Source organism: Nuphar pumila, chromosome 1 (genome assembly GCF_984573655.1).
Source record: "Nuphar pumila chromosome 1, dmNupPumi1.hap1.1, whole genome shotgun sequence".
NCBI lineage: Eukaryota > Viridiplantae > Streptophyta > Magnoliopsida > Nymphaeales > Nymphaeaceae > Nuphar > Nuphar pumila.
Genome location: NC_143249.1, coordinates 30,778,975 through 30,923,153, shown reverse-complemented (window position 1 = coordinate 30,923,153; position 144,179 = coordinate 30,778,975). Strand labels below are relative to the sequence as shown.

The 144,179-nt window shown below is 36.3% G+C and overlaps 3 protein-coding genes across 5 annotated transcripts; 1 reads left to right on the top strand and 2 right to left on the bottom strand.

Moving 5' to 3' along the window:
- The first annotated feature begins 13,356 nt into the window (after positions 1–13,356).
- Positions 13,357–17,103, top strand: LOC149848577 (uncharacterized). The gene is made up of 2 exons (XM_090011844.1): positions 13,357–16,056; positions 16,219–17,103. Exons 1-2 carry the CDS (start codon positions 13,362–13,364, stop codon positions 16,608–16,610), a joined length of 3,087 nt encoding a protein of 1,028 aa, XP_089867970.1. The 5' UTR covers positions 13,357–13,361; the 3' UTR covers positions 16,611–17,103.
- Positions 17,104–44,205: 27,102 nt separating this feature from the next.
- LOC149848576 (uncharacterized) lies at positions 44,206–64,810 on the bottom strand. 3 transcript variants are annotated; one of them, XM_089996215.1, is made up of 14 exons: positions 64,795–64,810; positions 58,441–59,095; positions 57,751–57,829; positions 57,482–57,538; positions 56,941–56,996; positions 52,405–52,636; positions 48,680–48,766; positions 48,439–48,513; positions 47,234–47,317; positions 46,193–46,257; positions 45,920–46,109; positions 45,761–45,849; positions 45,276–45,390; positions 44,206–44,530 (listed from the first exon to the last, which is right to left on the bottom strand). In XM_089996215.1, exons 2-14 carry the CDS (start codon positions 59,079–59,081, stop codon positions 44,489–44,491), a joined length of 1,812 nt encoding a protein of 603 aa, XP_089852341.1. In that variant the 5' UTR covers positions 59,082–59,095; positions 64,795–64,810; the 3' UTR covers positions 44,206–44,488. The 3 variants fall into 3 exon arrangements, with proteins under 3 accessions (XP_089852341.1, XP_089852327.1, XP_089852334.1); XM_089996201.1 differs by lacking the exon at positions 64,795–64,810 and adding an exon at positions 59,629–59,782; XM_089996208.1 differs by lacking the exon at positions 64,795–64,810 and having other exon boundaries at positions 58,441–59,166.
- Positions 64,811–67,871: 3,061 nt separating this feature from the next.
- On the bottom strand, positions 67,872–133,564 carry LOC149848575 (protein LIKE COV 2-like). Its single transcript, XM_089996191.1, has 8 exons — positions 133,290–133,564; positions 126,637–126,689; positions 126,387–126,496; positions 124,492–124,659; positions 117,226–117,323; positions 88,455–88,581; positions 68,550–68,654; positions 67,872–68,251 (listed from the first exon to the last, which is right to left on the bottom strand). The coding sequence occupies exons 1-7, from the start codon at positions 133,416–133,418 to the stop codon at positions 68,551–68,553; spliced, it is 789 nt and encodes a 262-aa protein (XP_089852317.1). The 5' UTR covers positions 133,419–133,564; the 3' UTR covers positions 67,872–68,251; position 68,550.
- Between the last annotated feature and the right edge of the window lie 10,615 nt (positions 133,565–144,179).

Here is a 144,179-nt window from a genome sequence, read left to right as displayed (position 1 = left end):
TGAGTTAATTTTAAGTTAAACTCTGATAGAAGGAGAAAATATTTAAAAATATGGTGATTTTTAAAAAGAGGATTCAATGTGGATCTAATGTTATTTCATAAAAGATGAAAATCCTAAGTCTTGTTCACATCCTGACTATGGTCATTGATGTAAATCATCAACTTAGGATTCAATCACCTCTTATAGAATGGTGCACGTGTCATTCGTGTTTCACCATTTGCGTAGTTTTGAAAATAAAAGAGGAAAATGTCATGAATCAAGTAATTCTAGAAGATATGTACATGCTCATGCATTCTAATCTAAGGCTGGAAATGTAAATTGTTCATTATCATTTAGCTATTACAAACTTGAATCAAATTTGACATTACAATTTCTAAGCTAAGAAATGAGATAACACTTTCTATATGTTTCCTACAAAATAGAGTTAGTACAATGCGATAGAAAGGCAAGTATGCAAAAGAAACATCATATTAGAGCTAACATGCATATGACTAGGCTACATGAGAATGTGGATATCTAGAATGAATATGCATAATACATCTTATAATGCCTATACAAAGCAAAAGAAAAAGGACTTTTATATCTAAGGAATATATATGTATTTAGCTAGGAATGATACCTATGCTAGCTAAAGAATATATATATATATATATATATATATATATATATATATATATATATATAATGAGGATGGCTATGCATGGGCAATGGAATAACAATAGGTGATAGGGTGTGCTAACTTAGTGCAGTGATGCTCCTAATAAAGCTATAGTGGTGATTGTAGAGAAGGGAACAACAGAAAGAGAAATGTTGTGAAGTGCAGAAGTTTTGCTAAGACTCAGTTTTGCCAGCCATTGTCAATGGCTTCAATGCATAGACCCTGCTGCAACAGGTGAGTGAAGGTTGTGATGAGAGGAATGAAAAATGCATCACCGTATTGATGTTACTGTATGCATGGCTATAACAGATGGATGCTATGAAGGATGCTACTGTGAGCATTAGGTGTGCTACCAGTACTAGGCACGAGTGCAGCAGGGTGTTGTGTAAAGGAAAGGTGACGGTGATGTATGCATATAGGTGTAAATGCATGATATGAAACTACAGCAAGCCTATGAAGATGGGGGTGTGTTAACAGTGATCTAACTCATACATATTCAGGGGCCATTCCTATTGGTTTATAAAACTCATAAACAACGCCAGAAAACTAATAAGTCAAGATATGTTCATGTACAGGAAAATATACCACAGCTACAACCAAATAAATACTTTAAAATTTTGAGGATTCTTTAAAATAGCAGCAATCATAGACTCCTCTCCTTCGAAATTAGAGCAGGTCCTGAGAAATAGAGGTCTTTCTTTTTTTGTTATTTTTGCTACAGAACCTTCTGCATTGTATTATTCTCATATCCTGTTGATATAGCTGTTGGAGCAGCTTTGGCAGCAGTTGTTGTGGCTAATACAGGTATTTGGGCACATGCCCATGTGGAAGTGATGGTGGACCTTACACCCTCTTGGTACAGAGGTGTTGTACCCTTTGATATATTCCCTGCAATATCAATCATGTCATCCACCACGACAATAACTCTTTTCCTAACATCAACCAAGTAGATAGCAAAAGTTTGGAAACTCTTGAGCTGGTCTGATATTATGACAGTGAATGCCATAGCGATAGACAGATAGATAGGCCATGCTTCAGTAAGTGATGTATTGGTACTTACAATGATAAGTAACAGGGAAGAGGTGCAACGCCGCAATAGAAAAGATGCATGGGTGGGTAAATGTTCCAACGCAGGTAAAGGGTTGGTATAACTAAATCTAACAAAGCCCATGTTGTTGACAGGAAATTTTGTGAGATGCTATGAAGATAGAGTGACATGAGATGGAGATATTATGGTTATACAGAGGGACAGCAATCTAGGCATAACATTGAGATTAATGAAGGTATGAGTACAGGAATGTAAAAATCTGACTGGTTTGAATCCTGCCGATGATATAACGTTGGCTAGTTGGGTCTTCATGGATCCATCAGTTGTCATTCACTCACACATTACAGAAGTTCTGACTCATGCTTCAGTCGATCATGATTGATATGAGATGGTGCCAAACCAAAGATGTAGCGAGGGAGGTCATCCTAATTCTGAAATGGCTTCACAATAGTTCTAGATCTTTATTTAGTCTATACTCATATATAACCTGAGATAAAATTAGAATGTGAGGCAAGATACAAGTTGCAACAGTAAGAACACAAGGAGAAACTTTGATGTTGGAGTCTAAAGATGCTGATGCACAATGTGTCTAAAAAAAATGTTCTAACACATTGATATTCAAATAGCTCATAAAAGAAGAAGGGAAAAAAATGATGCACTTAAAATAAAGACTTACAGTAATAATTGTTTAGCATTTGACTAAACTTATGTGCAGATACACTTAAGTGACAATAAGAAGAGGAGAAAAAAAAAGGAATACTTACAACAGTCACTACAGCTAGGGTATGAATGTTACCAATTTAGGCTGGCTCCCTGGGTAGAAATCTGTCCACCAACGAATTAGGATAATAAAAGTACAGAAAATAGAACATCTAGCTTTATCTTCTATCAGAAAAATAAATAGCAGGAAGTGGGGCTCCTATGGCAGATTTGTGAAGGCCTGGGCATCCACTGTAGCCCTAGGGATGGGATGCCATAAACACGTTGGGGGCCCCAGCAGCCTGATGCACCATGAAGACAAAGCAGTGACTGCTATTGCGGCTTTTCATCTCCACGGGCCCCATCAAGGTCATGCACTTCAACCTTTTCTGTTCTTTATGAAAAACGCAACTAAATGTAGAATTTGAAGAATTGGCTTGGATTACATCTTCTGAGACTGCATATTGCCTAGCAAAAAAAAATAGAGTTAAGCAAGAGTAGTAAGCTGTAAAATTGATTAAAAAGATCTGAACTTGGTGATGTCGGCCAATGCTGCAGACTCTACAAAAACACCTTCTATATCCACACTGAACGAGGCAATTATGCCCGATGATGGATTCTCACTGTCCAGGGTCTTGTCCAGTGTTGTTGGGCTAGCTATTGGATGCTCACTTCCTTCATATAGCTTTGGAGCATATTCTAAAGTTCTCCCTGGCTCAGAGCAGTCCACACTGATGCTTGATGAGGCTTTAGAATGTATTTTCCGGTATGGTCATGAGGGTGGAATCCCAAGGTGAATTGCTGGTGTGTTCCCCATGATTTGTGAAGAAGTAACTCTTTCTTTGGAGCAGGAATCATAACCAAAGTTGGGATAGCAGGGGATAATCTTCATGAAATCAGACTTTTGTCACAAAAACGAGTATCATATCAAAGCAAAAGGGAAGTTGCAGAATAGCCTAATCCGAGTAATGGTGAAGATTGCAACCAAATCCAAAGTAAATTTTATCGTGAATTAAAAAAAAATGATTCACGATGAATTCATTACCACAAAGACGTTGTAAACAACATTATATATTATTACCCAATACCAGAACGATCGAGCAGATGGGTACAAAACAAATTACTCAAAATGATACCTAACAAACATAGATGCGATTGACCAACGGATGATGCTGAAGCATGGCTTGGAGAGGAAATGAACCAATAAACAATCCATCCTCATGATAAATGGAAGATAGTTTTTGATTAGCTGAACAGAGCATTTCACGGTAACTGCTGATTCTGTAGAGTTGTCGATGCTCAACTATTTAGATTTCATTCTAAATGTAAATGCCATGTTATGCATCGGATTGGTACAAGCCAGATCAAATACTGAAAAGAAAGAAGGTATCGTGAAACAGTAACAGGAGATACTGATAAGGCTAAAGACATGAAATGAAAAATAAGCAGATGCGATAATGAAAAAAAAAATGACATCAAACTAGATATTCACGGTAAGTAAAGATTACAAAAGAACCAGTAAACAAAAACAAAATATACATAGAGAGAAAGAAAAGATAAAATAAAATAAAAAATAATAATAATAATAAAAGAAAATTGGAGGTAAACCAGCGGTTCTAGGGAAAGGAAAACGCAGATTCCTGTTTCAATAGAGTGCTTGTGATGAAGATTCTGGGGGAATTACCATATTCACCTAACCTAAACGCAATAACCAAATAGAAACAGGAAGTCAAATTCTCAGAACAAAGATAAAACATAAGCAAGAGACTAAAGATTCACAGAAAAAGCGAAAGGAGAAATCGAAAATCAACAAGAAAATGGAATGAGGGTTCCGATCAAATCAAATAACATGAAAAATATGCCAAATGAAATGAATAATATGCAATCAATTGTCATTAAGATCAAAATGCAAACGAACGATCGAAGGTAAATACGGGGACTAAAACCAGAATGAGAAAGAAAAGGGGATTCAAATGCATGGAGGGGCTGAACCAACTAATATTCCAAATTTCTTAAACTAATTTTTTTTTTTTAAGAAATAAAACAAATGTTGGAATCAGCGATTCCATTGTTGTAGCAACCAGGGGGGGCTCGACAATGCTATATGCAGGTCGACCCTACCCTCTATGCCTCATCAAATACAAAAAAAAATGAAGAGGAGTAAAATTTAAGACGAATAACCTTGTGAAGGAAGAGAAATTTTACCAAAAACCAAAAAAAAAAGGGGGAGAGAGACAGAATTACCTCGGTGGTGTTTCTGTAGTAAGGTCGACCTACCTCAGTCGATGGAAAAAAATCAGGAGAAGAAACAAGAAGAGGAAGATAAAGAAAAGCAGAATCGTAAAGGGGAGGGATGACAACGATCGATGAGAAATCAGAAGATGGTGGGGTGAAGACGGATGGGGAAGAAGGAAGAAAGAGGAAATTAGGAGGTGAAACGCGATGCTGAAGATGAAGGAAGGTGCGGGGTGAAGAAGTGGTGACCATGAAGGAAGAGCTGCAGTTGTTTATGTAGGGAGAGGAAGATTCCAGAAGGTGATTCGGTTGGCGATGAACGAAGGGAGGAGGTCGTGGAGGATCGGATGATGGAGATGGAGTGAGAAGAGAGATCGCACTTGGAGGGGTCGGCCATGGAGGGGAAGGTTCTGGCATTCTTCTGGAGGGGAAGTGAAGGGGAGAAGGCGAGAGTTAAGGTTTCAAAACCCTAACTCGACTCTTGAAGATAAAGTTTTTTACAAAAGGGCCTCTTAAAAAGTTTTTTCCAAAAACGGGTTTCTTAAAACCATTTTTTTGCAATTTCCTTCATTTATTTTTTATTTTTTTTTTGTTCTTTTCTTGAATTTCAATATTTTTGTGTTTTTTTCTTTGGAATGAAATTCTAAAAACTAAGGAAAAATAATTTTGCAAAATTTTTCAAAAATATTTACAAAGGAAAGGTTTTCTGAGCAATTTTTGGAAGAAAATGGGTTTGGACCCGAGTTTTGAGAAAATATTCGAGTTTTAAACCTCAAATCGAGGAATACAACGCGATGGATCCAAACGGATGCCGGATGGATTGTCCGAGCTATTTAAAAACTATTTTTGGTATTTTCTGTAATTTTAATTTTAAAAGTTGGACAACGAGACTCAGATTTGGATCTGGACAATGAAACCGGATCCGAAATCAAGTCTGACATATAAAATAAATTTAATTTCAGTAAAACTTGAGAAATGAACTGGAATTTAGATTTAAAAATGACTCATTTGCTCAAAAAATGAATTTAGGGGCAAGAAGAGAATATTTAAAAGATTTTGAAAATTTTGGGGTGTTCACAAACCTCTGTTCACGCAGCATTATCCTTATCAAGGATAATGTTGTTATTGTCCATAACTATTTATAAATACTCTGCTGTAACGGGTGAATTTGTGTGACATAAATAATATGACCTTGTGCATTCTCTCCCATGAATGTCGGCTTAAAGCTGAACCATGTTGCATGAACTACAAGTTCACTTCTGCTACCTGTTCTATTGATAAAGACGCCCATAGATTTGTGTACGAAAACTTCTATTTAAAGGGTTTCTGTCAACCCATATCCTCACTATTTCCAGCTCTTTTCTACACCCTCTCAAATATATCATCCTAGTCAGTAGCATTCAGACCCTTCATACATGGTCATAATCTTATGAGATCTTGTTGTTATGTTCTCTATCATGAATTTTATCTTTCTTGTGTTACTACATGTTTGCCTTCGTTCAAGAAGGAGCCAAATTTTTTGCAAGGCTTGTAGTCATGGATTTGTTCTTCAAGAATTGTTCCATAAGTTCATTTTTGGATAGGGACGTCTTCCCCTACACCATGTTAGAGGCCCTAGACACTTCATTCTATAATGGTAAGGTCAAGCAGTAGGTTGTCTAGCGGTTGAGGGGGATGCCCACAACCACTGTTTTACACCCCAAGAACAATGACAATAGGTTCAGCAGGTGTGACCAGGTCTTTAATGCTAGGTGTAGTTTTCTCTGTGCAATAAACAAAAGAAAGTATGTTCCTTGTTCAAAAGCATGTTTAAGCAAAATGTGTCCAATCAATAAAAATTTAATTTCTAGTCATTTTTGTTAAAATATCATTAAAATTATTACACCAATAAGAAACATTAAAATAATGTCCATAATGTCAGATTCATCTGATCATGTAGTGTATCTGACTCGTATCACCCATGGCATGCCCTACAAATGGCATGTCCTTAAACGGGGAATGAAAACCTACCAAACCTTTCCAAATAAAACAAAACCTACCAAACCTACCCACTAAAAAACATTTTATCGGATTTTCTTGTTTTTTCAAAATTTTGACCTTCCAGATATGATCTATGTGCTTGTTTTTATAGGAATATGTTCTTGCAGCATTGGATTCTGATGCATGGATATGTTCTTTTAAGCTTTCAAAAATCAATGGCCTATGATTTTCATAAATCTTTTAGACACCTAATACTATTCTTTCATCCAAAATGCATGATTCAAGTATCAATTTCTAGTAAATCAATCGTACCTAACACATCTGTAAGGTCAGAATTGAGAAAAAATACTAAAAATTTGATAAAATGTTTCCTAGGTTTTAATTTCCCCATATATATACATATACATATAGTTTTGAGGGAAGAAGGTGGAGGCATGACAAATAACATTTTGCAAACATCTATTCAAATATATCATACATTCTATTACACTTGGGAGTGCATAAATAGTATTCAATGTTATATCCAAAGCAAGATGAAATTGGCTTCTTATCGAAGAGTTTACCATTACTTTGGATGAGACTATTCACCATCTCTTTTTACTTCCTCCCAACCCTGTGACCCCTATTGAGAGGTAGTTTTTTGCCAATATGAAGGTGTATGACTACATTGAGGGAAATCTTGTTGGGAGTGTACATTTGTAAAGTTTGCAAATTTTTTGAATTATTATTCTGGCATTTTTTTTAATAAGGGCTTAACTGTTAATTATGGATGAGATTTTAGATTTTTTTGTTAAAGTTATTTAACAATTATGAGCTTTTTAAACATCGTTGGATTTAGATCTTGATGGGGGATCCACGAGGATTGACCCCCATGAAACCCAGTTTGAAATATGCATTCAGGATACATGGGATCCATTGAACTCCCAAGTTAAATGAGTTTGGATCTAGAAAATGTTTCCATATTTGTAAAACACCATAATAAGGACTTGGATCCATTCGATAGACCTGATCTGAGTTTAGAATAATTTTGAGTTGGATATGTGAAGAGATCCAGATTACTCAAAACCCTAAGACTTAGGCTTAGATCCATTAAATATATTCAATCTCAAAACAAGTTATCATTTTTCTCTTCTTTTCTTCCTTTTCTTTTTGGTTTTCTCCATGATTCTTTTCGTGTTCTTCGCATTCTCTTTATTCTTCTTACTATATTTTGTATCTAATCACTGCATGTATAATCTTTTGGAGCTTCAAATTGGATTTGGCGTGAAAACGCCAATTACCTTAATAGTCGACAGTCGAGAATCCCATCTAGCAACCACCAACCATCTTTTCTTCTCCATCGATCTCCTTCTTCGTAAACTTGGCTTTGGGATGTGTACAGCAAGAAGATATGAACGTTGCAGCAAGGAAACAAAATGTGGGTATATGTTTTCAAGGAAGGCAAACCACTCTCTTCTTCCTAAAATTTGTCGGACAACCCTCGAGGTAAGTCTTCTCACCCACTGCTTGTAGTTAGGCATAAAATATGTTTAATTAGATTAGGCATGCAGTTCTTTGTTAATTTATTAAATCAAATTATTAATTAAGTTGTTTTCTAGTTTTTCTTTTGAAATTTATTTAAGATTAGATTAATTAGAATTAGATAAATTAGCTTTAATAGCATCAATCAGTGTTAGCGTGTACTGCGGTTTTGACGTGTCATAGTTAATTTCAATTGTTTATTGACTAATTCGATATTAGTTAGATGAAAATTTATTTTCATCTTGCTATTTTGTGTCAGATTCTATTATCATTATCGTTTTTAGATCTAATTTAGTCGATATTTCGAGTTCAGGTTTTCTTTATTTGCAATCCAGGCAAAATAATTTAGTTTTATTATTATTTTTGGGTGTTGCTTTGTGTTATTTGATATATTAGTGTTAGTTAGGTCTGGTCCGTGTGTGCGTACGTTGATTTTTGTCAAGAAAAATGGAGGTATTTTTATTTAGTTTTCTTTTTAGTTGTGACTGTTAGTATAATCTTCTTGTTTTTGTTTTTGTTTTTGTTTTTGTTTTTGTTTTTGTTTTTGTTTTTGTTTTTGTTTTTGTTTTTGTTTTTTTTGTTTTTGTTTTGTTTTTTAGTAGTGTTAAATTAGATAGATTTATTGTTGATTAGTTATTGATTTCCTTTCAGTTATTCTCGAATTTAGTTAGAATTAATTTGTTTGAGTTTTTAACTGTTAGTCACGTGGGTTTTCTGGTTATTTTAATAATAGTCTTGTTAGTATAGGTATAGCTATGTTATTATGTTTTGCAGATAATTTCTCTTAGAGGTTGCTACTTACAGAGGAGGATATCTATCATTGCCTCTTTAATTGAGCTCAAAGAGAGAGAGAGAGTCCTGATCTTAGTTTAGGATTTGCTTTGATTTTAATCATGTTTACTTTTGTCACATTATAATTGAAGATATAGTGTAATTCTTTTATTTTTTTTTTGAAATATTAATAAAGTGAGGTTTTTAAGTGAAATAGTATGCCTTATTTTCCATTCTCTGAGGTGATGATTGGACTTGCCACTCTATGCGAGTGCAAGGACTAGCCGCCTAACACTCCCCCCACCCCCTTATTAATGGATTTCCCTTCATCCCTACCTATGAACCTCCTCACCCTATGATTTTTGTTTATCAAAACCATTTCGCAAACCGCCTCCACCATCGCCAGGTCAGTTGAGTCTCATGGTCGCATATGCTTTGAGAATTGCGCCATCCCCGCCTTCATCGTGGTGTGATCCATTCTCATGATAAATGGACATGCAATATGATGCAATATGATGCAAAATGATACGCATCTTCATACGGGTGGAACACTTTATGAGGCATGTTCAAGCCTTTGTCTATGTTTTGATTTGCGAAGGATCACACATACTTCAAAGTAGGAAAAATTATATATGGTGATGGCCTTTGAACACTTCTAATATATGTATATATATATATATATATATATATATATATATATATATATATATATATATATATTCAAGTATGTAGTTTTGCATACTTTGGCTTTGTTTAAATTATGCATTTATTTAAAGTACACAGTTTTGCTACTTTCACTTTATTTATGATGGCCTTTTGGCGTATGATATTTTTTATACATGTAATTATATAAATGTATATATTTATTAAAAGTATGCATTTTTGCATACTCTTGCTTTATTTACATTACACGTGGAATTATTTAAAGTATGTAATTTTGTGTACTTCTGGCTTATTTACGATGACATTTTTTATAAACACTGCTTTGTTATATATCTATATGTATGATTTATTTTGATTACACAGTTTTGCATACTCATGCTTACTTTAGATTACGCAAACATTTATTTAAAATTTTCATTTTTGTGTACTTCTGCTTTGATTCGGTTTCAAAAGGGCTTACATACAACACTTTAACTTTGCATGCCTCCGATATTTTGTAAAATAAAAACAAATGTTTTACGTCTGCATGCACGTGATATTTAGAATCCACATGCATAACCTATCTCGCGAATAAAATATGACTTTCATGCTCGCATGCATCAAAGATTTTATGTCTGTATGGCCTTGATATTTTGCAACATAATCAAAAGATTTATATTTGCATAGATGTGAGATCCTACGCTCGTAGAGATCCTATAATTTGCAAAATAATCAAAAGATTTTCATTCACATGCGTACGAGATCTTACAATTGTACACATTCGATAATTTATAAAATAAACAAGAGATTTACGTTTGCATGTATATTAGATATGATGCTCGTACACATTCAATAATTTGCAAAATAATCAAGAGATGTGTGTTCATATGTGTGGGAGATCCTACGCTCGCACATATATAATAATTTACAAAATAATCAAAAGACTTATGTTTCCTTGCGTGCAAGATTCTATGTTCGCATGCATCCGATAATTTGCAAAATAATCAAAAGATGTACATTTGCATGTGTGTGAGATCCTACATTTACACATATCTTAAAATTTGTAAAATAATCAAGAGATTTATGTTCGCATGCGTACAAAATTCTATGCTCGAATATATCTGATAATTTATAAAATAATCAAAAGATTTACATTTGCATGCATCTAAGATCCTATGCTTGCACCCATTCGATAAATTTCAAAATAATAAAAAACTTTACATCCACATGTGTGCGAGATTTTATGCTCGCACACATTCGATAATTTGTAAAATAACCAAGAGATTTACATTCGCATGCATATGACACTCGCATACATCGGATATTTTGCAAAAAATCAAATGCTTTTTAAGTCTACAAAATTTTACATTTGCATGCATCCAATATTTAGTAAAATAAGCTTGAAACTTACGTTTGCATGCTTGCGATAATTTACATTTGCATGCATCAGACATTTTTTAAATATCAAACTTTACGAAACAATAAACCTTGCATGGTTCGAACTTAAAAAGTTATTCTAAAGAATAAATGGTCAACACGATTCAGATATACGCAAGTAAATATATTTTAAATGATGATTGAGATATACATAACTGAATCTATTATGAACGATGATTCAGATATACATTTTTGAATCTACAGTGATCAAACAAATATGAGACTTCAATTATGTGGACTTCGATCGCACATACATCAAATTCTTTGTTTTTTTATCTAGGAGCAACCTAGATTCACCTCGACTTGAGGTTCAAGAAATCACTTTTGACAGCGATAATTTTCTCGTATACCCTTATTGGTTTTCAAGAATGCAATAATATTGATTCTTTTAAAAATCGGGTGGATTTATCATCATTGTTGTACTATACGATGTGTGAGACATGTCATGAATAAGTTAAGGTTTATGGCAAACCTCACATTGCAACAATGCACTATGCTATGGATGAGTGGAGGCTTATGGCAAACTTTGGGGTGCTACATTGCACCGTACCATAGAAAAATACATGAAAAAAATTGGGATAATCTTCGTAGGCAAGATGCTCAATCAATTTAAAAGACCAAAGCATAGTGAATGAGTTGAATAAAAATATAAATATGAGAACCTACCTAGTGCAGGCATATGATGACTACAGAAGTGAGGCATATGCAAATGTAGTAAAACACGTTAATAATAGAGGACCTATTAAATCATTCAGATTTATGTTGTATGAGGAGAGGATAAAATATACAAATTTTGATAGACATTGCTAACAAATAACTATGTTCTTCGAGTGAAAATAACTCAGTGTCCACATTCATCAGAGTTAGAGGATATGCTACCAATAATTATCCTAGGTGGTAGATCACACAACTTGTGCAAAAGTTAGAATGAATCCAAACAAGTAGCCCGTGGAGAATTCTCTCTCGGTTATTATGTTGTACCCTTTGGAGCGGATTCAGCTAGTCATCTGGGGTATCAAAATATATGAAATAATAAACCCCCGAATGGTCTCAATCTTTCTCTACGTTTTCATCCTGTGAGTACTTGCAAGTAGGATAAATATCAAAACAAAGTCTTGATATTTACACTGTTGATTGAAAAGGAAACGATAATCTGCTTATACAAATTCGTGGTTGCATTCGACATAATGTTTTGAACAATGATATACTTATATTAGTCTTGTATAATTGTGTAACATCATTGTACCTACCAGGCTTTCATGAGTCTGACCCATTTTATGGGATCCAGGTGATGAGTAGACTGCTAATTTAGGCGATGATACAATGGTATGAAGAATTCAATCTCTCTTTTATTCGCTCATGAACATATTTTGGCATTTTGTATACAGGCTTTTGTATAAAAATATTTTTATCTAAATCTTTTGTTTGAATTTTTTTGATTTTTAATGATTGTGTAAAAATAGGAGCCTAAATCCAAGATATTTGGGGACCCAACCCATTTGCTAGATACTTCGCCTGCAATCTGCTGAAAAATTGTTGACTTGGTATTTTCAAACTAAAATGCTATGTCATAGTAACACGCTGCAATGGCTCTTTGTTATGGGTGACATGTACTTGTTTTAGTATGCGACACACGTGAGATATTCTAAAATGTGTCAACATTCATATCTTAATTAATTAAGCTTCAAAATAATTTAAAACAAATAAAAAAAATTTGTTGGGGGCTTCAATGTCTTTCCATATATATATATATATATATATATATATATATATATATATATATATATATATATATATATATATATATATAAGAGAGAGATGACGATCTTTCGAATGTAACGATGATTTTACACATCGTCCAAGAGAGATAAATTCAACTCTCTTTTAAAAAAACTAATTTAAAGTTATCAAAGAATAATAGTTTAATTGCAGTACAGATCCGCCAGAACACATGCACGGTGTGTATAACTGGACAAGACGTGCCGCGTGCAGTGTTATTTGGTGGGTAGCTAGTCAAACACCACGTCACTTGTGGGCGGTATAAAAAAGCGGTCGTGGCTTTCTTGTTATTAGTCAACAAGGGGCGAACGCTCAGAATTGGATAGTAGGTTTCCATGGGAACGCTGACTATGGGATTATATATAAATTTGAACCTGTTTGGAGGAGATTTGTTCCTTGGCACTCGATCTTCAGCTCATCTGGTGTGAAAGAGAACCAGCCACAACTATCAGCTCAATGATTGAGAACACCTTCCCATTTGTGGTCAGAACGAAAAATTAAAGAAAGATAAGAAAAAAGTTTACGTGCTTTCTTTGAATAAGGTGTGTTGAACAAGGACCATGGTAGAAATAGCGGGCGCCCTAGAATATAATGTATGTAATGCAGCTCTGCAACTCATTCTCGTCTCAGCTTTACCAAGCAAAATCAATGGCTACTCTGAAACCACCGGTTATCCTTCTTATGTATTGCTTCATTATTCCTCTTATAGCTGCTGGTAATATTACACCGTCTAGTCCTCTGTACACAAGTAATTCCACCGATGAGTATGCCTTGCTTTCTTTCAGATCCTACATCACCCGAGACCCCAACAATTCGTTGTCGAATTGGAACACCACCATCCCCTTCTGCGATTGGAATGGAGTGTCGTGCAGTCCCAGTGGACAAAGGGTCGTGGCTCTAAATCTCACCCTCATGTCGTTGGAAGGCACCCTTTCCCCGCTCATCGCCAACCTCTCCTTCCTGCAAGTTCTGGCTCTCTCAGGTAACGCTTTCCATGGCGATCTTCTCTCTATCGATTTTGGTCGCTTAAGCAACCTGCAAGAGCTTCGTCTGTCCAAAAACAATTTCCAAGGAACGATTCCTCAAAGATTGGGCCTTTGCCAACAGCTTCAATTGCTGTCCTTGTCATACAACCAGCTGACGGGAAACATCCCGCCGTGGCTGGGGGGGTTGCCGAATCTCACAGTTTTGTATCTTGGTGTCAATCAGTTCACCGGCTACATCCCACGTGAGATGGGAAACCTGTCAAAGCTGGAGTACCTCTTCTTGGATACCAATTCCTTGCAGGGACAGATACCTCACGAGCTGGGGAACCTGACCGCCTTGCAGAAATTGGGTCTGGGGCTGAACAATCTCACGGGCACCATACCTTGGTCTCTGTTCAACATATCTTCTCTTCAATCCATAGCCTTAGCAGGCAATAGCTTGACCGGCCAGCTCCCACCAGATGCAGGTTACAAGCTTCCCAACCTCCAAGAGCTCTACCTTGCTACCAACCGTTTGGGTGGACCGATACCGGTTTCTCTTTCCAACTCTTCCCAACTCACAGTAATCGATCTCGCTAACAACAGTTTTACCGGTCCAGTGCCTTCAGAATTCGGCAACCTGTTAAACCTGCAACTGCTCTCCCTTTGGTCCAATAAGCTAACCAACACTCCCGACTCTGCCGACCTTTCCTTCATTACTGCTTTGACAAGGTGTAGGGCTTTAGAAGAACTTGATCTGTCAGGAAATTCCTTGAGTGGCGTCCTTCCTGCTTCTATTGGGAACTTCTCGACCAACCTCGCAAAACTTTACTTCGGATCAAATAGAATAGAGGGTCGGATTCTACCGGAGATTGCTAATTTGACGAACTTGATAGAGTTGTCCTTGGACGATAACAAGTTCACCGGAGCCATTCCTCCGAGCTTTGGGAGTCTGCAGATGATGCAGAGGTTGAATATTTCGCTCAATAGGCTGGAAGGATCGATCCCCTCCCAGCTTTACCACTTGAAGAACCTTGGCGAACTCACTCTTTACCAAAACATGCTGTCTGGTTCGATATCAGATTCCATATCCAACCTGACCAGACTGTCGAGGCTCGACCTTTCTTCCAACCTTCTCTCATCCTCGATTCCTTCTGCCATGGGAGGCTTGAATGTTATTCAGATCGTCAATCTGTCGCGCAACTCTCTAACGGGGCCTCTGCCTTCCGAGATTGGGAGCTTAGGATCGGTAGCCACCATGGACCTTTCGTCCAACAAGCTGTCAGGGAACTTGTCTGCTTTGTCGAGGCTCCAGATGCTTCAGAATCTCAACCTGTCTTCAAACTCGTTTGAGGGCCCCATTCCCGAAGCGTTTGGCAACTTGATCAGCATCGAATCACTCGACCTTTCTTACAATTCTCTGTCCGGTACCATCCCAAAATCCCTCGAATCGCTCAAGTTTCTCAAGTTCTTGAACCTATCTTACAATAAACTGGATGGAGAAGTTCCAAGCGCCGGCGTTTTTTCAAGTTTTACTGCCAAGGCGTTCGTGGGAAACCAAGCACTTTGCGGAGACCCGAGATTCCAAGTGCCCCCATGTTCAGCTAAGCTGAAGGAAAACAAGGGGCACAAAATCGTTATCGCGATCGCTTGCATAGTGGGAGGCTCTTTTTTTGCCGGCATGGCATGCCTGATCATTGTAAAAGTGAGAAACAGAAAGAGGGCACAAAGGCATGCCAGTGTTGAAGATCCGCTTGGAGTAGGATACCAACTTCTCTCGTACTCAGAGCTATTAAAAGCGACCAACAACTTCGATGAGTCCAACTTGGTAGGAAGTGGCAGTTCTGGCTTCGTGTACAGAGGAGCGCTGCTTGATGGAAGATTTGTGGCAATCAAAGTCCTGAACTCAGTGGCCGTTGGGGGAGCAGCACACAACTTCGACGTGGAGTGCCAAGTTTTAAGCAGAATCAGACACAGAAATCTCGTTAAAGTCATAACTTCTTGTTCCAACTTTGATTTCAAGGCTTTAGTACTTCAGTACATGCCTAATGGGAATCTGGACAAGTGGTTGCATTCCGATGATCTAAACTTGACTCTTGCTCAAAGGCTTGACATCATGATCGATGTGGCAAGCGCCATAAAGTACCTTCACCATGATTGCTACGAGCAGGTTGTTCACTGTGATCTGAAGCCTAGCAATGTGCTGCTAGACGGTAACATGGTTGCACACGTTGGGGACTTTGGAATTGCAAAGATGTTGATTGGAAGTAGTTCTTCTACTCTTACCACTTCCTTGGGCACGATTGGGTACATGGCGCCAGGTACTTCTCCTTATTTCCTGAATTTAATTACTTTTACCTCTAGTCGATTAATTTTACAAGGGTGGTGTATAGTGTGACATGTTTCAGTCATTCATCTAGGTGAATTAGATTAATGTTCAGATATTGAAATTTTATTACTGTATTGAATGCGATGCCGAACAGAGTTTGGCTCGATCGGCAAGGTGTCAACCAAAGTGGATGTCTACGGCTTCGGGATTTTGCTGCTGGAGACATTTACAAGAAGGAGGCCTACGGATGCCATGTTTGGAGGAGATTTTAGCTTGAGAAAATGGGTGAATGAAGCATTCCCTCACGCCCTGCAGGAAGTGGTTGATGAGTACCTCGTTAATGAGGAAGGGAGTAGTAACACCACAAGTCATGAGAACGGAAGCACAAACGGTAGAACCATTAAGCTTGAGCTTCTCACGCAAATCATGGAGGTGGGCTTGTCTTGTTCACTGGAGTCTCCTGTGGAGAGGATGACTATGAGAGAAGTCGTCCTTAGGCTTAGCAATATCAGAGAAAATTTGACAGCGAAACTCGCCGTCACATGATTAAACAAGTTAGACTTTGCTTTCTTTGCTTTTTTTTTCTAGAATTTCTTAATTTGAAAGTGGTTGGTGGGTTATTCCGTGTATGCACTAAATGCCAGTATGTAATTAATCTGTATGGCGTCTGCTTGCCTTTGACATCCGCTGTTTATAAAAAGTCTATGTTCTGAATGAATGTTCTTTTATGATGAGGAACCCTCGCCCAAGCTAGGAAAACCCTGGTGAGGCCCCACGACCACCTTACCTTACCTGGCCCACCACTGAAAGCTACGGACACACCTGTGCGCGCGCCGGTGGAGTTTGATCCAGTGCCTTCCTCTCAGCAGTTCTGAACGAGTGTTTAACTCCCTTAAAGAATGCCACTTCCTCTCCAACCCACATTATAAGATGTGGCTTCCATAACTGCAGGCGCCAAACTAGAATTTATGCATGTTGGTCGTGGGTGATACAAGCACCGGAAGCCTTTAAAACTTCAAGAACCTTGCTTGGGAAGCATAGAATAGCGTGTTTTTTAGTGCTTCTAAAACTATAATAAAAGTTTGCTTCTTAAAAATGAAGAGAAAAACTTATTATTTTTTAATATAAAATCAGATTTCTCTTGATTTTATAAATATATTTTAATGACAGCAGAACCATACTTTTTTTTTTTAATTAAACTCTTGTTATTATAAGAACTACATAATGCGATGCATATTTTTTTTTTGGTTAAAAAGTCGTACACGCATTTTAGCAAAAGCACATGACATGACATGATTTTGTAAATGTAATGATGATTTTACTTTTTCATCTCACATCATTTGATTGAGAGAAAGGGGGTATTCGGCAGGAGAGACACTCCATCTTATTTTATAAATATTATAAAAATACCGTAACATGAGAGCAATATAAATTATTTTATATTGATTGTATTATATTAATATAAAATGTTTTCATACGTTGGTACCAAATAACTAGTTGCCAACATTTTAGCAAGGTCAGTCTTCATCCTTAAAATCTTACTTTTTCTCAGTACTCATGTACTTTTCACCCATAGGCTTCACGAATATTACAAATTTAAGCGGATTGGGCATGTGAGATTAAAGCCGGAAAATACTCATTGAGACCAAATTAATGCAATGAAAAAAATAGAAGATCATCCTTTGTAACATTGATATCATGACTCTGCTAATTAGCATGCATCTGATAACAAGACACAGGGCAGGACCCGATAATATGCTAATTGAGTGGCCATCACTTTGTTAAATGTCATTTAAACGTTTAGATGCGTTTAATTCGAAGGTATGTGTCAAAATTTCAAAAAAATTTATTGGCATCCTTAACCCAGTTATAGGAACATGTTGTCCATTACACACAAACCATGTTGACCACAAGAAATAGTTGTCCAAGGAGAGGACGGAATAATGAGGAAAACATGCTAAAGAGTAACCATATAATTAAGCAGATTTGATCAAGCGCACACACCATTTATCTTTTGAAAAGTAGATACCTAGAGTGGTGCCATAAATGTTTATCATCATGCAAGAATATCCCACCTTAGATAAAAAAAATGAATTAAATTGGTTGTCCCATTTACTAGAAAAAATATCAAGTACAAGTTTATCTAGGAAAAACTAAAAGTATAATTGAAATTTCAAGAAATTAATAAGAAATTGCTGAAAATTAACTAAAACAAAAAATAATAGAAATAAAACAAATCTGACTCCCAACTCGATTGAGTTCTCGATTGTTTGAACCTTTAATCTATATAATGATGAGATAATACTGTTTCAAATGACTCAGGTTTCCTATCTAGATAAACAACTAACTAGGAAATAAAATTCTAATCTTACTAAACTGTTAAAATTTGATATGAATCAATTACTTGGATCTAATATTCATCCCAACGACACAAAATAAGAAGATATTCAAACTAAAAATATATATATCAAATGATCCAATCAAAAAGGTGGACACGGATATGTGAAGCTCCACACCAGCATCATTCTCTCTGTGTTGCAGAAGACTTGTCCTCATGTCTGAATCCCGCTTGCGCTTTTTTCAACCTCAATCAATTTCTAAGAACCACATAAGTGATGCAATCTCCTAATGGATTTGGATCTTTTAACCACTGAACTGAATAACGGATTGTGGCAAGTTCCATTTTGCTAACAATCCAAATAAAGGAAATATATGAGCCCGGCTGATCCATGGCTGCTGATATAAAGAAACTCTAAAAGGATTTGATGGACATGAATAGCGAGCAAGGTACTCTGAACTTGAAACAAGTGAAAACTGTGATAGGATTGATCCAAATCTACTGGAACCTGGTTCTGCTCTTGCAAATAAGTCTGATCGGCCAACCGATCGTGGCAATGGTATTACTTATTTTTTTCTAAAAGAATGTCAGAGAAGTTCGTAAATGAGCAGTTTTCAATCAAACAAACTCGTCAATAGAAAGTGAGCATCAAGTCCAAGAGAGAAGCTGACTACGTGAACACAATTGTTTAATAAAGTGGCCTCTATTGAAGGTCTAAGTCAGCTGTCGCTTAAGATGCTTAGACCAACTTTGTTAACCAATGATCCTTGCATGAAAGGATTTCTGTCAACCTATATCCTCACTACTTCCAGCTCTTTTCTACACCCGCTCAAATATATCATCCTAGTCAATAGCATCCAGACCCTTCATTCTTGGTCATAAGAAAATGGGGACTGCCAAGATGATTCTTGCTATCTTTCTAGCCATCGTTTTGAGCATGTATGCTGCGGAAGGAGAGGCAGACGTGAACGGTGACAAGCACCATGGGCCTCATCTCCCTAAGCACCCTCCTCATCCAAAGCACCCTGAGCACCCACCTCACGCCGTGCACCCTGAGAACCCTCCTCACCCACACCATCCTCCTCACCCACACTATGAAGAGGTAATCCTTTGATTTTCTATCGTATATTAAACTGTTACATGAGGTAGCAATATAAAGAATTTACAACAGAGTAGAAAAATAAAGTAAAAATGAAAATAATCTTCATAGATAGGGATGATATCATATCTAATCCAAAGTCCCAATTGACGCTAATCAATTCCTGGATTAGCGTCAATTGATTGATCCTCCAATATTTTCGTATTATCTGATTCCATAATTTTCTCTTGACACTCCCCCTTCAAGTTGATGCGTGTGAAAATTTGTCACGTTCAACTTGGATACCAAAAATTTGAATTGATCCCTTTCGAGTGCTTTTTGTGAAGATATCTGCGATCTGCATTTTTTTACGCAGAAAAATGGTATTGATGATCCCTGCTTGTATCTTTTTCTGGATTAGATGACAATCAAGTTCTATGTGTTTCCTGCATTCGTAAAACACAGGATTTAATGCAATATGAAGTGTTGTTTGGTTATTACAATGGAGATTCATGGGCTCGTCATGTGTGAAGCCAAACTCAGCTAATTGATCCTTGAGCCAAATCAATTCACAAGTGGTTAATGCCATCGACCTGTATTCTGCCTCTTCACCATGCTCTTCGTCCTTTTGGGGTCGATCGATGATTCTCCTCTTTCTTCCATGCTAAAGTTAACAGCAACTCAGATTGGATGCCATCGATCATCTCTCTCTCTCCCCTAATCCTTCTATTTTTCTCATTTCATTTTCTCTCACTCTTTCGATTGATTTGCCTGCTTGATCTCTCTCTGCTATGCTTTTCGCCCCCTAAGCCTTGTCTCTTTCTCTCTTTCTTTTTCAACCCTCTGACCAACTATCTTTCTTTTAATCATCTCAGGTCATCACAGTATAACAAGTTGACGAGGGCAACTAGGCGTTCTAGGTCATCATAAAGACGTTGATTAACACCTTGGCAATTGAGAGAAACTGGTTATCTCGATTCCTCTGTTTAGGGCCACGATTATCTGTGATAATATATCTCCCATATATGTGCATTCTCGTGCTTTTAGAAGGCAAAGTGGCGCCATATCAGGGTGTGGACTTCAGGTACCTCAATATTCTTATGGTTGCATGAAAATGTGGTGCTTGCATGAACTGGCTTAAGAGATTAACAGAACACACTATGTCTGGTTGTGTAACTGTCAAATATATTAGTTGACCTACCAATCTCCGGTATTGTGACAGATTATCAAATAACTCCCCTTCACTAGATGTGAGTCAGAGTTTTTGATCCATGGGAAAATCACTTGGGACAGCTCCAAGAAGTCCTGAATCAGATAAAATATCTAAGGTATATTTTCTTTGGCTTATAAATATCCAGGAAATATTTTAGAAGGCCCAAATCTTTAATATGAAATTGCGCGTGCAGAAAAGACTTCAAAGAAAGAATATCTTGATCATAATTCCCTGCAATAATAATATCGTTGACATATACAAGTACCACCGTGACTCGAGAATCACATTTCTGAGTGAAAAGGGTGTAGTCGGCATTAGATTGGATAAATCTCGCAGAAAGTAAGGCATGAGTCAATTTGTTGAACCAGTTGCGCGAGGACTGCTTAAGCCCGTATAAAGACTTGTTTAGGAGACATACTTGATGCTCCTCTCTGCGATGAATTCCATCTAGCAAATCCATATATATATCTTCATCAAGGTCACCATGTAGAAAAGCATTGTTGACATCCTGGTGTAACCGCCATTGAGAAATGGAAGCGAGGGAAAGAAGACATTGCACAATAACTAGTTTCTCAACATGAGCAAATGTTTTATGAAAGTTGAATCCTTCTACCTGTGTATAGCCCTTAGCGACGAGACGTGCTTTGTATCTTTCAATGGAACCATCTGCACATCGTTTGATTTTGAAGACCCAATCGGCCTCTTATTTGGTGGCAGCGTGACCACTTCTCATGTGTTATTGTCCTCAAGTGCTTTAAGCTCTGCGATCATTGTCGCTTGCCAGTTTGGATTCCGAACAGCTTCACTAAAATGGTGTGGCTCTTGGTCAAATAGAACTGCACTAAGGAAAGCTCGATGGTATATAGAAAAGTTATGAAAGTATAAATAATTGGTGATGAGATAAAGGGAGGTAGGGGACTTACTGTTTGAGGTGGGTAGAATGTTGGCGGAATTGCACACAAAATCGGTCAAGTAGTGAGGTCGGGTGTGGGGTTGACTTGAGTGACGTAGTGGTGGAAGAGACAATGGAGCAGGTGAGCTAACTAGGGTGGATTCGGTTGGTGGTGGACTAAGGGATTCTGATGGTGAAAGAAAATCATTGGTTGTTTCATTAAGTATAGGAGAAGGGAGGACAAGGTTAGGAAGGATTTGTGAGGTTTCATGATTTCTAAAAGGAAACTCATTTTCATGAAAGATGTCATCCCGGCTAGTGAAAGACTTATGACCATCAAGATCAAAAACTTTATAGCCATGATGACCAAACTGGTAACCAATAAATATGCAACGTTTATCTCATGCAAAAAATTTATCCTTGTGAGAATTTGTATCATGGGTATAACAAAGACAACAAAAAACACGTAAATGTCCATAAGATGAAGTTTTATGAAAAATCACTTTATATGGGGTTTTTCCATGAAGAAGTGGAGTGGGAATGCGATTAATGAGGTAGGTGGCGGTGAGAATGCATTCTCCCCAAAAATGAATTGGTAAGCAAGCTTGAAAATGCAAGGCTCGGACAACCTCAAGGAGGTGTCAATGCTTACGCTCAATATGCCTATTTTGCTTAGGGATATTGACGCAAGTGCATTGGTGAACAATGCCATTGTAAGAAAAAATTTGTTGCATCATGTGAGAGAAAAATTTTGTACCATTATTCGTACAAATTTTTTTGATGACCAACTGGATTTGAGTTTTGACCATTTTGCAAAATTTAACTAGGAGAGAATAAGTTTCAGATTTAAATCTCATCAAATAAACCCATGTGCAGCAGGAAAAATCATCTACTATGGTGAGGAAGTATCGTGCACCGGTGTGTGATGGTGTAGCGTAGCCACCTCAAATGTCCACATGAATGAGGTTAAAATGGAAATCACTCTTAAAATTATTATCAGAAAAAGGTAAACATGATAGTTTTGCACTGTGGCATGCATCACAAATATGTAAAGGACGATTGGTTATAAAATTATGATCTCGAGCTAATTGAGCAAGTCGCTCCTTGGATGGGTGATCGAGTTGTTCATGCTAAAGAGTGTATTTATTTGGGGACGCAGCATTCATGGCTTAAGAAGGAATGGTGGGTGTGTGGAGGTGGTACAATCTGTCGTGCAAACTACCTGCTCCAATCAGCATCTTCTTGGTTGGCTCCTGAAAAACGCAAAATGTTGGGAAGAATATGTCAACAGAATTAAGAGAGTCAGTGAGTTTATGGATGGAAAGAAGATTAAACTGGAAATTAGGAACATAGAGGACATTGTATAAGATAAGATCTTTGGAAATGTAATTTGTGCCATAGTGTGTAACATGTACAGTTTGGTCATTAAGTAGTCTAATTGGTTTAGAACTAGGAAATGTATGGACATCACAAAGTAGTGATAGGTCAAATGCATGTGATCGGATTCTTCGGTATCTATGATCCAAAGAGCAGAATAGGGATGATTATCAGCCATGTTAGCGGTTGCTGTGTTGGAATCCAGAGAGATAAGCGACAATAATTGCTTTATTTGTTCCTTGGTCAACATGGATGTGGCATCGATTTGAGTATTACTTGCTGCTGTAGAGAGACATGCCTTGGGGCTGATGATGGTATGTAGAGACTCCTTTGAATAGAATGGCTTTCTATTGCTCTTTTCTTGTTGGAGATGTGGGGGATAACCCTAAAGCACATAACATTGTGCTTTGATGTGGCCGAGCATGCCGCAGTGATCGCATTTAGGTCATCCAAGTCCTCGCTCTTATCCTGTTGATCGAACTTGTGGCCGATTGACACGCATATTCAGTGCGGTGGAATCGACTTGATGAATAGTTTATTAAAATAAGTGTTGGCTTTCTTCATGTTGGACCCTTGCATATACCTTGCTGATGCTGGGAATTGGATCGATGGCTAAGATTTGACTCCTGATGGTGTTATATGAGTCATTCAATCCAATGAGAAATTGGAATATTTTTCCCTTTTGATGATACAAACTGTGTTCCCTCAACGCCCCACAAGTGCAGTTTGGTGTATCCAAATAGGACTGCAGTTCATTCCATAAGGTTTTTAACCCTGTGAAATACGTGAACAAGGAATTTTGTTCTTGCCGATAATCTGATATGAGTTTTTTTTAAGTGGGCTGAATTGCCTTGAGAGTATTATTCTTCAAGATCGAGCCAAACTGCTCAAGCGGTGTCAACGTATATAACGCTGCTAGCAATTTCTTTTGTGACTAAATTAAGGAGCCACGAAAGAAGCATGTCATTACATTGATTCCATACATGATAGCTTGGGGTTGATGCGGATGTTTCAGAGATGGAACCATCAAGAAATCTGAATTTATTTTTTGCATTGAGTGCCATTTTCATGGCTTGTTACCAGGTAGCGTAATTATCGCCATTAAAGATATTAGAAACAAGGATATCACCTGGGTTGTCAGAATGATAAAGATAAAATGGTGAACCTTCAATGTCAGAGGTCTGATCTGATCCCACTTTAAATGAATTTTTGTATGATCCTTTATTTGCCATGGAAAAATTGATGGTTTTTTGGTTTCACAGTAGTCGTAACGCAGAGGTTGAATGATACATGAGTTTTTGAAGGAAGCAGTGGTGCAGGAGTATCCGCTCTGATACCATGTGAAGAGGTAATTTTTTTATTTTCTCTCATATATTATACTGTTACATGATGTAGCAATATAAAGAGTTTACAACAGAGTAAAAAAATAAGGTAAAAAAGGAAATAATCTTCATAGATAGGGATGATATCATATCTAATCCAAAGTCCCAATTGAAGCTAACCAATTCTTGGATTAGCGTCAATTGATTGATCCTCTAATATTTTCGTATTATCTTATTCCATAATTTTCTCTTGACACATACCATCCTCAGCACCCTCAATACCCTCAGCATCATAGTCGTCACCCATACCCACATGCCTCATAATCATCATCATGGCATATATGTGGAAATGTCCCCAGTTAAGCACCAAGGCCATGCAGAAGATGCAATATCCTTTTTGTTGTCTTTTCATCAGTATGCTACTTTCATTGTGTTTAGTATGCTACTTTCAATGTGTTTCATTTGTATTAAGTTCTTATAGCGCAGTACCTCACAATTTTTTTTCATAATCTTATGAGGTCTTGTTGTTATGTTCTCTATCATGAGGATCGGCTTCGATGTGTTGTCACTAGTGAGATAAATTTTATCTTTCCTGTGTTACTACATGTTTACCTTCCTTCAAGAAGAAGCCCAATTTGTTGCAAGGCTTCCAAGTTGCTAGGCTTGTAGTCATGGATTTGTTCTTCAAGAAATGTTCCATAAGTTCATTTATGGATAGGAAGGTCTTCCCCTACACCATGTTTGAGACCCTAATCAGACACTTCATTCTACAAGGGCAAGGTCAAGTAGTAGGTTGTCTAGGGGTTGAGTGGATTGCCCACAGCCACAATTTTACACCCCCAGAACAATGACGATAGGTGTCGCAGGTGTGCTCAAGTCTCTAATGCTGAGTGTAGTTTTCTTTGTGCAATAAACAAAAGAAAGTGCATGCCTTGTTCAAAAGCATGTTTAATCAAAATGTCTCCAATCAATAAAAAACTATTTTTCAGCTATTTATATATATATATATAATATTTTTATTAAAATATCAATAAAATTATTAAACCATTATGAAACATTAAAATAATGTCCATAACGTCATATTCATGTCATTATATAGTGTGTCTGATTAGTATCACCTATGGCATAACCTACAAATGGCATGTCCCTAAACTGGGAATCAAAACCTACCCATACCCACTAGAAAACCTACTAAACCTTCTTTCAAAAGAAAACAAAACCTACCAAACCTACCAACTAAGAAACATTTTATCTTATTTTAAGTAATTTTTTGAAATTTTGACCTTACAAATGTGATGTTTGTGCTTGTTTTTATATGAATCAGTTCTTGTAGCATTTGATTCTGATGCATGGATAAGTTTTTATAAGCTTTCAAAAATCAATGTCCAACAATTTTCTTAAATTTTTTAGTATGCTATTTTTTTCATCCAAAATGCATGATCCAAGTGTCAATTTCTAGAAAATCAATCATAACTAACACATCTGAGAGGTCAGAATAAAAATAAAAACACTGAAAGTCCTATAAAATGTTTCCTATTGGGTAGGTTTTAATTTCCCTAGAAAACCTACTAAACTTTCTTAAAAAAAACCTACCCACTAAGAAACATTTTATCAGATTTTTTGTGCTTTTTCAAAATTCTGACCTTACAGAGGTGATCTAAGTGTTTGTTTTCATAGGAATATGTTCTTGCAGTATTTGATTATGATGCATGAATAAGTTTTATAAAATTTCAAAAATCAACACCCTACAATTTTTGTAAACTTTTGAGTCTCCAAATATTATTTTTTCCATCCAAAATGTATGATCCAAATGTCAATTTCTAGTAAATCAATCATGCTAGAGGTCAAAATTTAAAGAAAAAAAAAACAATGTGAAGCATTTTCTTTCTTCTTCTTTTGTGTTCACAAAAGCCACCCAACCGGGTGCCCCCGTTTGCTTTGGCTTTCACGGTGGCACCACCACCATCATGACGCATTTTCTTTCTTCTTTTTTTGTGTTCACGGAAGCCACCTAGTCGGGTGCTCCATCCTTTTTTTTTTATTTGTTTGTTAAATGACCACCATCACCATTTCTTGTGCTGCCATCTTACTGAGCATGTCACTGTGTCGTCATGCTCTTCTCCTACAACAACACCATCGACCACCAGCTCTGCTCGAAAGCCACCAATAGGCCGCCTCACTGCGGCTCTCTCTTCTCTCTCTCCCAGCTTTTGTTGTTGCAGAACCACCGTGAGTCGCTATCCCTCTTCTTTGAATATTGGTGGCTAGGTGCCACCGCCACCCAGCTTCATGACCTCTCTTGTTCTTTTTCCTCTTCCCTGATTCTTTTCAAAAAGAAGAGGCGGACAAGGAGCCCCACCCCTCCCTTCTTCTGGTATTCTAACCAAACAGGGTGGTTGAAACCATGCTGCCCCCCCCCCCTCGGTTTTCAGCCGTGAGGGGAAGAAAAGAAAAAAAGAGTGACCCTCCAATTGCCGCCCCCATCGCCGGGTCTGTTGGGTCCCACAGTTACATCATCTTCGAGAATTGTGCCATCGTCGCCTTCACTGTGGCATGATCCATTCCCAAAATCAACGAACGCGCAGTATAGTGCAAAATCGTACATGTCTCCATACGAGTGGCATGCTTGACGAGACACATTCTTCCCTCTGCCTACATTTCTTTCCACCAAGGAATCCCACTTACTTTGAGGTAGAAAAAAATGCATATGATAATGGTATTTGAACACTTCTAATATATGTATTTATATTTATATCAAATATATACATATATTATTATTATTATACATATATATATATATATACATATATATATATATATACATATATATATATATGTACGCATTTACCTCAAGTACAAAGTTTTGCATACTTTGGCTTTATTTAAATTATGCATTTATTTAAAGTACGATGTTTTGTGTATTTCTACTTTATTTACAATGGTCGTTTGGCATATAATGCTTTGTTATATGTGTAATTATATTTTTTTTATTTAGAGTAGGCAGTTTTGCGTACTCCTGCTCTATTTACATTACGCATGCATTTATTTAAAGTATGCAGTTTTGTGTACTTTCATTTTATTTGCGATGGCCTTTTTGCGGACGTTGCTTTGTTATATATATATATATATATATATATATATATATATATATATATATATATATATATATATATATATATATATATATATATATATGTGATTTATTTTGAGTATGTAGTTTTGCATACTCCAACTTACTTTAGATTACGCAAGCATTTATTTAAAGTTTGCAGTTTTGCATACTTCTACTTTGATTCAATTTCAAAAGGGCTCACATATGAGACTTTAAGTATGCATGCCTTCGATGATTCATAGAATAAAAACAAATATTTTATGTCCACATGTGTGTGATATTTGACAATAATATGCATTGCCTATCATGCAAATAAAATAGGACTTCTGTGCTCGCATGCATCAAAGACTTTATGTTCGTATAACCTTAATATTTTGCAACATAATCAAAGGATTTAGGTTTGCATGCATGAGGGATCCTATGCTCGCACATATTCGATAAATTTGTAAAATAATCAAAAGATTTATGTTCGCAAGCGTGCAAGATCCTACGATCGCACACATTCGATCATTTGCAAAATAATCAAAAGATTTATGTTCGCATGTGTGAAAGATTCTATGCTCGCACACATTTGATAATTTGCAAAATAATTAAGAGATTTATTTTTGCCTGCATGTGAGATCCTATTCTCATACCCATCTGATAATTTACAAAATAATCAAAAGATTTATGTTCGCATGCGTGCGAGAGCCTACGCTCATACACATCTAATAATTTGCAAAATAATCAAAAGATATATATTCGCATGCATGCAAGATCCTACGCTCGCACACATTTGATATTTTACAAAATAACTAAAACGTGAGTTGAAATTTAGTGGAGACTTCTCTATATTCGGCACTACCATTCTCATCTTCGCAGCAAGTTTGGATTTTGCCTCAAGGGTCTCCGAAAACAATCATCCTTAAAATCCTACTTTTCTCAAGACTCATGTACTTTTTCACCCATAGGTTTCACGAATATTACAAATTTAAAAGGATTGGGTATGTTAGATTAAAGCCGGAAAATACTCATTGAGACCAAATGCAATGGAAAAAATAGAGGACCATCCTTTGTAACATTGATCTCATGACTCTGCTAATTAGCATGAATCTAATAACAAGACACAGGGCAGGACCCGATAATATGCTAATTGAGCGGCCATCACTTTGTTAAATGTCATTTAAACGATTAACTATTTTTAATTGGAAGGTATGTGTCAAAGTTTTAAAAAAAATTTGGCATCCTTAAACGAGTTATAGGAACATGTTGTCCATTACACACAAACCATGTTGACCACAAGAAATACTTGTCCAAGGAGAGAAGGATGGAATAATGAGGAAAACATGCTAAAGAGTAACCATATAAGCAGATTTGATCAAGCGCACACCATTTATCTTTTGAAAAGTAGATACCTAGAGTGGTGCCATAGATATTTTTCATCATGGAAGAATATCCCACCTTAGACAAAAAATAAATAAATTAAATTGGTTGTCCCATTTACGAGAAAATCTATCAACTACGAGTTTATTTTGGAAAAACTAAAAATATAATTGAAATTGTAAGAAATTAATAGGAAATTGCTGAAAATTAACTAAAACAAGAAACGACAGAAATAAATGAGAAATAAAACAAATCTGACTCCAACTCAACTGATTTGTTGATTGTTTGGACCTGTCATGTATTTAATTGATGAGATATTGCTGTATCAAATGACTCAGGTTTCCTATCTAGATAAACACTTAACTAGTAAAGCAAATTCTAATCTTACTAAACTGTTAAAAAATTAGATACAGATCAATTACTTGGATCCAATGTCCATCACAACGACTCAAAATAACAAGACTTTCAGATTCAAAATATAGATATCAAATGAACCAATGAACTAGGTTGACTAGGATATGTGTCGCTCACCTGCATCATTCTCTCCAGGTTGCAGAAAACTTATCCTCTGAATCCTACTTGGGTTTTTTTCAATCTCAAACAATTTCTAATTAAAAACCACATAAGTGATGCAATCTCTTAATTGATTTGGATCTTTTATCAGATCGTGGCAAGTAATTCCATTTTACTAACACAATCCAAATAAAGGAAATATATGGACGTACCCTGCTGCTCCTATAAAGAAACTCTAAATAGATTTGATGGACCTGGGTACTTTGAACTTGAAACAAGTGGAAACTGTGCTAGGATTGGAACCAAAACCGCTGGAACCTGATTCGGATCTTGCAAATCAGTCTGGTTGGGCATGCAACCGATCTACATAAAAAATGGAAGCGATGCCATGGGCATCGTTTTTACTTATTTTTTACTCTAGTATGCTAAAAAGCTGTCAGAGAAGATCGTAAATGAGCAGTTTTTTAATAAAACAAACTCGTCAATTGTGGTAAAAGTGAGCATCACGACCAAGAGAGAAGATGACTACGTGAACACAATTGTTTAATAAAGTCGCGTCTATTGAAGGTCTAAGCCAGCTGTCGCACAAGATGTAAGCCAATGATCCTTGCATGAACTACAAGTTGACTTCTGCTACCTGTTTTATTAATAAAGACGCCCACAGATTTGTGTCTGAAAACTTCTATTTAAAGGGTTTCTGTCAACCCATGTCCTCACTACTTCCAGCTCTTTTCTACACCCTCTCAAATATATCATCCTTGTCAACGGTTTAACACCCGCAGAACAATGACAATAGGTGATGCAGGTGTGCCCAGGTCTATAATGCTAGATGTAGTTGTCTCTGTGCAATAAACAAAAGAAAGTACATGCCTTGTTCAAAAGCATGTTTAATCAAAATGTGTATAATCAATAAAAAACTAATTTGCAGCTACTTTCATATCTAAACTATATTTTATTAAAATATTATTAAAATTATTCAACCAATAAAAAACATTAAAATAATGTTTGATTCTTGTCATCATGTAGTGTGTCTACTCGTATCACCCATCGCATGACCCTAAACGGGGAATGAAAACCTACCCACTAGAAAACCTACCAAACCTTTTTTCAAAAAAACAAAACCTACCAAACCTATATATCCACTAAGAAACATTTTATCAGATTTTTTATGTTTTTTCTAAATCCTAACCTTACAGATGGGATCTATGTGATTGTTCTTATAGGAATCTGTTCTTGCAGCATTTGATTTTGATGCTTGGATAGGTTTTTATAAGGTTTCAAAAATCAGTGGCTTACAATTTTTATAAATGTTTGAGTCTCAAAATACTATTTTTTCCATCCAAAATGCATGATCTAATTGTCAATTTCTAATAAATCAATCATGCTGAACAAATATGTAAGGTCGGAATTTAAAAAAAAAAACACTGAAATTCGATAAAATGTTTCCTAGTGGGTAGATTGGTAGGTTTCCTAGTGGATAGGTTTTAATTTATATATATATATAGCTTTGAGGGAAGAAGGTGGCATGACAAATAACATTTTGCAAACACCTGTTCAAAGTGGGCTCTCGTACCTTTATTACACTTGGGTGTACATAAATAGTATCTAAGTTGTTGCTCATATTTAATGTTATATCCAAAGCAAACTGAAATTGGCAGACTATTTGAGAGTTTACCATTACTTTGGATGAGACTATTCACCATCTTGGTTTACTTCCTCCCAACCCTGCGACCACTATTGAGAGGGAGTTCTTTGCCAATGGGCAAGTGTATGAGTACATTTAGGCTATCAGGGATCTTGTTGGGAATGTATATCTGTAATGTTTGTAAAAAAAAAAATGAATTTTTCCAAAAATAATAAGGGATTATTTCTGTATTTTTAAGAATAAGGGCTTAATTGTTAATTATAGATGTGATTTTAGATATTTTATCAAAGTTATTTAACAGTTACGAGCTTTTAACACATCGTTGGATTTAGATCTTGATGGGGGATCTATAACGATCGAGCCCCATAAAACCCAATTGAAATATGCATTTGGGACACCTGGGATCCACTGAACCCCCAAGTTAAATGAGTTTGGATCCACATAATGGATACATATTTGTAAAACACCATAATAAGAACTCCGATCCATTTGATGGACCTAATCCAAATTTAGAATAATTCAAGTTGGATCTCTGAAGAGATCCAGATTACTCAAACCCCTAAGAATTAGGTTTAGATCCATTAGATGGATTCAATCTCAAAACAAGTTGGATCCAGGTGAGATCCAAATTGTTAAAACACTAAACGAGTCTAGAATTGGATCCAAATAGAGAAACTAACCTTAAAACAATTAAAGAAATGTATATATATGAATATTATATTTATGGATAAATATCAATTTGGATCCAAGATCCAAATAAAGACCCAAGGTGAGTCTCATTTTTAAATAACATTGGGATTGGATCTATTTGGATTCAACCCAATAAAACCAAAATATTGTAATGTTTTAAACTCGTTAAATTCGATTAGGATCCAAATAGACCCATCCAACAACACATAAACCGCACTTTCTTAAAGTGGTTTGGATTGAGGTTGGATCCAACCCAAATCCATATGCTTGCACACCGTCTTATTCAAACTCTTTTGAAAATTGGTTAAAGTCCCCACCGCCTTACACTGCCGCCCCGTCCCCGCTCATTAATGCATTTTCCATCACACTACCAACGAACCATTTTCCCCTCTTTCGTTTTTTACTAAGTGGGTTTTCTCGCTCTCATTAATTTTTTATTGGCATACTTAAACGAGTTATAGGAACATGTTGTCCATTACGCACAAACCATGTTGACCACCAGAAATAGTTGTCCAAGGACAGAAGGATGGAATAATGAGGAAAACATGCTAAAGAGTAACCATATAATTAAGCAGATTTGATCAAGCGCACACCATTTATGCTTTTGAAAAGTAGATACCTAGAGTGGTGCTATAGATGTTTATCATCATGGAAAAATATCCCACCTTAGATTAGAAAAATAAATTAAATTGGATGTCCCATTTACGAGAAAATCTATCAACTATGAGTTTATCTTGGAAAAATTAAAAATATAATAGAAATTTTAACAAATTAATAGAAAATTTCTGAAAACGATCTAAATCAAGAAATAAAATGAGAAATAAAACAAATCTGACTCCTACTCAACTGCGGTCTTGATTGATTGTACTTTTCATCTATATAATGATGAGATATTACTGTCTCAAATGTCTCAGGTTTTCTATCTAGATAAACACTTAACTAATAAAGCAAATTCTAATCCTACTAAACTGTTAAAATTGAATACGGATCAATTACTTGGATCCAATATCCATCACAATGACTCAAAATAAATAAAAAAATTTAAACTAAAAATATAGATATCAAATGATCTAATGAACTAGGTAGACACTGATATGTGTTGCTCCGCAACTGCATCATTCTCCGGAATGTAAAAGACTTGTCTTCATGTCTCAATCCTGCTTTCAATTTCTAAGAACCACATAAGTGATGGATCTCTTAATGGATTTGGATCTTTTAAGCACTGATCTGAAGAAACTGATAGTGGCAAGTTTCATTTTGCTAACAATACAAATAAAGGAAATATATGGACCATGCAGCTCCTTGGCTGCTGCTATAAAGAAACTCTAAATGGATTTGATGGACATGGATAGCGAGCAGGGTACTCTGAACTTGAAACCAGCGGAACCGGTGGTGGGTTTGGACCCAAAACCGCTGGAACCAGGTTCTGCTCTTGCCAATCAGTCTGCTCGGGCAACCGATTTACATCAAAAATGGAAGTGAAGCCATGGACATTGGATTTGGTATTACTTATTTGTGACTCTAGTATGCTAAAAAGCTGTCAGAGAAGTTAATAAATGAGCAGTTTTCAATAAAACAAACTCGTCAATTGTGATTGCCATAACAAACGTGAGAGAAGCTGACAACGTGAACTCATTTTTTTATTAAAGCGGCATCAAATGATGGTCTCAATCAGCTGTCGCTTAAGATGCTTGCACCCACTTTCTTTCCCCCATGATCTTTCCATGAACCAACTTACTTCAAGTTCACTTCTGCTACCTGTTTTTATTGATAAAGACACCCACAGATTTGTGTACAACAACTTCTATTTAAAGGGTTTCTGTTAACCCATATCCTCACTACTTCCAGTTCTTTTACACCCTCTCAAATATATCATCCTTGTCAGTAGCATCCACACCCTTCGTACTTAGTCATAAGAAAATGGGGACTGCTAAGGTGATTTTTGCAATCTTCCTAGCCATCGTTCTGAGCATGTATGCTGCGGAAGGAGAGGCAGACGTGAACGGTGACAAGCACCATGGGCCTCATCACCCTAAGCACCCTCTTCACCCTCAACACCCTCAGCACCCTCCTCACCCCCAGCACCCACCTCACCCTGAGCATCCACACCACCCTCATCACCCACAGCACCCTCCTCACCCACAGCACCCTGAACACCCTCACCATCCTCCTCACCCAAAGCACCCTAAGCACCCTCCTCACCCTCAACACCCTCAGCACCCATCACCCCGCGCACCCTGAGCGCCCACCCCACCATCAGCATCTTGGCCGTTACCCACACCCATCATCGTCGTGGCATATATGTGGAAATGTCCCCAGTTAAGCACCAAGGCCTTGCAGGAGATGCCAAATCCTTTTTGTTGTTTTTTCATCAGTATGCTACTTTCATTGTGTTTCATTCGTAATAAGTGCTTATAGCACAGTATCTCGCACTTTTCTTTTCTTTTCTGAATCGTATGACGTCGCTATCATGAAGATCGGCCTCGATGTGTTGTCACTATTAAGAAATAAATTTTTTATCTTTCCTGTGTTACTACATGTTTGCCTTCCTTCAAGAAAGAGCCCAATTTGTAGCAAGGCTTGCTAGTTGTGATGCAGACGCTTTCCGAGTTGTGATGATGAACACCCTAATGGTGTCTGAACGCAAAATCCTAAGAAACTACAACCGGGGCAAACTAAAACGATTATATATATATATATAATGTGGATGCCTACGAGGGACATGGATCACAGACACTTTCCCAAACACCTACCTACTTAATAACCTAATCACACACTAACTATTCCTATAAAACTAAATGTCTTCACACTACCAAGGACTGATTTAGATAAACCAGTTTAAGGGCCATAAGTAGCCCTGCAATAGCAAACAACAAGTGATAATATTGCTAAAATTTATCTAAACGTACGAAATCCAGCCTCAAATGGGGTTCACAAGTAAATTAGGACATTTCACCAAACACAGTTGGTCAGTGTCCCTCAAAAACATCAAAATAGCATTTATCTCCAAAGGCTCAACACGAAGAAAGTTCCTGAAATAATTTCTTGTTGTAAACAATGACCAATAAAAATGTAATAGAATTCAGTTCACACCAATCGAACGCTAATTCAGTTCAAAGAAATAAAAGATTTTTGCATAATGCCTAATAAGTTCATAAGCTGCTTTGAGACCATAACTTCACTAACATGACAGGGGTTAATGTAACACCAAACCCAGACTGTAATCTAGAAATATTACTAGTACCTAATTGGTTGACGCAGCTGAGTCACACCCAATAGATTATGTGCTATACCAAGGGCGTGTAAGGTCCAAAAAGACAGATATTCGATTCAGATTTGTCAATATCTATTTTGGGGATTCAAATGGGTTCTCACATGCACTGTCTTGGACGTTAAACAGGTTAACTGCGAACAGGTTCAGCAATATTCCAGTTTTGTCACAAGTATATGCTAAACCTAACAAATCTAATTGAGGTTAGAACCAGCAAAATTCAGCCCAAACCTTCAAATTAAAAACTCAAGAACGTATTTCCGTCATAACGGTTCTCACAAATATGCATTAATCAATACATGCAATTCAGTTACACGTTTGCGCTTGTAAGGCACGCCAAAAATTAATCTCAAGACAGTTCAGAGGTACTAATGACAAGGTGTAGCACAAATCTGGTTGGGCATGTGTGGTGCTTGTGCGTGTGAAATAAAATATGTGCAACAAGTTTCTGATTTCATTCTCATCTTCGCCGCTAGTTTGGATTCTGCCTTAAGGGTCTCCAAAAATGCACGAAAATCAATGCCTAGTTTGTGTCTAGGGATGCCAAGATCGAAAAAGAAAAACTAAACAAAACACAAACGACAACAAAAGCCTAGTTCGGTCGTTTAGCCGAACACTGGTGTGTGCGGTAAAAACTAACGAGTTTAAGCACATTTGATGCAATGCCAAACAAAATTTTAATAGAGATATTTCTTGTTCATCACTGATCAAAGAAAAACACATCATAATATATGATGTCTTAAGCAACCTATCCTAAGTAGTTATATTTCTAAATGAATGCACCCTGTCCTAAACAGTTAAGATTTAATGCCTGCATACCCAATTAAAACATGCTTTCGTGCAGGAAGATCAACACAAACAAAGGCAATGAAATGCAAGGATGAGAAAAGACGCTTAAGTTCAGCAAACATTTATCAAGAATCTAAAAATACAAGACATTATAAGGATGGGTTTGTTGAGGCATTTCACCAAGCAACTGGTGTGTGCCTTTCCTGTGACACGCAAATGGGTATGGCCTATTTGGGGTTCACATGATTTTTATTCTTGAATAAAATCCTTGTGTGTCCACCAATATAACACTGATAAATATCAAATTTAAGACTATTTAATCGATTGCTAATATCTCAAACAAAATCAGTTTTTAGTGGTCAACAAAATGGGGATAAGATCATTCTCAACGTTGTTCAAGGTTTGCAATGAAACGTATCGACCTCAGTAATGATAACAGATTTCATATGAAATCATGAAATACAGAAACGATGCTCAGCAGTGCAGGAAAGGGGATGTCAAAAACTGGATCCACGAGTGGTCAGTTTTGACATCAAATGCAGTAAACAGAATTCACTACAGGTACATGTCCTAAACCAGATTTTAACATGAATTTTCAATAAGATATTTCGGGGATGATGATCAGTATGACATAGCACTTTTATACTCTAAGAGCTTTTTTTTAGTGAGATAACGTACTTAAGAGATTTCTTTGTACTTTTTTGAGATCTTGAGAGGATTTCTTCTATATTCATTTGAGAGAGGATTCGGCATGTATTTGTGAGATAATTCTTGTACTTCATCTTTGCACATACATAGTAGATATCTTACATTTGTGCCCTTTCTGTGCTTCTTTGCACCTTGAACAAAAATGTTTTTCTTAAAACAAAAATTTAAGAACGAAAAATTTTTGGTAAAGATTTGTAGTAAAGATTTGGTACTTGAAAGATAGTCATAAAACTTATTTTAAAATTTAAAGTAAAGATTTGAAGAACGAAAAATGACCATACTATACAATAAAAATGACATGTTTTATGAAAACCCCATAATTTGTGAAATCCACCTGATGTCCACAATTACAAATACCTAACTTTTTTAAAAACTTTTTACCTTGATGTCCGTCTCTACCGTTCTCATCTACACTGTAGGTTTGGAGTCTGTCTCAAGGGTCTCTGAGAAGGCATGAAAATCAAAAAAATAGTCACTTTTCTTATTATTTTCTGTAGAACATATTTTGTTTCTTAGGTCACATCTGATAGAGAATAGGAAGAGGAGAATGGGCCCACAAGAACATTCCCAACCACAAACTATGCAATTAACCTAGCGCCTAGGGATGTCTAGACCCAAAAAGAAAAAACTAAACAGAACACAAACGACTATACAGGTGCTTGACTATTGCAACTCATAGCCATTGAGGGTACAGGCTTATCTCCTAATGATATCTCCTTTAAAAGATTATTTAGCCACTCAACTTTCATACTAGTTGATGCTAGTGTTATCAACTCTACTTTCAATATAAAATAGGTTATTACAGTTTTCTTCTTTGATTTCTAAGCAACAACTCAAGATCCAAAGTTAAATATTTATCCACTTGTGGATAATAATTCATTGAAATTAGAATTTTAGTTTGCATCATTATATCATTCAAGTACAGTGGATTATTTTTCATAGAATATTTCATAATTGAGAGTTTTTCTTAAATACTCGAAGACTCCATAGATAGCATCACAATGCTCTTGTCCTGGATTACTACTATATCGACTCAACCTGCACATGTTAAAAGCTATGTCTGGTCTAGTTGCTTTCATAGCATGCATGAGGTTGTCAATAATACTTTTATACTCTAATTGGGATATACTTCTTACAGCGTTAATTGATATCTTAACACTATAATTAAATGGAGTAGCAATATGCTTACAATCATAATGATTATATTTTCTTAAAAAAAAATCAATATTATGAGATTGTTAATGCATAATCATTCTCATGTCTAATTAACTTAATACCAAGTATAACATCAACTAAACTCAATCTTTTATGTCAAACTTAGATGAAAAAAAACTTTTGGTATTATGTATACATTCTACATTATTGCCCATGATTAGCATATCATCTATATAAAGTAAAATAATTATAACATGGCTATTTTGTATTTTGCTATGTATGCATTTATCAAAGTCATGAATTCTAAATCCACATGAAATGATTACTTTCTCAAATGTATAATGTCATTGTTTAGGTAATTGTTTCAAACCATATAAGGACCTTAACAAGTGTTATATATCCTTAAGGTTGTTCTATATAGATCTCTTCTTTTGAGACACCTTTCAAAAAGCAATTTTAACATTCATTTGGTGAATTTCAAGGTTGTAAATTGATAGCAAAGCAACTATAGTCTAATAGATAAAATCTTTTTTATAAAAGCATAGGTGTGCAAAATAATCAAGTTCACGTTTTTGTTTGAAACAAGTAGTTACAAGTCTAACTTTAAACTTTTCAATAGAGCCATCACCTCAAAGTTTTTTTTTCAAAATTCATTTGCATCCAAAGTGTTTAAAACCAGAGGGTAAATTAACTAAAATCTAAGTTTTATTTTTTATAATAGAATATAATTCACTCTCTATAGCCTCTTTTTAAGAAGAGGCATCAGAAGAGGTCATAGCTTCTAAAAAAGAAATAGGGTCTCTATCTATCATGTAAAGATGAAAATCATAACTAGAAATTTTTTTATTTTTTTATCATTTACTTTTTCAAATTTTAGGATTTTCAGGCTCACCAATTCTTTTCCTTTGATTATATTCAATGTTTTTTAAAGCATCAAGTAATTTTAAAGTTAAATCTTCTCTAAATTCGACTTGGATAGATTTTAAAATCACTTTGGTTTCAATATCCATAAATCTATTTTTACTATTTTGAGAATATCTAATAAAGACACATGTTCTGGTTTCTTGACCATGTTTTGTTAAGTTTCGTTTAGTAAGTTTTACATAAGCAATGTAACCCCAACCTTTTAAATAATTTAAATTTAATTTTTTTCATTTTCAAAGTTCATAAGATATAGTGTTAGACTTAGAGTATGAAATTTTATTTAAGATATGACATGAATTAAGCAATGCATCACCCAATAGATTATATTTTATGCCATAACTTTTAAGTATTGAATTAACCATATCCATCAGAGTCATATTTTATGTTCAGCTACACCATTATATTGAGAAGTATATTGACTAGTATTTTGTCTATATATTCCATGAATCTCACAAAATTCAATGACTTCATTTAAAAGATATTTCACCTCTAGCATATTTAAAAGACTTTATTTTGTAATTATGAAAAATTTTAACCTCTGCTTTGAAAAATCTTAAATTTTTTAAATGATTCATCTTTTGTTTTCAAGAAATAAACATAAGCATATTTGAGAAATCATCAATAAAAGTTAACATGCTCAACTTTGCATAAATTTTTTAAATGATTCATTTTTCGCAAACTTTGCTTGAATACAAAAATCATATTTTCTAACATGCTCAACTTTGCATTTAGGAATAAGTCATAAGTTATCCATGCTTCTCAAAAACTTATAATTAACATGTCTTAATCTAGTGTGTCATAAATCATACAGTCAAGCATATAAACAGAAGTAGAATCAACTTCATTAATCAAATTAAGCTTAAATAGTCATTTTGGTCGAGTAGCCTTTGCCAACAAACTTGTAGTTTTTCGACAGTATAATATTGTCCGATTTCATTACAAATTTGAAACCATTTACTGTAAGCAGATAGGCAAATACAAGATTTTTTGTGATGGTAGGTATGTGATACGACCCCAATTGTTTTGGGATGAAGGCGTAGTTGTTGTTGTTGTTGTTGTTGTAGGTATGTGATACACATCTTGGAGGGTTAAGCATTTTGTGAAAGTGAAGTAGATCTCCACACTCTCTTTTTCATAAACCTTGGCTTCATGTTTATCTCTCATATAGATCTTATGGTCTTCCCTCACGGTTTTGTATGTTTTAAACATACTTCTATCATTGCATGAATGAATCATTGATTCAAAATTCATGTACCACCCTTTATCTAAATTAATCATGAATATCTCACTAACTACAGTTATCAGGTCGTCATCGAGTTTATTGGCTTTGTTGCCTTGAAATTTCTTTATGTGTCGGCATTCTCTTGCATAGTTACTCAGTTTTCTACAAGTATAGCAGAAAACAGAATCTCTTTTCTTAATAATGAACTTGAATTTATTGTTCTTGTTCCTAAGTCTGGGTTTGAACCTTAGTTTGCATTCAATCATGTTTATCTTAGTATAAACTTTTACTTCATCTTTCTTGTCTCACGAACGAGCTTCCTCTTTGATTCTATGATGTTAAAGAAGTTTTTCTAAGGTAAACTCTTCGTTTTTATGTTTTAATTCATTTCTATAATCTTTTCAAGATAGAGGCAATCTACTAATGATTACAGTTACCTGAAATGATTCATTAAGGTTCATACCCTCATACTTGATCTGATTAGTCAATTTTTGTATCTCATGGACTTGAGGCAGCAATGACTTATCATCGAAGAAATTAAAATGCATATACTTATTAACCAAAAACTTATAATTTCTTGCATCTTTCATTTTGTACTTGCTTTCAAGAGCTTGCCAAAGCTTCTTTGCGGTGCTAACTTCCAAGTAGAGGTCGAACAGGGTGTCTCTGAGAGCATTCAGAATATGTTCACGACACACGAAGCCATATTGCTTCAACTTTGAACTCTTTCAATTTTTAGCAATAGTTTCATCCTCTCTTTCTTCTGGACATTTCTTCGTAAGCACGCACACCACATTTGCAATTGTGTGGAAGATGAGCACCTTGTGTTGCCACATTTTGAAATTATTTTTATCAAACTGAGATAACTTGGGCAGCTCCTGATTTCCAACCTTCATTGTTGCCATATGCAAAACTATCGTTTAAAAATTATTGAAAAATATGCTTTATTTAATGGGTCAGGTAATTGAGCTTGAACCAGGTATGCTCAGAGGCACACGTGTACATGCACTATATTTTAAGCAATAGTTGCCCCACTTTGGATCAAGTCCTTGGTGAAATGGGTACTTGTGCAACTATGCTTACAGGATACAACTGATCTTTCACCTTGCGAGAGATCGATTTACGCTCTGCATTGGGTGAGACCGATAACCTTGACACGAACCACCTTAAATAGCCCCTTGAATGAGATAGGAAGATCCAGGCTCGAATTGGGTATGGATCTTGGGTTCAAATATGGGTATGGTTCAAGTATTCAAATGGGTATAGATTCAAACTGTAAGCGGGTATAAATCTGAATTTTAATCGAATCTGAATCTTATGTATGGATCTGAACTACAATCGGATATTGATCCAAAAAGAAACTCTAAAAGAGAAGAGAGAGAGCAGAGCAAAGCTCGTGGGAGAGGTGAGCTCGAGGGAGCGGAGAGGAGAGTGTTGAGGGTTGATAAGAATAGAAGAGAGTTGAGGTTTATATAAGCCTCACCCACCCTCAGGCCACCCATAAAGGCCTAATGGGTCCAAATGGGCAGCTATAATGGGCCTAGGCTAGTCAAATGACTAGCTCAAGAAAGACACCAAAAGGGCACAAGTACGGTCCAAAATGACCTTAGAAATATCAAATTCGTCCAAGACTAAGACAAAGGTCAACATTGGGCTTGGTTAACAGATCTAGATAAGGTCCAAGAATATCCAAAGAGGATTCAATGCAAAGTCAATGACTTCCCAAGTTCTAATGGCCTTGCCAAGGCTTCACCCCTCTAGGTAAGGAAAGAAAAGTTTCTAGAACTTCAATATGAGATTAAATTTCAATATGAGATTAAACTTGTAGGAAAGACGAGAAACTCATAAACTTAGACAGTTTTTGTGGAACGTAAAATCCTTGTTTTCATGTGTGATTTTTTTTTTCTTTTGCTTTTTCGTATTTGTTTATTTCATCCATTGTTCGGTCGAAGGGTCATACCCTAACAATGCATAACTTGAAGATTTCAGGTAGCAGTTAACATGGGGATCTCAGCCTTCGTCGGTTTCATGGGTGTTGCAGTCCAAGTATATCATTCCTTTTTGCTGACGATGCGCTGTTAATGTGCTGAGCAAACTGGAAATCCATTTCTAGTAATAGTTGTATTCTCCAAGAGTTCCAAGTGAGATCAAGTATGCTTGTTAACCGGTCTAAATCTCAAGTTCCTATTTGTCTTGATAAGGATCTTGATTCGAGGTTGTGTGGGTATTTTGGGTTGGCAAATGGTTTCGTTTCCCTCTTTATTTTATGGTAAACTGTTGGCCCATATGTGTCGAGATTTGATCATACGGATGGAGAAAAGGTTCATAGCTGGAAGACTTGTATGATTTTGTATGCGGGAAGGAGGCATGTTCTTTCTAGTATCCCTCTTTTTATTTCGACTTTCAAAATCTGTTATTCATGCTTTGGAGAGAGCTTTAGTTCATTTTCTATGGAACGACTCGGAAGAGGAGCATCATCCTCAATTCATTAATCGGCAGCTAAGAAGGGATTTGTGGACGAAGAAGCGTACCAATCGTGGATCATGGAGTTGGAAAGGAATTACTTGGGGATGGAGTGTAGTTCAGCACCTAAACTCATGGAGAGTAGGGAATGGACTGTGTACTCGATTCTGGACGGAACCTTTGATGGGCTTGATTTTGGTGGAGCATGAACTTATTTTTAAGTAGCTTCGAACCCTGTTCTTCTGCAGCAGACTAGAGATGTTTTGCCATCTCTATTGAGTTCATTCCAAGGTGCTATTAATGGGTATCCAGATGTGCTTTGGAAGGATCGTCGGCTTATTGATATTACTCGTAGATTGTTGTGGGAGGAAATTAGATCTAAAGCCTCAGTATTATCACGGTGCCCGTTGGTTTGGAGGAAACAATGTTTGCCTCATAATTAGGAATCATATTATACACAATGAGGAATCGTATTTGTGACTGGGATTTTTTTTGGATAATGATGCTTTGTGACTGGGATTTTTTTTGGGTAAATGACAGTACGGAAAAATAACATGAATGGCCCATAATTTCAGAAATTTGCCCCCATGTCTAAATTCCCAAATGCCTGACTATTTTAAGAAATTTTTATCCTTTGCATTGGCGAACCTCTTGCGGTTCAGGTGCTACCATGTGAATCTCCTTTAAGTAATTGATCGTTAAGGAGGAAGCAAATGCTTGGTGACATTCATATATTTATAATACAACATTCACGCGCTACCATTTGAATCGCTTTTAAGTAACTTATTGTCAAGGAGGTCTGCAAATGTGTGGTGACATTCGCATATATATAGTACGGCATTTGTGAGCTACCATGCAAATCTTCTTTAAGTAACTGATCATCAATGAGGTTTGCAAATGTTTGATGACCTTTGTATATATATAGTACAACATTTGCAAGCAACCATGTAAATCTATTTTAAGTAATCGATCATCAAGGAGGTATATAGTACGACATTTGTGAGCTATCATGCAATTTTTTTTTAAGTACCTGATCATCAAAAAGGTTCACACAAATCTCATTCTCGTTATTTGAATCTTTGGATGCTTAAAAGAGATTCGCATGGTAACTCATAAATGTCGTACATATATATATATGTGTGTGTGAATGTCACACATTTGCATATCTTCTTGACAATCCTTTACTTAAAGAAGATTTACATCATAGCTTATGAATTTTGTATTATATATATGTGAATGTCTTCACAAATTTATAAAATCTTCTTAATGACCAGTTACTTAAAAGAGATTAACTTGCAAATGTTATATTATATATATATGAATTTTTACATTTACGAACCTCTTTGATGAGCTTGTAAATATCGTACTATACATGCAAATGTTACCAAACATTTCCATACTTATTTAATAATCAGAAAGATTTGCATGGTAACTCATGAATATCGTGAAGCACCTTGACCATCTATTACTTAAAAGAGATATAGTAGCATGTGAAACCTCAAGAGTTTCACTAGTGAAAAGGGTAAAAATGAACTAAAAAAGTCGGGCATTGCATTTGCGAATTTGAACATCAGGTGTAGTTTTTGAATTGTGGGGCATTTGGATAAAGATATAATTTTTCATTTTCAGATTTTTTTTTTGTCTTGTGCAGTTGTTTGGATATATCAATAAAGGATTATTCATCAAGAAAAGAGCAAAACGTATTTTGAGTTGGAACGAGATGCCGTCTTTTCTCCTTAAAAGCAAAGATGCCCTTGAACATTAGATTTTGGAAATGACCCTGAATATTGCCAGATGATCAATCCATGCTTCATGTCAATATTCCAAATGTTATTACAGCACAGAATCACATGGACCATTTACTTCACAATGTGCAAATGAACAACCCTAAATGCATAAACTCCCCAACTGCCCAGACTAGTTGGATTCTCGTGCTGTTTGCCCGATTTAGCCAATAGTCAGATTGAAGCAAAAGAACAAAATCGAGGATGCAGTCATAGTCTCTCTCTCTCTCTCTCTCTCTCTCTCTCTCTCTCTCTCTCTCGATGCACAAACAAGATACCATTCTCAGCAAAAAGGAAGTTTATCAGCCATTCAAACAGTTTTAAGCATATTCAGCAAAGATAACATACGGGTTTAAAAGCAACAAGTACAAAACATCTGATCGACCGATACCCTGTAGGTCTTAAGTGCCATTGATTCTTGTACAATTCATCGATGCTGTTCATCTTCACTAAGCTTCAGGGACAAAAGCACGATGTCCTCCACTATGACGAGCTTCAAAATTGTGCATAACTACCCACAAAGTCCGCTTGAACATCACAGCAAAAGCTCTCCTCCATGCACAAACTTAAATGCTGCCTTTAAATTTGGCATCGTACTGCTGAGGGGGCTGCAACGAAAGCAAGTCACTATCAAATCAACAGACGAGTTAAATTTCCTGTTATCTAGTGGCGACCTTGATATCAAGCTCAAGCCACTTGGTCATGACTAGGGAACCCGTCTGGGTTGAGACAGAATAAAGTCAGGGGCACCCAACCCTAACGGGGTCCCTTGGATGCTATTAATCTTAAAGATGAACGGCATTGAAACCATCATCGGTAGGATTCCCGTCCCTTGCATTGCTTTGGGGCCATCATTTTTCCTATGCTGTTCATGCTTCGGATGAACGGCATCGGAGGGGTTTAAAATGACCAGCTCACAAAGAGCAGTCTGTACACTTTTATTGGGTGTCATTCATTCCCAAGATGAATGACCTCTAAGGTACCCCGACCTGATCCTCTTTTTGTTTCAGTTATGTGGTACCAAGCCAATGTCAGAAACCACTGAATGCAACTACACAAACCCCCAAGGAACCAGCACAAAGTTGACATCCTTAAACAAGGCACAGCCAGTGTTTCAGCAGGATCAAGTCCTTCCACAGTCCAGAAATCAGAACTAGGAGGGGAAACGAAAGCTTGCTCATTCAGACTTGACTAGAAACCTGACTCAGGTACCAAATCCGATTGGATCACACAATTTGACTCTATTCACCAACTTGACAAACTGGTCCAACTCTCAAATTCTGATGCAACTCTTGATCTAGGATACAAAATTCACAAAACCAAATAAACTACATATACATGCAGATAACCTACCATGAATGTTGCTGTTATCATCCGTTTTGCAAACCACCTGCCATGCATGGCACGTTGGGCTTTTGATGATGCTGCCACGCTGTCAAACTTCAAATAGACATGGCCGGCACTGTTCCTGCAAAAGCAATAACAAAAAATCAAAAAGAGTCACGAGAGATATTTAGACTGGTCAGCAGGAAAAAATGAGACCAAGGTAAATGAAATACTCAATATTGTATTACAAGATTAACATGCTAAGATGGAAAACTCAAAATTCAAAGCTTCGAGTATTTCGTAAAGCAGCAAAAAAGGAAATACTGAGAACGGCAATGACAAATAAAATAATAGTGCTATCAAGACAGATTACAAAATATCAACCTCTCACTGGAAAACAAGCAGATAACTTTTTGGAAGTTGCAACTAAGAACTGAGATAAGCACTCCTCCCTATACAGGAGACTAAGAAAATGACCATTACAGGATGAGAACCAGGATCACCACACTCACTTGTCAACATAGATGTGTTTCACCGCACCAAAATTGGAACACTCTTCTTGTACATCCTCTTTAATATCCAAATCAAATTCAGGATCAGTCTGCAAAACTAATTCAGCTGTCAGCTTATCTGAACACGTAATTGACAACAAAACAAAATAGACCACGGACCTCACTGCTTGGATCGAACATGTTCTTAAATAACAAGCATTCACTTGGAATGCCTATAGGTTCAGCCGCTGGAAGTGGCACAACAGGAACTGCAGAGGCTGGCAAAGCAGACAGACCAGGAATAGGAAGAATAGGAGGTGGAACTGGGGCAACACCATTAATCAAGGGAGCTCCCAGTGAACCCACAATACTGCAACAGATGCATATAGTTTTGAGTGTTAAAAGATTATCCAACAGATAAAGAGGAAATGAAGCACAGCGAGAGAAGCATACCTTGTTGCGGTACCTGTACGATCCAATTTCTGCATAAGCATGGCTCTTGAACTAGCATTAAGAGACTGCATGCATGAGAACAAGTTGGTTACATAAGCATATAGATGGACAAAAAATTAGCTGTCACAATTATACCAGTCCAAAGACTAATCATGTTTTGTCAAAATATGCAAAAATATTGGTTTACCTCAGACTCATCGTAAGAATATTTCTATAAAGATTCTGCAAATTATGAAATAGCAGCAAAATCAACATAGAGAGATGCACGACTGGCATCCAAACATTTCAAATAAAATAGAATAGTAAAATGAAGGAACATTTCAAATACAAGCTTCATTATACGAACAAGGGAAACAAACAGTATCCAGAACACACAAACTTTGGCATAAACTGCCAAATGACAGCAACCAAAACTATTGATGGATTCACATAAATTTGAATCATGGGACAGGTTGATGTTTCAGATATTGAAACAATTGTAATGGATGGCCATTAATAAAAATAATGATAAGAGAGTATCAAATCACCAGGTCTAGGAGAAAGAATAAAATAATTGGTTATTTAATAGACCATAATATGCACTCTAAAACAGAATAAAAAGGGCATATCTAAATTCTTACAAAAAGTTGATGCTTTCATAGAGAGACCCAATCGCTTTTGTTTATGTCACAAGTGATGTGCGATCACAAAAAAAAAGCAAAAGAGCCAGGCAGGATAGGATCTAGCAAGGAAAATAGCTGGTTTGGCAAATTAAACTCCTATTCAGAACAAGGTTTTATGCCAATTGCAAGCTATGATTCAACAGCTATTCCTGCCAAATGTACCACAAGCATGGAAAATATCCTAACTTACTAGTCAACAATTCTAACAACTGCAGAGGTTGGAGACAGAACATATTTCTGATCAACGAGTCTCAATGTCAATTGTGAAAGCATTCAATTGCCCACAGAGTTCACTAACATCTAGCATAACAACTAATTTTCCCAAACAATATCAACCATATAACTTCAATCTTCAATATAAAAGTACATTATTGCTTACCAAGCCACCACCATCATCATCATCAAAATCAGCAACATTTGTTCCAACATCTTGTATACCAACATGATCTGTGACTGCTGACACCTACATCCATAAAATCATGATCCATCAAATGCCAGATCCACCTTTTTTATAGAAGAAGGCCATACCCACAATAAAATCTTCAAAAAAAATACTGATAAAACTAAGAACAGATATTAAAAAAGAAAATCAGGAGATTAAAATTCTAACAGGCATTTTTTTATCATCTCTTATTTCCTTCATTTTCCTTATATTGATTTTGATAGTAGATATCTGTTAAATTATGTCGTCTCTCTCTCTCTCTCTCTCTCTCTCTCTCTCTCTCTCTCTCTCTCTCTCTCTCTCTCTCTCTCTCTCTCTCTCTATATATATATATATATATATATATATATATATGTATATATCCACCTTTTTTATAGAAAAAGGCCATACCCACAATAAAATCTTCAAAAAAATACTTATAAAACTAAGAACAGATATTAAAAAAGAAAATCAGGAGATTAAAATTCTAACAGGCATTTTTTTATCATCTCTTATTTCCTTCATTTTCCTTATATTGATTTTGATAGTAGATATCTGTTAAATTATGTCATGTGTCTATATATATATATATATATATATATATATATATATATATATATATATATATATATATATATATATATATATATATATATATATATATATATATATATATATATTCTTGTAATACCCAGTAGGGGTAAAATAGTCTTTTTACCTATTCACGCACCATGTATTTTCTTCTTTCTTTTTTACCTTTTTCTTCCTTTTTTTCTTTCTCTTTTTCTTTTCTTATTTCTTCCTTTTTACCTTGGGAAGGACACCCTAGAGGGATGTTGGAGCATCCAACGGTCATATTTATGATCGTTGGAAGGGCTACAACATCCCTTTAGGAGCCCTTCCAAGGCCCTCTCTTTGTCTATAAATAAAGGAGCTCTCCCCATTGTATCTTATGCTTCTTTGAAGCCATTCTAGAGTGAAATACATTTATTTCTTCTCACTTTGTGTGTTTACCACTTTTGTGGTTTATTGTATTTTTGCCCATTAGTGGCTACTTTGTATGTGTGTATGCATTTGCGTGGCTCGTGGAGATATCACATCCCTTCCTTAGCACTTCATTTCAATATCAGCACCAAAATGACAAAATATGAACAAGCAGGCACCTTGATGGTCCTCCCAGCAATCTCAAGCTTTCCATTCAGACACTGAGCTGCTTTTGCATGCTCTAATTGAGCAAACTAAGGAAGTCAAAGAAGAAAAGAGGAAAATAAATTAGTCAACATGAAACAGGAAAAGTGAAAACATAGAGTCAGACCCAAACTAGGGAGCCAAAAGGAAAAATGAAAAAAGAAATAGGCCAACGTGAAACATGAAAAGTTCAAATAAATAGTTAGATCCACTCACTTGCACAAATCCAAAGCCTTTGCAGTGTCCAGTCTCAGAATCAAGGGGTAGTTGAACAATCTCAACAGGACCAAAAGCCTCAAATACCTATAAAGATGCACCACAGTTTTCAATTAATAACATAAAATACTAATGAGAACCAAACCAAAAACTGAAAATGCCATCTAGACAGGACCAATTCAAGAAAAAACATTAAAGATATCATTTAGAGAAATAATTAAATAAAATTTTGCATTGAATAGGATGTCAAAAGGTTAGAATGTGCCAGTATGCCCTAAAAACAACTGCACCATAAATGCATGATAACAAAGATACGTTACAAATGCATCCAGAAAAAGAAAGATCAGAAGCAGAAGTCTGGGATGCAAGGTTGAAAGAGGTCCACCAATACACACGTGTGCCTACACACATGGCATGCATACGCAGATATAAAATGGGAATTAATCGTCAAATTATTTCATAATCATTGAGCATGCTTAGACATCTAAGAATTATATCTGAATACTGAATATAGGTACATTTTTACGTGAATTATTATTTAGCTCACTTGGACATCCAAGTACATATATAGGAAAATGTGTAAACTCTGTGTTTCTTGTATAATGGCCTTCATGTAACATGATATGCAACCTCATTAAGTCACGTCTTACCTTAGAAACTCATTTTGTCTCAAGTTTTTAAAAGATTAATACCTCTGTCAGTTAGATATTGAACCACTTGACCATTGGTTGTGAGTACATAATTTGTGGAAGCAAGCCCCATCAATGAAGAGCTTGAATCAACTCTCTATTCATAGAAGCAAGGAATATCAAAGACAATATCTTTACAGCTACAAACGAGTCTCTTTCCCATCTTACGAAGCAAAAAAGAAGTTAGAAAAGGAAAAGAAAAGACACAATAGTGACATTGGAGGACAATCATTAGGGTAAGACCAGTGTTGTTAAAAGCGTGCCTTGAGGCACAAAAGGCACGCCTCGCCTTGAGGTGAGGCTCTCTGCACCTCAAGGCGCCAGCCTAAGGCATGAAGAAGAAGAAGAAGAATTTTTCAATTATATAATCAGTTTCTAAGAAGAATTTTTCTATATATTCAGTTTCTCAGTTATATAATCAGTTTCTCAATTATATATGTTATATATTTAATTAATCATATAAATCTGTGTGTATTTGTGTGGAAAACAATATACATACATGTTAGGACATTATATTTTGCTGCTAATCCTGTTATGCTATGTAGTTTTTTTCAAAGCTATAGAATTTGCTTTTAAGTTATATAATTAGTTTCACAATTATATAATTAGTTTCTCAGTTATATAATCAGTTTCTTAGTTATTTTTTTATAGTTTTTTTAATCAGTTTTTTTAATCCTGTTATGCTGTGTAGTTTTTTTCACAGCTATATAATTTATTTCTAAGTTATATAATTAGTTTTTCAATTATATAATCAGTTTTTCAGTTATATAATCAGTTTCTCAGTTACTTTTATATGTTAATCTCATGTTTTTTAGTATTTATTTGAGATCTATTTCTTATTGGTTGTTGCTTCATCAATAAAGCATTTTTTATTTGTATATTTAGATACTTTTTATAGTTTTTTTAAGTTTTCAAAAAAAAATTTGAGCCTTACAATTTACGCCGCGCCTCAGTTTTTGGTGGAGCGCCTCGCTATGCCTCAATGCTTTTCACAACATTGGGTAAGACACACACCGACCCACACTAACACACCAGACACATGTACACAGAAACAGAGGAACTTTGCATCTGAAACAAAAGAGACTAGGGATCAGAAAAGGGCAAAACGTTTTTCAAACACACGGACACAACAAAGTAATTCTCCGCATCTGCTGCACTACCTCTAGAACTGCTGATAAAGCAAAAGGCAGTCAAATTTAACAGAACATTTGAAAGTGTAGAGCACTTGAAAGAAATACATAAATAACTTATCAAACTCATAAGACTCGAAGAAACATGAAAAACCATCTAGCTCACTTATTTGGATGTACTGGTTGTAACAAAAAGGCAAGACAATATGAAAGATGCCTATATGACACATTAGTTCATTTCACAGGCACTACAGATTTCTGTCTCTAAATGAAGAAAACCAATTCTTCTACATTGTTTAACGAGCCTCTTTTGCTGATCCCTATTTATCATAATAGGATATACTAAACACTCGCCAGGAGTGCTTTCCAGATATAGAGAAAACCTCAAACAGCAACAAAAGTGGAAAACAATATGCTACTACATACCATTTCAAGAAACAAACCACAAAGGGAAGTAAACAAAAATGTTATACATTCATAAATGGGGATAATAGATCAATGTAAGAATAAGGATGCACGCTCATGCACACAACCTCCTCCCCCCTCCACACACACACACACACACACACACACACACACGAGTGAGAGAGAGAGAGACCTTGGACCAAACAAAAAGGCCTTTTTGAAGTGGCAGATTTAGAGACCTAAGTGATATGACCCCCATGGGAGTACAGGCAATTTAGAAGAAACCCCCATCCAAGAATGAGGCTCAATCAATGGAACCTGTTCACCACCACACAACAAATGCAACCCTCCACCCACACTCCTCCCCCCAAAATTATTATAAACAAAAAAAAACTCTTTAAAGTTTCTAATCATGTAGTCCGGTGAACAGCAGGTGACAAACCAAAGGCAACATCAAGAAAAGAAAAGAAACAAATATGAAAAATGCCATCAAGCAAAGTTTGATCACCAATCCATCACTCAACACAGGGATCTCCCAAAAGATTAGCCCTCCTACCATGTAAACTAATATGTTAGGGAGAAAAAAGTGACTGTTGGTCATAACTTGATTAAAACACCCATAAATATTATATTGTCATAATACATAAAAACTAACAATCATCAAAAACCGACAAAGATAAACTAGAGAAAGCACAAATAAGAGGTTATAAAGATGTGCACAATATCGATATAACATTATGCACTCACTATTCCTTTCAATAAGTGTAACTTAGAAATCTATCAGGGGTAAATCGAATGCAGTCCAGAACTACCAGCTTATCCAAACTACATAAAGTATATGGCAGTAACAGAGATATTATTAACTACTTCCATATTTTCCAACTACACCCATTTCCTTCTTTATTATATGCATAAAAGATAAAATAAGCGTTAATTTGTAAACCCACATGAGCAAACACAAGAACCAATGCAAAATTCATTCAGTTACCACTTAGTGCAAATACAATAAAAGATCTTTTGCTCATCAACTATAGTATTTGCTATTTAACTGTTGCTTCTAACTGTATTCTATATCTATAACAGCCACAGTAAACCAATTTGCAAAAAATAATTGATAAAGAGAGATGAAAATTAATTGGCAATTAAGCCTGCCCCACTTTTTGGTTTCAGTAACCATAAAATGTCAACACCTTTAAAAATAACAATAAACAGCAACTCATCCAACTAATCACATCAGAAAGTAGCTTCAATAATAATGTCATGACAAAAGCATGCACAACAATGGTTCCATATTATCTTCAGCAAATAAGACTAAAAAGCAAGACCTGAAGAAGCCTTAATTATGACCAGCTAACCATCAGGCAGATCTTGTTATGTTTATACAACTGAAGAAATGCACAAAACAATCAACTATATAAGTGCTAGTCAAGAAAAGAAAGATGCTAAGCAGAAGAAAGAAAGACAAAACGTAAACAAAATGTACTAATGTAGTCATATGCACCTGACGAAGTTGATCTTCTGTTATATTGAAATGCAAGTTCCCGACATACAGCTTTCGAGCAACAGAAGAATATGGCCCTGCAAGACCGCCTGCCCCAGCAGCAGATGCAGTTGACTGGACAAGATTTTTTTCAGCCTCAGAAGGTTTAACCATTACAGGCTGACCAAAAAGTGGCTGCCCAGAGAGAGCAATTGCCATTGGCACCGACATTGCATCATAGAACTCAATGTACCTGTAACAGAAAGTTGGACGAGTTCTACTCCAATGCATATAAACAAAGGTATTCTAGGAAGAAAATATTACAAACTTAAACTTAGAAATACAAGCATCAGATTTGATGGTGCTCAGACACCATTATTCATGTGTTTTATTATTGCACTCATGCAGAGCAATGTATGAAAAAGTTAACCGCAGCAGTGGAGTTCTGATGTCATGAGCTGCAGCCTAACAAAGGATTATCCACACAAATGTTTCCTCTGTATCAACCCCAATTACAGCTTTATTTCGTTCTCGACTTGTCCCAATTTTTAAAGGATTTCTGGAGAAAAAACTGCAAAATATGATGATAAACTGGAAAAACTACAAAACTACTCATGGTAAAAATAGAATCATATTTTCTTGTGAAATTCATTTTTTAAGGAAAATTGAGTTTTTCAAATAGAAAATTCCACAATAAAATTACCTTTGCAAAAGTTACTTTGATAATGACAGTAATGAGTAATGTCATATATATACATACACTTACATGCACACTGGTGTGTGTAACATAACATATCATTGTTACAAATTCATCGACTACAATGAGAATATTTTGGGAGATCTTGGATAGATGATTTTACTGTCTTCCAGAAAGTATAGCAAAAAAACCTAAGAATTTTGAAGAAAAAAAATGGATCATACTCATAAGGAGGTTTATGACAAGTTGGATACCAAAGAGGGCGAGAAGGATATTCATAAGATTGCAAAGATGAGAGATAGGAAATCGAGGGATTTGGGTATGATTAGATGTATCAAAGATGAAACACAAAGGGTTTTAGTTAAAGATGAGGAGATTAAGGAGCGATGGAAATATTATTTTGATAAGCTATTTAATGGAAGTCATGCTCAGGATCTTGGAGACTTGGTTCATTCCTTTTCATGAGATGAATCGTGACTTCATGCGCAAGATTCAAAAGAAAGAAATTGTAGAGGCTTTGAAGAAAATGAAATCAAGGAGGGCAGTTGGCCCAGATGGTATACCTATCGAGGCTTGGAAATGCTTGGAAGAGAAAGGTTTAGAATGGTTGACAAATCTTTTTAACAAGATTTGACGGACAAATAAGATGCCTAATGAGTGGAGGAAGAGTACTTTGCTGCCTCTATATAAGAATAAGGGTGATATACAAGATTGCACAAACTATCGTGGTATAAAACTCATGAGTCATACTATGAAACTTTGGGAGAGGGTGATTGAGTCTAGGTTGAGGAAGGTTGTCATGATATCGGAGAATCAATTTGGTTTTATGTCTGGAAGATCAACTATGGAAGTTATACATCTTCTTAGACAACTTATTGAGAGAAATAGAGAGAGGAACAAAGATTTGCATATGGTTTTTATTGATTTGGAGAAGGCATACGATAGAGTACCTAGAAACGTTCTCTGGTGGACAATGATGAAGAAAGGTGTTTCTCTCAAGTACATTAGTATAATTAAGGATATGTACGAAGGAGTAGTAACCAATGTCCGCACTTGTGGAGGGGTGACAACCAATTTTCCTATAACTGATGGGTTACATCAAGGATATGCTTTAAGCCCTTTCCTATTTGCTATAGTGATGGATGAGCTTACGAGATCAATTCAAGAAAATGTGCCATGGTGTATGATGTTTGCTGATGATATTGTTTTGATTGATGAGTCTAGAGTTGGGGTTAATGCTAAGTTAGAATTATGGAGACAGACATTGGAAGCAAGAGGTTTTAAGTTGAGTAAGAGTAAGACAGAATATATGGAATGTCGGTTTAGTAAGCAACAAAGTAGTGATGGGAGTGTAGTGAAGCTTGGTGAGCAAGAAATATCAATGGATGATTGTTTCAAATATTTGGGATCTATCATTCAAAAGTATGGAGAAATTGATGGAGATGTAAATCATAGGATAAAGGTTGGGTGGATGAAATGGAAAAGTGCAACTGGAGTGTTGTGCGATCGTAGAATGCCATTGAGGTTGAAGGGAAAGTTCTATAGGACAACTATTAGGCCCACTTTACTATATGGTACGGAATGTTGGGCTGCCAAGAAACATCATATTCAAAAAATGAGTGTAGCTGAGAAGCGTATGCTTAGATGGATGTGTGGAAATACAATAAAAGATAAGATTCGGAACGAGGAGATACGTAAGAAGGTAGGTGTTGCACCCATTGAAAATAAGATGAACGATAATCGTTTACGGTGGTTTGGACATATTCGGCGAAGGCCTAATGATGCTCCAGTTAGAAGGATGGAGAAATGGGAAAATATATTAGTTAAAAGAGGTTGGGGTAGGCCTAGGAAAACTTGGATGGAGATCATAGGAAAGGATATGAATGCTTTGAACCTCACCGAGGACATGACATTAGATAGAAATGATTAGAGGAGAAGGATTCATGTGGAAGACCAAGAATGATTTTCTTTGTTGGTTCATATCGCCGACCCCAATTGTTTTGGGATGAAGGCGTAGTTGTTGTTGTTGTATACTCGTAAGCCAACATTAGATAACCTTTGAGTTATTCCTGTCACAATATCATACAAAGTCGCCTTTACATATTAATAGGTTTAAATATTGCAATATCATCAAATTATTGTTTTTCTTGCAAATATCTTATAGATTTACTGGCAAATAGAAACCATGAAAGTCAAAATATTCTTTTCTGACTTCTAAGGCAATGCCAGAATAATTTCATTATAAATACAAATTTATGATGACACTAATTAAAGCCCCCCCCTGTCTCTCTCAATGACACCATATGGATGTTTACATTCGCATTTCCCTCTATAATATTTTGCCTCATTGCCATTAATGATAATAGTTTCCATGCAAACATATGCATCTCCACCACTACCACCACATGTTTACCCATCACCACTGATGCCACCACTTCAGTACTATCACAAATCCCTGCCAACACCATCACCATCTCCAACAAAACCACCTTACCATTATTCGTTGTCAGCCTCACCCTTTACCATCATCCTGCTTCCATAAAACCTGTCTCATGGATACTCCACTTTGGCCCCACTATCGTGTCCCCTTATATACTAGTCGTATCGAAAACTTCATAAAAATGGTTGTATCTCAGTATCCACACCCAAGTCAACTATGTTTAATGACACAGATGCTCATGTGGGCATGAAAGCTTATATCATCTTTAAGTCATTAACACAACCGGTTGTTTTGATCCCCACTAACCTCAGATGCATGCACAATTCGTGGAAAAGTGTATCACTGAGGACGAGGAGTGCACCTCCAATGCTTGTGGTGCACACATTCATGCCCCAAGGCAAACATGTTCAATAACACAGTTCATGTGGGCATGAATACATCTATCACATTAAGTCATTACACAACATACAAGATTTACATATGTCATTACTAGCTCCATGATGAATCACTCTGATCACCATTAGTATTAAAACGTTAAAAAAGGAGCATCATAGAACCTTGTGTTAAAATGAGAACGAATTAAGTTGGATTTCATTTTATTTCCACAATTTTACATATTCCTTGCATTTATGGCCATTTATTTTGCTACTATTAACACCAAGGTTGTTAAATGCGATGAGGCGAAGCGAGGCGTTGAACATGTTATGAAGCGAGGCGTAAGCCTCGAGGCGTTGAAGCGTAAGCTTCATGATCAAGAGAGTAGGTCTCAATTCCGGTCGCGGAGAGAAGAAGTCCCCCCGCCCCTCGCCGGAAACCTCGTCAGAGGGTATCAGCTCTACTTCCCGACGGGTCTGTGACTCTGTGCAGGTTACGGCAACGGTCGGAAGAACTCAGTCTGTTAAACTCGCTGGAAGCTTTTGCTTTTTTCCCGACGAGTAAATCCAATTTCAGGCCACGAAGAGAAGAAATTCCACCGTAAATCTCGCCGGAATATCCTCCTCTGCTCATTGTGTAATTTTTTTCGATTTTAGCCACAGATCGAAGGAGGCACCGACGCTTCAGGTACTAAGTGTGTGCCTCAGTACCTTGAGCGTGCGCCTCGCCTGTGAGGCGTACGCTTCAAGTACTGAGGCGTACGCCTCTCACAACACTGATTAACACATTAAATTTAAAAATAATTGTTATAACACTATTGACACCGACACATGGATAGGCACAAACACATGTACACAGGGGATTGTTTCATGTTGCAAGGACCAGTTAGTCTCAATTGAAACTCGCTTGCTATGTCTTCTTGTGCACTGGAGCCATTAGATTGCAAATCACATTGCTGCCTTGTTATGAACCTACAATATTTAGGAAGAAAATTGGCCTCACAAAGAACCTGCCCTTTAAAAATCAGATTAAACAAAATACTTACCCAACACCTTTTGAACGCCTCGAATTTCGGTCCATTATCAGACGAACATCCCTCACCTGGAAATTATGAACAAAAATGTTAAGAGCACTGAACAAAAATGGTCAGTATACTTTGCAGGGTTACTCTTTATGTGACTATCACAGCTTGGCACCCAAGTGGTGGTTAGCACTAAGCAGGGTTGCCAACCAACTTTTACGAGCATTTTTCGCACTCACCAAATAAAAAGAAAGTTGATGCCCGCAAAATTAGTCAATATACTACGCCTCAATGAAGGCAGTGGAGCATTTACTGCAATAAGAAGCAAATACATCTCAATGATTTGCTCGCATATTTGAACAGCCCCATGCTTTAAGCATAGATGTTTCTACACTACAAGAAGTGATGGATGGCTTCTAAAGTTACAAACATCAGGAATGATCCAAATGAAATCTAGAAAAGAAACAATGCACATGGAGGCACTGCACCTATAAACATAATAAGTATGAAATATACATAAGTCTAAAAGTGTAAACATATAAAAACACACCATCATCAGACTAACCTTTCCAGCCCTTGAGAAAAACTCATAAACATCTCTCTCAGTTGCCTTCAAAGGCATCTGCAATAAATTAGATAAGTTCAGCTAGTTGCAATATTCTGCCTCATGTCATATCTCACATGTTAATGAAAGAATGGATAAAACAAAGAACACCATGTCAAGGATGTGAAAAAGAAAAAAGGAAATCCATGTGGAATATGACACAATGCATACCCGATCATGGGTCATGATATAATAGAAAGGATTATGAATCTTATGCATGTGAAACATACCTGGTAAGCAAAAACTGTCCTCTGGTCCCTCTCCGGATCAGCTTCAGGCTCCACCGCTTCTTTTTTCTCTTTAAATCTTCTGTATTGCAATAATAAAAGCTTTAGGGTGTGCAGAAAACAACAATAAAATCTAATAGAAATTTACAATTTCAGCAATATATAACAAACTAAGAAATTATCTGTAGCCGATAAGCACGTATCAGCATGCGTGTCTCACATAGCCTTCTCAAATTTTACATCAGCAAAGGAATAGTAAGGCTTGGGAAGTAAAACCTTGTCAATCAACAGTGCAACAGGTTGTTCAGCAAGAACATGCTAAATTTTCTGTCGTCCTAATCCATGCACAACCAAAGAGTCAATAAATCTTGAAAAAACTAGCATCTCCAGTTACTATCCAAAAGAGACTACATAATACATCAAGAGAACATGTGAAGTGTTGTTTCGTTTCTACCAGCACAGCATTATAATTCAATGAAACCATAAATAAATTACGCCCAAGGGAGAAATGAAAAGGTTTTAGAAAGAACAAATGCGGAGATCTTCAAAAACTTAAATCAGATGAAAAAAAACAGAAAGCAACTCTAACCAGATAAGGTGAAGACTATCTCAATCCGATGGCAACCTAGTGAATGCGAATATAAATTTGGAGCCACATACACAAACGGGTAACAAAAGAAAACAACAATTTACCTGCTATCTCTGTCCCTAAGCTCAACCTCACGTTCTCTTTCTGTCTCCCTCTCTTTTTCTCTTTCTCTCGACTGTCTGTCTCTGCTTCTCCCCCTCTCCTTCTCAGATTCGATATCCCTGTCATGATCGCTTTGATGCCTTCCCGAACGGCTGCTGCTTCTCCGAGACCTCTCCTGTTCTCCGTCTCTGTCACGGTCCCTCTCCCTCTCCTTTTCATAATCACGGTTCCGTTCCCTCGCTCTATCACGCTCTCGCTCCCTCTCCTTGTCCGACCTGTCTCGCTCCCTCTCACGCTCACCATCCCGAGTCCCACGCTCATGGTTATCCCTACTACTCCTATGGTGGTCCTTCTCGCTCCCCCTTGGTGAGTCACGGTGACGTGACGAGTCCCTCTCAGAATGATTATCGCGCTCGCGTGTCGATGAACGCCGATGCTCGCTCCTTTCACCATTCTGCTTGTCCGACCTTTCCCTCTTGGACCTGCTCTCAGTGATCTCCCCATCGCCATCATCCCTGTGCTTTGAACTCTTCTCCGAGCGCTCCCGCTTCCCTGAATGCCCACCCCCGTCATTCCCAGAAGCCTTGGGCAATCCAGGATTCTCAACAGTCTGCTCTAAATAGTCATACTCGTCGAAATCCATCTACGCCACCGATCCTGAAGGGGAAAAAACAACTTATGTCTCATACTTCTGCCCAAAAAAGAAAAACAAAAACAAATTTCACCCCACACCACCAACTAAAAAGAACCACACAAAATCAGAAAACCCTAAAGTTGCAAAAACCCCAAACGAAAACCACGCACACAAAAAAAACAATACACTCAGACTAAAATAATTATACGAAGAAAAAAGAGGGGAAAATCGCTTGTGTGAAAACAAGTGAAAAGACAAAACCGAGATTTCCCCCTTTTAACCCGAACCTCAGAAACACAAAAGCACAACAATACATACACAGAAACGAAAACCTTAAAACGAAAAGAGGGAACACAGGAAGAAATCAAGCATCGACGAGATAGAGGGAAAGTCTTTGAGAAAAAACTTGCCCGTTTTACGTTTTAAGTTTTAAGTTTTAACACAAGAGAATTCAATTCTCTCTCTCCAGTCGATGCACGGAGATTTTCGAAACCCTAGAGAAAAACCATCTCTATCTTTCTCTCTTTCTCTGTGGAGGAAGAAGGACAGTACAAACCCTAGCTCGTCGTCTTCTTCTTCTTCTCGCCTGTGGTGTTTGGGCGAGACGCGCACTATCGCCTTTTATACCCTCTTACGCGTGCCGGTGGCGAGAGGCGAAGAAGAGCGGTCAGCCCCTCCCCCCCTCAACAAGGGCAGAATCTAGGGCTCTCATCGGGTCGGGTCTGATTTGATCCACCTTTATGGTGTCCAACCGGACCTGATTTACTCATGTCCAAATCCATGTCCAGCTTCGGACGATCGGATCAATGTAAAAAATCTCGTTCTGGGGAATAATCTCGGGAGATATTGAAAAGAAATGGTTAAATCCCATAAAATCACCTAACAAATATCGGCATGTATGAAAATATAAAATTATAAAAAATGAATTTTTATGGCTCATTATCAGCCTATCTTCAATAAACTAATTGTCTTTCAATTGTTTTTTGCAAATCTGATCTTGTAGCTGTATTTGGTATAATAGATTTGCTAGGAAACAGGTGTATCATAGTTTTTTTAATAAAAAATATAATTTTTAAGCTTTGAATATTTAAAAATAAATTTACATCGCTTGTAACGACTCCAACTCATACTCGTAGAAAAGTAAACTTTTTTTTTAAACAATTACGAAAACAAACCTAAAGACGCAACGTCTTCAGTCATAACGCATCCACAACCACAAAAGATCTTAAACCATCATCTTTCAAACCACAATAATTGTATTCTTTAATCAATAGAGTTTAAGAACAACATGTAAATGAAAATCAAGTAAAACAAAATAGAGAATAGCTATGTTTTAAAATAAATTATCAAGTAATCATGTCATCCTCGTAGCTCTTTACAATAGCCTAACTCATCATTTGGCATTAGAGGCTGTAAAAAATAATAAATATGCGGTGTCAGAATCATAAATTTGACGTATGAATTCCTATAACAATTCAAATAGACAAGAAAAGTATAAATCAAATTTATGCAATATTTTTAGACAAATATACTACATCTATTTCATAATCCAAATAATCATTCTTGTATCCAACGCCTCCCTTCCTACTTCATTTTTCATTTTTTTGTGTTGAAAGAAGAACACAAGAAGGAAGGCGACTCCCTGGGACGATGGCGAGAAGATCAAGGAGAGACTCTAACATCTCTATCTCCTCATCCATTTTCCTTTGTTGTTTAAGAGGGGGAAGAACATGATGGAGCCCTAGACGTTATTGTTGCTATGAAACCCCCGTTGAGAAACTGTCCTTTGTTGCATGAGGTGAAAAGAATGCCCCGTTCATTTTCCCTGGTGACTGCTCTGAAAACAGAGGAAGGAGGAAGACGACTTGGCCAAACGTCCCTATGCCAGAGCTAAGCCATCCATTGTTTATCAAAAAAAATTTGGTTATGTCGGATTGGTTGAAATCATGAGTCTGATATATATATATATATATATATATTATTTATTTTAGTTTAAGGATGTTCTGATTTTTATTTAGAGTTACTGTTTGTTTAGTTTAGTGGATGTTGAATGAAATCAAAAACTTGTTGCATGTATTTTATTTCACAGGCACAAGCACCACACATGCCCAACCACATTTGTGTTAGACCCTGTCATCAGTACAGGTGAATTGTCATGAAATTAATTTTTGTTGCGTCTAACAAGCGCAAACGTGTATCTGAACTGCATATATTGGTGAATGCATATTTGTGAGAAACTATTATGACAGGAATACGTTCTTAAGCTTTTAATTTGAGGGTTTGGGCTGAATTCTGCTTGTTTTAATCTCAATTAGATTTGTTAGGTTCAACATATACTTGTGATAGAACTGAAACCTTACTGAACCTGTTTGCAGTTAACCTGTTTAACGTCCAAGATAGTGCCTGTGAGAATCCATTTGAATCTCCAAAATAAGTATTGACAAATCTGAATCTCCAAAATAGGTATTGACAAAACTGAATCAAATCTCTGTTTTTTGGACCTTAAGCGCCCCTGGTATAGCGAGTAATCTATTGGGTGTGAGTTAGCAGCGCATGAACTGATTAGGCATTGTGCGAGAATCTTTTATTTCCTTTAATTGAATTAGCTTTCGATTGGTGTGAACTGAACTCTTTTATATTTTTATTGGTCGTTGTTTACAATAGAAAATTATTTCATCATGGTATCAAACATGTAAATCAAGACATGCATATGAATATAAACTTCTAAACATTAGTCTGCACTTATGTATAAACCTGCACATACTGGTCATATATGTAAAGCTAGACATATATGAACCTGAAAAAGACTGGGCACACCTAGCCTTGTCTATCTGGCCCGAGCATACATACACATTTTTATCATTTTTCTCTTTGCAAACTGATTCTGCCAAAAATTTCTCTTTGACCCCTGGCTGGGCTCAACAGGGCACGAAGACTACTCAAATTTTCATTATTACTTAAGAGTAAGACAGAATACATGGAAGTCGGTTTAGTAAGCAACGAAGTAGTGATGAGAGTGTACTGAAGCTTGGTGAGCAAGAAATATCGGTGGATGATTGTTTCAAATATTTGGGATCTATCATTCAAAAGTATGAAGAAATTGATGAAGATGTAAATCATAAAATAAATAAGGATCGCAGTGGACCGGGGGAAAGCGGGGCCCCGCCTCGCCCCGTTTGGACCGGGGATGAAGGGTATGAAACGGGGATGGAGGCGGGGACGAAGGTTAAAATCCATCCCCGTCCGGGGATGGAGGCGGGGATGGACGTGCACCCCCACCCCGTCCCTGCCCCGACCATTTTTCCCCGCAATATCCCCGCCCCGCCTCATCCCCGTTTGAACCGGGGATGAAGGCAAGGGTGGAGGATAAAATTCATCTCCACCAGGGAGGCGGGGCGGGGGTGGAGACCTTGTCCACTGCCCCACCCCACTACCATCCCTAAGAATAAAGGTTGGGTGGATGAAATGGAAGAGTGCAATTGGAGCGTTGTGCAATTGTAGAATGTCATTGCGATTGAAGAGAAAGTTTTATAGGACGACGATTAGGCCCGCTTTACCATATGATACGGAATGTTGGGCTGCCAAGAGACATCATATTCAAAAAATGAGTGTAGCTGAGATGCGTATGCTGAGATGGATGTGTGAAAATACAATAAAAGATAAGATTCAGAACGAGAAGATACATGTTGCACCCATTGAAAATAAGATGAGAGAGAATCGTTTACGGTAGTTTGGACATATTCGGCGAAGGCCTAATGATATTTCAGTTAGAAGGATGAAGAAATGAGAAAATATATTAGTTAAAAGAGGTCGGGATAGGCCTAAAAAGACATGGATGGAGGTGATAGGAAAGGATATGAATGCTTTGAACCTCACCGAGGACATGGCATTGGATAAAAATGATTGGAGGAGAAGGATTCATGTGGAAGACCCAGAATGATTTTTTTTTTTTTGTTCATATCGCTGACCCCAATTGTTTTGGGATGAAGGCGTAGTTGTTGTTGTATAAGGACTCAACCTCAACCAAACCAGTCGGTTGAGACCGAACAGCACACTGTTCTGCCAACATAAAAAAAAAAATTGATGAATCTGTCCAGAAATTACTTAACCGTTAAACCAGAAAAAGAGACTTAAAAATTTTAACACAAAATACGTTTCAAAAGCATAGTCTGAAATTAAACTCTCTTAAACGTTTCTTTTCTCCATGATCAATCCAAACCCTGTTACATGTATTAATCAATTTACAGTATGTATGCACTTAAACGAATCGAAACTTTTTGCACGCCTCCTCAATAACAGTGACATATGGAAGAGATTTAAGACTGCTCAAACATCAAAATCAGATATTACTTATCAACATGAGTAGACATTTCACTTTTATTATACGATAATTACCACATGCTGAATCCAAAATATATGTAAAGTTAATCGGTACACAAAATAAATGATCAATATATAAATGCTTAAAACTTCAATATCTAGACCCGCATGCTACATGAAATTTGTACATGAACTTAATCGACAGAAATCAATGTATATGCCTATAGAACAAGATCTTGAAATATCGACACAAGCTATTATGCCCCTGACATACTTAATTTAAAATAAATTTGTGCTCTTGGTTCCCAAGCATGCTCGATTAAACAAAACTTCCAGTAAGTAAGATCTAACGTTATAAATATTTGGACCTTGATGGGTTCAAACTTTATACCAGCCACTTCACCGAGAAGATCCCGAATCTGATCTCTATTGTAATCGAGTTCAACATGTAACTAGGGAAAGGAAGGTCAGCTAATAGACTTTTATTTATTAATTATTTTTTCTTAAAACCATATTCCCTTGTTGACTTTAAAACTCCTCTTGTTGACTTTTTCAATTCTTTTCCTTTTTTTTCAACTGTATTAGAGTTCCTTTATTCTCCTACCTTATGCCTTTCTCATAACTATTATGGACTCTTTTATGCTCTTCACCATTTAACAACTTTTGAAATTTGGAATTAAATAATATTAAATGTTCATTTTATTATTTATTAATAAATAAATATCTAGAAACTTTCAGTGAGTGCCTTATCCCTTCGGGAGTGTTTTTAACTTTAAATTTTTTTAATTTAAACATGTATATTGAACTTAAAGTTGTATTTTTGTTGAATCTAGATCCGTATCCAAAATCCAAATCTATATTCTAAAATCTATACGGATCCTGAGCTAAATCAGATTCTAATTAATATGGGTCTAAAACTAAGTCCAGATCTATATTAACTTGGATCATATGGGTCAGATTAGGTCTGATCCAATCCAGACCCGGTCCCATTGAGGTAGGCCTTTTTTGAAAAATTATGATTTTGGGGTCAATCATAGCCCGAATTTGGAAAAGTAACATACCGTTGAACTCAAAATTTCAAGACGCATCTATCGATATATAATTTGAATTCTGCCTTCAAAATTTGCCTGAATTTATTTTGAATTTCACTCAAATTTTGCTTGATTTTAAAGGTTAAAAATAAAACTTTTTATCACCTTTTAATTGGCTTGTTTTCGTCTTGTAAATGAGACATGGGCTATGCCCAAACTTAATTATCACATCCTAATATCGAGGGTTTTCCTATATTTCTACAACACTTAGCCAAATTTCATCAATTTTTGAATTTTAACTAAGTATCAAAATACACAATATTACATCTCTACCCCCTTAAAAAAATTTCGTCCACGAAATTAGAACGTACCGAATAAATGTGGGTAGTGTTGACGCATATCGACCTCAGGCTCCCAGGTGCACTCATCCAATTCGTAATGCTGCTAACACACATTCACGAACGAGATCGTCCTGCTGCGCAATGTCATCTCCTGACCATCCATAATTTCCACCGGCCTTTCCTCATACGTCAAGTCAGGTTGTACCTTGATCGCCTCATAGTGGATTACATGCGAGGGGTTAGGTACATACTTCATCAACATCGAGACATGAAATACATTGTGAATCTGCGAAAACTGAAGAGGAAGTGTCACCTGGTACGCAGTATCCCCAACATGCTCAAGGATCTTGAAGGGTCTCACATACTGATGACTCAACTTCTTCTTCTTCTCGAACTGGAAGACACTCTTCATAGGCGAGATCCGTACAAACATGTGATTGCCCACATTAAAGTTGAGCTCCCTACGTCGTTGATTGGCATAGCTCTTCTGCCTACTTTGTGCTGCGACCAACCTCTTTCGAATCAACCGCACATGGTCTAAGTAGTGGTGGATGACCTCTGGAGACTCCATTGCTCTTACTTCAACATCGTCTCAGCACACCGAGGATCTACATGGTTTGTCATACAGAGTTTTATACGAGGCCATATTAATACTAGTGTGGTAACTATTGTTGTACAAAAATTCTTCAAGCTTCACATGCCTATCTCAATCTCCTGTTTAATCCAAAGCGCATGCTCTAAGCATTATAGCAGATTCTGACCATTTTAGTGCTCTATGCTAACTTGATTTTGGATCCAAATTCATCAAAAAACCAAAACTGCTTAGGTCACTTTGTATACAAACTACCTGCATCCAATATTACGGTCAGATCCAGTTTAGACCCCATTTATGCTTCTGCTGTGTTGAGATGTGTTTGTGCCAAACTTTTAATGGTAGAGTAGGGATGTAAATGGGTCGGATTCAGGACAGAGGCCTTGGGGTGACCCAAACCCATTTGATCCACTAGGAAATTAATGGCGTTCAATTGCATCAAGTTTTCATCCAAAATTTCACTCAATACTTCTTGGAGAAAGTTAGTTTTGGAATTTAATCAGTACATCTTTGTCTGTTGCCCGTCTGTTAGGGCCTAATTAGTTAGTTTTGGAGATATTATCAAACTCACGTACTGTACGTTATTTTAGTATTTTTAGCACTTTCAATAAAAATGTACTTTTATATATTTAAATATCAAAAATATTTTTTATTCATTAACGAGTTAAATGTTCATGAGTCATATTTAAATATATTAGGACAGGCCTTGAGATTGTATCAACGTAGAAGCAAACCAAGCTAACTTCCTAGTGGACCATTGGCCTTGTCAGGTTTGGGTCACCCCAAGGCCTCAGTGTGCCAAGTCTTCTGATGACCGTATCAGAGGACACGCATGTAGGGGGGCATGTCCACAGATCCAATGGACCATCGAGCCCACATAGTAGATACTTAGGCTGGTTTCGACCAGACCATTGAGTGGCTAGGTCAACCCATTGATTCAACTAAAAGAGCATTATATATATATATATATATATATATATATATATATATATATATATATATATATATATATATATATATATATATATATATATATAATCACTAGAATATGATAATTGAAAACATGAGAACTAATGTGTGAACCGCAAATTCATAGATTTTTTTGTTCTTTTCTCTTTAAGGATTTAAAATCAATGGTTTACAATTTTCATAAATATTTAATCATTTAAAAATCACATTTTTTATCAAAAATACATAATGCAATGGTTGATTTCTAGCAAATTCACCATGCCAAGCATATCCACATGGCTAGATTTGCAAAAAAAGTGTTTGGAAATGCCCATATTTTTATTTTTCATATTTTAGTGACTCTCTCTCTCTCTCTCTCTCTCTCTCTATATATATATATATATATATATATATATATATATATGTGTGTGTGTGTGTGTGGAGGGAGGAGGAACTAAAGTGTGTTTAACAATCAAATATGTTTGCTGGTACCAATCAAGATTTTTATATATTTTTTTTTAAAATGTACCCTTCCAGTTGCATTCAGCACGGTCCATTTTGCTAAGAATCCATTTTGCTAAGAATCAACTGTTGGATCATTGTAATAGGATAAAAAAATGCACTTTTTTATGCTTGAATTTTTACGAAAATGATCATTCTTATACATTATAATTCAATGATCCAAGAGTATGTTTCTATAAAACCAAGCGCCTAGATCACATCCATACAGTAAAATTTTCAAAAAAAATAAAAAAACCTATGAAAATCTTGGTTCATACCAATAAACATATTTGATTGGTAAACATATTACAGTTACCTATATACATAAATATATATGGGAGATCCAAAATCTACAACCATTGCTCCCTTTCTCCAATGCCTGAACATCTCAGCAATTGGACCTCATATATTTGTTTATAATTTATTTAATAAAAAATATGCTTTATATGACTATGATATATAGACATGTTTTTCGAAATATAAAAAAGTCAGATGGCTTACAATGCATTTAAAACTTTACAATACAAAGTATTGTGGGCCCTTGATTTTTAGCTCTTTCAAAAAATGCATCTAAACATCAAAAATTCACTCACTAAATGAATGATAAAAACCTAATATGTAAAGTCCAATCGATGAAAAACTTGATTCTTAGAGAAGGAACACCATCCATTATCATCGATTGTAGATTTTGGCCCCCCTCTCTCTCTCTCTCTCTCTCTCTATATATATATATATATATATATATATATATATATATATTATTTTTATTTTTATTTTTTTAAGAAAAAAACTGTGTCGACCACGCTCAATTAATGCATCCAGCAAGTTAAATAGGCAAGACATGATGCAGACCTTATGATTGGACTTGATAAGTCTCTATCTTTCCTTCTTGACATCAGATAAGCCTCAATCTTAGGTCAGGTCTCAAGTGGAATCAACTCAAGAAAACCAGATATGCCAAGTTCATCATACATCGAATCAAATCTACCCAATACTCTGGGTGTGTATGTGTGTGTGCACGTGAGCATGTGCACCTGAGTGTGTGTGTGTGAGAGAGAGAGAGAGAGAGGTTGAACATAAAAGAATCAGTGGCTATGCAGATACATGCGGCCACACAGCTTGGCATTAGATGTTACACCAACTCCACAACCGCCACAAGGACTGTGGATTGTTTCTTTCTAAAAGAACAGTATCATACAACCCATACATAAAAGGCAGATAAAATACAGGCAGCAGGCAAGACACAAAGCAACCGCACAATACAGTAGTGCTCTCTCATGTGTAAGCATCAGCTCAATCAATGTTTACTATACCAGGCTACTGCGATGTTTCTTCCCATCAAAAACCCATCTCACCTGCTACGAGCCTGCTACAATGAACTGACATGCCCCTCGTGCCTAAACCTTGAAGCTAAAAATTGATCTTCCCAGAATTCAGATCCTAATCCTGTAAAAACGTGAAAATAAATGCAAATGTTAATCTTATCCAAAGTGCAACGAATGCAATGCATGATCCACTCAGGCTCATGATCGGACAGCTTTGCTATACCAACTTGATGATGAGATCGACCAGGCTTTAGTGCAACCTCTCCAAGTTGAGCAAGTTGGTATCTTTCCCAGCCTGACCCAGGCCCTTCTGAGCTCGACCCAGTTGGGTGAACAAGTTAAAACTCTAAAGTTTGTCTAGCAAACATACAAGCAATTTTTGAAATCAACAATTAACCTGAGTGGGTGCAAAAGCATACCTCATCTAGCTATGCTGTTTAGATGGTTTCTATCATTTTGATGTGGCACCCTTTCATAGGACATGATTTTCTGCGGCATCGTCATCCCCCCAGAGACAATAATCTCTGCATCCAGAACAAAATAAGTATAGAGGACTTAGACCTCCACGATAGAGAAAAGAAACATAACCATACCAAAGGCAAGCTTCAGCTGCTCAAACTTACAAGGACAAGAATCATGCAGAGTGTGACATTTCTTTGGTGTCTATAATTACTGTAAGCACAGAATGAGGTGAAAAGGAAACGTTGTAAAGTAGCCCAAGTCAAAGTAAACCAAACTGGTGAATGACAATCTAAAGGCTGGTTAGCTGAAGATCATGCCACTGGAGTAACTGAAAGCAAGTTGGCCAGATGAGATGGTATCTCATCCAAAGGATGGATAGAGCCAGGTTTTTTGTTTTGGCTGCTCAGAATAGCAGAAGCCATCAACCATCTTATAGTGCATCACTTAATCATTGCACCATACCAGGGTACAGCAAGAGGCATTAATGCTTATTTGTTACATTGAAATTTTAGTTCTTCTGAAGCATCATTTCACTGCCAAGCCTTCTACTTGTTCAGAATATACTTTCAACGTTTTGAGCAGACTGTATTGCTTTTTTTATGATTCATTTTGTATGATAAGACAGTGATCATAGGTTGACATAAACTACAGAGTTCAGATATGATCATTTTCCGGGTTCTATACAAGCATGCAAACGCATCGTTATGCTGGAAACCACCAAGAGGAAGCAATGATTACTGCAATTAGTTCTTCAGATGCATAATTTCACACCAAGCTTCCCACTAGTTGAGAAGTTACTTTAAAGGTTCTTAGGAGATTGTACTGCTTATTTTATGATGCAGTTTATAAAGACAAAGAAAGAGAGAGAAAAGGTAGATATAAACTACATGAAATAAAATCTCATAGGGAGAAAACTTTAAAGAAACTTCAAAAGATCAGTGAAGCAAATGATTTTCTTCATGATAATGGAACGTACTAGATGAACCAGATTGCTATATTGTATGCATTTTGAGTGTCAATGTATAGGCTTAGTCATCTAGTAGCTTATTACACTACATGGTATCACAGTCTTCTCAATTTTCATGCACGATCATATCCTAAAAACAATAACAAATATTTCATCAATGTGTTGGAAGTTTTTCTACAGGCAGCCAGAAGCAGTTTCCTATAAAAACGATCAAAGAACCTTCAATCACAAACAATAAGTCCACCAATGAAGTGGATAAGTAAACAAGTGTTTTCTAACGAACACACTCACAAATCCCACAAAGGGAATACACACTAGAAGGCACAATATAAAAATAATATTTTATTTAATATCACAAGTAGGCAAGAAGCATACTTTTACAAAAAAGAGAACCCCTATTTATATACACAAGAGAGAGAGAAAGGGAGCTAGAAGAAGAGATAGAGAGAGGGCAAAGAAAAGAGAGGGAGAACCTCTCTGGCGGCTAGATTTTTAACCATTTGACCTAGTCTAATGGCTAGAAATCTAGCCATTGGATCAAGTCAACTATGGTTGACTTGGTCTAATATAATATATATAATATATATAATAATATATATAAATACATATATTTGTATATACATGTACATGTTAAAATGTATCTCCAAAATCTGTGTTGTAAGTATAAATATATATACTTATATACATAGAGATACGTATACATATAATTATTATATGTATATGTATCTCCATATATATAAATATATATATTTATATACCTTTTTTATTTTTTCTTTATTTTACCCTAAAAGGGTATTATTGTAATTTCCTATTTTGCGCATACTCCATTTTGGAATATGCTGTAATTTTTCCTTTATTTTTTGCATTTCCTTTTTTTCTTTATTTTTGTTTTATTCTTTTCATAAAAAGGTGCATTGGGGGTCCCCCAATAGAGCCGTTGGGGGCCCCCCAACGACTCCTTTGGGAGCCCCCCTTTGCACCTTCCTTCTCTTGTATAAATAGGGGTGTTTCCCCCTTGTTTTTTCGAAGCTTGAGAGTCTCAAGCATTTGCTTCCATTTTATGAAATACATGCATTATTGCATGTTTATTATTTATACGCTTTTTGCGTATTTTGTTCAAGTGTTGTGAGAGTGCTTTCGTGCACTTCTTTTATAAAGTATTTATGCTTGTACGTGTATTGTCTCTTCGTAGACAATTTCACATGGTATCAGAGCTCGGTAGGTGATTGAAGATCGTGGGATTCTCCTTTTTTTCGAGTGCCTCGAAAACCGCGCCTTCGGATCTTTAGAGATTGAAGTGGTGGATCTTGCTTCTAGAAGGATCTTGTGCAAGCTAGAAGTTGAAACATTGTGTTGGTACGCCCTTTTTTCTCCTTCTCTTTACGCTTTAATGGGTGAGAAAGAGTCTCACTTTGCCCTTGGCTTCAAGTTGAATGGGTCCAACTATCATATTTGGGCCAGGAACATGGAGGCTCACATAAAAGGAAAATGATTGTGGGGTTATGTGCAAGGCACAATTCCGGAACCGGAACCCAAAATAACCGTAATTGACGGAAGTGAAATCAAGATTCTTGAGGGAGAGGAAAGGATCAAAGCTCTTGAAGAATACTCCAAGAAGCACGACGAATGGGAAATGAAGAACTTTAAGATTCTTTTTTGGTTCTTCGCATCCGTCGAAACAAAGATTAATGCCAACATTATCAAGTTCAAAAAAGCATCGGAAGCTTGGCATTATCTCGAGAAAATGTATACATCAAGAGATCTATCTCATAAGTATTACCTTCAAAAGAAGGCCCTCTCCCTTACTCAAGGTGAAATGTCTATTAGGGAATATTTTGCCGACCTTTCGTCTATTTGGGATGAGCTCTTTATGCTTGAACCAAAATGGAGTGGAGAGGCAATTGAACTCCGCCACAAGCAACTTGAAGAAGATCGGTTCTTCAATTTTTTGAATGGGTTAAGACCGAAATTTGAGCAAATAAGGTCATCACATCTATCCTCATTTACTCCTCCCTCTCTTGAAGATGTTCTCACCAAATTAAGTGGTGAGGAGACTCGTATGAATTTATGTAAACAAGGATCAAATGTTCTTGTGGTTCCTTGTAATCATGAAGAAAACAATGAGGTCAATGCCGTATCAAGACCCGGAAATAATGTAAAGACCTATCGTCCTCCTCATTTTAAATTCCAAAATCAAGGAGGAGATGGTGGACAAAGAGGAAAGAGGGACTATAGCAAGACTATTTGTCATTTTTGTAAAGAACCGGGGCATATCAAGCCCATATGTCCCAAATGGAAGAAGCTTCTCGCTATGGCCACCACCGGTGTACCACAAAAGGAAGAGGCATCATCAAGTGGGTCACTCTCGTTGAATCAAATAGTGGAAGCCCTTCAACCTCTTCTCAAGGGAGCTACATCCGGTGCCGCCGTGTCTACTTCTTCCATTCCAGATAAAGTCTCTTGGCTTTTGGACTCAGGTGCATTTTTTCATATGTCCCCAAACATGTTTTCACTTTCCGATTATTCAAAAAATGTTTTTCCATCCTTTGTTTCCACTGCAGATGGAACCTCTCTTGAAATTAAAGGAATAGGTAATTTTGAAACTCAAGATTTTTTTATTCCAAAAATTAGATTTATACCTAAACTTAACTTAAACCTTCTCTCTGTTTCTCAACTCTCGGACCATGGATGCGATATTAAATTTTCATGTGACAAATGTTTAATACAGGATCGCCGGTCCGGGAAATTGATTGGGGAAGGCTTTAGAAAAGGAGACTTATACTATATGGAATCTCTTCAAGTTCCAAAATTTTTTTGTAATGTTGCCCGGAACAAAGATATAAACATGTGGCACAAAAGACTTGGTCACCCTAATATCACCAAGTTATCTTATTTACATTTTGCAAAGGATCTATGTAAAAGTTCATTTTCCTGTAATGATTGTATTCTCGGAAAAATGCAAAGTTTACCTTTTGAGCAAATAACTATGTTCTCATCTAAACCTTCGAAATTGTTCATTCCGATGTTTGAGGACCCGCACTTGTTGTTTCAAAAGGAGGCTTTTCTTACTATGTTATTTTTTTGGATGATTTCTCCAGGTATTCATGGATCTATTTCCTTAAGTACAAACATGAAGTTTTTACATGTTTTAAAACCTTTCACTCAATGATCAAGAATCAATTCAATAGTAATATAAAGATTTTTAGAAGTGATTCTGGAGGAGAATATCTCTCCAACCAATTTAAAATATATCTTGAGGATCACGGAATTATTCACCAAAGGTCTTGTCCTAAAAGCCCTCAACAGAATGGGTTGGCCGAAAGAAAACATAGGCACATCATTGAGACCACTAGGACCCTGCTTATTTCCCAAAACATTCCTAAAAATTTTTGGGCTGAAGCAGCTCTCGCTTCTATTTATCTGATAAATCGCTTACCATCTAGGATATTAGGAAAAATATCCCCTTTTGAGATCTTATATAAGCTTGAACCTGATTATAATAGGTTACGTGTTTTTGGGTGTAAATGTTTTATACTTACGGATAAAAATGACAAACTCTCTCCCAAAGCTATCCCCTACGCCTTTCTTGGGTATTCCGAAACTCAAAAAGGTTTTCGTTGCTATGATCTTCGAGATGATAAATTATGTCTCTAGAAATGTAACGTTTTTAGAAAATGAAAGTGGATTTGAAAAAAATGTTTCTCAACAAGAAAATTTTGATTACTCATTCTTTTTTTATTTATTGGCTAGTAATGATGATATATCTAGTGATGATGATATATTATCAAACCATGATGAGGAAAATGATGGTGAAGTTGAAGAACATAATCCTCTCAATGATCAAGAAAACAGGATTTCAAGCGATTCGATAACCTACTCACGTAGAAACCAAGACACCTTTAGAAGTGTCATTGACCAATATAGTGAGCTTGTTCCTACTCTCGATCACCGAAGATCTGAGAGGAATAGGAGACCGCCAACTCGTTTTGTCTCTTTTGATTCTTTTTCACCCCGGTATAGGGCTTGTCTTAGTGCCATTCACTCTTATTTTGAGCCAAGGAATTTTGAAGAAGCTAAAAAATGTATAGAATGGCAAGAAGCCATGCAAAATGAACTTAATGCTCTAAAAAGCGCTGAAACTTGGGATTTCCAAACTCTACCCATAGGAAAGAAAACTATAGGTTGTTGATGGGTTTTTAAGGTTAAAACTAAAAGCGACGAATCCCTGAAAAGGTATAAAGCTCGCTTAGTTGCAAAAGGGTATGGGCAAGAGTATGAAATTGATTATGAAGAAACTTTTGCTCCTGTAGCGCGAATGGTTACAGTTAGATGTCTTATTACTATTGCATCTATTAAAAATTGGAACATTTTTCAAATGGATGTGAAAAATGTTTTTTTAAATGGTGATCTTAACGAAGAAGTGTATATGGATGCTCCACCAGGCATGAAAATTCCTAAAGATAAAGTTCTTCGTCTTCGAAAGGCCCTCTATGGTTTGAAACAGGCTCCCAAAGCCTGGTATAACAGATTTACCAGTGTAATGCTGGAAAATGGTTTCTCCTCATGTTATACTGACACTGCTCTATTTACTAGAAAATCTAATGCAGGGATTGTAATATTATTACTCTATGTTGATGACATGTTAATTACAGGTGATGATGTTCAAGGAGTCAAGGGTATTAAGTCCGTCTTGACTTCAAAATTTGAGATGTCAGACTTGGGTTTTCTGACATATTTTCTTGGAATTGAGGTTGCCTATTCACAACGTGGTTATTTTCTATCTCAGTCTAAACTTGCTTGTGAGATTATTGACAGATCCGGGATTTCTGATGACAAAGTATGTGAAACTCCTGAAGTTGTGGGAGCAAAAATGAAGATTGACGATGGTGTTCCCTTAACCGATCCTACCCCTTACAAGCAGTTGGTAGGTTTTTTAATGTATCTTAGTATTACTCGACCTGATTTGTCACATGCTATACACATCGCCAGTCAATTTCAGCACGCTCCCACAACCGTTCATATGAGTGTTGTCCTTCACATCATTAGATACTTGAAGGGCACAGTAAATAAGGGAGTATTTCTATCTTCTTCTTCTGATTTAAAATTACTTGCTTATACTGACTCAGATTGGGGAGGTGACCCTAGTAACCGTCACTCCACCACTGGTTTTTGTGTTTTCTTAGGTGAATCTTTGATTTCATGGCGATGTAAAAAGCAACAGAAGGTCTCTCTGTCATCCACTGAAACTGAATACAGAGCCATGGCATCCACCACCATGAAAATTGTATGGATTCGACGCCTTTTTGAAGATATGAGAATATTTATCAGAGAACCAACAAAGTTGTGCTGTGACAATAAAAGTGCAATCTATATTGCCAAGAATCACACCTTTCACGAGCGAACAAAGCATATAGAAATGGACTGCCATTATGTCCGAGAAGAATACTTGAAGAAGGTCATTGATCTACCTTACGTGACGTCTGAGTATCAACTTGCAGACTTCTTCACAAAAGCACTATGTTCGCCCAGATTTCATTTCCTTCTTGACAAACTTGCGGTTATCGCACCGTAAGTTTGAGGGGGGGTGTTAAAATGTATCTCCAAAATCTGTGTTGTAAGTATAAATATATATACTTATATACATAGAGATACGTATACATATAATTATTATATGTATACGTATCTCCATATATATAAATATATATATTTATATACCTTTTTTATTTTTTCTTTATTTTACCCTAAAAGGGTGTTATTGTAATTTCCTATTTTGCGCATACTCCATTTTGGAATATGCTGTAATTTTTCCTTTATTTTTTGCATTTCCTTTTTTTTCTTTATTTTTGTTTTATTCTTTTCATAAAAAGGTGCATTGGGGGCCCCCAATAGAGTCGTTGGGGGGGCCCTAACGGTCACAAATGTGACCGTTGGAGGCTCCCCAACGACTCCTTTGGGAGCCCCCCTTTGCACCTTCCTTCTCTTGTATAAATAGGGGTGTTTCCCCCTTGTTTTTTCTAAGCTTGAGAGTCTCAAGCATTTGCTTCCATTTTATGAAATACATGCATTATTGCATGTTTATTATTTATACGTTTTTTGCGTATTTTGTTCAAGTGTTGTGAGAGTGCTTTCGTGCACTTCTTTTATAAAGTATTTATGCTTGTATGCGTATTGTCTCTTCGTAGACAATTTCACAGTACATACACGTAAAATATATTATATATAAAAATATATATACAGTTTTATGTATATATATATAATTTAACATTCTCCCTCAAACTTATGGTACGATGATCGAAGGTTTGCCTAAGAGGAAATCAAACCTAAGAGCAAAGAGAAGTTTGGTAAAAAAGTCTGTCAGCTATAAAAATATATATACAGTTTTATGTATATATATATATATATATATGTAATATATGTACAATTTAACACTCCCCCTCAAACTTACGGTACGATGACCGAAAGTTTGCCTAAGAGAAAATGAAACCTAGGAGCAGAGAAAGATTTGGTAAAAAAGTTTGTCAGGTAGTACTCAGATGTGACATAGGTCAGATCAATGATTCCTTAAAGATATTCCTCTCGAACATAGTGACAGCCCATCTCGATGTAGTTGTAGTCAGCCACACTGCCTACATTGTAGTTGTAGTCATGAATCAGTACTCAGCTTCAGTTGAAGAGAGAGAGAGAGACATGTTGCTTTTTGCACCTCTACGAGATTAATGATTCACCTAAGAAAACACAAAAACCCGTGGTTGAGTCTCTTATTAGGATCATCTCCCCAATCCGCATCAGTATGTGCAAGTAAATCTAGTGCAGGCGAGTAAGACATAAACAACAACAACAACAAACAACAACAACTACGCCTTCATCCCAAAACAATTGGGGTCAGCGATATGAACCAAAAAAGAAATTCATTTTGGGTCTTCCACATGAATCCTTTTCCTCCAATCATTTCTATCCAACGCCATGTCCTCGGTGAGGTTCAAAGCATTCATATCCTTTCCTATCATCTCCATCCAAGTCTTCCTAGACCTACCCCGACCTCTTTTAACTAATATATTTTCCCATTTCTCCAACCTTCTAACTGGAGCATCATTAGGCCTTCGCCGAATATGTCCAAACCACCGTAAACGATTCTCTCGCATCTTATTTTCAATGGGTGCAACACCTACCTTCTTACGTATCTCTTCGTTCCGAATCTTATCTTTTATTGTATTTCCACACATCCATCTAAGCATCCGCATCTCAGCTACACTCATTTTTTGAATATGATGTTTCTTGGCAGCCCAACATTCCGTACCATATAGTAAAGCGGGTCTAATAGTCGTCCTATAAAACTTTCCCTTCAACCGCAATGGCATTCTACGATCGCACAGCAGTCCAGTAGCACTTTTCCATTTCATCCACCCAACCTTTATCCTATGATTTACATCTCCATCAATTTCTCCATACTTTTGAATGATGGATCCCAAATATTTGAAATAATCATTCACCGGTATATCTTGCTCACCAAGCTTCACTACACTCCCATCACTACTTCGTTGCTTACTAAACCGACATTCCATATATTCAGTCTTACTCTTACTCAACTTAAAACCTTTAGCTTCCAATGTCTGTCTCCATAATTCTAACTTAGCATTAACCCCAGCTCTAGACTCATCAATCAAAACAATATCATCAGCAAACAACATACACCACGGTACATTTTCTTGAATTGATCTCGTAAGCTCATCCATCACTATCGCAAATAGGAAAGGGCTTAAAGCAGATCCTTGATGTAACCCAACCGTTATCGGGAAATTGGTTGTCACCCCTCCACAAGTGCGGACATTGGTTACTACTCCTTCATACATATCTTTAATTATACTAATGTACTTGAGAGAAACACCTTTCTTCATCATTGTCCACCAGAGAACGTCCCTAGGTACTCTATCGTATGCCTTCTCTAAATCAATAAAAACCATATGCAAATCTTTGTTCCTCTCTCTATATCTTTCAATAAGTTGTCTAAGAAGATGTATAGCTTCCATAGTTGATCTTCCAGGCATAAAACCAAATTGATTCTCCGATATCATGACAACCTTCCTCAACCTAGACTCAATCACCCTCTCCCAAAGTTTCATAGTATGACTCATGAGTTTTATACCACGATAGTTTGTGCAATCTTGTATATCACCCTTATTCTTATATAAAGGCACCAAAGTACTCTTCCTCCACTCATTAGGCATCTTATTTGTTCTCCAAATCAAGTTAAAAAGATTTGTCAACCATTCTAAACCTTTCTCTCCCAAGCATTTCCAAGCCTCGATAGGTATACCATCTGGGCCAACTGCCCTTCTTGATTTCATTTTCTTCAAAGCCTCTGCAATTTCTTTCTTTTGAACATAAACAAGCTTCTAGAAATTGAATGTTTTAGATATCTAATAATACGCAAAACAACTCCCATGTGAACAGATGCGAGAGTATGCTGAATTTGACTAGTTGCGTGTACAACGTGTGCTATATCAGATCTAGTAATTATTAAGTAAGAAAGTGCTATGATAAGTTATCGATAAAGAGTTGGATCATTCAGAGGCACTTCGTTATCAATTTTCATTTTGACATTTGTTACTGCAAGAGTGTCAACCTTTTTGTCATCCGATATACCAGACCTGAGAAAAATATCGAAAGCAAACTTAGACTGAGATAATAAATACCCTCTAGGGGAATACACAACCTCTATTCCTACAAAGTATCTTAAAGAAAACAAATCAGTCATTTCAAAACTAGTTTTAAGAATATTTTTAATATTTTGAACTCCTTATTTATTTCCTCCACTGATTATCATATTATCAACATAATTGTTAAATTTATCATACCAAGCATTGAGAGCTTGTTTTAAGCCATACAATGCCTTTTGTAAACGAAGAGCCTTCCCTTGAAGTATTCTCATACCTAGGGGTGACTTCATGTATATTTCTACTATAAAATTGTCATTTAAAGAGGCATTTTTAATATTTATTTGATATATAGACCAATTTTTAATTGAAGCAACTGCAATGAGGGTTCTAATTGTGGTCATGCGAGTAATAGGTGAAAAGGTTTCTTCATAATCTATGCTATATTCTTATGTGTATCCTTTGGCGACTAGCCTAGCTTTGTATCTCTCAAGGGTCCCATCACTCTTGGTTTTTATTTTGTATACTCATCTGCAACCTATGGGTTTCTTTCCTTGTAGAAGATTTTGAATAGACTAAGTACGAGCATTTTTTAATGCATCTAGTTCTACTCTCATGGCATTAACCCATTCAGAGTGATCTTTGGCATATGCACGAGATGAGTGTTCTATATATGAATGTATTAGGGCTATGCATGTTTGTTACTTGAAATAAAAAGTCATAGGATACAAATTTTGAAGGAGGTTGTGAAACTCTAGATAATTTCCTAGTTTACCGTTCTTCACTCAAGTTAAAAAAAAATTCAAGTGCACAGTGGTTTTTATGTCCTCGTCTAGAATATTGTATACACATTTGATCATCATGAGATTTTTCATCTTGATTCAATAACATTTTCAAAATCATATTCACAATCACAATCATCAACATCTTGGTTGGAACCAAGATAAAATAAAAACAAGAAATCAATTACATACTTAGCTTGCTCTTTATCAAAGTTTTTTTTTTCAAAAAAGTTACATTTATGGAAATATACAATTTTTAATTCTTAGGATCATAACAATGATATCGCTTTTGGTTATCAGCATAACAAAAAAAGACACAAGGAATAGCTCTAGGAGAAAATTTATCATTTTTGTTGATTAATACAAAACATTTACAACCAAATACTCGCAATCTAGCATAGTCAGGAGAGAGTTTAACAAGGTTTTCAATAGGTGAAATATTTTGTAAAGAAGAGAATGATATTTTGTTCATAAGATAAACAGAGGTTAAGACAACTTCTGTCCAAAAAAATCTTCGGCACATAACTAGCTAAAAGTAAGGTCCTTGAAGTTTCAATGATGTGCCTATGTTTTCTTTCAGCTAAGTCATTTTGTTGTGGTGTGTGAGAACAAGATCTTTGTTATGTAATGTCATGTAGATTAAGATAGTTTTTAAATTCATTTGAAACAAATTCTCCCTCTGAATCAGACCATAATATAGAGATTTCATTTTCGAACCTATTTTTAACTAAATTATGAAAGTTTTGAAAATGAAAAAAGACTTCAAATTTATGCTTAAGGAAGTATGTCTAGTAAAATCATCCATAAATATAACATAATATGCATATCCACCTTTAGATAAAAGTTAAAACAGATGTTAGACCCCAAACATCCGAATGTACAAGCTCAAGTGGTCTAGATGAAACAAAAGTTCTATCATTAAATGATAACCTCTTCATTTTTCAAAGAACACAATCTTCGTAAGAGAAATCATTAAGATTAAAAAAAAATCAAATTTGTAAAATATTGGATTTTAGATACACTTGGATGTCCTAATCTTTTATGCCATATATTTAAATCTAATTTTTGGATATTATAATAAAAAACATCTTTGAGTATCTCCAAAAAATTCATATAGTAGAGAGGACCTTCTGTGAAGAGCTTAACATCCAATCAAGTTTCCAACTAACTTGATACTTCAAACATTCATAAGCATATGCTAGCACAAAGTAGCTTTCACGTATTCACACCACAAACGTGAGAAAAGTGCTTCAAATGCACTGTTTTATTAATGAACATAAGGGAGTAAAAACCCTTTTAAAAGACTACTTTTACAATGGGCTGAAGCCCTTATTTATAGAGGTAAACCAAAGAGAAAGAGATGTTGGGATTGTACCCAACGACTCTAATTAGAGTCACTGGGTACAACCCAATGACTCTTATAGTTAAGGCAAACTGTGTTAGCTGTACACAGTCTGTCATTAGCAGACTGTGTCAGCTGCACAGTCTGTCATTAATTGACAGAAATAAAAAGAACAAAAAAAAAAGTAAAAACTACAGAAAAAAAAAGATTACAAATATATATGTATATACTTATACATATACATACTCTTATATTAAGAAAAATATATAAATGTATACATATATATATATATATATATACTTATACATATACATACTCTTATATTAAGAAGAGTATATAAATGTATACATATATATATACTTATACATATACATACTCTTATATTAAGAAGAGTACATAAATGTATACATATATATATATATATGCATGTATTCAAGTATATACATATATGTATTATTTTTTAACACTCTCCCTCAAACTTATAGTGAAGTCACCGAAAGTTTGTCAAGTAAAAAGTTGAATCTTGGTGAACAAGGTGCCATGGTGAAGAAATTCGCAAGTTGATATTCTGATGTTATATAAGGAAGATCAATAGTATTCTTTAAATATTCTTCACAAATAAAATGGCAATCCATCTCTATATGCTTAGTTCTTTCATGGAATGTATGATTTCGAGCAATGTATATGGAGCTCTTGTTATCACAGCATAATCTTGTAGGATTCTGAAGGTGAATTCTCATATCTAAAATTAGTTGTTTGAGCCACACAATTTCCATGGTAGTAGTTGTCATTGCTCTATATTCCGCTTCTATAGATGATAGTGACACCTTTTGTTGTTTCTTGCATCTCCATAAAATCAATGATTCACCTAGAAACACACAAAAACCAGTTGTTGAGCGCCTATTATTTGGACCTCCTCCCCAATCAGCATCAGAGTATGCAATAAGATCTAAGAAGGAAAAAGAAGATAGAAAAACTCCATTATTTATTGTACTTCTGACATATTTAATGATTCTCATGACTGCACTCATATGAGCTGATGTTAGAGCATGTTGAAATTGGCTGGCTATATGTACAACATGAGCTATGTCAGGTCTTATAATACTTAGATACATAAAAGATCCCACGAGCTGTCTGAAGGGGGTTGGGTTGTCCAAGGAAACTCCATCATTGACTCGTATCTTCATTCCAACAATCTCTGGGGTGTCAACAACTTTATCATCTGATAGTCCTGACCTATTAATAATATCTGAAACAAACTTTGTTTGTGACAATATGTATCCTGTGTTAGAGTATGATACTTTTATACCAAGAAAGTATGTTAGAAACCCAAGATCTGTCATTTCAAAGGAATTTTTCAAAAACTGTTTTACTTTTTTTATTCCTTCTTTGTCACTACCTGTAATCAACATATCATCAACATACAAAAGTAAAATTATAATACCTGCAGAAGAATTCATAATAAATAAAATTGTATCAGTATGGCATAGTTTAAAACCAAATCTTGTAATAACATTGTTAAAAGTATCAAACCAAGCTTTAGGTGCTTATTTGAGGCCATACAATGCCTTTTTTAATTTAAGCATTTCACCTGAAGGGATTATCAATCCCGGTCGAACATCCATGTATACTTCCTCATTAAGATTCTCATTAAAAAAAACGTTTTTAACATCCATTTGAAATATATTCCAATTTTTAATAGTTGAAATAGCTACAAGCATCCGAACTGTGGTCATCCTGGCAACAAGAGCAAAAGTTTCTTCATAATCAATTCTGTATTCTTGAGAATATCCTTTGGCAACTAGCCTGGCTTTATGTCTTTCCAAGGATCCATCACTTTTGGTTTTTACCTTAAAAACCCATCTACAACCTATGGTCTTCTTTTCGATGGGTAAATTTAGAATTTCCCAAGTATTAGCTTCTTTAAGAACATCTAATTCTATATGAATAGCTTTTATCCACTCGGGTAAATTTTTGACTTCATTGCAACATGAGGGTTCAAAGTAAGAATGAATAGCTATAAGACAAGCTCTATGTTTAGGGGAGAATGAGTCATAAGACACAAATTTATTTGGGATCCTTGATGTTCGTTCAGATCTACGAATAGTCGCTTGTTCTGACGGTATTTCTAATGTTTCATGATTACTTTGATTTCCATCTTCATTGGTTGCATTTCGATTCCTTCTAGTGTATATTATTGGTTCAACCGTTGTTATATTCTTAATAGGAGGTTCTACATAAATATTTTCATCATTAGACAGCAGTTTAAACAAGAATGAGTAATCAAAATTTATGTCTTGCGACATGTTTTCTTCAAATCCACTTTCATTTTCAACAAAATTAGCATTCCTTGAGACAAGAAGTTTATCATTTTTAATATCATAACATTTAAATCCTTTTTGTGTTTCAGAATAACCAATAAATGCACAGGGAATAGCCTTAGAGGACAGTTTATCTCCTTTATCATTTAAAACATAACACTTGCAACCAAAGATTCTCAGTCTTTGATAGTCAGGTTCATATTTAAATAATTTTTCAAAGGGAATTTCATTGGACATTGTTTTTGAAGGCATCCTATTTATAAGATATACTAAAGTTAACGCACCTTTGGCCCAAAGATTTTTTGAAACATTTTTAGCAATAAGGAGAGTCCTTGTAGGTTTCATAATGTGTCTGTGTTTTCTTTTTGAAATTCCGTTTTGTTGTGGAGTTCTAGGACACGATCTTTGTTATAGAATTCCTTCATTTTCTAAAAATTGTTTAAATTCATTTGACAAATATTTTCCTCCAGAGTCAGTTCGGAGGATTTTGAGTTTACTTTCAAATTGATTTTTAATCATGTTATGAAATGTTTTAAAGATTGTGAATACATCGGATTCAAATTTAAGAAAGTAAATCCAACAATATCTAGTGAAATCATCGATAAACACAACATAGTAGGAGAATCCTCCTTTAGGTGAAACGAGTGCAAGACCCCACACATCAGAATGAACTAATTCAAAAGGCATTGAAGAATTAAAAGTTCTTTGACCATAAGGCAAGGTTGTCATTTTACCAAGTAAACATTCTTTACATTCAAAATTTTCTTTACAAATATTCTTGGTAACAGGTACAAAATTTAATTTCTTTATATTTGGATGCCCAAGTCTATGATGCAAAGTCTGTATATCTTTTGTTTGGGCAATGTTACAAAATGATTCCTTTGGAATACAAAGGAAATTCATGAGATCTCCTTGCATAGAACCTTCTCCAATCAATTTCCCGGACTAGCGATCCTGCACCCAACATTTATTTGATGAGAAAATGACATCACATCCATGATCTGAGATTTGCGAAACTGAAAGTAGGTTAAGATGAAGTTTAGGCATAAATATTATTTTTGGAATATAAAATTTGCTATGTTTTGACAAATCATTTTTAAAAGTTCTAATACCTTCTATTTCTAAGGCAGTACCATTAACAGTGAAAACAAAGGATGTTTTTGAATTAGATTGACATTCAGATAATATAGACTTATGTGAAGTCATATGAAAAGAAGCTCCTGAATCAAGGATCCAAGAGCACATACCAAAGATGATGCAATGGCCGCTCCTGAGGTAGATCCTTTAAACAATGGTTGCAATGCCTCCGTCAGTTGAGATAAGGATTTGGTGAGGTCCATGAGATTCAAAATCTCCTCATCTTGTTTTGATAGTGCAGCGACAACACGTTTTTCTTGAGGCCTATATTTGTATTTTGGACATTGAGGCCTAATGTGACCGAGCTCATTACAGTTATGGCAAATGATTTTTTATTCTCCTCTATTTCTATTAAAGTGAAGCGGTTTGTATGGCTTAATGTAATGTCCTGGTTTTGATGCAGCAAGAGAACAGTCCTCTTCTTGACCATTGCTAGAGGTAGCAAGAACACTAACATTTTTACTCATGTTTAGCCTAGTTTCTTCTCCACTAAGTTTAGTGAGAATCTCATGAATAGGAGGAGGTGATAAAGATGATAGCAAGGAGGCCCTTGTTTGTTCAAATTCGGGTCTCAAACCATAGAGGAAAGCAAAGAGTCTATCTTCTTCAACTTGAATTCTTCGCATTTCTATACACTTACCTTCGCATTTAGGTTCAAATTGGGCAAGTTGGGTCCAAATGGAAGAGAATTTCATAAAGTAATCTCTTAAATTTTTATCTCCTTGTTTGATATTTCTAACCTTTTCTTGGAGATAATATTTGTGAGCCATATCTTTTTCGGTAAACATACCTTTAAGATGTTCCCACGCTTCATTTGCCTTTTTGTAGCACAATAGATTTGAGGCAATTTTTGTCTCAACTCCACTTAGCATCCATGAAAGAATTTTTGTGTTTCTCATTTCCCATTCATCCAATTTTTTATAGTATTCTTCTATGGCATTGTTTCTTTCTTCAAGACTAGTCTGAACCCCATTTTCACCTAATGAAATTTTGGGAGTGGGTTCAAGAATAGTACATTTGACGAATCCCCACAAATCTTGACCATTGATGAACGTCTTCAAGTGTCCCGCCCAAATGTTATAGTTGTTTTCTTCAAGTTTGAATGGTTAAATAAAGTTGGAATTGCTTGTATTATGTGGAAAAGATTCACCCATGGTGAATTAGAGGAGAAAGAGGAATCACCACTACGAGGTAGAGTAAGCACGCTTTACGAGGTAGCCCACCAATGTAGCGTTGATCATACACCACGCTCTGATACTAACATCCAATCAAGTTTCCAACTAACTTGATACTTCAAACATTCACAAGCATATGCTAGCACAAAGTAGCATTCACGTATTCACACCACAAACGTGAGAAATGTGCTTCAAATGCAATGTTTTATTAATGAACATAAGAGAGTATAAACCCTTTTAAAAGACTACTTTTACAATGGGCTAAAGCCCTTATTTATAGAGGTAAACCAAAGAGAAAGAGACGTTGGGTCTACAACCCAACGACTCTTATAGTTTAGGCAGACTGTGTCAGTTGCACAGTCTGTCATTAATTGACAGAAATAAAAAGAACCAAAAAATAAAAAAAGTAAAAACTATAGAAAAAGAAAAAGATTACAAATACATATGTATGTACTTTAAATACATACATATATATATATATTCAAGTATATACATATATGTATTATTTTCTAACACCTTCTCTATGGCCTTGCCCAATTAGCTTCCTTGACTGGTGATCCTGCACCAAACATTTATTTGAAACATTTATTTGAAGAGAAGAAAATATTACAACCATAATCGGATATTTGAAAGATGGATAAAAGATTTAAGTTTAATTTAGGAATGTGACGAACCTTTGGAATAAAAAAACCTTTCGAGTTTAAAAGATCATTTTCAAAATTTCATATTTCTTCAATTTGAAGAGATGTACCATTGACACACTTGAGTTGTTATGGTATTTAGATAAAATATCACTGCTTGGGGTCATGTGAAAAGATGCACCAAAATCAAGAAGCCAAGAAAATTTACTAAGGTTGGAATAAGATGAAATAACAGCTCCAGTTGAAAAAGATGTTCCCTCGAAAAGTGGTTGAAGAGCTTCCACTAATTGAACCAGAGACATGCTTCCAATGGATGAATCTTGAGATGCGAAAATATCACTTGACTCTTGTGGAGAGCTGACAGAAACAACATTATTCTCATATGCCCCCTCTTAGTTTAGGACATTGGGGCCTAATGAATGTATCCTGGTTCATGACAATAATGGCAAATAGTTTTCCTTTAATCATAGGCATTGCCTTGTCTTTTATAATGAGGTGGTTTATATGCACGTATGTAGTTTTCTAGTCTAGAGATGGCCAAGACCGAGTCATCCTCACTTTTAGTTACACGCTTTCTCAATCTATTTTCCTCCATACTCAGCCCTTATATAGTATCCTCAATAGAGGGAACTTTTCCTCTATAGAGAAGAATTGACTTTGTAGATTCAAATTTTGGTCTTAAGCCACTAAGACAACAACAACAACAACTACTACGCCTTCATCCCAAAATAATTGGGGTCGGCGATATGAACCAAAAACGAAAATCATTCTGGGTCTTAAGCCGTTGAGAAATTGATAAAAATGCTCTGCATCCATTTGTTTTTGGCGAAGTTCTATATCTTCAGGACAATGTCATTTTAGTTCTAGAAGAGTCAATTCTTCTCAAAGTTTCGATAAATCGTTCCAGCATTCTCTAATACTTTTATCCCCTTGGGTCATGGTCCAAACCAGAGTTACCGGAAGTGCAGAGGGAAGCATGTTTCCCCTAAATGGGAAGCTCACTTCCCCCCTTTTTTATTTTTTTTGTATTTTTATTTTTATTTTTTCTCTTTTTTCGTTTCCCCCTGGCTTCTTAAGTCGCTTCTGAGATGATTCCTGATTCGCTTCTAAGTCATCCCATGCTTTCTGCTTTCTAAAATTTTAAAAGTACCTCACTTCCCACTTCCGCTTCCTGAATCACTTCCCGCTCTAGCTTCCTCGACTGAAAACTTTGGTCCAAACTCTATCTTGCACATTGTACACATGCGCAATATCCTTAAGAAAATACATTCTCTTAAGATAATCTCAAACCTTGTTAGCATGTTCAAATTTGGCAAGGCTATAACATTTTTTAACATCTACACTACTAATAATAAGCCAAGACATGATCTCGACATGTCCCATCCTCTATTCATTTTACTTCTTTTCATAAGTGGTTATAGCTTTGGTTTTCTCATTTTCTATCGGTGGTACCTCTTTCTTACCTTTTACTTTTGTGAGAACTAGCTTACGTTCCGGATCGGATCCATCTACTAGTCCTTGTAACCCTTTTTCCCAAATGTGCTTTATAATAGAAGCCCTTGTTAGATAGTTGAAATCATTGAGTTTCACGATGGCGACATTTTCATTGTCAGCCATTTTACAAAATTAGAGAGGTGAAGATAGAGAAAGAGAGATGAAGCAAAAGAGAATACAAGCACTCCACCAATGTGTCATGCAAGCACTTGAAAAAGATGCACGATTACAATCCACAAGCACTTGCACAATCACAATCTCACAAACACTCCACCAATGACTCAGGCAAGAGCACTTCAATGAGGATCACAAAAAGAGCCAAGCTCTAATACCATAAAAACAATCAAATAACCTTTAATCACAAACAATAATTCCACCAATAAAGTGGATAAGTAAACAAGTGTTCTCTAAGGAATACACTCACAAATCCTATAAAGAGAAAACACACAAAAAGGCACAATATAAAAAATAATATTTTATTCAATATCACAAGTGTGCAAGAAGCATACTTTTACAAAGGAGAGAACCCTTATTATATACACAAAAGGGAGATAAAAAGAGCTAGAAGAAAAAGAAGAGAGAGAGAGGATCTCTCTTCTAGCCGTTGGACCTAGTCCAATAGCTAGAAATCTAGCTGTTGGATCAAGTCAACTATGGTTGACTTGGTCCAATGTTATATATATAATATGTATATATATATATATAAATACATATATACATATACTATATGGGTAACTAGAATATGCAAACCAGTATAATATGTAAATTGGTATGCACCGAGATTTTTATAGTTTTTTTCATTTTTTTCTAAAATTTCACTGTACAAATGCGATCTGCATGCTTGGTCTTATAGAAACAAACTCTTAGATCATCCGATTACGATATATAAGAAAGATCTTTTAAAGTTTGAAAATCAATGGCTCAAAATTTTTGTAAATATTCAAGCATACAAAATCACATTTTTTAATCCGATTACGATAATCCAATAGTTGATTCCAAGCAAATGGACCATGCCAAATGCATCTGCAGGGTTAGATTTGCAAAAAACCCCATAAAAATCTCAGTTCATACTAGTTTACATATTTTGCTGGTTTACATATTTCAGCTTTTCCTATTTTATATATATATATATATATATATATAATTTAACATGTCCCCCACCCCAGTGTCAAATTTCTTGTCAGTAACCTTGCATCCACGAGAGAGCAAAAACACCAAAGCACAATTAAGAAATAGAAAACATGCAAGTGCTGAGAGATGCAAACATAGAAATGGTATATAAGAAACACCACTAAAAAACAGAAAATAGTAGCAACCATATTTAAAGAAATTAAAGAATGAACACACACCTATGCCTTCTCGGATTGACAAATTTGGTCTAATAATTTCTCCTGAATTGACCAAAAAAATGTCACCAATGTATAGATGGTTTGTTGGAACATAAACACTGTAAAGTTCCTCGTCTCCATCATCACTCTGTAAGTCCGCAAGAAGAAAATTAGAGATGATCTTATATAGATATAATTCTGTATGAGATACCGAAAAAGTGGATGTTTCTTACAGCAATGTCTTAGTAAAAAAATTAGGCAAACAAAGCAAGCATGCCCTGCATGGAAACCATATAAAACTAGATTTTGGTGTTTCATACGCTGAGGCAGTAACACAAAAAGGCATGCTATTTCAACAAATACAACAATATGAAAGTCAAAGATAATGTGCATGCATGAGTTATAATAAGTGAAACCTAACAAATATGCACTGGGGCATCACAGTTTTTACCAACTACAATGTGTATGATCTACAGATGAACAGAGTCTCCTCATCTGTTGCGACTCTGACATGAGTGTCGGTGTCACACACAGCTGTTACAGCCCAAACTTGAAATCGCCTTGCGGAATTCGATATTAAGACCGAATTCTAACTCGTATTTAGGGATCGACCTTCATATGACAATCGGAACCCAGATCTGCAGAGAATTGCGCTTCAGGTCACCGAATTCAGTGACGGAGATCAGAAAACACAATCGGCACTAACATCTACTCAAAGTAGAGCCCGATCAAGAGAGATCTAAGCTCCTCGGACAATATGAACACATCAGTAGTCTACTCAGCTAAGAGCTCTGGCAATTGATAGTGGTGGACACCAGCTAGCTCAATCAGCCAAGTATTTCCGCTACAGACCACAGCAAGCTCAACCAAGGAATGGGAGCACATTGAGCCGGACCAGATAGCAATTGGGATTGGGCTCGATCTGGAATTGGAAATTGGCAAGAGGGAGAAGACAGTAGGAAAGGAAGAACGAGAGGAGAGAAACGAGAGAGTTCGTCTAATTCATTTCAATTCATCGCATAGCCCACTCTAGTGTTTTCTTGGGCTTTTATACATCCCATTTTTTCCTTTTTGCCCATTGTCCCTTACAAAGCCATTAAACCCCAAAATACCCCAAGCTACCCTATCCAAATCCTTTACAATGCATTCATTTTTCATTCTGTCCTCACACCAACAAACCCCATTACAATTGCTTTATTTCCCTCCTTATCCCTCAGGCTACATACGTCGACCCACCCTAGTTGTCTCAATTGGGACAACTTTGGTCCTCACTCCTTAGCCTAACTCGTGTGTGGCTCAATGCAAACGGCTGATCAGTGTCTTTTTCCAGCTAGGTTGCAAGGGCAGTCCACCGCAGGTCGTATCACAAGTCTTAAAAACTAGACACTTGGACAATATATATATATATGGTGCTTCTATGGTGGTATCGTACCACGATAACTCACGGCGGTACACACTTGATTTACATAGATCTAAGCTCCAAATGCAAAATCTAACCTTTAGATCATGTTTATCATGTTTTATTTACTATTTCCATGTGTTAAAGCTGACAGAAATATGATGTTATAAACCATTTTTAAGGCACCCTTTTCATGCATTGTGAGCCATTGAATTTCAATGTCTCAGAAATATGATCTTAAGATGTATTAGACATGATAAAACCTCCAAGCATAGTAAATAAACCATGCTAAGCATATTTGTATGGTAGGATCTACCATTTGGTGACTAGATCCAATACAAACAAGAGTGTGTACCAACATATGGTATCATACAAAACAACCCTATATATATATATATATATATATATATATATATATATATATATATATATATATATATATATATATATATATATATATATATATATAAGACAGGGATGGACCTACCCCTTTTCTTGTTAGGTCCCTTTAGGACCTTCTGAAAATCGTACTTTCAAGTATTTTTTGCCCAATTTGTACCGTTAGATGTGTTTATCATTGTTTACCCAATAGAGAGCATGTATTTGATCAAGACTTTTTATGATCATGTGTATTTTGAAGAGGTAAAAAAATCAATGATTGATATTATACTAAAATTTGAAGATAAAATATTTACAAATCATTTGAAAGTGTTTCTTTCTTAGTAAATAAGCAATGATAAACACATCTAACGGTTCAGATCGAGCAAAAAATACTTGAAAGCATAGTTACCTGAAGCTTCTTAGATAGGTGGGAAGCTCGCTTCTCAGAAACTCGCTTCAAAAGCACGATACTCCACGCTTCCGAAACTTGATGAGAACCTCGATTCCCCCACGTTTCTCATATGCTTTCCACATGCTTCATTTATTCTTCTTATATGTTCTCCTACTCAACTTTTCATGCTTTTTTGTGCTTTTTCTCACTCTTCTCACTCACTTTCATGTTTTCTTTAAATTGGTAGTCATCATTTTTAGATTTTGTTAAAATTTTAATTCTTACACTAAAAAAATCATGAAATTTAATATTAGTCACTTTATTTTAGTTTTTATTTGTGTTTCATTTTGATTCTCATTCAATTCTTATATTTCTTTTTTAATATTCCTCGCTTCTCGCTTCCTATACATTTTAAAATACATCGCTTCTCGCATCTGCTTCTCGTGTCGTTTCACACTTTTGCTTCCTAGTCTGGCAACCTTGCTTGAAAGTATGATTTTTAGAGGCTTGTAACAGGACCTAACGGAAAAAGGGGTAGGACAATCCCTCATTATATATATATATATATATATATATATATATATATATATATATATATAGAGAGAGAGAGAGAGAGAGAGGCAAAACATAATACAAAAAAAGTGTGTTATATCAAATTAAAAAATAGGTATACATTTTTAGTTGATTTTGATCATTGATGATTAACATGAACATGAATATGTCCTAAGTAGGTCACTTCGAGCTTGTTTGATGTTGTGTTTCATGTGTCAGGCGGTACGCCTCAGCCACGTGGAACATCGTGTCCGCCGCGTCTCAATAACAGTTATCTATCCCCCCCCCACCCATTACAAAAAGAACATGGACAGGGGAATGTAGAATACAAGGTTGTTAATTGCGATGAGGCGAAGCGAGGCGTTGAGCCTGTTATGAAGCGAGGCGTAAGCCTTGAGGCGTTGAAGCGTAAGCTTCATGATCAAATTAATAAAATATATAATATTAATAAAATAATAAAAAATTTAGTGGGGTTTGGATTTCATGAAACCCGAATATATATAGATATAATAAATAATGGGGTTTGGATTTCATGAGACCCGAATAAGTCTCACCAAATCCAACCCAAAGACCCAAAACACTTGGATTGTGTTAGGTACCCATACCCCAAACCCAATTATTCTTCCTTTTATTTCATACTGCAGGGGAATGCCATCATTCCCCTAAGGTTTAATTTTTTTTTTTGTTTTGTTTGTTTCTTTGCTCTTCCGACGAACCAGAACCTCTGCCGGCACCTTTGCCGACGGTGTCACCCCACCCGAGTAACCCCTTCCACTTCCCTTTTTCCTCTTCCGGTGGGAACCGCCGCCCCCACCGAACTTCCTTTGCTTTTCTCGCGTGAACGAGGTGTCCAGACGGCCACCCACGGTGGCCCAACGCCGCCGACCCTCTTCCCACTTTCTTCGGCTAGTTGAAACTACTCGAGGACTGAGGCATCGCCGCCCGGACTCCCCATTTTCACGGATCAGCTGTGAGACGGGGATTACCTTCGCCCCCGCCATCCACTGCCAATCCACGGAAAGGGTAGGGTCACCTCTGCCCCCACCTACCGTGCCTCATGGGAAGGGAGGGTCTGCCCAGAGATTTAGGGCGGTCAAGACAACTACTAAATCTCGTGAACGCTTTTGAACCTTCAGGTGCTCGCTCTCTCGCACAACAACCTCTCCAGTGTGCTCCCGTCCTCGCTTTTCTTCAATGCCTCCGGCTCCTCACCGCCACTGCTCAGAATCCTGCATTTTGGGTTTAACAAGCTCACCGGCATCGCTCCGCCAGAAAACAATGCAGCCGGCGGGGTCGCAAGCTCGCTGCAAGTCCTCGACCTTCAGAGCAACATCATCGATGGCGAGGTTTCCTTCTGACGGGTGAACATGATGTGTACGCCTTAGATCTGAAGCGTGCTTCGATGCGAGGCGTACGCTTCACCCATGTGAAGCGTGCGCTTCGAGACTCAAATGCCTCACTACAGCGCTTCAGTACTTTTTGCTTAGGCTTCGCCTCTGAGGCGTACGCCTCTCACAACACTGGTAGAATATATAAAAAAAATCTAACCCTCACTCACTCCCGACCCCAACGAGCAACGTCTCTGATGACCCTCTTTTCGGCTAGCAACGTCTCTGGCGAGCCTTTCCCGATGAGGTTGTCTCCGACGCATCTCTCTCCAATGACACTCTTTCCAGCATGTATTTCTCTCTCTCTCTCTCTCTCTCTCTCTCTCTCTCTGTTGTAGGATTAGGGTGGTCTCCCTTCCTCTGTCTCTCTCCCTCTCTCTCATGGTTAGGGTTTGTTCAATCCAAGATTTTTTTGGGGTTATTAAAATGTAAAACTGTACATATATGTATATATAATAATATTATATTATATATATATATATAAATACATTTTTCATTTCTTTCTTTTCTGTAATTTTTTTCCCTTTATTTTTATTTTTTGTCTTTATGTCATCTAGTTCAGTTTGAACTAGAATGACTGATGCTAGTCAAGTCCTGTCCAGACTTGACTAGCAATAGAGTTGTTGGACTGACACAGTCCAACAGCTCTTAATAGAGCTGTTGGACTGTGCCCAACAGCTCTATTGAGTCCTCTTTCAGCTGTGTATATAAAGGGGTGCAGCCCCTCTTGTATTTTACTCCAATGCTTCTTAAGCAATTGGTTTTTCATATCAATAAAGAATACATTTTTATTTTGTTTTCAGTTATACCCTTTTTAAGGGTTATGCTTTAGTGTCATTCTTGACACTTGCTCTTGTTAATCAAAGCTCGTGTTTCGAAGATCCCCATTTCATTTCATGGTATCAGAGCCGCGGAAGTATTAAATCTTGAGGAAAAGCTTCCTCGGTTTCCGTGCCCGTTTACAAAAGTGTTCGCCACTTGAAGAGAAGTGTTTTATCACTTCATTGGAGAAGATTTCACATCTTGTTGTATTGTTTTTTTTTTTTCTTTTTCATTTTCCTTCTTGTTTCTCTTTTATCCCTATTCTTTCTCTCCTTGTAATCGATGGATGACAATGATAAAGTCACCATCATGCCTATGAAACTAAGCGATACGAACTATGTAACATGGGCTTCAATCATGAAGCACCATATATGGGGAAAAGGCTTATGGGGGATTGTGGATGGTTCCGATTCAGAACCTAAGCTATCTCTTACTAAAAAGGAGGAAGATAAAGAGGTCCCTCTATCGGAAGAAGAGAAAATCAAGGCTATTGTCTCATACGAGAAGAAATGGAAAGAATGGAGAATATCTCATGCGAAGATAATGTCATGGCTTATCAATAGCGTTGACATTAAAAAATGCTCAAGTCTTGCCAAATTTGATCATGCCGATAAGGCATGGGAATACCTTAAGAATATGTATTCCCTTAAAGATATTGCACACGTGTGCAATCTCCAAGAAAAAGTTCGAATGATGACACAAGGAGACAAAACTATTCGTGAATATTACAATGGGTTGTCCGAACTTTGGGAAGAACTTTCCCTTTTAGAACCAAAGTAGCATTGTGCCGAAGACATCGAGCTTCGTCAGAAACAACTCGATGCTGAACATTTTTACCAGTTTATCACTGGATTAAGGCCGGAATTTGAAACCACTAAATCGGCCCTACTTCACCGGGGAAAAATTCCTTCTATTGTTGAAACTATTGAAGAGTTAACAATGGAAGAAAATCGTCTCCAGAAAGGTTCTTTAAAAATTGAAGATGATTCCGTTTTAGCCGTGTCTAGACCAGGGAATCATGTTCGATCATATAGGCCTCCTCACTTTAACCGACAAAATGGTGACTATGATAAGAAGAAAGTTATTTGTCATCACTGTCATGAACCAGGACACTACAGGCCACAATGTCCCAAACTTAAGGAGCTGAGAGAAAAAAGAGCTGCAATTGCTGGATCGGAGCCTAAAGATCAGGATGCACCAGTTTCCCTGGCCCAACTAATGGAGATTCTTCAGCCTCTCATCAAAGGTGCCTCTTCCTCATCTGAAGCTTCAACCGGCGCAGCAGCCTCATCTTTTTCTAATCTAGGTAAAATTTCTTGGCTTCTTGACTCTGGTGCATCTTTTCATATGACCCCAAATAATCAAAGTCTATCCAAATGTGTTAAAAATAAAACAAGTGTGTCAAAGGTCTTTACTGCTGATGGGACTTCTCTTGAAATAGAAGGAATAGGAAATTTGAAAAAATTTATAAAACAAAAAAAAAATTATTCCAGAAATTAGACATGTTCCCAAATTAAATTTAAATCTTTTATCTGTATCTCAAATTTCTGATTATGGGTGTAATATTTCTTTTTCTTCTCATGGTTGTTGGGTACAGGATCGCCAGTCAGGCAAGCTGATTGGGGAAGGTCATAGAGAAGGAGGACTCTATTACATGGATTTTTTGGAAATGCCGAAGAAAGCTTTTTGTTATAATATTCAAAAAATAGAGTTGGAACTGTGGCATAAGAGACTTGGTCACCCACATATAGCCAAAATCCAACATTTTCCAAATCTAGGGAAATTTTGTAACTCTGAATCATTTGATTGTAAAGATTGTATTCTCGGCAAAATGAAAAGATTACCATTTCAGAACAGAACCTTTTTCTCTACAAGACCACTTGAATTAATACACTCGGATGTTTGGGGTCCTGCACCAGTAATTTCTAAAGGAGGATTTGTTTACTATGTTATTTTTGTCGATGATTTCTCCCGACATACGTGGATGTACTTTCTCAAACATAAGTCTGAAGTATTTTCATACTTTCAAACTTTTCATAATATGGTTAAAAACAAGTTTCAAAATGATATTACTATTTTTCGCACAGATTCAGGGGGAGAGTTTTTATCCACAGATTTTCAAAATTATCTTAAATTGCATGGCATCACACATCAAAGATCTTGTCCTTATACACCTCAACAAAATGGACTGGCAGAACGAAAACATCGCCATATTATAGAAACCACTAGGACTTTATTAATAGCAAATCAAGTCCCGAAAGACTTTTGGGCAGAAGCTGCCTTAACTGCCACCTATCTCATTAATAGGATGCCATCTTCTTCGTTACAAAATATCACTCCCATTGAAAAACTTATGAACATTTCTCCAGACTACTCTACACTAAGAATATTTGGGTGCAAATGTTTCATATTTATTGACAAAAATGATAAACTTTCCCCTCGTGCGATTCCCTGTGCCTTTTTAGGATATGCTGAAAACCAGAAAGGTTATAGATGTTTTGACTTCAAAAATAATAAACTATATGTGTCTAGAAATGTTTCCTTTCTTGAAAAAGGAGAGCTTCTTTGATTTTAGAAAATTAAAAGACGTCACTGAGTACTCCTTTTTGCTAGATCTAACATCAACATCTGATGAATATGACCTTGAATGTAACTTTGATGATGATCAAAGAATTATTGATCTTAATGTTGAAAATGAAGAAGTTCATAGAGATACTAGCATTCAATATTCCAGACGACAAGAGTCTAATCCTCCATGTGCACTTGAGAAATATTCTAACATTCCAACTAGACAATCAACCCGAATCTCGAGGCCTCCAGGAAAGTTTGTATCATACGAGTCTTTCTCACCCACATATAGGGCAGTTATTGCATTAATTCACTCATATGAAGAATCATCCACATATTTTCAAGCAAAAAATGATATCAAATGGATAGAAGCCATGGAAGCTGAAGTAGATGCACTTGAAAAGGCTTCTACATGGAATATTCAAGATCTTCCTCCAGGGAAGAAAACTATAGGATGTCGATGGGTTTATAAAATTAAAACCAAGAGTGATGGTACTCTTGAAAGATATAAAGCCCGTTTAGTAGCCAAAGGTTATGCCCAAGAATATGGGATTGATTATGAAGAAACCTTTGCTCCGATGGCTCGTATGACTACTGTCTGAACCTTAATTGCCTTAGCTTCTATCAAAAAATGGTCTATTTTTCAAATGGATGTCAAAAATGCTTTTTTAAATGGAAAGCTAGTTGAAGAAGTATATATGGAACCCCCTCCTGGTCTAAGTATTCCTAAAGGTAAAGTCCTTCGCTTAGAAAAAGCTCTTTATGGACTTAAACAAGCACCAAAAGCTTGGTATGATAGGTTTAGTCGTGTTATGATTGATATTGGTTTTCAATTCTGTTTAACTGACATTGCTTTGTTTATTAAGAATTCTGATGCAGGGATCATTGTGCTTCTTCTCTATGTGGATGATATGATCATCACCGGAAGCGATAAACAGGGAGTTGAAACAATCAAAACACTTCTTAAATCTCATTTTGAAATGACTGATTTGGGCTTGTTGAGATATTTTTTAGGCATTGAAGTTGCTTATTCTTCTAGAGGATATTTATTATCTCAGACTAAATTTGCTTTTGATATTGTTTTCAGGTCTGGTATTACTGATGATAAGAAAGTCGACACTCCAAAAGTTGTTAATGTTAAAATGAAGATTGATGATGGAGAACTTCTTGCAGACCCTACTCCTTACAGACAGCTTGTCGAGGCACTTTCCTATCTATCCATTACCAGACCAGATATAGTACATGTTGTTCATACAGCAAGTCAATTTCAACATGCTCCTACTTCTGTTCATATGGGAGCAGTCATGCGTATTATCAGATACATCAATTCCTCTCTTTCACGAGGACTTTTCTTATCTTCCTCCTCTTCTCTTGATTTAATTGCATATACTGATGCTGATTGGGGAGGTGATCCCAATAACAGACACTCAATCACTGGCTTTTGTGTCTTTTTAGGAGAATCATTAATCTCGTGGAGGTGTAAAAAGCAGCAGAAGGTATCTCTCTCATCCACCGAAGCTGAATACAGAGCCATGGCAACCACGACCATGGAAGTAGTTTGGCTCCGACGACTGCTTGCTGACATGGGAGTTGAAGCAACAAAGGCTTCACAAATGTGTTGTGACAACAAAAGTGTGATCTACATTGCCAGTAACAGAACATTCCACGAACGCACCAAACACATCGAAATGGATTTTCACTACGTCAGAGAGGAATATCTACACGGGATAATTGATCTGCCATATGTCACTTCAGAATATCAGTTAGCAGACTTCTTTACAAAGCCTCTCGTTGCTCCCCGATTTCACTTTCTCTTAGACAAACTTTCGCTCATTGTACCGTAAGTTTGAGGGGGAGTGTTAAAATGTAAAACTGTACATATATGTATATATAATAATATTATATTATTATATATATATAAATACATTTTTCATTTCTTTCTTTTCTGTAATTTTTTTCCTTTATTTTTATTTTTTGTCTTTATGTCATTTAGTTCAGTTTGAACTAGAATGACTGTTGCTAGTCAAGTCCTGTCCAGACTTGACTAGCAATAGAGTTGTTGGACTGGCACAGTCCAACAGCTCTTCAGCTCTATTGAGTCCTCTTTCAGCTGTGTATATAAAGGGGTGCAGCCCCTCTTGTATTTTACTCCAATGCTTCTTAAGCAATTGGTTTTTCATATCAATAAAGAATACATTTTTATTTTTATTTTGTTTCCAGTTATACCCTTTTTAAGGGTTATGCTTTAGTGTCATTCTTGACACTTGCTCTTGTTAATCTAAGCTCGTGTTTCGAAGATCCCCATTTCATTTCAGGGGTTTTTGCATTTTAAACCCTATTTTTGCAATCAATTAAGTGAATGTACACTAAATCAGGTTTATTCAAGGTTAGAGTTTGTTTAATCCTTTTTTTTGGGTTTTACATTTTAAACCTTATTTTTGCAAACTATACACTAAATGTATGCTAAATCTGGTTTATTAAGGGTTAGGGTGTAACGAAGAATGCAGAAATACGAATTACAAGAGACCTCTTAGAAGAGATTAATAAAGAGCCAAGTAGCACAAGCACATAATGTGCACAATACACAAATTCACTGAGGGGCAAATGCCAAAAGGCAAAGAAAATATTATTAACGAGTGAAAGAGAGAGAGAACAAAAGCTAATTTACATGAGAGACCCTCTATTTATAAGAAAAAGGAGCTCATGGAGGGGGGCATTGGGGCTCCCATTATAGTCGTTGGGGAGCCCCAACGGTCATTGACCCCAACGACTATAAGTGTGGGCCCCCCAATGGTCCCATTACACTTTTAAATGTAAAAAGAAAAAATAAAAAGAATACAAAAAAAATAAGAAATGAAAAACCCTAAGAAAAATAAAATGTATACTAAAATGACCAAAATACCCCTACCAGGTATTTTGATATAAATACATGAAGAATATATATATATATATATATATATATATATATATATATATATATATATATATATATATATATATATATATTTTAACACCCCTCAAACTTTATGGGGAGAAAACCGAAAGCTTGCTAAGGAGAAACAAAAAGCGAGGAGTTGGAAGCGCCTTAGTGAAGAAATCAGCCTACTAATATTCTGATGTAACATAAGGTAATATAATAGTTCCCCTGAGGTATTCATCCCAAACATAGTGACAGTCTATTTCAATATGCTTGGTACGCTCATGGAAAGTATGATTGCTTGTAATGTAGATCGCACTCTTGTTGTTATAACACATCTTCAAGGGAGCTTAGCTGATAATCCCTATATCATAGAGAAGACTTCTAAGTCATACAATTTTCATAGTTGTAGTTGTCATGGCACGATATTCAGCTTTTGTGGATGACAAAAAAACTTTTTGTTGCTTCTTGTACCTCCAAGAAATAAGTGAATCTCTTAAGAAAATGAAAAAACCAGTAATTGAGATTCGATCATTGGAATTACCTCCTCAATCAGCATCAGTATCAGCAGTTAAGTCAAAAGATGAACAAGAGGATAAAAAAAGCCCTTTTGAGATGGTGTTCTTGATGTAGCGCACAATTCTCATAACAGCAGCCATATGAACTATAGTAGGAGCATGCAGAAACTGACTTGTTGCATAAACCTGTTAAAATATAGTTTGCGTATGGATCTGAATCCAGATCCATACGCATGTTAAATGAAACACATGCACAATACAGTTTCATTAATGGCATTCTTGTAATATCTCTGATATTAAAAGTCTCATTGTATATCTGTTTCTTTTTTATAAAGCTTAGGGTTTGGAGGTCGAGCCTTGGTGTGCTGCCCCAGCCAATTGTGCATCTCCTCCTCTCTCTCTCTACTTTCCTGTGCAAGCTGAGCCACACATACACCCATACGAAATCTCATATGGTATCAGAGCTTGGGGTTGCAGAATCCTATCAGAGGCGTGTTCAGCGAGATCTGAAGAAACAGGTTTTGGTTCGTCCTTCTTCCTTTTTATTCTCCTCTTCGAATCCTTCTATGCAACTCGTCTTTCCCCCCTTTTTATTCTCCTCTCTGAACCCTTCTATGCAACTCGCTCTTTTCTGCTAGTTCTCGTTCATCATCTGTCTATCTTCTTAACGTGATACCAATCCCATCTTCGTCTCGGTCCCAGAACTAAACAGGTTCGTCTGCTACTTTTTTTTTTATTCTCGTTCATCAACGACTGTCAGCCACATCAACGACTGCAGCCATCAACGACTGTCAGTCATCATTTCTTGATTCTCGTTCATCCACTCTTAACGTCTGTCACTCTTTCCTTGCAATCATCCACTCTTAACGTCTGTCAACGACTGCAGCCACATTGCAGTCATCATTTCTAAGTGTTCTCCTCTCTGATTGCAGCCTGTTTGATTCATTTTTTATTGTAGTCATCATTTTTATTCATTTTTTTTATTGTAGTATTCGCTTTGATTGCAAACAATCTCTTTGATTCCAGAAATTTTTCCTTTCCTTTATTGCTATTTTAGTGTTCCCTGTGCAACGCCTATAGGCAGATTATATCAGTTTACAATCTCGATTTTGAATCTGCAAAAAAAAAGGAATTATTTCAAGATATTGGTAGCACAGGTACATGCCTTGTTGAAATTCTCCTGATTGATTAAGTGATCTCAAACTTGTTTGTTTCTTTCCATTCGTTTTGTTTGCTTATTCATTGTCCCATTGATATGGATTACTCATCGTCATCCGGTCCCTCTGCAAATTTCTTGAGTCAGCTCGTTACAGAAAAACTTATTCTAATTTTTTTGACCTGGAAGAGGCAAATCCTTCCTTTTATACGGAGTCAGGATCTCGATGAACATCTAGATGTTTTAGTTCATATACCACCACGGCTTATTTTGCAGGAAACGAAGGATGAGAAGGGTGACACAATTACCATTTCTATTAAGAATCCAGAGTATACAGCTTGGAGGAAGCGGGATCAGTCTTTGGTTGCTTATGTTACGTCAACACTCTCTCAAGAAGTGTTGGTTACTCTTTCAGATGATTGCACTGCGGCGGATCTGTGGAGTAAGTTGTCTCAGACATACTCTCAGATATCAGAAGCCCGAGTTATGTACTTAAAAAATGAATTTCAAAGTTTAAAGAAAGGCTCCATGACAGTCATGGAATACATAGGCCTCTTGAAGAGTATTACTGACCAATTGGCAGTTATTGGAAGTGCTATTGCAGATAAAGATAAGGTTCAACAACTTCTCAATGGATTGGGTTCTGATTTTGACATGCTTACCACAGCTTTATCATGCCTTCCTCACTTGCCCACCTTTGACGACCTTCAAACGAAACTTCTCCAGCATGAGATGATTATGAAACAAAGGGCAGAAGGAAATGAATCAACTCGTCCTCATTCAGTTTTGGCCATGGACACTTCTGTAGGTTTTGGACGAGGGAATGGAGGGCATCAAGGAGGCAGAGGCCGCGGACGTTTTGGGCAGGGAGGACGTGGTATCTTGCCTACACCTAATATTTCGGGGACTTTTAATACAGGGAATCAAAGGAGAGTGCTCACTTGTTTCTTATGTAACAAAAGAGGACATGTGAAAGCTGATTGTTGGTTCAATCTATAGAATAGAGGAAAAATAAAAAAATTTGAGAATAAATCAGCTACTACTGTGGACACGAAAGTACCATCCACAGATGTGCAACAACTTTTGCTATCAGCATTGTCACAGATGACGATCAAGCAAAATGAACAAGGCGAATGGTATGTTGATTCAGGTGCCGCCACACATGTTACGGGTAATGCGGGTAAGTTATCTCACTTATTGCCTTATTTTGAAAAAGGTAGTATAGTTATGGGAGATGGAGCTTATCACAACATTAGTCATACTGGCAGTGCAGATATCCCTATGTCAAAGTCTTCACTTCACTTGTCCAATGTCCTTCTTGCTCCTAATATTAAAAAGAACATTGTTTTTGTAGCTAAACTTGTTGATGATATGAATTCTTCCATCGAATTTACTCCCTCTTTTGTTTATGTTAAGGATCTACGAATGAAGGAGACGTTCGCTAAGGGGGAGCGATAAGGAAACATGTACGTCTTCAAGGAGATTCCTTCAGTGTCTTCGCCTTCAGTCCCAGTCCTCCAGTTGAAGTCGTCCAAGCATTCTTCAGTGTCTTCGCCTTCAGAGTCTTTGTTTTTCCCTTCATTGGAAGTTTTTAATTCATCTCATTGTAATAAGCCAGATATTTGGCATAGTCGTTTGGGACATTGTAGTCGGGGTTTCGTTGAAAATCTTGTATTTGATGGTCTCCTTCCAGAGTCTAGTTTATGTTCATTTTTTTATAATAATAATAAATGTTCTTCATGCGAACTCTGTAAAAGTCATGTTCTTTCTTTTCATATTATAAATAAAAGAGCTTCAAAGCCATTTGAGATTATTTGTTCCGATGTTTGGGGACCCGCACCTATTCCTTCTCTTTCTGGCAGTCGTTACTATGTTGTCTTTATTGATTCTTATTCTCGTTATACTTTGATATATTTCTTAAAACACAAGCATGAAGTTTTTCAAATATTTCGGGAATTCCATTCGATGGTCAAAACAAAGTTTGCTTGTGATATTGTGCGTTTACAATGTGATGGTGGAGGAGAGTATTCATCAAACGAGTTTATTGCCTTTCTTCGGGATAAAGGAATAAGTCGACAGGTTTCTTGCCCTCATACTCCTCAACAAAATGGGGTTGCGGAGAGGAAACACAGGCATATTGCCGAGAGCGCGATGAGCATGTTACATGATAGCAATATGCCCGTTAGTCTCTGGACAGAAGTTTTTCACACATCTGTTCATATCATAAATCGTCTTCCTATGACACTTTTGGATCAAAAATCTCCCTATTATATTTTATTTGGGCAAGATCCCTCTTACGATGAGCTGTGTGTTTTTGGTTGTATATGTTATGTACATATTGATTCATCTCTGCGAAATAAGTTTCAGGACAAGGCTGTCAAGTGCAGATTTGTTGGGTATGCGGATGAATACAAAGGTTATCGATGTTATGACCCTACTACAAAACGTATTAGGACCTCCAGAAATGTTGTTTTTGACGAACAAAATTTTCAGGTCAATGACTCTGCAGCGTTGCCATATCGAGAATTAGAGGTATATGATCCATGGATGAGCGCAGATCTTTTTGCTAATACAAGAGAAACATGTCAGACAAATTGTCCTTCCTTCGGCTTGAGTAGGGAGTTGAATGACTCACAGATGCATGTTGAATTATCTCCAGTTGAGCCACCCCCAGTAGAACGCTTCTCTGGACAGATATACACTAGACGGGACAAAAATACAGAGCCGAGGAATGTGGAAAGCATCGCCAATGATCTGGCTCAAAGGCCGTCACGCATTAAGCATCTTATTCAACGATGGGTGAGTTATGAGACCTTTTCCCTTGATTTCTAGTTGTTTATGTCTCAGCTCACAAAATAGGATAAACCCACTTGTTTTAATCAAGCTCTTCAATCCCGTCATTGGACTGAAGCTATGAATGAAGAAATGGAAGCTCTTCATGAATGCCAGACTTGGGAAATAGTTCATCGGCGAGAAGGAAAGAATGTAGTTGGCTCAAAATGGGTTTATAAAACAAAGTATAAGCCCGAAGAAAGTATTGGCAGATATAAGGCGCAACTTGTTGCTCGAGGATTCACACAACAATATGGTGAAGACTACGAAGAAACTTTTAGTCTGGTAGTCAAAATGGGTACTATTCGTGTCATCATATCCCTAGCAGTCGATCGAGGATGGAGCCTTAGCCATGGATGTTAAAAATACATTTTTGCATGGAACTTTAAAGGAAGAAGTGTATATGGAGCAACCTCCTGGTTATGCCGAGAAGGATCCTACTGCCTGGGTGTGCAAACTAAGGAAATATTTGTATGGGTTGAAACAGGCATCCCGTTCTTGGTTTGAAAGTTTCTCTATGCAAATTCAGAGTTATGGTTTTAGAAGATGCTCTCTGGATCACTCACTCTTTATTTACCAAAAGGCAGACATTGTTATACTTCTTATATATGTTGATGACATTGTGATCACTGGGAGCTCAGATAATCATGTGCAAGACGTGAAGCAGTTTTTAATGAAAACTTTCAAGATGAAAGATTTAGGGGAGTTGAGGTACTTTCTTGGTGTGGAAGTTGACAGACAACAAGACACATTGACACTCATGCAACAAAAATACACTCTTGACCTTCTGGAAAGAGCCGGAATGACGAATTGCAAACCAGTCAGCACTCCTAGTGTATTACATCAAAGGCTGAGCTCTGAAAATGGTCATCTTTGTGTCAACCCTACAACGTATAGAAGTCTCGTGGGGATGTTACAGTACTTGACCTTTACAAGACCTGATATAGTTTATGTTGTCAATCAGGTATCCCAGTTTATGCATGCTCCAACGGAGGGTCATATGGAAGTTGTGAAGCGCATTCTACACTATTTAAAAGGAACTATAGGAGACGAACTTGTTTATCGCAAGAACGATAATCTGCATAGAGGACATGAACTCATCACTTATACAGACGCAGATTGGGCAGGGGATCCAGATGAGAGACGATCTGTCTCTAGATATTGTGTATATATTGGACACAATTTAGTGTCCTAGAGCAGCAGAAAACAAAAGGCAGTGGCATGATCGAGTACAGAGGCTGAATACAGATCGATGGCTGCAGGCACGGCAGAAGCTACATGGATTAGACACTTATTGAGTGATCTTGAGGAGACAATTATTCGATCATTTCTTCTATGTGACAATCAAAGTGCAATAAACATTGCATGCAATCCTATCCAGCATAGCAGAACGAAGCACATTGAGATTGATCAACATTTTATACAACAGAAAGTCGAGATGAAGGAGATAGAACTACGTCATGTTCGAACAGAAGATCAAGTGGCAGACCTGTTTACCAAGGGGTTAACAGGACGTCAATTTTGGCTATTGAAGAGCAAGTTGTACATGCTCCAAAATCACGTACAACTTGAGGGAGGGTGTTAAAATATAGTTTGCGTATGGATCTGGATCCAGATCCATACGCATGTTAAATGAAACACATGCACAATACAGTTTCATTAATGGCATTCTTGTAATATTTCTGATATTAAAAGGCTCATTGTATATCTGTTTCTTTTTTATAAAGCTTAGGGTTTGGAGGTCGAGCCTTGGTGTGCCGCCCCAGCCAATTGTGCATCTCCTCCTCTCTCTCTCTACTTTCCTGTGCAAGCCGAACCACACATACACCCATACGAAATCTCATAAAACCACATGAGCAATGTCTGATCAGGTGATGGATAAGTAAGAGATCTAATTAACTGACGATAAGGAGTAGGATCATCAAGTAGAACACCATCCTCGAATCTTAATTTAGCATTTATAACTTCAAAAGTGTCTACTTTCTTTTCATCTGAAATCTCCGACTTAGTGCAGATGTATGCAACCAGCTTCATTTGGGATAGAATGTATCCACGAGATGAATAAGTCACCTCAATACCTAAAAAATATCTTAGAAAACCCAAATCAGACATATCAAAAGTTTTCTTTAATATAGACTTAATATCATTTACTCCCTTTTTGTCACTTTCCGTGATGATCATATCATCAACATAAGGAAGAAGAATTACAATAGAATCACTGGTTTTCTTAACAAAGAGAACAGTGTCAGTACAGCAAGAGACAAAACCCAAATTAATTAATACATTGCTAAATTTATCATACCAAGCTTTTGGGGCATGTTTAAGACCATATAATACATTTTTTAATTTCAAAATGTTTTCATTTAAATTCATGCCAGAAGGAGGATCCATATAAACTTTTTCACCAAGATCTACATTCAAAAAGACATTTTTAACATCAAGTTGATAAATAGGTCATTTTTTAATAGATGCTATTGCAATGAGGGCTCGAACACTAGTCATTCGAGCAACTGGAGCAAAAGTCTCATCATAATCTATCACATACTCTTGAGTATATCCTTTGGCTACCAATCTAGCCTTATATCGTTCTAAAAAACCATCACTTTTGGTTTTTACTTTAAAAACCCATATACATCCAATGGGTTTCTTTTCTTGAGGAGGATTAACAATTTTCCAAGTTTGAGCTTTCTTGAGTGCATTAAGTTCATGTTCCATAGCTTCATTCCAATGTGCATATTGTTTTGTATCATTGTAATGAAATGGTTTATAAAAGGAGTAGATAGCTAATAAACAAGCTCTAAAATGTGGTAAAAATGACTCATAAGACACAAATCTATTTGGTGCTTTAGAGATACGATTTGACCTTCTTTAAGATGATTCTTCTAACGACATATTTTGAGAAAATTTGTCAAAAGCACATGGATCGGGATTTTCAATTCTTCTAGTATAAACTTAAGTATTATTTGTTACATGTTCATCTACACTTTCATGAGAGTCATTTATTTCATTGTTAAAAGCATGTTCATTTTGATTTTCAACATCATTGAAAGACTCAAGAGTCTCAATCGGATTTGATTCATCTTTTCGAGGTAGTAAATCATATAAGAAAGCATAGTCAATGTTTTCTTTTGGTCCATTATTTGCAAAACCATTTTCTTCTTCAAGAAAAGTAACATCTTTTGAGATATAAAGTTTATTATTTGATAAGTCAAAGCATCGGTATCCTTTTTGTTTTTCACCATATCCTAAAAAACACATTCAATAGCCTTTACAGAAAGCTTATCATTTTTATGAGTAAGAACATAACATTTACAAAAAAAAAATCTTAGCCTTTGAAATCCGGAGCTATATTATAAAGTTTTTCAAAAGGAGAAACATTTTTTAAAGATGACGAAGGAGTTCTATTGATAAGATATGTTGAAGTTAAAGCGGCTTCGGCCCAAAATGACTTTCAAATATTTTTAGAAATTAAGAGAGTTCTAGTTGTTTCTATAATATGCCTATGTTTTCTTTCCGCAAGACCATTTTATTGTGGCGTGTTAGGACAAGATCTTCGATGACAAATTCCATTTTGTCATAAATAAGTTTGAAATTCATTTGACATATATTCACCTCCCCGAATCCGATCTTAGAATAGATAAATTATTTAGAAATTGATTCTTAACCATTGCATGAAAATCTTTAAAGACGGAAAACCCATCAGATTTTCGATTTATAAAGAAGATCCATGTGTATCTAGTGAAATCGTCCACAAAAATTACATAATATGAAAAAACTCCCTTAGACATGATAGGAGAAGGACTCCAAACATCGGAATAAACCAATTCAAATGGTCGTGAAGAGACAAAACTTCTTTGAGGAAATGGAATGACTTTTAGTTTACCAAAAATGCAACCTTTACAAGTCATAATCTTTTCATTACAAGAATTTCCCAAAAAAGAGAAAGAAGACATCTTTGAAAATTTTGGATGGCCAAGTCTCTTGTGCCAAAAAGACTTGGATGGTAAAGTCAAAAAATTTATAAAATGTAGATCGCCCCTCCTATGGGCTTGCCCAATCAGCTTCTTTGACTGGAGATCTTGCACGGTGCAATCTCTAGGTGAGAAAGATACTTTGCAACCATGATCAGTAATTTGAGAGACCGAAAATAAATTTAAATTGATTTTTGAAACCACCCTTATTTTTGGAACAAAAAATTCTTAAGAATGTTTTAAATCAAGTGTTCCAATGTTTTCAATTTTCAAAGAAGTCCCGTCGGCCGTTGAAACATAAGATGTTGTGGGGGTGGAATAGACATTAGAAAAGATGTTTTTATGTGGTGTCATGAAAAGAAGCACCGGAGTCTAAAATCCACATACCTGGAGGAGAGGATGAGGTTGTGATGGCAGCACCCAAAGTAGATGAACACTTAAGGAGATGTTGAAGTGCCTCTGAGATTTGATTTAGAGTATCCTTAATGTCTCCTCCATTGTTGCTCACTTCTTTATTTTGGACATTTTCACCAACCACAGCCACATTTCCTTTAAGCTTAGGGCAAACCGGTTTGATATGACCCGGTTCATTACAATAGTGACGAATAACACTCTTTCTAAAACCATTATTTTTGGCAAAGTGGGGAGGCCTATAGGGCTTAACATTGGAACCCGACCATAGTAACGGTCAAGATCTCATCATCTTTATGAGTCATACCAAGACGAGTTTTCTCTTGGTAGACTTCGGCAAGGACATCTTCAATAGGTAAGGCCTTGCTTCTATAAAGAAGGGATGCCCTTGTTCAAACTCCGGTCTAAGACCGTGAAGAAATTGAAAGAAATGTTCTTTTTCAATTTGTTCCCTTCTTAATTCAATATCTTCAGGAGCCACCCACTTGGGCTCAAGAAGGGTAAGTTCATCGCAAATGGAAGATAAAGCACTAAAATCATCTCGGACACTCATGTCCCCTTGTTTAGTGGATCTAATCTTTTCTTGACAAAAAAATTGTCTAGCTAGATCCTTTTAGATATACATACCCTTAAGAAAGAACCAAACTTCATTGGCTCTTCTAAACTTGGCAATGTTGGCACAAATCTTAATGTCAACATTGTTCATGAACCATGCCAAAATTTTGGCGTGATTATTTTCCCAATCTTCTACCTTGGTTTGATGTTCGTTGATAGCTTTAATACGATCCTCACCATCAAGAGCCTTTTCAACACCACCTTCGATCTTAGTGAGCTTAAATGTTGGTTCAATAGTGGTCCCCATCACAAAGCCCCATAGTTTCTTTCCACAAAGATGGTTCTCCATAGTCGACGCCCACATCAAATAATTTGAACTATTGAGGTTGAAGGATAGCTCTACTCTTGATTCGTGCTCCATGGTAAAGAAGAGCGGTAGAGATGAGAAAGAACTCACAAGGATCTTAAAAAGAGACCAATTGGCTTCGATACCATGAACGAAGAATGCAAAAATACAAATTATAAGAGAACTCTTAGAGTTTAATAAAGAGCCAAGTAGCACGAGCGCATAATGTGCACAATGCACAAACCCACTAAGGGGCAAATGCCAAAAGGCAAAGAAAATATTATTAATAAGTGAAAGAGAGAGAGAGAACAAAAGCTAATTTACATGAGGAAGAGACCCTCTATTTATAAGAAAAAGGAGCTCATGGAGGGGGGGCATTGGGGCTCCCATTATAGTCGTTGGGGTCCCCAATGGTCATTAATATGACCGTTGGGGCGCCACAACGACTATAAGTGTGGGGCCCCCAATGGTCCCATTACACTTTTAAATGTAAAAATAAAAAATAAAAAGAATAGAACAAAAAAATAAGAAATGGAAAATCCTAAGAAAAATAAAATATACAGTAAAATGACCAAAATACCCCTATAAGGTATTTTGATATAAATGCATGAAGAATATATATATAGGGTTTTTTCAATCTGATTTTTTTGGGGTTTTTGCATTTTAAACCCTACTTTTGCAATATAGAGTGAATGCATGCTAAATTCGGAATGAGCAGGGTTTGCTCAATCCGATTTCCTTTTGGGGGTTTTTGCATTTTAAACACTATTTTTGCAAACTATAGAGTGAATGCATGCTAAATACAATGAATACATGCTAAATCCCTTTTTTTTTGTAAAGGTGTTGAGTGAATACATGCTAAATCAATCCTTGTTTTCAATTTTTTCAGTTTTGGATATGCTTATATGCTAATTCTTATTCTATTTTAATCCATGTTATTTCAATTTGTTGAGTGAATGCATGCTTTGTATTGAGTGAATGAATGTTAAATCCATGCTAAATCCTTGTTTTTTAATTTATTAAGTGAATGCATGCTAAATCCTTGGTTTTTCAATTTGTTGAGTGAAAACATGCTAAATCCCTGTTTTTTTCAATTTTTTTCAATGCTAAATATGTTTATTTTGTTTATGATATGCTTAGATGTTAGGGGTTTGTATTTTAATAGATGTTTTTACAATTTTTTTAGTGAATGCTGTAAGGAAATGAGGATCTTCCACGAAAGCACAAATGCTTGTAATAGGTGTCTATTAAAGACACTTCAATCATAACCCACAAAAGGGCATAAATGAGAGAACTCAAAGCATTGTTGCAAGGAGAGGGGAGTCACCCCTATTTATACACAATGAGAGAGAGAGAGGAGCTTTTAGAGAGCTCTTATAGAGTCATTGGAGTCCAACGACTCTAATTGTAGCCGTTGGACTAACTCCAACGGCTATCAAAACTAGTCAAGAACTAGTTAAGTCTTGATTAGCTTTGAGTCAAAAATAAAAATACAAAAGTGAAGAAAAAGGAAAAATAAATAAATAAATATAAAATATTATATATTAAGATCTATTATATTATACTATATTATATATAATTACATGTACACTTTTTAACACCCCCCCCCTCAAACTTATGGTACAATGAGCGAAAGTTTGTTTAAGAGGAAATAGCAATGTTTGGTAAAAAAATTCACTAATTGGTACTCCAATGTAACGTAAGGCAGATTAATGGTTCCATGTAGATACTCCTCTCTGACATAGTAACAATCTATCTCAATATGTTTGGTATATTTATGAAATGTTTAGTTGTCGGCAATATAGATTGCACTCTTGTTGTCACATGCTTTTGTAATTTCAACTCTCATGTCAACCAACAGTCTTCTAAGCCAAACTACCTTCACTCTTGTGGTAGTCATGGCTCAATATTCAGCTTCAGTTGACGAAAGAGAGACATTCTGCTATTTTTTGAACCATCACAAAATCAAGGATTCACCTAAGAAAATACAAAAACCAGTGGTTGAGTGCTTGTTATTATGATGACCTACCCAGTCAGCATCAGTATAAGCAATTAAATCTAATGAAAATGAAGTAGACAAGAAGAGTTCTTGTGAAAGATAAGACTTAATGTATCTAACAATACGCAATACTGCTCTCATGTGCAGAAAAATAGGAGCGTGCTGAAATTGACTAATTGTGTGTACAACATGTGTTATATCAGGTCTAGTAATGAAGAGATAGAAAAGTGCTCCAATAAGTTGTCTGTAAGGAGTGGGGATCGTCAAGAGGTTCTCCATCATCGGTTCTCATTTTGGTGTTGACAACTTCTTGAGTATACACTCTCTTATCATATGTAATTCTCGACCTGAAAACAATATAAAAAACAAACTTAGATTAAGATAATAAATAACCTCGATGGGAATAAGCAACTTAAATTTCTAAAAAACATCTCAATAAACCCAAATCAGTCTTTTCAAAATGATTTTTAAAAGCCTTTTAATGTTTTTAACTCCCTGTTTGTCTCCTCCAGTGATGATCATGTCATCCACAAAAAGAAGAAGAATAATCCCTGCATCAAGAATCTTAACAAACAAAGCAGTATCAGTCAAACAAGTTTTGAATCCAATATCAAGCATAACATGACTAAACTTGCCATACCAGGCTTTTGGCGCCTGTTTAAGACCATAAAGAGCTTTTTCTAAACAAAGAGCCTTACCCTTAGGAATATTTATACAGGTGAGGATTCCATAAAAACTTCTTCAATTAGGTTTTCATTGAGAAAAGTATTTTTAACATCGATTTGAAATATGGGTAATTTTGAATATAGGCTAAGGTTATCAAGGTCTTAAATGTGGTCATCCTGGCAACTGGAGCAAAAGTTTTTTCGTAGTATACTCTTGGAAATACCCCTTGGCCACTAATCTGGATTTATATCTTTCAAGAGTTTCATCACTCTTTGTTTTAATCTTATAAACCCACCTTCGCCTATAAGTTTATTTCCTTGTGGAATATCTTGAATAGTCCAAGTATTAGCACTTTCTAATGCTTTTAATTTTGCCTTTATGGCTTCTACCCATTCTATATGATCTTTGGCTTGAGTATAGGATGAAGGTTCTATATACTAGTTATTAATGCAATAAATGTCTTATATGTGGGCAAAAAATATTCGTAGGATACAAATTTAGCGGGAGGTTTAGAGACTTTGGATGATCTTCTGGTTTGTGTTTCTGAATATTTTTTCAATGCACATAGAAGATTTGATTCTCTAGGTCTTGAGTATTGCAAACTGGTGTCCCTATGGGTTTGCTCTTCATTAATAACATTATGTTCAGAATCAACAATACCTTGACCATCGTCTAGGTTATGTTCATAGTCACATCCATCAGATTTCGAAGTCAAATCAATCAAAAAGGAATATTTGGTTACTTCCTGGGTCTTTTCAAAATAAAAAAAAAAACTTTCATTTTCCAAGAAGGATACATTTCTTGATACATGTAATTTTTCATTTTTAAAATCAAAACACCTATAGCCTTTTTTATTATCTGCGTAACCTAAGAAGGCACAAAGAATGGCACGGGGGGGAGAGTTTATCATTTTTGTTGGTGAAGACAACTTTTGTAACCAAAAACTCTCAATCTAAGAGTAATCAGGAGATAATTTGACAAGTTTTTCAATTGGAGTTATATTTTTCAACGAAGAAGATGGCATTCGGTTAAAGAGATAGGTAGCAGTTAGGGTTGCTTCAGCCCAAAACTCTTTTGATATTTGTTTTGTTATCAATAAAGTTCTAGTGGTTTCCATAATGTATCAGTTTTTCGTACGGCCAAACCATTTTGTTGTGGTGTATGTGGACAAGATCTTTAATGTGTGATGCTATGTAAATTGAGATAATCTTTAAATTCTTTTGACAAAAATTCTTTCCCTAAATCGGTGCGAAAAATGAAAATATCATTTAAATTTTTTTTTTTAGCCATTCTGTAAAATGTTTGAAAATGTAAAAAAAAACTCTAATTTATGTTTAAGAAAGTAAATTTAAGTATGCCTAGAAAAGTCATCAACAAAAATTACATAATATGCGTATCCGCCTTTTGATATGACTGGTGTGGGGCCCTAAACGTCTGAATGTGTTAACTCAAGTAGTCTAGATGAAACAAAATTTCTATCATGAAATGGTAATCTCTTCATTTTACCAAGAATACAATCTTTACAAGTAAAATTATCATAATTACAAAATTTTCTGAACTTGGAAAGTATTTGGATTTTGGATATATGAGGATGGCCAAGTCTTTTGTGTCATAGATCTAAATCCAATTTCTGAGCATTATAACAAAAAACATTATTGGGTAATTCCAAAAAAAATCATATAGTAGAGTCCTCCTTCTCTATGGCCTTCCCCAATCAGCTTCCATGACTGGTGATCCTGTACCCAACAACCAGGAGAAGAGAATGATATGTTGCACCCATAATCAGATATTTGAGAGATTAATAAAAGGTTTAAATTTAAGTTGAGAATATATCTAACTTTTGAAATAAAGAATTTTTTGGAGTTTTGAAGAATTTAAAAAAAAATTATTTCTTTTATTTAAGACATGTATCACCAGTTGTGAAAACATTTGACACACTTGAGTTATTATTATGACATTCGGACAAACTATTGATATTTGAGGTCATATGAAAGGAAGCACCAGAGTCAAGGAGCCAAGGAAAGTTACCTAGATCGAAGAAGGATGAGACAACTGCTCCAGTCGAGGCTTCAGTTGAGGAAGATGCTTCTTTGAGAAGAAGTTGAAGAATTTCCATTAGACACGGGTGCATCTTAATTGGCTTGATCTTTTAATTCTTGTGATGGACCAATGGATGCAACTTTCTTTCTTTTTCTTCTCTTCAATTTAGGACATTAAGGCCTATAGTGTCCCGGTTCATGACAATGGTGACGAATGACTTTCCTCTTGTCATAATCATTACCTTGTCTACCAAAATGAGGCGGCCTATAAGTGCGCATATAATTTTTTGGTTTAGATATGGCTAAAATGGAATCCTCTTCATTCTTTGGAGTATTCTTTTTTAGCCTATTTTCCTCCATAGTTAATTCTTTAATAGTGTCAATAATAGAAGGAATTTTCCTCTATATAGAAGGGTCAATTTGGTTGTTTCAAATTTCGGCCTTAAAACATTTACAAATTGGTAAAAATGTTCCATATCGAGTTGTTTTTGGCGAAGCTCAATATTTTTGAGACAATGCCACTTTGGCTCAAGAAGAGCCAACTCTTTAGAAAGTGCGGACAACTCATTATAATATTCTCTAATACTTTTGTCCTTTTGGGTCAAAGTTCGAACATTATCCTGCAAATTGCACACATGTACAATGTCTTTAACGGTATATATTTTTAAGACACTCCCAAGCCTTATTGGCATGCTTAGATTTGGCAAGACTAGAGCATTTCTTGATGTCTACGCTATTAATTAGCCAAGACATGATTTTGGCATGCTCCATCCTTTATTTTTTTCACTTTTTCTCATAGGTGGCTAATGTCTTATTTTTCTCTCCTTCCATGAGAGGTACCTCTTTCTCATTTTCAATTTTTGTGAAAATTAGTTTTGGTTCCGAATCGGAACCATCTACTATTCTCCACAACCTTTTTCCCCAAATGTGATGCTTCGTAATTGAAGTCCACATCACATAATTGGTATCATTTAGTTTTACAGGCATAATGGTGACTTTATCATTGTCATCCATTCTTACAAGGGTGAAGAAGAAGAGAGAGGATGAGAAAAAAAGAGGAGAGAGTAAGAGCACAATTATGATCTTTATGTAGTCAATGATCCTCCAAATGACTTCTTTCTTCAACTATGATGACACAAAAAAGCACTGAAATCACAAACAAGGAGATAAAACAACTTTTGCTAGAGTGGCACAAAAAACGAGGTGGTATCTGATACCATGTAAGAAAATGAGGATCTTCCACGAAAGCATAAATGCTTGTAATAGGTGTCTATTAAAGGCACAATCATAACCCACAAAAGGGCATACATGAGAGAACTTAAAAAGAGAAATAATAAACTTTATTTCATTCACATGAAATGCTTAAAAAGCATTGTTGCAAGGAGAGGGGAGTCACCCCTATTTATACACAATAAGAGAGGGAGAGAGAGGAGCTTTTAGAGAGCTCTTAGAGAGTCGTTAGAGCTAGTCCAATGGCTCTAATTGTAGTTGTTGGACTAGCTCCAACGACTATCAAAACTAGTCAAGAACTAGTTAAGTCTTGACTAGTTTTGAGTTTAGTTCAAATTGAACTAGACAAAAATAAAAATACAAAAATGAAGAAAAAGAAAAAAGAATTAAATAAATATAAAATATTATAATATTAAGATATATTATATATAATTATATGTACACTTTTTAACAAATGCATGCTAAATCAGTTTTTTTTTAATATGCTTAGATATTAGGGATTTTGTATTTTAAATGTAAAGTGGAAACCCTTAGAGATCCGAAATCATTCTAACATTTATACCATGTGGTCAGTGACATGGACCTGAAGCATCAAGCATCAAATGAGGGTTGTATAATGAAATCTTTATGATTTATTAACTGAATGAATGAATATGTATGTGTGTTAGTGTATGTGTCTTTGTGAGTGTTATAACGAAAATGTACTTGTGAATGAATTGTTCAGAATGACAGATGTTGTAATGACTGAAGTGCAAGAAGTGTAGGCTAGCCAGACTGAAAAAATGCAATGAAGTACATCCCAGGTGGCCTACTTATTTGAATGCAATGCTAGAGCAGTCTAGAATACCTGTAATGAAATGTTCATGAGGTTTGAAAGAGAAGGCCATAAATGTATGTATGAACAGGTTGATTTTTTAATGAACGAAAAGAATGTATTTATGAGCAAGTTGATTTTTGAATGAATGGAATGTATGCATGAAAAAATTTATTTTTGAATGAATAGAGTGAATTTATTTATGAGCAGGTTCATTTTTTAATGAATGGAATGAATGCATGTATGAGTAGGATGATTTTTTAATGGTTGCATATTTGTTTTACATAAGTTTTATATTGTTTTGGTATTTGGATTCAATTCAAGATCTATATTTGGGGCAAAAATCCATGATTTTTTACATACATTCATAATTGGATCTAATATGATATCAATTATAACATTGAGATATCCAAAAAAATGGTTGCGTATTTGTTTTACATAAGTTTTATATTGTTTTGATATTTGGATCCAATTCAAGATTCATATTTGGGACAAAAATCCATAATTTTAGACATACATTCATGATTGAATCCAATCTGATACCAATTATAACCTTGGGATATTGAAAAAATGGTTGTGTATTTGTTTTACATAAGTTTTATATTGTTTTGGTATTTGGATCCAATTCAAGATCCATATTTGAGGAAAAAATCCATGATTTTTGACATACATTCATAATTGGATCCAATATGATACCAATTATAACATTGGGATATCCAAAAAATGGTTGAGTATTTGCTTTACATAAGTTTTATATTGTTTTGGTATTTGGATCCAATTCTAGATCCATATTCTGGGCAAAAATCCATAATTTTTGACATATATTCATACTTAGATCCAATATGATACCAATTATAATGTTGGGGTATCCAAAATCTTAATGGTTGGGCATATCGAGTCGTACAATCCAAAACGAAGTTATCCGACCCATTATACATGTATGTCCATGTTGTCCACACAATGGATCTAACAAACATTAGAATAAGGAACACAACTTTCATGAACAAGCCACCAAACATTGGACTGAGTACAGTTGTTACAGAACAGACAGAACATGTGTTTTGTCTGTTTTGTTCTTTTGTTCCATCCAATCTTGGACAAGCCATCAAACTAGCCCTTCATGCCCAAGACATCTATACGTATCCTAAACTAGATACTTTGTATCCAAGACATTTAAGAGTGTCTTATTTGGATACTTCATGTCCAAGATACTAGAAACTCCATCTCTAAGACACTTGAATAGTGTCTTAAGCTGAACACTAAGTCAGTGACATCTAAAAGTGTCCTACCTAAACTGGATATTTTGTGTCCAAGGTATTGGACACTCTATATCTAAGTTTCAAACATTATGTTATAAACTAGACACTTTGTGTCCAAGTGTCGAGCATCATGTGTCATGAATTTGTGTCCAAGTGTCAGACACTTTATGTCCCCCTGTTGGACACATGACACACATGTCTATTTTCTAGAAAATTGCACTTCAAAAAAAAAAACGTGTCCATGACGTGTCCAACCATGTCTGACATCGACATCTTGAGTGCCTAGAAGTGTCCATGTAACATAGCTCCCCATGAAACTCAAACAAGCTGTAAGCTGCTATTGCCTGAAGGTAACAAGTAAACTAACTTCTTACTATATGAAGAAAATGAATAAATGCTAGTAAGAGAAAAATGAATAAATTCCCAAATAATAAGGAAAATACCATGATAAAACTACTTCATACATTTGGATGAAACATATATATTAGCATGAAGCAAATTGAGACAAGCAAGAACGATCTGTTAGTGAGATGCACAAACTTGAAAAGTCAAGGACTTATATAGCACTGCAGAATTACCTGAAGGATGAGTGAGGATGTAATAAAACCAAATGCATATTCTCCAACACGAGGATGACGGATTATTGCAACTTCTTTAAATGCAGTGATGTTCTGGTCTGCATTACAGATAGGATTAGGATTTGCTGTATTTTTATTTGAACCAGGAGACGAGCAAATAGTACCACAATCAGCCAAGTATGTTATGATGACAATAAAAACACCTAACAACCGCAGACAGATTTTTTCCTGATAATACAAACATCACCTTTTTGTCCTTGACAGTAAAATACAATTTCTATATGTTCAAAGTCTTTTATGGATTCAGATCCATTTGTAGCATCCTGCTAAGAGCAAAAGTGAACCACATAGCAGTTGTGGTTCATGGTACCATTCTTCACTATTGCATTTTGTGTATATTTCCTGCAGTTTTTTACATGATATAGTTATTTGTTGGCTTGATATCTTGTCGTGACTCGTCACAAAGTTTCCCACTTAGTTTAGATACACGCTGGTAAGCAGTAACTGTAAAATTGTCTACGAAGAGACAATACGCATACAAGCACAAATACTTTATGAAAGATGTGCACGAAGACACTCACACAACACTTGAACAAAATACGCACAAAAGCGTAAAAGTAGCAAACATGCACTAGGGCATGTATTTTAGAAAAGAGCAAATGCTTGAGACTCTCAAGCTTAAGAAATAAAAAGGGGGAACACCCCAATTTATACAAAAGCAAAGGGGTACAAGGGGGGCTTGTGACCGTTGGGAGTCCCCAACGACTCTATTGGGGGGACCCCCAATGCACCTTTATGAAAAAAGAAAGAATAGAAAATAGAAAAAAAGGAAATACAAAAAATAAAAAGAAATTATGACATATTCCAAGTGGAATATGCGCAAGATGTGAAATTACAAGAATACCCTTTTCAGGTATAAGAAAATAAAATATGTATATATATTTATATATATAGAGATATGTATACATATATGATATATATGTATATGTATCTCTATATATAAGTATATATATATACTTACAACAATGGTTTTGGAGATACGTTTTAACACCCCCCCGCCTCAAACTTACGTTGCGATAACCGCAAGTTTGTTAAGAAGGAAATGAAATCTGGGCGAACAAAGAGCTTTTGTGAAGAAGTCCGCAAGTTGATACTCAGACGTCACATACGGTAGATCAATGACCTTCTTCAAGTATTCTTCCCTGACATAATGACAGTTCATCTCTATATGCTTTGTTCGCTCGTGAAAGGTGTGATTCTTGACAATATAAATTGCACTTTTGTTGTCGTAGCATAGCTTTGTTGGTTCTCTGATAAGCACTCTCATATCTTCCAAAAGGCGTCGAATCCATACAATTTTCATGGTAGTAGATGTCATGGCTCTATATTCTGCTTCAGTGGATGACAGAGAGACCTTCTAATGCTTTTTGCATCGCCATGAAATCAAAGACTCTCCTAAGAAAACACAAAAGTCAGTGGTGAAGTGACTGGTGGAGTGATGGTTATTAGGGTCACCTCCCCAATCTGAGTCAGTATAAGCAAGTAATTTTAATTCAAAAGAGGAAAATAGAAATACTCCCTTATTCACTGTTCCCTTTAAATATATGATGATACGAAGAATAGCACTCATATGAACTGTTGTAGGGGCGTGCTGAAACTAACTGGCGATGTGAATAGCATGTGACAAATCAGGTCGAGTAATGCTAAGGTACATTAAAGAGCCTACCAACTGCCTGTAAGGAGTAGGATCGGTTAGAAGAATACCATCATCAATCTTCATTTTTTATCCCACGACTTCAGGAGTTTGGCAGACTTTGTCATCAGAAATCTCTGACCTGTCAATAATCTCACAAGCAAGTTTAGACTGAGATAGGAAGTAACCACGTTGAGAATAGGCAACCTCAATTCCAAGAAAGTATGTCAGAAAACCCAAGTCTGACATCTCAAATTTTGAAGTCAAAATGGACTTAATACCCTTGACTCCTTGAACATCATCACCTGTAATTAACATGTCATCAACATAGAGCAATAGTATCACAATTCCTGCATTAGATTTTCTAGTAAACAAAGCAGTATCAGTATAACAGGAGGAAAATCCATTTTTCAGCATTACACTGGTGAATCTATCATACCAGGCTTTGGAGGCATGTTTCAAACCATAGAAGGCCTTTCGAAGACGAAGAACTTTATTTTTAGGAATCTTCATGCCTGGTGGAGCATCCATATAAACTTCTTCGTTAAGATCACCATTCAAAAAAGCATTTTTCACATCCATTTGAAAAATGTTCCACTTTTTAATAGATGGAATAGTAATAAGACATCTAACATTAACCATTCGGACTACAGGAGCAAAAGTTTCATCATAATCAATTTCATACTCTTGCCCATATCCTTTTGCGACTAAGCGAGTTTTATACCTTTCCAGTGATCCATCGCTCTTAGTCTTAACCTTAAAAACCCATCGACAACCTATAGTTTTCTTTCCTATGAGTAGAGTTTGGAAATCCCAGGTTTCAGCCTTCCTAAGAGCGTTAAGTTCATTTTGCATAGCTTCTTGTCATTCTATACATTTTTTAGGTCTTCAAAATTTCTAGGTTCAAAATAAGAGTGAATAGCACTAAGACAAGCCCTATATCGAGGTGAGAAAGAATCAAACGAGACAAAACGAGTTGGAGGTCTCCTATTCCTTTCAGATCTTCTTTGATCGAGAGTAGGAACAAACTCACTATATTGATCAATAGCACTTCTAAAGGTATCTTGGTTTCTTCGAGAATAGGTTATTGGATCACTTGAAATTCTACCTTTTTGTTCATTGGGTGAGTTATATTCACCAACATCACCATCATTTTCCCATCATGGTTTGATGATACATCATCATCACTAGATATGTCATCATTACTAGACAATAAGTCAAATAAGAAGGAGTAATCAACATTTTCTTTTTGAGAAATATTTTTTTCAAAGCCGCTTTTATTTTCTAAGAATGTAACATTTCTTGAGACATATAACTTATCATCTCTAAGGTCATAACAACGAAACCCTTTTTGAGTTTCAGAATATCCGAGAAAGGCACAAGGAATAGCCTTGGGAGAGAGCTTGTCATTTTTATCAGTAAGTATAAAACACTTACACCCAAAGACTTGTAACCTATTATAATCAGGTTCAAGCTTATGTAATACCTCAAAAGAAGATATTTTTCCCAATATCCTAGATGGTAAGCGATTTATCAGATAAACAGAAGCAAAAGTTGCTTCAGCCCAAAAGTTTTTAGGAATGTTTTGGGATATAAGAAGGGTCCTAGTGGTCTCAATGATGTGCCTATGTTTCCTTTCGGCCAACCCATTTTGTTGAGGAGTTTTAGCACAAGACCTTTGGTGAACAATTCTGTTATCCTCAAGGTACTCCTTAAGTTGATGATATTCTCCTCCAGAATCACTTCTAAATATCTTTATGTTATTGTTGAATTGATTTTTGATCATTGTATGAAAAGTTTTGAAGCACGAAAATACTTCATGTTTGAACTTAAGAAAATAGATCCACGAATATCGGGAAAAGTCATCCACAAAAATTACATAATAAGAAAAGCCTCCTTTTTAAGCAACAGGTGCGGGTCCCCAAACATCTGAATGAACAATTTTGAAAGTTTTAGAAGAGAACATAGTTCTTTGCTCAAAAGGCAAACTCTGCATTTTTTCGAGAATACAATCATTACAAGAAAATGAACTTTTACATAGGTCTTTTGTAAAGTGTAAATAAGATAACTTGGTGATATTAGGATGACCAAGTCTCTTGCGCCACACATTTATATATTTGTGTCAGGCAACATTAGAAAAAAAAATTGGAACTTGAAGAAAGTCCATATAGTATAAGTCTCCCTTCCTAAAGCCTTCCCCAATCAATTTCCCGGACCGGCGATCCTGTATTAAACATTTATCACAAGAAAATTTAATATCGCAACCATGGTCCGAGAGTTGAGAAACAGAGAGAAGGTTTAAGTTTAGTTTAGGTATAAATCTAATTTTTGGAATAAAAAAATATTGAGTTTCAAAATTACCTATGCCTTTAATTTCAAGAGAGGTTCCATCCGCAGTGGAAACAAAAGACGGAGAAACATTTTTTGAGTAATCGGAAAGCGAAAATATGTTTGGGGAAATGTGAAAAGATGCACTGGAGTCCAAAAGCCAAGAGACTTTACCTGGAGAAGGAGTAGATACGGTGGCATCGGAGGTAGCTCCCTTGAGGAGAGGTTGAAGGGCTTCCATTATTTGACTTAGAGAGAGAGATCCACTTGAAGATGCCTCCTCTTTTTGCGGTACACCGATGGTAGCCATTGCAAGAAGCTTCTTCCATTTGGGACATATGGGTTTGATATGTCCCGGTTCTTTACAGAAATGACAAATAATTTTGCTATAGTCCTTTTTTCCTATTTGCCCACCATTTTCACCTTGATTTTGTGGTTTAAAGTGAGGAAGACGATAGGTTTTTACATTGTTTTTGGGTCTTGATACGGCATTGACCCCATTGTTTTCTTCATAATTACAAGGAACCACAAGAACATTTGATCCTTGTTTACATAAACTCATACGAGTCTCCTCACCACTTAATTTGGTGAGTACATCTTCAAGAGAGGGATGAGTAAACGATGATAAAAGAGATGACCTTATTTGCTCAAATTCGGGCCTTAGCCCATTCAAAAAGTTGAAGAATCGATCTTCTTTAAGTTGCTTGTGACGAAGTTCAATTGCCTCAACACTCCATTTTGGTTCAAGCATGGTAAGCTCGTCCCAAATGGAAGAAAGATCGACAAAATATTCCTTAATAGTCATTTCACCTTGAGTAAGAAAGAGAGCCTTCTTTTGAAGGTAATATTCATGAGATAAGTCCCTTGACGTATACATTTTCTCAAGATAATGTCAAGCTTCCAATGCTTTCTTGAACTTAATAATGTTGGCATTAATCTTAGTTTCAACGGATGAGAAAAATCAAGAAAGAATCTTGAAATTTTTCATTTCCCATTCATCGTGCTTCTTAGAATACTCTTCAAGGGCTTTGATTCTTTCTTTTCCCTCAAGAATCTTGATTTCACTTCCGTTTACCATAGTAATTTTGGGTTCCGGTTCCGGAATTGTGCCTTGCATATAACCCCATAACCCCTTTCCTTTTACGTGAGCCTCTATGTTCCTGGCCCAAACATGATAGTTGGACCCATTTAGTTTGAAGCCAAGAGCAGAATGAGACTCTTTTTCGCCCATTAAGGAGTAAAAAGGAAGGGAGAAAATGTGTATCAACACGATTTCAAAACTAACTTGCACAAGATTCTTCTAAAATATTTGAGAAGCAAGATCCACCACTTCAAACTTCAAAGATCCAAAGGCATGCTTTTCGAGGCACTCTAAAAACGAAGAATCCCACGATCCTCTATCACCAACCTGGCTCTGATACCATGTAAAATTGTCTACGAAGAGACAATACGCATACAAGCACAAATACTTTATAAAAGATGTGCACAAATGCACTCACACAACACTTGAACAAAATACGCACAAAAGCGTAAAAGTAGCAAACATGCACTAGGGCGTGTATTTTATAGAAAAGAGCAAATGCTTGAGACTCTCAGGCTTAAGAAATAACAAGGGGGAACACCCCTATTTATACAAAAGCAAAGGGGTAAAGGGGGGCTCCCAAAGGAGTCTATTGGGGGGACCCCCAATGCACCTTTATGAAAAAAGAAAAAAGAAAAAATAGAAAAAAAAGGAAATACAAAAAATAAAAAGAAATTACAACATATTCCAAGTGGAATTTGCGCAAGATGTGAAATTACAAGAATACCCTTTTCGGGTATCATATATGTATACGTATCTCTATATATATAAGTATATATATATATATATGTATACTTACAACAATGGTTTTGGAGATACATTTTAACATAAACTACTCACAGTTCAGCTTGGTTTCACTTAGAAAGTGGCTAATACAGGCTATAAGCCCTTTCATGAGTTTGTTAAGCACAATGAGCAATGTGTCAAACAAGGGCTGCTTGCTTCAGTTAGGCTTGTTAAAAAAACAATATGCATACATATAGACATATATATAACTGCTATATTTAACTATTTGTCTATAGTGCAGGTGGTTGCCTACACTACATGGCTGGCATGGAAAAAAGTTGGTCTTTGATTCTTCTTTATGACTGGTTTTTAAAAATTTTAAGTTGTTAATTTTTAATTCCAAACAAGCCAGCTCATGGCTAGACTCGCCTAAAAGAGAAAGTCTGAGCCCAAACAGACAAAGCTCAGGCCCTTTGCCAAATGTAACGATAAAAGTCAAGCACCATCTGTTTACTAGATGGCAGTACTTCCCAAGCATTTATTTTCTATGTTTCCTATCATTTGTTGTTTCCATTTTCTAGAGATATTAATCATGTTAGGTGCACTTACTAGTCCTGCTTGCAATTCAAGTTGTCAGTCTGAAAAATATTGTTTTACAGTATGCTTATCTCACAGAACTCTAAAGGACCTCTTCCATCTTCGATGGCAAATTTACCATCTGCTATAGGTATCCACTGATTGCTAGATTACTTTCAGAGACAACTCTGCATGGATGGATAAAAGGCAGAAAGAAGACTATCACCATCAGCCTGCTATTCATGGCAAATGGATTTGACAAAGGTTCAGCACTCCGGGGAGAGAGAGAGAGAGAGAGAGAGTATACTTATTAAAGGTCATATATTCTCACTTAATAAAAACTTATGTTAATTTAACTCAGAAGAAGATTGACTGATTTTTGTGAGCCACCAGCTCAATTCGCCTAACAAAAATATATTTATAAATTAATATATATTATGATGTCTGCAACTTATCTGACTTGGCCCATGAATTTCAATAAACAAGACAGAATTCCAAAGGAAGCATCAGACAGAAGCCAAATAGTGAAAATCTGATGTTCACTGGATAGAGGAAGATGTCCCTCAATAGCTCTTGCATTTGATGGGCTGAAGTCAGATACATCACTTGCAATTGCCTTTTGGCTTGTGACAGAAAATAAAAACTAACTATTCTGTCGGATAACAGTCAGTAAAAGAATGCAACTCCCTCATGTGCTACTTGAAAACACAACCAGCAGACATCAACAACATAGATCAACATGGCTTCTAAACTAAGCAATGCAAAGAGGGACCAAATAGCAAGAAAACTCTAATAGATCACACACTACGCTTTCAAAAGAGAGAAATGCTTAACAATATCAAAGTTCCAACAAAAATGATACCAGGAGATATGGCTGTGCTGATTTGCTTTGAGGCTGAATAGATATGCCTTACAAATGGCATTTTCTCAATAAACCATTCTCCAAACCACAAAACAGTTGCACCCATCCAGGATGATACAAACAAACCAATTGAGAACACAAAAATCAAAGTTGTAACAAATCCAAGCCCTGCAGCAAAAATCCAGAGCATACATTAAAGGATAAGAACAGTAATCCACAAACATAGAGCATAAGCTAACAGACCTTTTTCGCATTTGCACATAACAGAGTTGTGACATTCAACTAAATTTTTATGATGAACACCAAATATTGAGCATGAAATTCAATGTCATATTCTCTGTCAAAGCAGCCAAAGATGGATGATGATGCAGGTATGCACTGTAACAGATCAAGAACCATTGTAAATTCATATGCACTAATGGGGAAAAGCAAATTTAAGTCCATCAGTCATCTTGATAGGCTGGACCCACCCATCCATATATAAAGACACATTGCATAATAAACAATATCCCTAAACAGATCATCATCATATCACTGAGCTAAATCTTTGCTCATGATAAGACAACTTTCTGAAAACCTGCAACTAGATCCAAGTAAGACTTGTACACAACCTGTCCAGAACATGTTGGTAATTGCAAGTAGACATTAAACGTATAAGGAACCATTGTAAATTCATATGCACTAATGGGGAAATGCAAACTTAAGTCCATTAATCATCTTGATAGGCTGGACCCACCTATCTATATATAAAGATACATTGCATAATAAACAATATCCCTTAACAGATCATCATCATATCACTGAGCTAAATCTTTGCTCATGATAAGACAACTTTCTGAAAACCTGCAGCTAGATCCAAGTAAGACTTGTACACAACCTGTCCAGAACATGTTGGTAATTGCAAGTAGACATTAAACGTATAAGGATATCCACGTGCCCTAACATGTATATTCCAAAGCATCACTTCCATATAATGGATGGAAGCTTCTTTCTTCAACAAAACCAATTGCACAGATGTAAACTCTAGCAACTTTGCTTGAATCCTTTTGGTACAATCCCAATATGAAAAAGCTCAGGTCTTGCAAAAGGCTTCCAAAACTGGACAGACTGATGACCAACAACAAAACTTTCAAAATTTTGGATGTGACAGGTGACAAGACCCAGAATCTTTGCGCTGGTGAGGTGGAAAAGGGAAAAGTAACAAAGTCAAGTTCCCTACTTTCAAATACAAAGGCGACAAACAAAAACTTTTAAAAGGGATATTCATCACTACTGAAATGACAATTGCAAGAATTCTACTCATTGGGCCCGCTAATCATGTGGATTCCTATGTTCTCTATTTCTAGGAATGCTGACTAAACCCATTCCTACCTAGTAGTTACCAATTAATTTCTCCAGTTAACTCCACTATCTATACACAACATTAGCTTCACCTAAACCACATCACAGTCATTGTCTTCCGAAGTCTGTAAGCAATATCTCCTATTGCGTGAATGCAACCTAGTTGAAAGAGGCAGGTCCTCATAATGACTTGAAGACTGAGTCCTAGACCCTTCATCCATCGATGTGCCCCCATGCTGATAGGTGAGTCCACAAAAGAGTAATATACTCAGATGCCTTATTTATATGCCAGATTCTGATCAAGTCAAGGAACTTGGAGAATCAGAATTAGGTGATCTCGAGGTAAAGCTCTATGAGTTTGATGATTAAATCAAATTCTATCACATATATCAAAATTAAAAATCTTGATTGATCACTAGTTCTAGCCACCTCAGAACAAATTAAAGACACAATCAATAAAACAAATCTAAACAACGTGAAAACGTAAACAGAAGCCAAAAATAACTGCCTTCAGAAAGGGGAGTGGGTGAAGAAAAAGGAAATTTAATACATACCAAATATGTTGATCCCAAGTTTGATGTATAATGGTCTAAAGAAACCATCAACAAATTGGATAAACCACCATGTGATGTAAAATGTAATTGCAACAGGAAAAAGAACAACACTGCAAGTCAACATAAAAGGTCAAAGTTAAAACACAAAGAACTAGGCAAAAAATTAAATTATCAACTGAAGCATAAGTTGCTGCAGTTGACCAGGCAAGTAGAAATGAATGAGGAGGAATGAGTTCTCACTGATCATTACCATCCAGTCATGAATTTTTTGGAGACCCAGCTCTGGAAAACCGCAAAGAAAGCCTGACCAAGCACAAGAGGGAAGCGTTAGATGGACCAATCTCCACCATTCAGATTGTTTTGTAGTAACCAGCATTGACTGAATAGGAAAGGACAATTGAAAAAGATTCCTTATGTTGTTTGACTACAGACAGTATTTTCAGATTGCAAAAGAACTTGTTGGAACAAAATCAAATCTTACAGCGGGTACCTGATCTGCATCAGAATTATCAGGTTCATCACACAATAATGTCAGATAAACATTAACCTTGTGCATATCCAACTCCTACAGGCTGAGTATGCTGCTTCCAGGTTGTACAGGATATGGAATATGCTAGCTCAAAGCAAACAGTCTTTAAAGGACTTCCAAACAAATATGGGAAGTTGACTGCATTTGGCCGAGACTCCCAATAAACTTATTATAGTTAAAATAAACAAAAATCAAGAACAGAAATCACATATAAAGTGGGAGCATTCTATTCAAACATCGAGGAAAAAAATGAACAAAGTCAAGATTATGTTAATTCATTGACATACAGGATCCAATTTTCAAAGGCAACAAACAAAGTCATCATAAATGACCAATGGAACAAATGATGCAAAAAAGGTAAGATACATCTGTAATGAAATCAAAATGTGAACGCAAGGAATTCCTCTAATGGGCTACAAGAGTACAGTGCGTGCACAAATACAAAAGCCTCTAATGGGCAAAATACAATAAGCAACAAAGGGCTAACACAAACCACTCACAAAGAGGGTAACAAGAGCACAAATATAAAAAATAAATATTTTATAAATGCTCAAGGGAAGCATAATACAAAACAGGGCAAAAAACCCTTTATATAGGCATTTACAAGGCTCTTAGAGCCATTGGGGTCTCCCCAACAGCTAAAAATAGAGCCGTTGGGGAGATCCCAACAACTCTTTGGGCATTTTCTAATAATGCCTTCAAACAAAAAATAAAATACAAAAACAAAAAAATAAAAAATAAAATTACAAAAAGACTGTTGTGCCTCTAATGGGCACAGCCTATTACATGATGGTAAAAAGACAAAAATACCCTAGATCATATTACCTATTACAATGCATAACACACATATATAAATATATATAAAGAACACACACACACACACACACACACACACACACACACACACACACACACACACACACACACACACATATATATATATATATATATTAACAACATCTTGCATGTGCAACAAATCAGAGGAAATGGAAGATATCGAAGAGTAGGTAGATGCCAATTGAACAGGAAGGAATCCAGAATCCACACTTTTTCATGGATAGATCGACAGCACTTATGAATGCACAATTTGGCATGCAATAGGAGAAAGGGAATCAGCATAACTCTCCAACAAATGACTGACCTCAATGACAATTTGCTCAGTATTTTGTAAGACATTAATTGGAGGAAGTAGGTGATGCTCTAAATGACAAAGAGGCAACTTTTTCACATTTCCTACATCAAAACAAAATTAAATAACAGTATCAGTGCCAGCATCTTCATTGAAGTTTGGCAACAACTTGCGATTGACACCAGGCAATCTCCAACTGATTGTTAAAACCAATTGATCCCCTAACGAAGTGAACCAAATCTAACTTCTTTCCATCTATAAAGCTAATCATGACTAACCTAATTATTTGTTAATCAGATAATGAATCAGATTACGGTTCATAGACTTCAAAACCTTTTTCACATGGTTTTATAGGTACAATAACCCTTCATGAAACCAACATCCAAATCAGCTGCCCGCTTGTATAGTTATTTTCCTTGTTTTTCATATATGGTATCCCAATTTCATACACTGATGCCATCAAACAGCATTCTCAAGAATAAGGTGAAAACATTGTCATTTCTTGGAAATGTAGATTTAGTCTTAAGTTTTTCCCGTAGAACATCAAGTTTTGTTTGCATCAACTTTTTCTTTGATAGTGCAACTCCCCAAAAAGTCCCCGTCTTTGTAACAGGAATGCCACTTTCACAGCTTAAGGATGCATATTGCGATTGTTTAGAACTTGTAAAGCATCCACTAACAAACTTGATAAACTATGAAGCATCTCTATTTTTTGTTTTCTCATGTTCAGGTTATCTTGTTTTTCACAAATGTCATGTGCAAGAAGATAAATCTTTTCCATCTTTGGATCATTTTCGGTTTATCTATTTCCCAACTGATAAAAAAAATTGAACAGCTGATGATCATATTATTCCTTTTCTTATTTGGACAGAACATTTTTATGAATAATGGGCTTCTGAATTTGATTTTTGCTGTTGATTTTAACAAACACATACAGATTTGAACGCTGGAGCCTCTGCACATCAGGGAATCACTTCTCCAGATGATAGTTCCAGAAGTGCAAATCATAGCAAATGATCAATTCAGCAATTTTCGGGTAAAAATGAACATCAGAGATTGTTGAAAATCATACTATACCCGTGATTACATTCAGAAATAATGCTGCGCTTATGGCCATATAGACACTAGAAAATGCTAGGTTTTTAGATCATCCTGCTTGGACCATAGGATGAAAAAGCATGATGCATGACAATGCCTTCAATTTATTTACTTGTGCTTTTACTTGCCATTGTTAGGTGCACATCTGTCTTACCATGTGGGATTCACCTGCAAGCTTATTGGTTACTGGTTTGTCAAATGTAGACCATGAGGCTGTTATTTGTCATCAACATATCATCAAGATCTGATAACTCTATTCCTACATTTAAAGTTCTTACAGGCATAAGTTCTGGGTGGCATCAATGTCAAACCATCTTTACGTCCAATATGTTTCAGCTCCTTTAGATTCCATCAACTAGTCCTTTTGAGATGTGGTTTTCAACATCTTGATCAAAATTTGACTCCCTGTATTTGTATCACATCTACCCTACTCATTTGTGACAATCTAATAAATAACAGGTTGCCCATCATTTTTTTTTTATAGTCAAGCTGCGGTTAGGCAGACCCCCCTTTGCCCATCAAATATACTACAGTGACATTTTCCAACATTATATCCATTTCAATTTCACATCTAATATTTAAGGACCATCACCCTTTGGGTTAACGAACTTAACGGCGACCCATCATGTTAGAGTTCCTTTTTCTATGACCATTTTCATCTGCATAGAGTTCCTTTTTTATGGCCACTTTCACCTGCAGTGACTCATCTTTATTTTCCTATTGTTTCCATATATGACACAGCTTTTGTGTTGACACGTGTCAAGACTCCAGTTTCTTTCCCTATTATTGCTCGCTAAGCAGATCTTCTCAATTTTCTCCTCCTTAATCCCAAGCAGATGCTCCAAGAAAAATATATTAAAACCCATGCTTTCATGTAGTGACCACTGAATACATGCACTCATTAGAGCAGGTTGCACTGCTTAGCATAAGAATCACCATATATGAGATCCTTGTATCTGTCTGCATTTATCCCTTGCCAAGTTTTGGGCTGAAATTATTCTTACACAGACTGATTCATTTTATGAGATTGCATGATCCATGCTCTATCTGAAATTGTTTCCAAGACGTGGGCTGAAGTTATTACAATACTGACCTATTAGATTAAGAATCAACTGTTGTGGTAGATCGCCGTTATTCACCTTCTTGTATTTGAAAAAACACGATGTCTAAATTCTTCCAAAGATTTAAACATGAGTTATCAGCCAAAGCCACTCCCTGCATATTCCCTGGTTTTGAAGTATTGAAAAGGGCCTTTATTGTGAGCTCATCCCTGTTAATTTTTAAGGCAAAAAATTTAGCAGGAAGCTGGATACTGTTGGATCAAAAAGATTAGTATTTAAAGCTATTGAAATCATCATACTTATACCCAAAATTCAGGAAAAAAACAACTATCAGGAAGCATATAAAACACTGCCTGTTTTCCTTAAGAATTCACCAATTAAAAGATCATTGAACAAAGACTGAAAACTCTCCACCTTATTGATCACATGCAGTCAAATGTTAAAGAATGTCAAATAGATCTCATCTGTGGAAATGCGAAGCAAAATCGGATTTAAGATCATGACAAAGCCCATGCTTCACAAACCACAACAAGAATGTGAACTGAAATCATGGCCCATAAAAGGATGAGTAAACCATCATTAAATGGGATCGATATTGAGCCTTGCAGTTAAACTTGATAATAGAAGTTAGGTTCAAGCCTATAAAGACTTAAATGGCAGTGAGTTTTTTTCTTATTACTCAATCACGATCCATCATTACTGAGCCAAAGGTTTTATAACTAAAGGCATCAGGACCCAATATAATATAGAAAATATCCATTGCAGCAGGGTCTCGATCAAATTAGTGCAATAGATCATAATGTACAGATGATAACAGGCCCTTATGAAGACCCATCCTGATGAAACGAAAATGAATAGTTGGTGGATGAGAAACTGTTGACCTCAATTAGCTGGCAGATGATAGAAATCTTCTTCTTTAGGAATGTGAACAACAAAATAAATCAAAAGTTTGAATTCCTTCTTAACTAGGATTTTCAAGTTCTTCATCAGCCTTCAAACAACATTCTATTAAATTAACTGAGACCAGAATAACTCAAATCTGGGTGAAGCAAATTGTTGAAAGACGCAGGATTTCTGGTGTGTTTTAGAGTTCAACATAATGCAGCATTTCTGGTGTATTTTAGAGTTCAAAATATCAGCATATGCTGGAGAAGATCAATGAAGGCCCATGGAGAGCGTAGCAAGAAAAAAAACATCAAGTTAAAGGATATCTAGGAATCGAACAAACATGAAACATGATGTTCAACTTAACTTGAAACTTTTATTATTATTGAATTCTTATTCACCAGGTCACAGAGGGAAATTCATGTCTTATAGCATTTGGAAACCAACAGAAATTGTGTGTGGCACATTTTCCTCACTAGAATGTGAAAGAAAATTTCACCTGAGGTTGCATCTTTAGCCATTTGGTTGTGATGAACTTCATTTTACATAATAATGTCAATATAACAGCATCATTGTGGTTTTCTCTTTTTCTTTTTTGGGTCATTGAACAACTACATTACCAAGTTATATTCTCAAACACAATGCTTGTGTCTACGACTGAATCTCGACTATTTATCTCTCTCTGTGTCTAACTATGTATCTATGTACCCATTCCATCCAATAATCATATAATATGTCTTTCTAGTATCTATATGTAAAGCAAAATTTTAAAAACAAACAAAAGAGAAACATGAAATTCTAAACACAGTCGTTTATAGTTTGTGTGGCAAGTTGCCACATTTTGTTATGCAAAATGTACAAAAGACGAAACTATTAGAGACTATAAACACAGTGTAAAATGGAGTTAGTGGTTTACGCACCACCAACAAATCAGAAGCAATAAGACCCGCATTTTTCAAAAATAGACAAAGAGGGACCAGCCTATTGTCCATTAACTTAAATGCTAGTTTAAACTTTAACCTTCAATAACCACAAATAAATTTGGTAAGGTAACCTTCAAATTTTTACTTTGCAATATCCACCCCAAGGAAACAATGATATTTTCGTCTGAAAATAAGAATAAAATACTTCACACCTATATTCTAATTTATTTCATGAAGTAAGCCAACTACTGCTCCTCCTTTATCTACTTTCAAACAATATAAATCTTATGTACAATTTGAAAGGATAAGTGTTTCTCCGAATATTATGGTAAAAGGGGCAGTTATTAGGATGAGAGTCACGTATTTGCCAAAACTTTAAAGAATGTCGTTTGATATTAATACGATAAAATGTAAATATGATTTAATTGGCAATAGTCAGCAAATTCACATACCTTTTCTTTAGACTTCTGGGGGAAAAGGCGTAATCTTTCTGATCTTTTGAATTACTTGTGTTTTTATTATTCAAGAAAGACATTATTTTCCCTATATTTCGACGATCTATCGGAAGTCCTATAATAACCAACCCCCTAATTTGTCTTGTCGAGATCCAGATCGACAGAGGTGGCTATAGTTTGTAGAAAGCATATCAAGATCCTTCCAGCTCTCGTATAGTCGCTTCGTCAACAAGAGAGCACAAATCCATCCTCTAACTTGCACCCAAGACATAAACCTTAAAGGGCTAAATCTTATAGCGCAATTAACTCAATAAACAAACGCCTGCCTCATAACAACCATTTTGAATCCCTTCAAAGCAGCCAGAAATCGTTCAAACATTTCATTTGCCGAACCCCAGAAACAAAGTGCCTAAAAACAAAAAAAGGTAAAACAGTCCAAAACCTCTCCTAGCAAACACGTTCCGACTTCACGAAACTATCAAAGCAACCCTACATACAAATCATATCTAAGACTAATTCTAAGGCAGTTAAATCCTACAAACGCTTCGATTCCTTATCCCCGTAAAAAAATAAACAAATCATCAGTTCCAGTCACATTCTCAACAAAGAATCGCCGTTAACGTTCACGATTCCAACTAAAATTCAAACCTAGTTCCTCGAACACAATCCAAAACCTCGGAAACGAAACTGACACATCAAATCTAGGTCATTGACAAAAGAATCGAAATCCCCGCTTATCGGTAATGCCTCGGTGAAATCCACAATCGAGGGAGAGAGAGAGAGAGAGTTGCAGGGTGGGGGCGCGGGGGAATGAATGGCTGACCTTGCGGGCGGAGTGGTTGGGGGGATTGACGGGGGACTTGGCGGGGTCCTCGGGATCTTTGGACTCCATATGTGCGACGAGCCGCGCACCCAGCGGCGTCGCCGAAGTCCCCTCCTTCTCGTCGCCCATCTCCCTCGGCCACACTCGGAGAGAGAGAGAGAGAGGAGAGAGATAGAGAAGCAGAAAAGGAGAGCGAGTCCGTAGGAAAGAGCAGGGATGTGCCTCCTCCTCCTCCTCTGCAGATCTCACGGGGCCTCTCCCTCTCCCGCCCGAAACTCAACTCGGCTCGCGGTTGCTTCCTTTTGCTACGTCAACCAACTCTCCTGATGCTGTCGATCTTGGTTGAGTTTGAGCAGCCACGTGAGCGTCAAGCTGTATTATGTAACGTCATCCTGGTAGGGCTCCTTTCCGTTTAAGCCCTCTCTCTCTCTCTCTCTCTTTAATTTCTGAAATGGGTCGGACCCATGTTCGAACCCGGTACGTCTGAATCCAGTGCATATAACCCGAACCGTCATAATCCGACCCACGAAAAGCCTCTCCTCACTCGTAAGCAATGCCACATTTTCTTGGGAAAATCTCCCCACACACTGAACACTCTTGGTTTTCACCAGAAAATAACGGCACATGCAAAAATGTAAAGAAATCACCAACATATTATAAGTGTTTGTGCCTTTATATCTCACTAATGTCATGGTAAAATTGTATGTTTTTTCTCTCTCTCTCTCTCTTTTTCCAAAGAGTTGGTGTGTTGTCCCTGTTTTGGCGTTACATAGGCTTTTGACAATTTTCAGTTGTTGTACCAACGGGGCTCCGCTTGTCTGGTAGGAGCAGTTAATGCACGTCACCTTATGTTGGGACGTTGCAAGATCGAATCCCAATGGTATAGTCGTATAACTGGTAGGGTCTGCCTAACTCCAGCTTTCTCTTTAAAAAAAAAAAAATCAGTTGTTGTAAGACAAATCACACGTACCTATGTGGACCACTGGACCGTGACCGTACGGATTTCAAATATATGGTATACTCAGGTCGACCCAAGGTCAGGTTTGGTGAAACTCGACCACTGCTCCCATTTCGGATCGAGTTCGGGGGGACTACATGACTACATCTCTAACTCACGCCTGCCTCGAGGTCCTACTATTATAGTTCTACTTTCAATTGGGGCGGGTCCGGTTATTTCTGTAATCCAAATCCAACTTGTTTCTGTCGCTAGCCCGCAGGATCTTGTTTCCCAGCACCAGGACCAAGTTCCAACCACAAACCATGCGTTTGTTTTTCCAGTCACACAAATATCATCTACCGGAGAATCTGTTGCATTTTCTTTTTGTTTTCAATATTCTCAAGAAAATATCGACATATGCAACAAATAAAATTATATATATAATTTCTTTCAGCGACAAAGTTGCTTTATTTTCACCCATAATTTCTGCAGTCTTTTTATACTGACACGTGAATGAATTTTGAAACATTTATATTGTGTAGTTACTGCGTGCTAGTTGGTTTTGAATTTGTACACAGATGGGAGTTTTGGATACTAAACACTCGGACCCGGATCAACTAACTACATAGAAAAGTCACATCCGGATCAGGTCGGATCGAGCAGACAAAAACCATAAAAGGGTCATTTGCATCCCTAGGAAACACCATAAGTTTGGAATTTTGTTCACAATCAAATCCGAAATATGGACCCAACTAACATCTGTCTTCACAAACAAGTAAAAAATACACTCCCCTAGCTAAAATTGCTAATTGGACCTAAATTTAGAAACAATATTTTTCATTTGCATCTGAATCCACTATCAAATTCAATTGGGTCAGATCTAATTATGGCACGTTATGTAAGGATGCATTTGAATCCTGATCTTGACCTAATCCACCCCAACCCACAACCATTTACATCTCTTCACCAGCTGTTGATGTAAACAAATGATCTGCACAACCTGTGCCAATTGGTCAAGTATAGTTTACTTCAAGTAAACTAAAAAAAGCTAAAATAGCAAAATGGTGCATATGCAAGGCTCATATTAACCTAATCTTGAGGTGGTTCCAGTTGTATCCTGTCTTTATCAAAAGTCACCTAATCCAATCATAAATGTGAGACTACAAAACAAAGTGCCCTCGAATTATTGCCTTAAGACACTATAGAATTTGGGATATACATCAATGAACTTTTTTTAAAAAGACACCCAACTTATCACTTATCTGAGAGAGACCATCCAACCTTTCACTTCTTACATTTATGTGCCTGTGGTTTTAGTATATTGCAAATAGCGCTTAAGGCATAACCCTTCCATTTTAACAACTTGTATTATTCCATTTTATTGAACAAATAAACACTGAGCACTGTTTTTGTCCTTGCTTAACTAAATTATGGTCAATGATTTGGTTTTCTACGTCTAAGCATGTATTTGACACAACAATTTAACACCCAAGGTAGTTAGATGTAAAAATAAAAATAGGGTAGATATATAGATGATAAGTTGGGTGGCCTTTTTAATTAATCCACGAGCATTCAATGCTTTCATTTAAACAATTTGTAATTTATTTGTTATGGCAAGACTGGTAGGATATGTGGCTTTAGACAATGGTGTCATTATTTCACTTTGTCTAATATATCTGAAACAGAAAATATAAAATTGGCTTGGTCTCGCTCCTCCCAAGAAGAGAGAAGATTAAAGTAATGTAGGAGTTATGAAAATTTAGTAATTAATTTATCATTCCACCACAACCAACGTTCGCATGATCTTCATTTTTTTAGGGAAAGGTTCTTCAAATATTTTATTTCTTACATTTATACACCATTGACTCTCTCTCTCTCTCTCTCTATATATATATATATATATAGCTGATGTAGTACAATGTGTTTTGTAATCTTTGCACCGAAATTTTCACAGTTTTTTTTTCTAAAATTTCACTATATAAGAAGGATCTTTTAAGGCTTGAAAATCAACTGTTCAAAATTTTTATAAATATTTAAGCATACAAAATCACATTTGTTTATCCCATTATAATGATCCAATAGTCCATTCCAAGCAAATGGACCACGTTGAATGCATCTTCAGTGTTAGATTTGCAAAAAAACTATGGAAAATTTAGGTTCATGCTAGTTTACATATTTTGCTGGTTTTACATATTCCAGTTTTCCGGAAGGACAAGTACCAACTATGTTGAACACTCCATAAAAGGAGTGTCACTGCTGGAAACCATCGATGCTGACTACCGTAAGTTAATGTCTTTTGAGTATAGTCGTTTGAAATAACCATAAGAGTATCGCTACTCACTGTAAGGTGACCATGACCTCTCTACTGGTGAGAGAGCATTTGTTGCACAGAGGCAGCGGATGAGTATCGCAGGGAGGTGGTACTCAGTGTCCTAGGTGGTGGATGAGTGTTGCTAGGTCTTGAACAACTGTGAAATTCCACTAGTTGTGTTATGGCGATTGTCATGCATTACTCGTCAGCAGAAAGGAATACCCACAAACAAGTAGGTAGGTAACACACAATTGGGTGTATCGATGGACTCCCAACAATTGGACAAAGTGTCAGACGCGTTGCGTGGATCCAATTGCTTTTTTTTTTACCTTTGTCACAACCGTCACTAATTCATTAAAAGATGCAAAAAATAGTCATTGATCCGCATGGGATCAGCGGCAGAAAAGCATCCACTAACAGTGGACTGTTACACTTATCTCATATATGTGAGAACCTGTTAAATGTGTTTCCCTACTAAACTTGCTAAATCAACTATAGTCGCCTGACCATAGTTTGATTATACGACTCTGTTTAAACCCTTAAATAAAACTCATTTACCCTTCTTTCCAGCCCTAAACATGATTCCCTCTCTCTCTTCTCCTGCCTCCCTTCTCCTTCCTTCAGTGATGGCGACCTAGACCAGCCGAGCCTCCTCTCTATAGCTCCCCTTTTCTGGCAACGGTGACCAATCAACGACGGCCACCACCGACCACTCTGGTGAGCTGACCCCAAAACTTAATCACTCTTTCTCTCTCTCCTCTCTCACTCCCTCTCCTACATCTGTTCTTCATTTTTCGATGATAGCAACCCGAACAGACTAAGCCTATTATCTCCTAGAATAGTGACTCAGATGGGATGACACCTACTGGTGATAGCGACCACTGACCGCTCCAGCGAGCTGACCCCTAAACATGATCTCTCTCTTCTGCCTCCTTTCTCCCTTCTCCAACGATGGAGACCCAGATCGACGGTGATTGACCTATACCGGGTGAGCCCCTTTCTTTGTTGACGGTAACCCAGACCGGCCAAATCTCCAAATATGGTTAAAATCAAACTAAAGAGATTCACGATATATTTGTTTGAACCTCTACATTCACACAAATTTGTTGCGAACCTCCAACTATGGTTAAAATTATTGAGAAGATTCATAAAATATTTTTGTGAACCTCCCCACATCCGCACAAATATGTTGCTAACCTCAAACTATGGTTAAAATTATTAAAGAAGATCCACAACATATTTATGTGAACCAACTCATGATCGCACAAATATGTTGCGAACCTCCAACTATGATTAAAATCATTAAGGAGATTTGCAAATATTTGTGTACGTGAACTTCCTCACGTTCACACAAATATGTTAGGAACCTCCAAAAATGGTTGAAATCAAAACATGATCGGATGATTCTAGTTGATTTAGCATGTTTTGATAGGGAAACATTTGGCAAGTTCCCATATATATATTGATAGCTGGGAAATGCTTAGGTATTAAATCGGTGGTCAATCATGTTGGCCATTTATCACGCAAGTTGATGGATGGTCACGTGCAAAAAAAAATCATCAAAATGATGAATTTTTTCATATAAAGGGCATTAGTGATGAAAAAAATCACCCTAAAGGTCATTAGAGGCAATTTTTGTCACTGCTAATACTCATTTTTTCGACCAGAGCATGCGGCAACAATTTTGTCATTGCTAATGCCCCTTTGACAAAAAAACTCATTAAAAATGTGATTTTTTGTTTTGTTTTGTGCTGACCGTCCAACCTGTTTGACCATGGATTTGGTACCTATGGATTTCGCAACTACCAAACACTCTATGTATATATATTTATTGTTATGTATATGGTCGTAATGTTGGGCGACCATCTCATCAAATGATGCTCGTTAATTCATTTGTTGAGATATGGGGTCATTAGCGGTGGTCACGATCTCCACTAATGACCTGGGCAAAAAAAAGGAATTAGTGGCGGTCATGATCGCCTTTAATTCTCTTTGTAACACAAAAAATTTATTGTCGTTGATCCCGCATTAGTCTGATAATGGTGGACACTCTCTATTTCTTTTTATATATATATGTGTGTGTGTGTGTGTGTGTGTGCGAAAAGTGAACATATTAGGCCTCATTTCTTGTTCTACCTCATAGTTTTGAAGTGGTTTATGATAGATCTGAACTGTTAGATGTGTTTAGCATGCTCAATTTAGTGAGAATCAAATCTTATGTCATGTTTTTTCGACAAAAATATATATTTTTATGAGTTAAAAAATTTGATAGATCACCAAAAAAACCATATATGAGAACAAAAATATATATTTTTAACTCCGCCTGTGTAGTTATACACTGCCGGTCCCAAGCCCGGATAAAGGAGGAGGGTTGCGGTAGGCCTGTGACAGCCAGCATAAAAACTTTGTCATATCCTATGAAAATGAACCAATATGAGAATTTCGTTGGGGCGTTCCCTACTGAGCGACGCGCTGTACTCTCTAGGCCAGGAGGCAGTGATAAATGTGCAAGGGTTGCTAGGTCGTCGCCCAGAAGCGACGCGTCACACCGGCGCCCGGGTGTGGTGTCAAATAGGCAAGGGTTCCCTCGCTTTGTTGGATGGGTGGGGGTAAAGAAGTTAGTCCAAGACCATAAAATTAGGTTAGCCACTTGGAACATAGGGTCTTTAACTGGTAAGTTGGTAGAGTTAGTAGATGTTATGTGTAGGAGAAAGATTGATATTTTATGTCTTCAAGAGACCAAATGGGTAGGTGAGAAAGCTAAAGTGATAGAACCTTGGGGATATAAGATTTGGTATACAGGAATAAATAGGAATAGGAATGGAGTAGGGATTGTTATGAGTCGTCAGTTTATAGATAATGTAGTTGAGGTCCGTAGGAAGGGTGATAGAATTTTACTTATTAAATTAGTATTAGGTACGGATATTATTAATATTATTAGTGTTTATGCACCTCAAGTAGGTTTAGATGATTGCATTAAGCATCAATTTTGGGAAGATTTAGATGGAGTAGTACAAGAGACATCTTATGGAGAAAAGCTTTTCATCGGCGGTGACCTTAATGGACATGTAGGCATTAGTAGGGATGGATTTGAGAATATCCATGGAGGCTATGGTATAGGAGAAAGAAATGAAAGTGGAGAAAGGATTTTAGATTTTTGTTTGTCCTATTATATGATCTTAGCAAACACTTGGTTTAGGAAGAGGGAGTCTCACCTAGTAACATTTAAAAGTGGGGTTAATACGAGTCAGATAGATTTTTTCCTACTTAGAAAGAGAGATAGGGGTTGTTGCATCGATTGTAAGGTTATACCAGGAGAAAGTGTAGCTACACAACATAGAGTCTTAATTTTAGATCTTAGAATTAGACAATGCCGCAAAAGGGATAGACATAGGATAGATCCCAGAATTAAGTGGTGGGCACTGAAAGGAGCTAAACAAGGAATGTTTGTAGAGCAGGTAGTTAAGGAAGTTGATTGGTGTCTCGAGGAGGATTCAGAATCAATGTGGAATAAGATAGCGGGTGGTATGAGAAAAGTAGCTAAGGAGGTATTGGGTGAGTCTAAAGGCGATGCACCACTAGGTAAGGATACATCATGGTGGAACGAGGATGTCAAATTAGCTATTAAGGTTAAAAGAGAGTGTTATAGAAATCTAAGTAAGAGTCGTGATAATGAGAATTTGGAGAAGTATATGATAGCAAAGAAGGAAGCTAAAAAAGTTGTTCGAAACGCGAGGGCTAAGGTATATAAGGAGGTTTATGACAAGTTGGATACCAAAGAAGGCGAGAAGGATATTTATAGGCTTGCAAAGATGAGAGATAGGAAATCGAAGGATTTGGGTATGGTTAGATGTATCAAAGATGAAACGCAAAGGGTTTTAGTCAAAGATGAGGAGATTAAGGAGAGATGGAAAGATTATTTTGATAAGCTATTTAATGATAGTCATGCTCAAGATCTTGGAGACTTCTCCATTCCTTTTCATGAGATAAATCGTGACTTCATGCGCAAGATTCAAAAGAAAGAAATTGCAGAGGCTTTGAAGAAAATGAAATCAAGAAGGGCAGTTGGCCCAGATGGTATACCTATCGAGACTTGGAAATGCTTGGGAGAGAAAAGTTTAGAATGGTTGACAAATCTTTTTAACTTGATTTGGCGAACAAATAAGATGCCTAATGAGTGGAGGAAGAGTACTTTGGTGCCTTTATATAAGAATAAGGGTGATATACAAGATTGCACAAACTATCGTGGTATAAAACTCATGAGTCATACTATGAAACTTTGGGAGAGGGTGATTGAGTCTAGGTTGAGGAAGGTTGTCATGATATCGGAGAATCAATTTGGTTTTATGCCTGGAAGATCAACTATGGAAGCTATACATCTTCTTAGACAACTTATTGAAAGATATAGAGAAAGGAACAAAGATTTGCATATGGTTTTTATTGATTTAGAAAAGGCATACGATAGAGTACCTAGGGACGTTCTCTGGTGGACAATGATGAAGAAAGGTGTTTCTCTCAAGTACATTAGTATAATTAAAGATATGTATGAAGGAGTAGTAACCAATGTCCGCACTTGTGGAGGGGTGACAACCAATTTTCCGATAACGGTTGGGTTACATCAAGGATCTGCTTTAAGCCCTTTCCTATTTGCGATAGTGATGGATGAGCTTACGAGATCAATTCAAGAAAATGTACCGTGGTGTATGTTGTTTGCTGATGATATTGTTTTGATTGATGAGTCTAGAGTTGGGGTTAATGCTAAGTTAGAATTATGGAGACAGACATTGGAAGCTAGAGGTTTTAAGTTGAGTAAGAGTAAGACTGAATATATGGAATGTCGGTTTAGTAAGCAACGAAGTAGTGATGGGAGTGTAGTGAAGCTTGGTGAGCAAGATATACCGGTGAATGATTATTTCAAATATTTGGGATCCATCATTCAAAAGTATGGAGAAATTGATGGAGATGTAAATCATAGGATAAAGGTTGGGTGGATGAAATGGAAAAGTGCTACTGGAGTGCTGTGCGATCGTAGAATGCCATTGCGGTTGAAGGGAAAGTTTTATAGGACGACTATTAGACCCGCTTTACTTTATGGTATGGAATGTTGGGCTGCCAAGAGACATCATATTCAAAAAATGAGTGTAGCTGAGATGCGGATGCTTAGATGGATGTGTGGAAATACAATAAAAGATAAGATTCGGAACGAAGAGATACGTAAGAAGGTAGGTGTTGCACCCATTGAAAATAAGATGCGAGAGAATCGTTTACGGTGGTTTGGACATATTCGGCGAAGGCCTAATGATGCTCCAGTTAGAAGGTTGGAGAAATGGGAAAATATATTAGTTAAAAGAGGTCGGGGTAGGCCTAGGAAGACTTGGATGGAGATGATAGGAAAGGATATGAATGCTTTGAACCTCACCGAGGACATGGCGTTGGATAGAAATGATTGGAGGAAAAGGATTCATGTGGAAGACCCAAAATGAATTTCTTTTTTGGTTCATATCGCTGACCCCATTTGTTTTGGGATGAAGGCGTAGTTGTTGTTGTTGTTGTTGTACCAAAAAAACCATATATACAGGTCAGATTCCGGTGATTCAAAAAATTGTTTCCACTAAGCAAAACCTATAGAATATATCTATGGTGTTAGATGTAGAAAAAATATAAAAAATGATGATTTTTTAGTGGGGCAGGGTAGAAGGCATGCATTACTATATATATATATATATATATAGATAGATAGATAGAAGGTGATAGCTGTTAACCACTTTTTTAGCTAATTGTCAGGTTTGAAGGGTCTTCCCCATGTATTGCTTAAATTTAACCATAGAGATGTGTTTGGTAGGGTCGATTTATTAGAAAACGATAACTTGGATAATGTTTTCAATGAAAAATATAATTTTTTATCCTTGAATATTTAGAAAACTTTTAATTTTTCAAACCTTGTAAAAACCAAATATCAGAATCAGGGTCAGATTTAAAGAAAATATGTAAAAACCCTTCAAAACCTTGATTAGCATGACAGTTTGCTAGCAAAGTGTTTAGTAACTGCCACTTTTCTCTTTCTCTCTCTATATATAAGAGAGAGAGAGAGAAAAAGTGGATAGTAGGTGCCTACCAAAGTTAAGATCATACCAGGAGTGAATATATGTTTTCGGGGTATTTTTTGGAAATCTGATCCCACGTGTTTGGCAAGGTCGATTTATTACAAAACAACACTTAGGCCTTGTTTTTTTATTAAATCTATTATTTTTTAGCTTGAATATTTATGAAAGTTGTACATTGTTGATTTTTACATCTTATAAAAATCTACCCACATGTAGGAATCAGACTGTCTGTACATTTTTTTGAATTATTCAAATAATAACAAGGATTTTATTCTAATTTTTCAAATTTTAGCCATTTTTTAATTTAATCAGAAGCAAATAGGAATTCATATTGTCATTTTGAGTGAGGTTTCTAGGAATTCAATCTTCAAATTAAATTCCACAATTAAAAATCTATTTGGATCTACATCTTGAGTAGATTTGGAATCCATTATCGAAAGTGGTTGGATTTGGTATTTGGATCTCGAATAGATTTAAAATCCATTGTCGAAAGTGGTTGTACCTGTTATTTAGATCTTGATCTCAAGAGGATCCGAAATCCATTTCGAGATTGGATATGGAGTGGTCCCTAATTCAAATGAATTGGATCCGATCTAAATCCTGACCAAAAAGGAAAGGAAGATTAGGATTTAGTTATTAGAATTTTTTAAATAAAAATAAAATTAAGAATAGAAGTTAGGGTGGCTTGCCCCCCCCCCCCCTTGTGGGACCCATCTACCTTGACAAGATTATATAAATTTTAAATTTAATAAATATTAAATTAAAATTCCTAAAACTAGATGTAGTTTAAATACTTACCTAAACCCTAACCACAACCATAAAGGAATAATAATCAAAATGGAAAAGGTAGTGTGGGTCGCCCCCATGTGCGATCCACACCCCCCTTATGCATTAAATAAAAAAAATTAAAGAAAGGAAGATAGAAAAGAAAATTAAGGAAAGAATGAAACCAAGAAAGAAGAAATAGAAAGAGGATAAGAAAAAGAAAATAGAGGAAACACGGATGGACTTACCTTGTGTGAGGGAATACTGGAAAGAAAGGGGGGGCGACACCCCCTCTCTCTTTCCAAAACCCGTGTCAGACCTTACATGGTACGGATCCTCACACACCCCTTGTTACTTCTATTTTTCTAAAAACCCTATCTCTCTCTCTAACGACACACTCTTTCATTCTCGCCCTCTCTCTCTATCGACATTATCTCTCCCTCTCATTTCTCTTATTTCTTTCCTCTCATCTCCTTCCACAGGACTAGTGTGGGGACTTCATTAACGGAGTTTGGGTGCGCGAAGGAGTATGCATGACCCGACCTCGTTCCTTCAATTAAGGATTGAATCTGATACAAGGTAGGGTTCTTTAACCAATGTGTGTGGGTGATGGGCCAGCATGGAGGATCACATTGGACTGCACTTCAATATGTGAATCGATCCACCTTCCTCAGTGAGATTGATGGTATATTATTTATAAATCGAACCACACTTAACATGTGTGTAATTCAAATTGAATAGAAGAGAGAAAACAAAAGGTTTTTTCACATGGC

Excerpts from the sequence above, each read along its gene's own strand:
- LOC149848577 (XM_090011844.1), top strand. The coding sequence starts at position 13,362 with ATGTATGTAATGCAGCTCTGCAACTCATTCTCGTCTCAGCTTTACCAA. Across the intron at positions 16,057-16,218 it reads GATTGGGTACATGGCGCCAG|AGTTTGGCTCGATCGGCAAG; the intron begins GTACTTCTCCTT and ends GATGCCGAACAG.
- LOC149848576 (XM_089996215.1), bottom strand. The coding sequence starts at position 59,081 with ATGGATTTCGACGAGTATGACTATTTAGAGCAGACTGTTGAGAATCCT. Across the intron at positions 57,830-58,440 it reads CTTAGGGACAGAGATAGCAG|AAGATTTAAAGAGAAAAAAG; the intron begins GTAAATTGTTGT and ends ATTGCAATACAG. Across the intron at positions 46,258-47,233 it reads ATGATGATGGTGGTGGCTTG|TCTCTTAATGCTAGTTCAAG; the intron begins GTAAGCAATAAT and ends TCATGCATGCAG.
- LOC149848575 (XM_089996191.1), bottom strand. The coding sequence starts at position 133,418 with ATGGGCGACGAGAAGGAGGGGACTTCGGCGACGCCGCTGGGTGCGCGG. Across the intron at positions 126,690-133,289 it reads CCAACCACTCCGCCCGCAAG|GCTTTCTTTGCGGTTTTCCA; the intron begins GTCAGCCATTCA and ends GTGCTTGGTCAG. Across the intron at positions 68,655-88,454 it reads GTCAATCCGAGAAGGCATAG|AGATTATTGTCTCTGGGGGG; the intron begins GTGTGTGTTCAT and ends TTCTGGATGCAG.